The 144,179-nt window shown below is 47.2% G+C and overlaps 6 protein-coding genes and 3 pseudogenes across 8 annotated transcripts; 2 read left to right on the top strand and 7 right to left on the bottom strand.

Moving 5' to 3' along the window:
• The first annotated feature begins 6,390 nt into the window (after positions 1-6,390).
• LOC136493381 (putative cis-zeatin O-glucosyltransferase) lies at positions 6,391-8,285 on the top strand. The gene is made up of 2 exons (XM_066489461.1): positions 6,391-7,883; positions 8,109-8,285. Exons 1-2 carry the CDS (start codon positions 6,499-6,501, stop codon positions 8,209-8,211), a joined length of 1,488 nt encoding a protein of 495 aa, XP_066345558.1. The 5' UTR covers positions 6,391-6,498; the 3' UTR covers positions 8,212-8,285.
• A 13,587-nt stretch (positions 8,286-21,872) lies between these two features.
• LOC136493380 (putative cis-zeatin O-glucosyltransferase) lies at positions 21,873-24,021 on the bottom strand. Its single transcript, XM_066489460.1, has one exon. The coding sequence runs from the start codon at positions 23,769-23,771 to the stop codon at positions 22,377-22,379; it is 1,395 nt and encodes a 464-aa protein (XP_066345557.1). The 5' UTR covers positions 23,772-24,021; the 3' UTR covers positions 21,873-22,376.
• Positions 24,022-45,438: 21,417 nt separating this feature from the next.
• Positions 45,439-47,061, bottom strand: LOC136493379 (putative cis-zeatin O-glucosyltransferase). Its single transcript, XM_066489459.1, has one exon. It carries the CDS (start codon positions 46,972-46,974, stop codon positions 45,571-45,573), a length of 1,404 nt encoding a protein of 467 aa, XP_066345556.1. The 5' UTR covers positions 46,975-47,061; the 3' UTR covers positions 45,439-45,570.
• A 3,931-nt stretch (positions 47,062-50,992) lies between these two features.
• LOC136492186 (uncharacterized) lies at positions 50,993-51,923 on the bottom strand (annotated as a pseudogene).
• Positions 51,924-63,674: 11,751 nt separating this feature from the next.
• Positions 63,675-65,035, bottom strand: LOC136492185 (NAC transcription factor 29-like). Its single transcript, XM_066488289.1, has 3 exons — positions 64,847-65,035; positions 64,154-64,486; positions 63,675-63,755 (listed from the first exon to the last, which is right to left on the bottom strand). Exons 1-3 carry the CDS (start codon positions 65,033-65,035, stop codon positions 63,675-63,677), a joined length of 603 nt encoding a protein of 200 aa, XP_066344386.1.
• Positions 65,036-66,165: 1,130 nt separating this feature from the next.
• On the bottom strand, positions 66,166-70,905 carry LOC136491186 (uncharacterized). 2 transcript variants are annotated; one of them, XM_066487423.1, is made up of 10 exons: positions 70,607-70,905; positions 70,216-70,287; positions 69,717-69,958; positions 69,159-69,279; positions 69,005-69,079; positions 68,785-68,911; positions 67,937-68,697; positions 67,662-67,789; positions 67,374-67,463; positions 66,166-66,740 (listed from the first exon to the last, which is right to left on the bottom strand). In XM_066487423.1, exons 2-10 carry the CDS (start codon positions 70,240-70,242, stop codon positions 66,635-66,637), a joined length of 1,677 nt encoding a protein of 558 aa, XP_066343520.1. In that variant the 5' UTR covers positions 70,243-70,287; positions 70,607-70,905; the 3' UTR covers positions 66,166-66,634. The 2 variants fall into 2 exon arrangements, with proteins under 2 accessions (XP_066343520.1, XP_066343521.1); XM_066487424.1 differs by having other exon boundaries at positions 69,165-69,279.
• A 277-nt stretch (positions 70,906-71,182) lies between these two features.
• Positions 71,183-74,349, bottom strand: LOC136494590 (uncharacterized; annotated as a pseudogene).
• A 15,256-nt stretch (positions 74,350-89,605) lies between these two features.
• On the top strand, positions 89,606-95,370 carry LOC136492184 (5-amino-6-(5-phospho-D-ribitylamino)uracil phosphatase, chloroplastic-like; annotated as a pseudogene).
• Positions 95,371-95,878: 508 nt separating this feature from the next.
• LOC136493374 (anthocyanin regulatory R-S protein-like) lies at positions 95,879-105,178 on the bottom strand. Of its 2 annotated transcripts, none has more exons than XM_066489451.1 (9): positions 105,019-105,178; positions 104,738-104,899; positions 98,160-98,414; positions 97,944-98,040; positions 97,733-97,747; positions 97,569-97,625; positions 96,841-97,473; positions 96,293-96,724; positions 95,879-96,155 (listed from the first exon to the last, which is right to left on the bottom strand). In XM_066489451.1, exons 2-9 carry the CDS (start codon positions 104,878-104,880, stop codon positions 96,084-96,086), a joined length of 1,704 nt encoding a protein of 567 aa, XP_066345548.1. In that variant the 5' UTR covers positions 104,881-104,899; positions 105,019-105,178; the 3' UTR covers positions 95,879-96,083. The 2 variants fall into 2 exon arrangements, with proteins under 2 accessions (XP_066345548.1, XP_066345549.1); XM_066489452.1 differs by having other exon boundaries at positions 104,738-104,891.
• Positions 105,179-144,179: the final 39,001 nt, after the last annotated feature.

Below are 144,179 nucleotides of genomic sequence, written 5' to 3'. Positions count from 1 at the left end.
GTGTACCTCTCTGTAACCATAGATCCGAGAAGGCTCCTTGCCTTTCTCTATTGAGGCGCATCGGCAAGCGTGGACGCCGATGCCGCGGTGTAGTAGACGTCATAGTGGCGAGGAGGTGATGTCCAGTGGCCCGGTGTAGACCTGCAAGGGGCGACAATGTCGTCGGTGGGCACATCTCGTCGCTGGCAGCACCTCTTTAGGATCAGATTAGGGTTTTCTGTAGGTGGGATGGCGGCTCCAGTGAACCTTGTTATGCGAGCCTTGATCCCCACCTTCCTTTTATGTGTGCTGTGCGACAGGGGCCCATCAACCGTAATAGGGTTGGGCTCCCCCGATCAGGGAGCAGAGACAAGGGCCCAATAGGCTGTTGGGCCTATTGGTGGAGATCAACTAACATTCTCCCCCTTGATCTCATTCTATCTTTTACTTTCATATCATTTACTTTTGTTCATTCCATTACAGATTAGCGCATAGGGCATGTCTTATCATCACGGTCCATTGTCGATAGACTTAACAGCTATAACACACTACTCTGCTCTGAAATAGATACTTATCTTTGGGCCTTCTTTTGTCCAGGAATTTTAGGCTTTCCCTTAAACCCATGCTAGCTACATGTTCTCTGAACATGTTGGGTGGTAAGCCTTTTGTAAGCGGATCCGCGAGCATCTTTTCTGTACTTATATGCTCAAGACTTATTACTTGATCCCGGACTTTATCTTTCACAACATAATACTCTATGTCAATGTGTTTGGCAGCACCACTTGACTTATGTTGTGAGCATCCTATACTGCTAGATTATAATCGTAGTATAACTTTAGTGGTCCATAGATGTCGCCAACCACCTTCAAACTGGGTATGAACTTCTTTAGCCAGTTCACCTGCCCATTGCCTCATAACATGTTACAAACTGTCATACATTGCGGACGATGTAGTCACAGTTTGCTTTGAACTTTTCCATGAAATAACTCCCCTTTGCGAGATGATAGAAAATCCATGTCTGGATATATATATTCACTCTTGCATAATCAGAATCTGAATATCCCACTATGTGGAGTCAATCAGATCTTCTATACGTCATCATGAGGCCTTTCATTCCTTGCAAATAACGCAAGACTTTCTTTATCAATTTTAGTATTCTGTTCCAGAATTACTCTAGAATCTGCCAAGTAAAAACCCAGTAATAAATACCAAGTCAGGGCGCGTACATACTTGAGCATGTTGCAAGCTTCCGATAGCTAAAGCATATGGAACCCCTTTCACTTTATCGATTTCATATTGGTTCCTGGGGTATTGAAAATCCCCATATCTGTCGCCCTTGACTATAGGAGTAGGTAAGGGACTATATTTGTGCATACTGAATTTCTTTAAGATCTTTTCTATGTATGCCTTTTGTGACAGTCCTAATACCCCTTTTCTTCTATCTCGGTGAATCTCGATCCCTAGAAGGAACGAGCTTCACCAAGATCTTTCATATCAAGTTTTGAGAACAAAACTTCTTTGTCTCCTGTAGTAGACTGACATCACTACCAGCAAGTAAGATATCATCCATATATAGGACAAGGAAGATAAACTTCCCATTCTTAAACTTTGTATAGACACAATTGTCCTCTACATTCTCTTTAAACCTAAAATTCTTTATTGTCTGATCAAACTTCAAGTACCACTGTCTTAAAGCTTGTTTTAATCTATAAATGGATTTCTTTATGCGGCATCCCATACGTTCTTTTCCTTCCATGACAAAACCTTTTGGTTGTGCCATGTAAACATTTTCCTCCAAGTCCCTATTGAGGAATGCCGTCTTTACATCCATATGATGTAATTCTAAAACGTAATGTGCCACTAATGCCATTATGATTCTGAAGGAAACTTTACATGAGACTGGAGAAAAGGTCCCATTGTAATCAATTCCTTCTCTTTGCATAAAGCCTTTTGCCACAAGTCACGCTTTATATCTCTCTATATTCCCTTGATAGTCAAGTTTTGTTCTGTAGACCCATTTACAACCTACTGTTTTGGCTCCTTTAGGAATTATTTCCAAGTCTCAAACTTTATTGGCATTCATTGATTTCATTTCATCTTCCATGGCCTCAAGCCACTTTGATGAATGATCACTTCTCATGGCTTCTTCAAATTAGGTGGGATCATCCTCCATTTGAAATTCCTTAGTATTGTACACTTCATAATCAGCAGGAATAGCTGATTTACTAACTTTTTGAGACCTTCTAGGGGCCTCCACATTTGGCACATCTTCTGTTTGAGGCTATTGTTGCTCCCCTTCATGTGTGGCAATAGGTTCTATAGGATCTTAAAGAACAGGTTCCTCATTTTCATTCATTGTTGCCATAGGCGGAATAACAACAGGTGCTGACACAATAGTATCTTGCACTGTCGGTGTAGCGACAACATGTAGTGAGAAAATTGGCTCATGAATCATTGGAGTGAGCGCATACACCTGCTTCACTTCAAGGTCAATTTCTTGAGCTACCATGCTCCTCCTCATCTTTTCATCCTCTAGGAAGACAGCGTGTCTTATTTCCACAAACTTTGTGTGTCTCTCTAGACAGTAGAAACAAAAACCTTTTGACTTTTCTATGTAGCCAAACAAATGGCAACTTACTATTTTGGGATATAACTTCCCAATGTTTGGGTTAAATACTTTAGCCTCAGCAGGGCTCCCCCCCCCCCACACACGCAAGTGGTTTAGTGAGGGTACTCTTTTCTGTCCACAACTCATATGATGTTTTGGGCACTGATTTTCTTGATACTCTATTGAGAATATGAATAGCGGTTTTAATGCCTCTATTCACAGGCTCAACTGTAAGGTGGAGTAACTTATCATACTGCCCACCATATCCATCAGGGTACGATTGATTCTTTTAGCTACTCTATTCTGCTGAGGTTCTCCCAGTATAGAATACTGGGCTACTTTGTTATTCTCCTGTAAGAACCTTACATAAGGTCCAGGAACTTTGGCCATATGGGGTATGCCGACCGTAGTACTCTCCCACGGTCAGACCTGACTATCTTTATCTTTAAATTGCATTAGATTTCAACTTTTGCCTTAAATATCTACATTTATCCAATGCTTCTGTTCTTTCTTTAATTGGATAAATATAGACATAGCGGGAGTAATCATCTGTGAATGTTATGAACGAATCATTACCGTCCACACTCTTTACAGGAAACTGACCACAGATGTCTATGTGAATAATCTATAAAATTCTTGCACTTCGTTTGGCATCTTTCTTAATCTTCTTTATATACTTTCCTTTTATGCATTCCCTGCGTTGTTCTTAATCTGAGAGCTCTAATGGAGGAAGAATATCATGCTTAACTTGTCTTTCTATTCTTCCCCTCGAAATATGGCCTAAATGACAGTACCATAATTTCGACAATGCATCGTGAGCTCTCTTATGCCACCATTTCCAGAGTACCACTCTGTCACCAGCTGCTTTATCAGCTGGGTAGCATATGTCTTTGAAGAGCCAGTGAACTGACTCTTTATTCTATCGAGGTACTCGGTGACTATGTCACACTCTAGGATTGAGCTCATAATTGCAGGTTCAATCATGTTCTTTATCACAGTCAAAATATTTCTTATTGGCAGTGACCCACTTCCTATGCACAAAAGTCATAGGACTATCTTTTAAGATTCAAAATCCCTCTCTTTAGTTACCCAAGTGGCATCATTCTCTTTTGTCTCCCTCACCGGTGCCACAAACTCAGTGGAACACGGTGAGGTGACTACCCAGTCCACCTTAGACAAGATGAAAAAACCAGGTCAAAACTTTTCTCAACATAAAATAACGCCATTTGCATGCCTTGATTCCAACGTTGGTCAAAATCAAAACATACAATTATTCTTATACACTAATTCTACATCACCGTTGGGCAAAAATAGAATTAATGCATAAATCTTTAACTTTCACAACTGTTCTTACACACTAATTCTACGTCACCGTTGGGCAGAAGTAGAATTAATGCATAAATCATTAAAATTATGATATTGTTATTAACAACGTTGGTCAGAAAATAACAACATCATAATCATGTCAAATCTCTTTTTCTCCAATTAAATACCACATTGGTTCAAAATAACAGAAGAATCAATATTTTCTTTAGCAGCGGAAAAACTTTCTTTTTCTTCAATTAAATATCACGTTGGTACAAATTAACTGGAGAATAAACAATTTCTTTAGCTGTGGAAAAACTCTCTTTTTCTTGAATTTTACCCATAGGGAAAATTGCTTTTTCTATTTCCTTGAATCCATTAATCAATTTCCAGGAAATAAACATTTACTGGAAAACTTTGAGAATATACTTTTCTTTAGCAGCGGAAAAAATAACTCAATTTCTTGAATTTTATCCACAGGGAAAATTTACTTTTTCTATTTTTCTTTTGAGCCAATTTGCATTTTCAATTTTTCAGGAAAAAGAAAAAAGCGAAACGGGCTCATTCTTTACTCTCGGCGGCCCAAAACGCAAAAACCAGCTTGGCCCAGCTCACCGTGTGCGCACAGGGCGCACCCAGGCCGCAACCTGGGCCTGGGCCGGCAAAGTGTGCTGCCGCGCGCGCCCGCCTAGGCCGGCGATGGCCCGATCAATCTCGGCCGTTTATGTCGAACCGACGGCTGCGCGTCGATTTCACGCGAACAAAACTACAGCCGCGGCCTTCGCCCGAAAACCCTAGGTCATTTGGCCGCTCTGCTTCTCTCTCTTCGCCGCTCTCCATTCCTCTCTCAGCCGCAGCGCGACCGTGAGTGACCGAGAGCGAGACGACGAGCGAGCGGGCGGTGGAGCGACCATGGCACCGTCGCCGGCCCCCTCGTCGGCGCGCGTGCTCCCCAACGGGTGAGCACGCCACCGTCGAGCGGCCTGGCCACGGCGCCCCCTTGGCCGAGCTCTTCTTCTCCCGCGCCGGCGAAGGGCCGGCTTGGCTCTTCTTCTCCCGCGCCGACGAAGGGCATCCCGACGCACGGCGAGGTAGATCCACCCCTTCCCCTTCGGATTTGGATCTCCTTTTCTCTTATCCGAACAAGGGTTTAGATCTAGGGTTCGGAATCCGACCTTCCCCTTTTCCCCTTCTGTGATTTGGATTTCTCTTCTCTTATCCGAATATGATAGGTGGGGATTAGGGTTTAGATCTAGGGTTCGGGTTCGTTTTCTTTTAATTTCTTTTCTTTTCGGAGTTCATCCGAATCTCTTCCCTTCCTCTTCGTCTTTTGGGATTAACCCAATTTGGGATGGGGTTACAAATTAGGGTTAGGGTTTCGGTTGAACCTTTTTTTTTGATTCGTCCGTCCTTGCTTTTCTTTCTTGGGTTAGGTCTTAGGGTTCGGCCAAATCCGAACCCACTCTTCTTCTTTCTCATGCGAGTTAGGGTTAGAGTTGGGAAGAACCTTCTTTCTTGTCAGATCCGAACTAGATTTGATCTTTTCTGTTCTTTGCCATGCGCCGTCGAATGGTGCGGCTTTTTTCCCCCACGCGGTGGCGGTGGTGACCGGGGTGCCAGTGACGTCCGCCACCCCCGGTCCCTTTCCCTTTTCTTTTACCCGGTTAGGGTTAAGGTTACACAGAGGCAACCTGGCTCTGGTACCATTGTTAGGATCAAATGTGTATCTTTGTGTAACCCGTAGATCCGGGGAAGACCTCATCCTTGTCTTCTCCGTAGATGTACCACAGCGGGTAGACACCGGTGCCGCGGCAGCTCCAGCTCGGTGGAGTCCGTAGTGGTACTGCAGTGGTCCGGTGGTGGCCCTGCAGAGGCGACGGAGGTGCAGTGGGACATCCCGTCGCTGGCAGCACCTCTTTAGGATCGGATTAGGGTTTTCTGTAGGTGGGATGACGGCTCAAGTGAACCTCGTTATGCGAGCCTTGATCCCCCTTTCTTTTATGTGTGCTATGCGACAGGGGCTCACCAATTATATTAGGGACAAGGGCCCTGGACCTATTATTGGTGGAGATCCACTAACACTTCCGTTCTGAATATTTCTACGCTTCTAGCGTTTCTTATACTGTAAATTGTCTGGTCAATTAAAGCAGAACTACTTTGCGCATCCATGGTTTCTACGATGACCAAATCAAACGGAGAAGTCGGCATTGTTTACTCAATCATACTATACTGGCAGGCACTCCAGATTCACCGGTCATCAGTCTCTGAGAAAAGGAAATGTTATCATCGGTGTAGCAAGTAGCAGGAATAATTTCTTGAAGCAAACGTCGTGCCGTTGCCGGTTGGCCTGCAAAATTGTGTCGCGTGAATGGTACGCCGGCAGCCGGGAGCCGGCAGAGCGGCATGGCACAGCGTCAGCACTCAGCACTGCATAACCGCTGACTGCACCGCAGGACTGCAGCCTTGCTGCGAGGCTGGATATATAGCACGCCGCTGTATTCAGGCCATCCTCCCGCTGCACTGGGAGCCACACGTACGGGATCACCGGCAGTCGAGTGCACAGTGGTTGGAAACAGAAGCCGCTCCCTCTCGCTCCCTACTACCCTATGGAGTCAGTTGCCGTCGTGGTCGTCCCGTTCCCGGCGCAGGGCCACCTGAACCAGCTGCTGCACCTGTCGCTGCAGCTCGCCGCGCGCGGGCTGCCCGTGCACTACGCGGCGCCCGCGGAGCACGTCCGCCAGGCCCGCGCGCGCGTGCACGGCTGGGGCGACGACGCCCTCCGCCGCATCGACTTCCACGAGCTCGCCATCTCCGAGTACGCCTCTCCGCCGCCCGACCCCGCCGCATCCAAGCCCTACCCTTCCCACCTCATGCCCCTGTGGGAGGCGTTCATCGCCGACGCGCCCGCCGCGCTTGCGGCGCTCCTCCGCGGACTCTCCGCGTCCCACCGTCGCGTCGTCGTCATGTACGACGTCATCAACGCCTTCGCCGCCGAGGACGCCGCCCGGCTGCCCAACGGCGAGGGGTTCGCGTTCCACTGCACCGCCGCGTCGTCCATCGTCTGGCACATGGACGGCGGGACCCAGCTCATGCGCGACGTGCACGGCCTCGACGACCTCCCCGTCCACGCCTTCGTGACGGAGGAGTTCCTCGAGTTCATCGGCAAGCGCGCGAGGTCCGCGCAAACGATCCCGTCCAGCGCCGGCGTCGTCATGAACACGTCCCGCGCGCTCGAGGGTGAGTTCATCGACTTTGTCACCCAGCAGCTGGCCGCCGCCGGCGGCAAGAAGGTCTTCTCTATCGGCCCGTTAAACCCGATGCTCGGCCCGAGCGCGCACGATCTTGGCGCGATGCGGCACGAGTGCCTCGGTTGGCTCGACAAGCAGCCGGCCGCGTCCGTACTCTACGTCTCGTTCGGGTCGATGTCCTCGCTGCGCGGCGAGCAGATCAAGGAGCTTGCCGCGGCGCTGCGCGGCAGCAACCAGCGTTTCATCTGGGTGCTGCGCGACGCCGACCGCGCCGACATATACTCCGAGTCCGGCGAGAGCCGGCACGCCAAGTTCCTGTCCGAGTTCACCAAGGAGACCGAGGGGACGGGGCTGGTGATCACCGGGTGGGCGCCGCAGCTGGAGATACTGGCGCACGGCGCCACGGCAGCGTTCCTGAGCCACTGCGGCTGGAACTCGACCATGGAGAGCATGAGCCACGGGAAGCCCATCCTGGCGTGGCCCATGCATTCCGACCAACCGTGGGACGCCGAGCTGGTGTGCCAGTACCTCAAGGCAGGCTTCCTAGTGAGGCCATTTGAGAAGCACGCCGAGGTGATACCGGCGGCAACCATACAGGCGGTGATCGAGAGGTTGATGATCTCTGACGATGGGCTACCCGTGCGGCAGCGGGCAACGGCGATCGGCGAGGCCGTCCGTGCGTCCGCGGCGGATGGCGGGTCATCCCGCAAGGACCTCGAAGACTTCATCGCTCACATCACAAGGTGATCTAAGAAAGCAGGATTGGAAAACGCCTCACTGGCCTCAAGTGTTTGTTCCCGTTTGTGTTTTTCTTTCTTCATTCAAAAGGAGAGTGATTTCTAGTTTATATACAATTAAAAGGGGTAGCGAGAAAGCTGGTTGTACTGAACAAATTTGAATTCCTGATTTCAAACAAGCAAATACTAGTACACAACTACTCCTACCTGAAAGCGCTCGAGTGCTGACAGGTGCAGCAGCGTGCAAGACAAACTGTCCATCGAGCATGGAAATGTCCGAACAGGACCAACGACAACGTCAGCAACAGGCAAGAGTCCAATAGGAGACGTCTGACGGTGACGACCCTGAATAGAGAAAGGGACTTTTGTCTAGACGAAAGTAGGTATGTAATTCGTTCAGCCGTTAGATGTTGATTCCTGGGCTAATAAATTCAGCTGATGCTGGTTTATTATGAGAGAAAAATATTATACCATGACTGATAAATTCTGGCCGAAACAATAAACGAACAGGTTGATTATTTTAAAGATTGTGGGGGTCCATTTGAAATGTAAGAATTTCACAACCAATAAAAGTTGCTTCTGCCGTGTACAACAAGCTCTATCAATTAGTGATAGATGTATGTTGTTGTTATGGTTTTGTTTTTATTAGTAGTTGGATTCTTTCGACGAGTATAGGAAACGCTTCTTTTGGATCGGCCATCAAGAATCAACGGTCCAAAGGACTTGTAGACAACGTGATATGGGGGGCTTGGTTTTATTGATCTAGACAAATTCGCTAGAGTCATGCGCCTTGGCATCTTCAAGAGTGATTTTTTTTATTTTTAACACTTGTTTAAAACTATTTCCAGATTTTACACTATTTATTTTTTATTTTTAAATTTAATACTTTTGGACGCGTCAACTGCCATGGCACGGCCAAACTACACTACCGCGCCATACATGGCGGCGCGGCGAGGCTGACACCGTGGCAGCGACCCGGACACTGACCGGTGACGTGGCACAGGTCTGTCGCGCCACAGATCTTGGCGCGGCACCGACGCGCCATCGCGCACGGCGCAGCAGGGCCCAGTAGAGGCCCACGACGCGGCCTTCTCTTCCCTCTCTCTCTCTCTCTCAATTCCTTTCTTTCCCTTTCACGTGCCCGCCACTGCCAGACGCCCGCGCTCGCCGCTGGCAGCCACTGGTTGCACCCTCCCTTGGGCCCTCCACCTCCGGCGGCGCCTCCCTTAGGTCCTCCACATCTGTCGGCCGCTCAGAGGGTGGGGGTCAGCCCCTTGGCCGACCGCTACCCCTCCCTTGGTGGCCGGACGTACGGGCACCGCCGCCGTCGGCGGTCCTCTCCGTCGTCGGGATTGACCCCCAGAAGGTCTCCCCGTTGTTGCTAAGGTATTCCCCCCTCCAAGACCCTTATTTTGGTGATTAATTTTTGAATCAATTGATTAGGGTTAGTGATTTGGTATAGTTTGGTATTTAGGTTTTAGGGTATGGTTTGGTAGTTAGGCTTTAGGTTTTTGTTAGTTACGATTTTGGGTTTAGGGTTTGGTTAGGAATGTAGGGTTTATGTTTTTGTTAGTTAGGATTTGGGGTTTAGGGTTTAGGTTATTGTTAGTTAGGACTTTGGTTTAGGGATTGGTTAGGTAGTTAGGGTTTAGTTAGTTTCTAGTAGTAATGGTAGTTAGTATAGATACTAGTTTTGAAGTGTTGGTATTTAGTAGTGCGTGATACGATGATTTGGACGACTTGATGAAGTTTCCTCAAATGCTTTTGTAGATGGATTGTTGTGTCCGACTTTTTTACGGAGGAAGTGTTAGAAAAAAAGATAGTATATTTCAGGATATGGAAGAAGAATTGGAATGGTTTGATGAACCTCCTAGCTTCAACGACCTTTATGTCCGTTTGAATGCAAAGTTTGACGGTAAATTCACACTGCAGGGGAGGTTTGATAGGGAGAAGACTTGGGCACACTATGTCTTGATGCCCTTGCGCGACCGTGCTCACTGGTCCCGCTATAATAGAGTGATCTAAGGTTCCAATGTGCCCATTGCTGAGGTGGTAGTGGAGAATGGGTACAGGATGTAGGGTCTCCAGGATGGGCCATCCATTGACGATGTTGGAGGCAATGAACAAGAATTGGAGGTCGAAGGGGAAGCAACTCAGGGTAATATGGATTTGGATGGTTAGTTGACGCAGGAGCAGCTTCATTCAACTCCAATGGCAATCGATGATTCTAGGCGGTTCTTAGTAGGCTGTATAAGCAATGACTTTGATGTGAACGAGTTCAAACGAGAAGAGGAGGAGCAGGAGGAGGAGGACAGGATCGGTGATGTAGTTAGCAGTGATTCAGACGATTCGGATGATGACCAAGGAGGTAGCGATGCTATGCCAACACCGGTTGATGCCATGCTAGTACCGGTTCATGCTATGCCATTACCAGTACCAACTAAGGTACTTCATGCTATACCGGCTCATGATAGACTAGTCACATATTTGCTAGAGGATGATACCGCCTATGCTTCATGGGCTAGAAATAGCGAAGCACAACAGTACATTCCACCACCACCCTACACAGCGACAGAGCTTATGCAACTGAGATAGATGAATATACCTTTCAGTGGCGTTCTAAACTATAGGGATGTTAGTATGACGGATATGGCAGTTTATGACATCAGTCTGCAGATGTGTAGGAAATCATTGTATGACCATGAGAATGAAATCCTTAGCAAGGGGATGATATTCAATACAATGTCAGAGTTGAAGTTGTTCCTTCAGGACTATGTTGTCTATCACCATAGGCCGTACAACGTCACTCATTCGGACTAGGAGTTGAGGTACCACGTGATATGTAAAAATGGTTGTATGTGGAGGTTAAATGCACGAAAGAGACAGAGTGATGGCAAGTGGAGGATAAGTAAAGTGGTCCAACCCCACACTTGCCTATCAAATAAGGTGAAGGAAAATCATCATCAGCTCACTGCATGTTACCTTGTGTGTCGTGTATTGGGGCTCGTTGATAACAATAACGATATTTCGGTGTCTTCCTTACAACAATCCATATCCGGATTCGTTAAGTATGATGTGAAGTATGAAAAGGCTTGGCGTGCTAAGCAAATTGCCCTGGCGATTCGTTGGGGTAGCTGGGAGGAAGCGTACAACAGGGTTCCCCGAATATTACGTGTAATGCATTACTTCAACCCTAACTTGAAATGGTTTATAGACATCATAGGGATGTATTTCGAGGACCCGTTGAGGCATGTCCTGCATCGTGTGTTCTGATCGTTTGCACAGACAAAACATGCATTCCAGTATTATCGGCCAGTCGTACTTGTTGATGGCACTTTCCTAACAAAAAAGTACAGGGGCACCTTAATGATGGTTGCTGTTGTTGATCCAGAGGACCAGATAGTACCCATGGCTTTTGCTTTGGTAGAGGGAGAGAACAATAAATCGTGGTCATGGTTCATGTGGCTTCTACGTGTATAAGTTCTTGGCCTATCTTGCACTATATGTTTGATCTTAGACCGTCACGTAGGGCTTCTTAATGCTACAGATGAACATATCGATGGGTTTCCACCTCTAGTGCACAGATGGTGCATGCGACATTTTGCCGCTAATTTCTGACGATGTCAGAGGAAGAAGGAGGTTTGTGACAAGGTAAAGGCTATATGTTGTGTATGTACAGAGCACCAGTTCAAGGAAACAAAGAGAGAACTATACAAGATGCTAAACGAAGCAAGCAAGGCCTGGTTAGAGGCGTAGATGGAATAGAAGGCTAAGCGGGCGTTAGCATATTACGAGGGCAGTTTCAGGTATGACATCATGACCACCAACTCATCAGAGTCTTTCAACCATGTATTCAAAGGAGTTCGATCATTGCCTGTGTCTGGAATTGTTGAGTTCTCATCAAAAGTGCAATGAATATTTTGTCAAGAGATGGGAACTTGCGCAGAGGAATCTAGCTGAGTATGGGTGATTTAGAAAGGCTGAAACAAAACATTTAAAGGAGGCCAAGGAATTGGCCAAGCAGCATACCACCGAGCCATATGGACCTCGTCGGCATGTCTTTACTGTATGGGGAAAGGGTGGCATAAGCTTGGGCGACGAACGTTATGGTGGACGGAACTACCGAGTTGATCTTGACAAAGTAGAGTGAAGTTGCAACGTCCCTCAGATCATGCATGCCCCTTGCTCTCACATGATCACGGTCTGCAGGGTCCGCGGATATGACTTCAAGGGTTTGCCATATATGTCACCCTTGTATCTCTGTTCGAACACCCTTAGTATTTGGGAGAGGAGCTTTGAACCGTACCTTGACCCGACATAGTAGCCCCCTTATCATGGTTATGACTATGTGCCGAATCAAGACCTAATGAAGGTAGGAAAGGGTAGGAGGAAGAAGAAGTGACTCAAGGGGGACATGGACGCTATGAGAGGATATGGTGAAGACATGTATGGAGGGGGAGAATTCAATGAGACCCGTGGTAGGAATCTTTGCTCCGTTTGTAAAGAACCCGGTCACAAGGCTAGCAGGCGTAGAAGACGAGGGCAGCAGGTCCATACATAGAACTTGTTTTTCCTAGTGAAGTTGTTAGATATGTTTGTTAATGTTACTTTCAAAATGTACATGTTCTTTCATATTTTGTCCATGTTGCATAGCATGTAGTTTAAATTTTGCAATGCTACTTAATGTTAATTTCAATATTGTATTATTCATAATAATTGTTCTAACCCTTTGTTTATCAATTTGAACCAGGATGGCCCGGCCTAAGCAGCATCCGTTGTATCCCCTTCTTGAGGTGGCCTACGACGATGAGCACCGAGCTCACATGTTGACCGACAGCGACGTAGAGGTGGCCTTGACTCCTTTGAGGCCATGCACGCACAACAGGGCGCACCAGTGGGACGAGAATTACGCGCCGTACAAATGGCATGTCGGCTTCCTCGAGCTTGTTCGGGTTGTGAGCTATGGCCTTCCAGCCCTTGACCCCACACTGGATAGGTGTGAGTCCCTCTATTCTTCGTAAACATTCTTAAAATGAATTTGAGGTAACTAACACTCATTCTATTTTCGTAATGCAACCTCACAGGTGGAGGCCTAAGACCCACATGTTCCACCTACCTTGCGGTGAGATGACCATCATCATGTAGGACATGAAGGCTATCTTTGGCCTTCGGTTGGGGGGACTTCTAGTGATAGGTAGAGTTGACAACGATCACTGGATAGACCTGGTGGCTCAGTTCTGTGGCTTTGTTCCACCGAACGACGAGGATGCTAGAAAAAAGTAAGGAATTGAACCACATTTAATACTTACATTGGTTTCCTGAATCCATTGCATCTCATTATGTTTTGTGAATTTTAGGAAAACTTCCGGTGTTTCATTGTTGTGGATCATAGAGCGCTTCGAGAACTTGCACCCACAAGCTGATGATGCTAAGACCGAGAGGTTCGCTAGAGTCTGGCTCTGGCACTTCCTTGGCGCTTTCCTATTCCCCGACGCGTCGGGCAACACCATTAGCTAGATTTTCCTTGACATACTACTAAAGCCATGGGAGAACATAGCGACATACAGCTGGAGCAGCATGGTCCTGGCATGGATGTATCCACAGCTTTGCGTTGCCTACCGTCGCACCTCGACAAACGCAAACCTAGGTGGTTGCTCCTACCTACTTCAGGTTTGGTGTTGGGAAAGATGGCCCGTTAGGAGGCCCCTTCTTAAAGGTTTGCCTGTAAGTACTTCGGTTCACTACTTACTTTGAAGCTGTTACATATGATGAAATTACGATTGGCTAATTCATTTTTGTACTTGTCAATGCAGCAATGGAACGGCTAGGATACACTACCTATTGCTCTGTACATCTAGAAGCAAGCAGAGTTAGTTTGAAGGACTCCATGGTGCAAGTACAGGGAGTACATGGACTTGCTCGATGTACTAACATAGCACCAGGTTATGCTCTCTTTGCTTACATACGTGTGTGCTCTTGTTGGATGTAACTCAATTACAAAATGTTCAGACGACTTGGTGTCCTTGGGATGCTCCAGAGCTCCAGGACTATCTGAGTCCTATCACTAGGCAAGAGTCCGATGAGTATCGCTGCAACGTCCCTCTTATTTTCTTCTACGTGGTCGAGATCCACTTGCCCATCCGAGTTTGCAGGCAGTTCGGAAGAATTATAGGCTACCCACCACCGCTTTACTCCACCAACCAAAAATTGCATAGGTGCATTATCGATTTATAACAAAGCTACAATTGTGAGGTATGTGTGATAGAACTAACTATCATTTTGTTGTAGGTATGACCGTAGAAAGAGGTACAAGGAGAAGGATTGGTGCGTGAAGCACTACGAGTTCATCCAGCTGTGGGAGACCAGGCAGCGGCGACTGGTTGATGTGGATCCGCCACACGACCAGCACACCTTCGACAAGTACCTCTGGTGGCTTCATAGGTCTACAAGGACACATATGAAGCCCCCCTACACTGAGGATGCAATTGACGATGACTTAGAGGAAGATGTCATTGAAGATGTGTACGACATTGCCACTAGGGAGGAGATACAACCAGAGAGAGCCCCGCTATAGAGATACATGGTAAGATACTCGAATGATATAATTTGTTATCCATTAGCCATTTACTAAGTGTACTAAAACAGTCCAACCTTGTTTCTATACCCAGGCCACACTATTGTCAAGATTGTCCAATGAAGCAGCATTTCGACTTCACGAGTCTAGAGGGCTGGTGAAAGGTCCTAATGGCTAGAGGAGGGGTGAATAGCCTAATAAAATTTCTACAATAACACTTAACAAAAGGATTAGACAATTATGAGGCGAAGCGAGTTTTGCGCTAGCTTACCAAAATGCAAGCCACCTACCACAATTCTAGTTTAGATGGAGTATATCCACACAATAGCTATATCACTACACTAAGTTAGTGTGCTCTCAAAGGCTAACTAAAGAGCCACACTAACTAAACTAACAAGCTCTCACAACTAGTTACACTAAAGAGCTTGACAACTAGTTTGCGGTAATATAAAGAGTAGGCAAGAAGGTTATACCGCCATGTAGATGTATGAACCAATCAATCACAAGTGTGGATAACAATGAAGACCAATCACCTCGGAATCAAAGGATGAACACAATGATTTTTTACCGAGGTTCACTTGCTTGCCGACAAGCTAGTCCTCATTGTGGCGATTCACTCACTTGGAGGTTCACACGCCAAACCCTCAATAGGGTGCCGCACAACCAACACAAGATGAGGATCACACAAGCCATGAGCAATCCACTAGAGTACCTTTTGGCGCTCCGCCAGGGAAAGGTCAAGAACCCCTCACAATCACCACGATCGGAGCCGGAGACAATCACCACCCTCCGCTCAATGATCCTTACTGCTCCAAGCCATCTAGGTGGTGGCAACCACCAAGAGTAACAAGCGAAATCTGCAGCGAAACACGAACACCAAGTGCCTCTAGATGCAATCACTCAAGCAATGCACTTGGATTCACTCCCAATCTCACAAAGATGATGAATCAATGATGAAGATGAGTGGGAGGGCTTTGGCTAAGCTCACAAGGTTGCTATGTTAATGCAAATGGCCAAGAGTGTGAGCTTCAACTGGCCATGGGGCTTAAATAGAAGCCCCCATGAAATAGAGCCGTTGTACCCCTTCACTGGGCACTGATCAGGGTGACCGGACGCTCCGGTCCTACTGACCGGACGCTGCTCCTCAGTGTCCGGTCGCCCGATGGTGGCCACGTGTCATCTGTGTTCAACAGTGTTTGTCAGATTCCAATGGTCAAAATGTTGACCGGACGCTCCGACAGAGTTGACCGGACGCTAGACCCTCAGCGTCCGGTCATTTCCAGTAAGGGTCCAAATCCTATTTTCGCCGACCAGACGCGTCCGGTCATGCTTGACCGGACACAGCCCAGCGTTCGGTGCTTAACCCTAAGCACTGTGCAGACCAACCACTTGACCGGACGTAGCCCTTCAGCGTTCGGTCGCTGAGCGACCCAGCGTCCGGTCAGTAGACCGATGCCAGCATCATTGCGACCAACTCCATTTCACCTCTAACTTCTTCACCCTTGTTCAAATGTGCCAACCACCAAGTGTATCACCTTGTGCACATGTGTTAGCATATTTTCACAAACATTTTCAAGGATGTTAGCATTCCACTAGATCCTAAATGCATATGCAATGAGTTAGAGCATCTAGTGGCACTTTGATAACCGCATTCCGATACGAGTTTCACCCCTCTTAATAGTATGGCTATCAATCCTAAATGTGATCACACTCTCTAAGTGTCTTGATCACCAAAACAAAATAGCTCCTACAAAATATACCTTTGCCTTGAGCTTTTTGTTTTTCTCTTTCTTCTTTCTAAGTCAAAGCACTTGATCATCACCATGCCATCATCATCATCATGCTATGATCTTCATTTGCTTCACCACTTGGAGTGTGCTACCTATCTCATGATCACTTGATAAACTAGGTTAGCACTTAGGGTTTCATCAATTCACCAAAACCAAACTAGAGCTTTCAGCTGGGGCTAGGCGTTCTACATGCTTTTGTGGAGGTGCACATAAACTTATCCATTATGAAAATGTTCGTTTAGTCTCAATGCGCTTGGGAAATAATTTTTCTTTAATGTCTGTTGATGCAGAAAGTGAAGAAGAGCTGCAGGAAGCTAGCTCAAAAGTTGAGCTGCATGGATACTCCATGGGAGGAACCCGACTACCCGGCATGGTCGGGTGGTACGGCTTCGGCCTCTTTGAGGACACTAGCCAGTTCTTCTAAGTCGATGACAGGTGCGACTTCCACTGTGCGTACACCACCCCATCATAGCGCTGGGAAGGGCCCTACAGAAGAGGACGACGAGTATGATGAGGACGATGAAGATGACGACTACGCCCGAAATTCCACATACACCACCACCAGCGGGACCCTTGGCAAGCGGATGAGATTGGCATGTCTTAGCTAGATGGTGTCCTGCTTGGTACCCAAGGAGATGAGTAGGTACTAACAAAGCTACATTTTTTTAATACCTAGTGTGTATGAACTAATAATGCTAAAGATTGTAACTAATCTTGCCTGTCTTATATTTGGAGGGTACCAGTGACGCACAACAGTTCCACCGATAGCCCCGCCAACGCGGCCGCATGGACGTTGGGTATACTCCTAATGTGTTGCCTACAAATTCGAAGAGACAAAGGCGTCCGAGGGAGCCGTTCACTCATGGGACGTAGGGTTTAGGTTAGCATAGTCCATGTTTTTGTTCAAGTTTCCTAAATTGCAAAACTTGTTGTCTTGCCTCCTTACTTAACCTTGTGACAATAATGTAGGTACACCTTTAGCAAGGCCTTCAGATACTCAAGATCTTGAAGGATCATGTCAGCATGACGTCCATCCTTCATGACTTTGCTTTATTTTGGAGTAACCCAAATTATGTACTAGTTGCACTTGTGGTTCAAGACCTCCTTACCAACTTATAACCTTAATTAAGTCGTGAACTTAATGTATCGATGAACTTATGTATCCAAATCATGTTGAACTTATGTCGAACAAATCATGTCGAACTTACGTCAAACGAAGCTTATCATGTGCAAATCCGTTGACTTTATGTATTCATAAACTTAATGTATCGATGAACTTGGTCCACTAAGTTGCCTCATGTTCAAATCCGTTTAAACTGTGTCGAGCTAGGCGCAGCTGCATCAACTATGTATCAACAAAGCAGTTCGAGGCTGCTGCTCGGCCAGGTTCTACTTGAAAAGGTGTCTAGGTGTTGCCGCGTCGTGCCTCATGGCGCATCAGCCTTGTCGCACTGTGAACCATGGTGCGTCAGCCTTGACGCGCCGTTCTCTGCGGCGCGGCAGAAGCTGGTACAAAGCCGTAGCAAATGAGTAACTATAAGGCATCGTTTCTTTTTAACAAAGAACATATTTTATAAAAACAAAGCTTATATGACTTGGAGCGGTCTTCAAGAATATATTTGGACCTATATTTTCTCTTATATTATATAATTTGTAGGAACAAAAGTTTGATCATTATAAATTATTCCTACATACAAATATAAGTTAACTACTTTCGTAATTCAAATTTTGATATAATTAGGCTAATTATTAGTCAAAGATAATAAAATTTAAATTTTAAAATACGTGCATGCCTTATTTTCAGGGATGGAGGGAGTAGCTATGTAAGGTTCATCAAGGAACACCTTTACACCACATTTTTTTGTGGCGAATGACAACACAACGAAAGTTACATGGGTACAATATTCGTTACATGGGTACAATACATCAATAGTTCAAATGTAACACAAGACATCACAATGAAAGTTCTAGTACAATACAACATTGTTCATTACTAAAGCATGGAAATCCTTAGCTAGAAACATACCGAGTAAGAACTCATTATCCGAGTACCAATCCTCTACCACAACCTCGTTGCTGTGGCTAGGCTGACCTATATTGCCCTGATCTGCCTATCGCCTGTAGTAAGTAGCCTCCGCTTCATCTAAGGCCTGAGACAAGAACGCGTTCTCCTCCGCCTCGTTCATGTGGCTAGGTTCACCTAATTGCCCTGGTCTGCCTATCGCCTGTAGTAAGCGGCTTTCGCTTTATCTATGGCCTCTACAGCCTGAGAGAAGAACACGTCCTCCTCTGCCTGTAAGCCTAACTCTGCTAGAGCGATGAGCTCGCTTAGTCTACCAGTGTCATCCTCATCCTCCTCTGCCTACAAACCCGTCTCCGCTAGAGCGATGAGATCGCTCAACCTAACAGTGTCGTCCACATCATCGTCCCCATCATCGACAATGACAATTGGAGATAGAATGGTGTGACCAGCTCACGTTCTGTGCTCATGTAACTTCTTCTCCTTAAACCTTGCAAGGGCCAATCCCTTCTTGTATAAAATGCAACCAGTTAGCAACGCGATTATATTACATTTAAAAGCAGGCAACGAAAATAACAAGCCTTTCAATCACTCATTGGCACCCAATGCAATAATATGGTTGTTAAAGACCTACATCTATACTTTTGTCTCCTCCCTTGCCTCCTTCCTTGCCCTCTCCTCCTCTAACGCCCTCTGTCTCTCCAACCCCCATTTGTTAAGCCTAACACCGATCGGGTTACGAAAACCGCGCTGTCTAGCAAACTCACGCATCTTCTTTATGTGTTGTTTAACGAAGAGCTTGATGAACTGAGGTCCATAACCAAACTTCCATGCAATTACTTGCTTCGCCTTGATTTCATCCAGGAACTTAGCTTGATCATCATAAGATTCCCACTTGCATTTCCTAGTGCTCTGTTCAAACGAAAAAATAGATTATAAGTCTTCACAGAACAAAAATATGATTTCATGTTTTCCACAATAGTAACCAACCTCATCATAGTCAACCATATGGCCGCACCAATGGCCTATTCCAAGCTCCGAAGGGACTAGGCCGTAGTTGGCTTTGACACCACATTCGCACATGACAGGAGGTGCTTCGATGATTATCCTTTCTTTCTTATTTTCCTTTGCCTTTGGCAGCTCCAACCATTGATTCTTAGGACCATAGAGCCACTACTTGAAACAACATTTCACAAATCCAAAGCACTAGAAGAGAATAGATTAGTACATGCACACATAGAGCAAAACATTTAAACAGATACACTTTCTACTTACTCCGTGCTTGTTGGGACACACAAACTCCAACGTATTCTCAGGGTTTATCACATCTCGATCTCCGCAATCGCACAGAGGAGATTCCTCGAGTCGTCTAACTGTGGCTAGGTGCTTCTCCTTAGGTGTCATTGGTGGGGGGTTAGGGGGAGGTGGAACCCATCGCTCAAAGTGCTCACATGGATGTCTCCCTCTCCACCAATCATCGAAAAGGAGGTATCTTGGGTCAAATTTGTCTAGACCTTCGATCCACTAAAAGAAAAAGAACCTCTCATGGGCCTACACAATAAGATTTCAACAAAATATTAGTAACCTACTAACACAAATGAAGAAAAAAGGTATGAAAATAATTACTTACATTAAAACGACTGCATGTGTAGAAGCAACGCACCGTTGTGTCCGTATGTCTCGATTAAAACACGTCGGCCGAGAAACCACAGTCACAGTTAGAGACCGTGAGGTCAGAAGGGCCGGGGGAATCTTTGTTAGATGCGTCGGGGTATAATTCTCTAGGACAACCCCGTTTTCGCCACAACTACTCCCGAAACATGTCTTCCATCTAATAAAACGATTGTAATTTAACATCAATGAAAACATCACAAATTAATGTAAAAGAGAACCATTTGCACTACAACTAAAATTATACAACCAACACTTATAGGAACAAAACTAAATCTTACACTAAACATGTAAACATACTTCTAACTAACTAATTAACCTTAACATTGACAATCCTAATCCTTATCCTTGAATCCACCATTGAAACGAACTAATATTTTCCTCCAAACCCTAGGTACCAATCCTAATCCTTAATCCACCGTTCAAACTACTAATAAGAGCATCGTTACCTTGACCGAGGCCGAGGAGAAGCTTGGGGGAAGGTAGGGACGAAGACGGCAAGGGAGGGCAGGGCGGCGCCCAGGCTTGGGGGAGTTGGGAGGCGGCGGCGCGGCCGCTGGAGCTGCCTCCACCTTTGTTCGAACTAAGGCAGAGAGGGAGGGAGCCCGCGACGCGAGGTTTAAGTCAGGCCTTGCCGCGCCATGACGGGTGGCGCGGCACTACCGCGCCAAGATCTGCGGAGCGGCAGCGCCTGCCATGTCATCTGTCAGGGCCCGGGCCCCTGCCACGTCACCCACTCTACCGCGCCGCCATGCATGGCGCGACAGCGTGGTTTTGCCACGCCAGGGCAATAGGCGTGGACAAAAGTGTTAGATTTGAAGAAAAAAATCAGTGTTAGATTTGAAAATAGTTTAAAAAAAGTGTTAAAAATAAAAAAAAATCTCAAGAGTTCTCCTTCGCTAAAAAAACCTCTAAATCAGAGGGTGCACTCTAACAAAAAATCTTCTTTAAATACTTATCTTCTCCAACAGAAAATTTTATTTAGTTTAGTATACCCTAAATATAGGAGCTTAAATAGGGGAACTGTTGGAGAGTGATGTTTGTTAGACAAACCTTAATTTTGACTCTAAGAGATCGGATAGGGAAACTCTTGGAGATGCTCGGCTTTCGTATGAGTGGACTAGGAGATGGGTCGCGAGCGATACTTTGGCATTCAGCATCATGGCAGGGCCAGACACTCAAAGATGCTACGCCTACCGTGTTCAAAACGTCCAAATGGAAAAATATAGAATGGTCAAAGAGGCTCTAGGCAATAAGCTCCAGGACATAAACATAACTACTCCCTCCGTTCTAAATTATAAGTCATTCTAATCTTATTGGAGAGTCAAAGCATCTCATGTTTGATCAAAATTATAAAAAATACAAAGATTTATGACATCAAATAGATGTACTATGAAAAAATATAATTAATGAAGAATCTAATTATACTTATTTAGTATTATAAATGTTATTCTTTTATTATTATTTTATTATATGAACTTGGTTAAATTTGAGGTGCTTTGACTATCTAAGAAAGTTTGAATGACTTATAATTTGGGATGGAGGGAGCACCTAATTGTCCATCCAGTTGCTGAAGGAGGTACCAGTCCCATTGTGGATTTCCTTGCAAGAGGTGCATCCTTAAGGCCTCATTTGGTTTGGCCTAGAACAGCCTGAAACACGGTCTGTTCCATCTGGAATTATTTGGCCCAGATTGAAAATAGGATAGACCTGAAATGATTGTTCTGATAGGCCCGATCCAGAATGAAACCAGGCTATTCTAGGCCTTTCCACCCTCTCCTTAGCCCGAATTGGAGCCACACCTTGGAGCACTTCGAATCGAACCAAACCAAGTTTCAGTGAACCATCAGGATCAACTCAATTAGACCCAGAAAGAGAAACATGCCTGTTTTCAATATGGAACAAACGAAACGAGGCCTAACATAGGCATGCGTGACCGAATTACTTGGAAGTAGACGCACACGGGGAATTCACCATCGCATCAGTTTACATAGCCCAATTCACTGGATCCACTAAGTTTAATTTCAAAACCTTTTTTTAGAAAAAACTTTGGCACCTCCAAGACGCAAGCTCTTTGCCTGGTTCATAGAATCTGGAGGACTTCAGATCGTCTCGGACAATTGCCAACTGTGTCCTAGGAAGCCAGAAACAGCGCAACCATCTCCTAGCTACTTGTAGCTTCTCCAAACTGTGTCATCTCTTCAGGTTTTATAATCTAAACCTCTCTATTACATGGGGCCATGGGCCTTGCCCGATCAGTGCTAACAAGCAAGTTTACCCATTCCAAACCCATTACACGTTTATTGGTCGCCTAGCTCTAGGCTCTGCTCTTGTCCTGTTTGCTTCAGACTGTTGCCCATCCGGCAACGAAGAACGAAGTGATGACAGTAACTTGGAGAACAAATTTCAAAGTATTCGATAGAATTTTAACTTGGACTAGACGGTTACTTTGTGATATGAGCAATGAAATCATCAAGGTCTTTGCGCGATGAGCCGCCGTCAGCCAGGCAGGCACGGACGGCCTCTCCGAGCACCTTCGCTCGCTGCCGCACTGCCACTCCTTGGTCCGAAAGCATGGCATCCTCGATTACTTGTCTGATGGCCTCCGCCGGAATCACCTCGCCGTGCTTCTCCCAGGGGCGCACAAGGATGCCGGCGTTGAGATACTTGCACACCAGCTCCGCATCCCACGGCTGGTCGGAGTGCATGGGCCAGGCAAGGATAGGCTTCCCGTTGCTCAGGCTCTCCATAGTCGAGTTCCAGCCGCAGTGGCTCATGAAGGCGGCCGTGGCGCCGTGCGCCAGGATCTCCAGCTGCGGCGCCCACCCGGTGATCACCCTGCCCCTCCCTTCGGTCTGATGGGTGAACTTGGACAGCAGCTCCGCGTGTCTGTTCTGGCTCTCGTCGTCTTCCGCCGATTCGTTGCCGCGGTCTGCGTCGCGCAGCACCCAGATGAACCGCTGGTCGCTGTCGCGCAGTGCTGCTGCAAGCTCTGCGATCTGCTCCGTCCGCAGCGACGATGTCGTGCCGAACGACACGTAGAGTACCGAAGCCGGAGGCTGCTTGTCCAGCCAGTCCAGGCACTCGTGCCGCGGCTTGCTCTGCTTCTGGGCGTCCGCGTGGAGGTCGAGCAGCGGGTTCAAGGGCCCGATGGCGAAGTTCTTCTTGCCGTCGGCGGCCAGGTCGCCTGCAACGACGTCTATGAACTCGCCCTCGAGCGCGTGACAGGAGTTCACGAGGATGCCCGCGCCAGGCGAGATCTCCTTGGTCGGCATCGCGCGTTTGGCCACGTACTCCGCGAACTCCCTCGACACGAAGGGGGCGACGTCGAGGAACGCCAGGCCGCGGTCACGCAGGAGCCGGAGCCCGGCGTCCGTCTTCCCGGTGAGCGGGAACGCCGCCAGGCAGTGCAGCCCGAACGCCTCGCTGTTGGGCAGCCGCGCGGCCTCCTCGGCGGCGTACTCGTTGATGCGATCGTGCACCACGACGACGCGGCGGTGCGAGGCGGAGAGCCCGGCGAGGAGCGCCGCGAGCGGGGCGCGCGCGCCGGCGGTGTAGGCCTCGAACAGGGGCATGAGGTGCGTGGGGAACGGCGACGGCGCGGTCGGGTCGGGCGGCGGGGAGACGTACTCGGAGATGCCGAGGTCGTGGAACTCGACGGAGCGGAGCGCGCGCTCGTCCCAGCCGTGCAAGCGCGCGCGGGCCTGGCGGACCTGCGCCGCGGGCGCCGCGTAGTGCACGGGCACGCCCCGCGACGCGAGCTGCAGCGACAGGTGCAGCATCTGGTTCAGGTGGCCCTGCGCCGGGAAGGGCACGGCCACCACGGCGACTGACTCCATTTGTCTCCCTTTCACCACCAACGGCAACTACGGCAGAGAGCTGGTGACCAACGCAAAATGACCACCAAGTCGGGCGAAATATATGCTGCAGTTAGCATGTGCCCAGACTGACAGGTTACCTCTCCGAAGTATTCCACGCACGCGACACGACTCCTTGGCCAAATTGGCAGCCGAATTCGTTTTTCCCCCATAGGCGGCTGAGCTGACCGGACGTAAGTGCCAACCGCAGAAGAATACCAAAACTGAGGAAGCTAATTGGAACGGAACACGAATACGGTTTCTTTTTTGCCACTATAAGGGCACGTGATCCCATCCCTGCAAGTTGGATGTGTATGGGATCGAAGCCCGTGGGCAAACTTTTCCGGAACGGAACTCAGGGTGTGTTGAGATCCAAAAATTTTTGGGTTTTGGGTACGGTAGCATTTTCATTTTTATTTGGTAATTAGTGTCTAATTATGGACTAATTAGGTTCAAAAGTTTCGTCTCACGATTTCTCATCTAATTGTGCAATTAGTTTTTTTTTCATCTATATTTAGTACTCCATACATGTACCGTAAGATTTGATGTGACGGGTACTATACAAAATTTTTTGGAAAGTAAACGGGGCCTTAGCAGCCCTAGACAAATTCTCAAGCGCCGCCTACCCACATGCTCAAAAAAAAAAACGCCGCCTATCCACAGGCACAGACAGAACGTTAGCTGTTGTCCAATGGCCTTTCTGCATGATAGATCCGTCAGATTTTGCTAAGCCAGTAGTAGGTTTGTGGATCGCACTGTCCATGTCAGTGTTAGCCCACAAGCAAAAACTGTCCAAAAATATTTGCACACGTACAATTCGTACTCGTGACGAGAGCCGAAATAGATACGCTCGCCGAGGTATCCACGCAGGTGGATAATACCAGGTTTTATCACCGTCGTCTCTTGTTATGTGATTTTAGTTTTAAATGGTACGAAGGAGGCAAAAATAATGAGTGTTCGTATGTTTAAAAGCAAAAATTTAAGACTGATACTTGCCTCTTGATATGGAAGGAAGTAAAAAAAACACTTGCAAAAAAAATAAAAAGGGGAAATCTGATATACGACCTATTTATTTGATCTACAATTTTTAGGCTTTTAACTCAAAATATGTCCTTCTGACTTTTATTTTTTAGTTTTTATCTTTTACTCCTTCCGTTCTAAATTATAACTTTTTTGATGCGTCCACTTTGCTATGCATTTAAAAATAACTTATGTTTAGGTGTATGGCAAAATTGATGTACTAAAGAAAGTCAAAGTGACTTATAATTTGTCTTGTTCGCTTGAGCTTATTCAGCACTACTTTTCAGCCATGAACCGGGTCGCTTATGCTGAAATTTGGCTTATGCTGATGCTTATGCTGAAATGTTATGCGAGAAAATACTGTTTCATGACTGAAAAGTAGTGCTGACGTTTGTTTTAAGTTGAAATCAGCAAAAAAGCTGAAATAAATGTAGTATGACCTAAGTTTTTTTTAGAAGAAGTAGTAGTATGACTAAAGTTTTGTTTATAGAAGAAGTAGTACATGCGTAGGTGGGCTGATCAACGGTCTGTTCGCTGGGCTGATAAGTCCAATTATTATTAGTTTGTTGTGTGAAAGAAATACTATTGAGTGGCTCATAAATTATAACTGAAACCAACAAATGAACATGCTGCAAGAAACAAGTGCGGCCCAGGCTTCAATATAAAAATTTTTAAGACTGGTATATCCAACGAGGCTGCATCTGATAAGAGGAAGTGCGGCCCAAGGTGGGCACGAACCTTTTGCAGGTAACCGACCTTTATCGTGGCAGCCTATCGGCGGCTACGGCTATTACTATTGCAATCCACAAAGATGGACATTTTTTTGGGACTGTCTCAAAATCTGTCAGTTTTTTGTCCAATCAACAGATGACAGCTCACCAAAAAAAAAAACTGACAGATAAAACATCGAGAAATCTGTCAACTAAACTTAAATAGATCAACATCTCATAACGGGTTCCCAAACCCAACATCCGTTAACAGCAAAAAAAACAAAAAACACTCTTATTTATGGTACACAAGCAGCTGGTTCACTTTACACGCTTCACTGTCATCACTGCTCACTTGCACATGATAATAATGGCCCCGTTCGTTTCTTTTATAATCCGTCTTTTTCAGCTTATTTTTTCAGTCGAAACAGTGTTTTTCTCTCACAATAAATTAGTCGGAACAGTGTTTCGGTTTATTTTTTCAGCGAAGCGACCAGGGCCAATAAGTCAATCACAAACAAATTAAGCATTAGCCCATAGGGGTAGTCCTTAAAACCAACAAGGGCATCAGTACCAGGAGTAATTTATACAGCGGCGGCGGCAGCAAACTACGCCCTTGGCAGTACAAAACAAACAGAATACATTGTGGTGGAGACCAAACGCAGAGGCCAGCCAGCGCAGGTGAGCTGTGAACTCATTGCTTATTCACAACGAAAATTAGCTACAAAGAAGCCAGCAGCAAAGCATCCTCCACAATCACAAAAGCTGTGATCTCGTTCTTGTAGTCCTTGAGCAGGGCGCGCGGGCACTCCATGAGGCACCCGATCAGCGGGCTGATCTTGCTCTCCAGCAGCCGCTTCAGCTCGATGAAGATCGAGACCACGATCTGGATCAGGTTCTTCTTCGCGACCTGGGTCACCGCCCTCCCTTTGGCCGCCAGGAGTTCCTCCGCCCTCGCCACCTTCCTCGTCCATCTCAGAATTCTCTGACAAGATGTTGGGAGTGGATGTGCATCTCCTTGCAAGCAGAGCATCCTGTTGACAATAAAAACTAAATCATCTCAACTATGGAAAAATAGCAGCATAGAAAGCCATTTAGCTCTCCTAATCATTTAACACACTAAGCATGTAACATAAGAAGCATGAATAAAAAACCCAGGCTGCATGTGCACATTGCAGGTTAGTCAAGTGACAATCAGACTATAGGCACTCATCGATGTTAATGGTTGTATCTACTCTAGGTACTGGATATCCAAGATACTTTTCTTAGTTCATAATGATAGGAAACCATCTGGGTTCTAAAGATATTGATCCCCACCTGAAGTACAGCCCTTCCACCAGCATCATCAACACTGAGCAAGCCATCACAAGCAGCTGCCAAGATCTCAGCACATAACTTGCCCGACGAGGCTAAAAGGTGCTCTGGTGCCATTTGTTTCAGCAAAGAGACATAAATGTGCATTCGTTTTGATCTCGATCTTTCGTCAGTGCCACTGCAGAAAAAAAATGAGTGTGATAAAATTAAGCTAGGAATGAAGCATCTTCCTTGCAAGGACTAAGGAGAACAGTTTGAGTTGTTTTACCGAATTGCAAAAAGGGCAGTATTAAGTTGCATGCACCGACCAATTCAACCCAAAAACTTGAGTTGATGGGGAGAGGTGGGCAATTCACTTATATTCCAACACTCCCCCTCACGTGGAGGCTCCCTCAGGCCTCAGACGTGGAATAGAAGCGAGCAGCAATTATTTCATTTAATTACGCTAACCAGGATTCGAACTCGAGACCTCTGGCTCTGATACCATATTAAGTTGCATGCACCGACCAATTCAACCCAAAAGCTTAAGTTGATGAAGAGAGGTGGGCAATTCACTTATATTCCAACAGGCAGGTCTTCTGTCTGAACTTCCCTGAGACTAAGAGTCGCTATAGACACCATGTCCAGTGCAATCGTTTAGAACATATATAGCTTCAATAAAACTATTATATGCAAGGAGTGGCGCTTTAGCTGCAAAGTGTAAGCAGATGTTAATCAGTGACTTGATACGTGTTAGTCAGTGGCTTAAAAAGAGAAAAGTTTAGTACAAAAATAAATACCTTTTAAGATGTTTCCAAAAAGGTAGTCGGCCAAATGCCTAATCTTCTCAGACTCATCAACTAAAGATGGCAGAAACCAAAGGAAGAGAACCCCTCTCCACTTTACATAGTCCCTCTGGACAAAATAGCAGTCTCATTAACCATGACCCAATATTCAAAACAAAGCATTACAGAAGTGATTAGCACGTGCAGTAACTTAGAGAGTAGGACAAATGTTTGTCTCACTACTTCACAGGGATCACGTAGTGATTTTGTTATTTTTGACATATAACTGCAGAAACATCATAAAGGAGAGATCAGTTAAACATATGTGCGAATAAGACTTTAACTAATTGGAAAAACAAAAAAAGGGCGTATCCAGTGCAGAGAGCCCCCGCTCTGTGCGGAGTCTGAAGAAGGGTGTCAGTGGCAAGCTGTAACGCCCCAGCCCGGGAAAACGGCTAAGATCCACTCTACCGAGGAATGGACCACGCCTGCTAATTAACTCTCTGGCGCTTTCGTCCTCGCTTCGCGCAAAAGGTTCGAACCGAAGTTCTTTAGCTTCCCGGAGCCAGGCTTTTAAGTTGGTTTGGCCTAGCTTCAGCTTCTGGTGCTACAGTGTTCGCGTGCTACAGTACCGTCAACCCAGGCTACCTGTCTCACATCACCCTGCGCTACTTAGTCATCCATTCGGCCCAGCCCACGACCGGCCCAGCTAGCGAGGTCTCACATACACCCATCCTTAAGAACTCAACGTCCTCATCGAGGAACGAACCAACATATCCAAACGTGGGACATAACCAGGATCGCCTCTCTCTTAGCCCACGTTTATATTCCCAGCTCCTCGGTCCAAGTGCTAACTTGTCCGAGCTCCCGAGCCATATATCCGTGAAACCGCGAGACTCTCGGGGCCCACGTCCATATTCCCAGCTCCCCGACCCAAGTGCCATGCTCCTATAGAGCCATGCGCAACCTGTCCGAGCTCCCGAGCCATACGTTCGTGAAACCGCGAGAGTTGGCTCTGATACCATTTGTAACGCCACAGCCCGGGAAAACGGCTAAGATCCACTCTACCGAGGAATGGACCACGCCTGCTAATTAACTCTCTGGCGTTTTTGTCCTCGCTTCGCGCAAAAGGTTCGAACCGAAGTTCTTTAGCTTCCCGGAGCCAGGCTTTTAAGTTGGTTTGGCCTAGCTTCAGCTGAGGTGGTACTACTTCTGGTGCTGCAGTGTTCCGCGTGCTACAGTGCCATCAACCCAGACTACCTGCCTCACATCACCCTGCGCTACAGTGTCATCCATTCGGCCCAGCCCACGACCGGCCCAGCTAGCAAGGTCTCACATATGTGAGACCCCACTAATAGGCCTTAGGCTAGTCTGATGGTGGGCTGGGCCGCTGAACACTGTAGCTTGGGCGTTGGTACTGCTGCGTGAAAGGTTTCTGATGCTGTGGCACGTGGGTCACTGTAGCTGCGCGAGTTTAGTACCACATTGCAACCTGGACGGGGGACAAACCAGCTTAAAAGTCTCAGCCTGGGAAAGCAAAAGAACTTCGGTTTGAACTTTTTGCGTGAAGCGAGAACGAAAGCGTAAGGGAGTTAATTAGCAGGCGTGGTCCATACCTCGGTAGAGTGGATCTTAGCCGTATTCCCAGGGCCGGGGCGTTACAAATGGTATCAGAGCCAACTCTCGCGGTTTCACGGATATATTGCTCGGGAGCTCGACAGGCTGCGCATGGCTCCTGTGAGAGCATGGCACTTAGGCCGGAGAGCTGCGAATATGGACGTGGGCCCAGAGAGTCTAGCTCAGGCGTTGGTACTGCAGTGTGAAAGGTTTCCGATTACTGTAGCACGGGGGGTACTGTAGCTGCGCGAGTTTAGTACCCCTCGCAACCTGGACGGGGGACAAACCAGCTTAAAAGTCTCAGCCTGGGAAAGCTAAAGAACTTCGGTTTGAACTTTTTGCACGAAACGAGGACGAAAGCGCAAGTGAGTTAATTAGCAGGCGTGGTCCATTCCTCGGTAGAGTGGATCTTAGCCGTATTCCCCGGGCCGGGGCGTTACACAAGCCTTACCCTCGCCTGTGCAATGCGAGGAGACCGCGACTCGAACCCGGGACCTTCCGGTCATAGGCGGTAAGACTCTACCGCTTGCACCAGACCCGCCCTTCTAATTGGAAAAACAAAGATATGAAATATATTCTTCATAAATCTGTGAAACATAACTGATCAAAATAGTCTTGACAAAAATCTATTTACTATTTCTGAAAGCCACTGACTAGCATATGGGAGGACAGTTTTACATCATTAACCTTAATTGCTAACATAGTAACAGACTAACAACTTCCTCTCCAATACCATCTGACAGGAATTCTAGCATGTTGCTAGAATCTTTAAATGAGATCTTTTCGACTTTCTTTTAGGGAACATAAAGAAACAGAGTTAAATGGATTAATATATATGATCATTCATTGGGACCATTAACTTAGAAAATGGACAGATATGAAGGAGCCAAAAAAGTAAACACCAAAAAGAGAAGAGCAGACATTCCACATTCTTCCTGATCACGCTTTCTGGCTGCCGAACAAAACTAAAGTATGTTTTTTCCGCTACTCATCTGACCAAGCATCCGGAAAACTACATAAAAAATCAAGGATGCCACGAGCAGTCATACACCACAAGCAAAAAAAGCAGGGAAAAACTAGCAAAACATGAGCACATCCAGAGCTACAAAGTTCACAAAAATCCTCTACTCTTACATATTCAAAGCTAATGACATTCAATTGTCAGAACAACAATTTTCTCAAAAACAACCTGGTCAAAAATATTGAAAATGGTAAAACTCAAAAAACAGCGATACCTGCAACATGATTGATCTCCACAAGTCAAAAGGCACTCAGATGGAATGCCATCCCAACATATCTGGAGATAAAAAGTTCATGGCAGAGTTGAGTGATTAGGCAATAACAAAGTAACCGCATTCACAAAGTAAACAAAAATCATGATTCACAAACCAGCTACCATGTATGTGGCCTAGTGAAATCTCAAAATCATAGATTGCTCCAAACAAACAAAATACAGCCCATAGGCCACATGACCATCATGCAGTATCCCAAAATAAAACATCCTGCAGCTGCAATACGCCAATTAGCTACCCACACCCACAAAAACACACCCACACCCACAAAAAAACACACACACACACACGGAGAGAGAGAGTAACAAATCCCAAAAAAACAAATTTGATTTGGGGCACTCAAAAGGCCAAAAAAAAGAAGCTTAATCATCATCAAGCAACAAAAAGAATCAACTGCAACAACAACAGTAGCACATCAAATTAGTAGGCTTTGGGACCTTCAAAAGGAAAAAGACAAATAGCAGGGCCAAAGAGCTCAATCAATAGTAGCAGCAGGCATTAGCAGCTGTCAGACAAATAAAGCCAGAGAGACATTGTGGGGGGTATGACCCCGGATACCCACGGCATACCACATGGGCTACCCCCCAGGGGCGGCCCAGCCCACAAGACGAAGCCTTGCGAGGCACGGCTCTGCTCGGCGCCTCCCGCAAGACATCTGGAGGATATCCTGAAGGTACTGCGAGATCTGTTAGGATATATATGATCCTTAGATTCTTGTAATCAGTTATTACTTTTCGGTTATCTCTTAGATCTAACCGACTTGTAACCCTGCCCCTCGGACTATATAAGGTGGGTAGGGACCCCTCCAAACTCACGCAATATCAGACGATAGACAATACAAACCAACAGACCACAGGAGTAGGGTATTACGTCATACTGACGGCCTAAACCTGTCTAACTCATGTGTCTCTGTTGCCTTCTTGTTCTTGATCTCACGCTCATCTGCCGATCAATCTACCTTCGTGGGATACCCCTCAGAGGACTGCCGATGATATTCTGTTAACAGTTGGCGCGCCAGGTAGGGGTTGTGCGTGCTGTTTTCCTTGTCGAACAAGATGGTTTTTTTCTGCAGACTCTTTGTCCCTCCCGCAGCCCGGCCAGATCTTCACGGTCGGATCGATCTCGTGGATCATCAATGCTGATGGAGTCAGAGAGCTCCTCAAGCCAGTGCAGATCGATTCTATGCCGATCACCCCCGCACCTACGACTGCAGATCCGATCTCAGAACCACTTCCGAGGTAGCCTTCGTCAACAACCCGCTGCCTACTTCCTCGCTACCAGAGGAGGCAGATCAACAGCAACGATCTGATCGCATCCATCGATCAGGTTGGTCACAAGCTCGTCGATTGCCTCTCCATCGCCGAATCGGCTTTGGACACCCTTGTTCAGCGTCGACTACCCACCAATCTACACCTCTCATAGGCTGCTCGAAAGATTCTGGGAGTTATGGCTCTGCCCTTCGGGCTCGCCAATGCCGCCGCCACTTTCCAAGATGCCCTAAGGGGCAAATTCGCCGACCAGGTGGGAGACACTCATCCTTTCGCCGACTAGTTCACCGACCAGCCTTCGCGGGCCGTCAACATGCTCCATGTCAGCCGGCACCCTAGGGCGTCCCTCGACACCATCCTAGAGGAGAGTCTAGGCTCTGAGTCCCAAGACTCCACAAAGACCCTCGCCAAAACCTTCGCTGAACAATTTCCTCTCCCTCCTCTCCGAGGGGCGCGATCTTCAACGTCAGCATCGATAGCCCCCCTCGGAACAGCAAGACTAGAACGTCAAATGTGCACAACGCCAAGCAAACGAGCATGCCCTCGTGATGGCCGAGCAGCAGCTCAACTCGCAAAGGAGGCCACTCCAGCGCAATCTCGATGAAGAGTTTCTCCGCGTTGATGGCCACGATGTTTTCAGGACTTCGAGCGCCAATCTGGCAGTAGCCGCCAATGAGCTCGCCTGCCTCCAGCAGACGCTCGAGCTCACCAAGGTCGCTGCCATGCTTAAAGCAGCGCATTGTTAGGTCAATGAGATCCGCTAGGATTAGAGACCCTCTTACTCCACTTCGATCTTCCGATCAATTGCCACAAGGACCGACTGACCGCCAAAGTCACTTCACCGACCAGCACTACGATGATAGGCAGCCCCCCAAGGTGGAGCTAGGGGCGATCGCGCCGAACATCACCGCCAACATGACCAGGAGGTCGACCAGGACGTCCGGGCGACGAACGCCGATTTGGTTGCCATGAAGATGAAATCCGCCGCCGTCAGGAGTACGAACAAGAGTACGGTAACCCAGACTCAGCTGTCGAACCACTCATCGGTGGCAATACCGCTAACGACGGCATCGACAACTCTGAGGGGCCTCCGGCATTTACAAGGACACTCCGAATGCTTCAGTGGCCCCGTGGTTTCAAGATCACTGGGGTCGAGCCCTACGAAGGAAGAATGAACCCAACACAGTGGTTACAGGCTTATGCCACTGCTGTCCGTGCCGCCGGAGGAGACTCTAATGTCATGGCAAACTATCTTCCTGTCATGCTGTCGCCTGCCACCATGAGCTGGTTTACCAGCCTTGCCCCGAACTCCATCGGATCCTGGGAGGATTTGAAAAAAGTCTTCACCGATAACTACATGGCCACGTGCACTCGGCCAGGCACCAAGCATGACCTAAACTGCATCGACCAGAAGCCGTCTGAGCTCCTCCACAGCTACATCCAATGCTTTTCCGAGATGAGGAACTCTATCCCCAACATCATGGAAGCTGAGGTCATCACCGTCTTCATCCGAGGACTCCACCACTGTGAGCTCCGCTCCAAGTTCAACCACAAGCCGCCTACTGGGATCGGCGAGATGATCACAACGACCAACTAGTACGCCGATGCCGAGGAGACTGAGGTGTGCTTCAACGAGGATGCGAGCACCCAACGACCAACATGCTGGTATGACGACCGCCCTGTCGACCGATGCCACAGTGACCGTCGTTTCAACGACCGTAGTTATCCTTATAACAGCGGTCGAGATCGGCAAGAAGGGCTTAAGTCTAGCCAAAATCACCGTCACCAGCCAGACCACATCGTCGCTGCCATCAACGAACCTCGCGCCAAGCGCAACTATGATGAGCAGTACTGGAAGATCCTCGATGGCCCGTGCCCGCTCCCCAAGAATGCCAAGCACAAAATGAAGGACTGTCTCAAGTTGGCTAAGGAATTCCAGAACAAAAAGTTGGACGACGACACCAATGATGGAGCCAGAGGTCGCTGACCACCTGGGGGCAATGGCAATGCCTTCTAGGACCACGACAAGGTGGTCGCCACCATCTTCGAGGGCCTTGCCTCCACCGAAAGCAGAAGGGAACGGAAGCTCACCACACGGCGGGTGCTCAACGTCACCACGGAGGACGTTGTCACTAACCCTAGCTATCGCCCATGGTCTGAGGTTCCCATCACCTTCAGCAGGGATGACCAGTGGGTGGACATTCCCTACACAGGGTGCTTCCCCCTTGTCCTTGACGCAACCATCCAAAAGGTGTTGTTCAGAAAAGTGCTCGTCGATGGTGGGAGCACTCTGAATCTCCTTTTCGTCGAAGCCCTAAAAGAGTTGGGCCTCGGTTTATCAGATCTCACACCTTTTGACTCCTCCTTTTGGGGTGTGGTACCTGGCAGGGCCTCCAAACCGCTTGAAGAGATTACCCTACCAGTACAGTTCGACACGGCAAGCAACTACCATGTCGAACACATCAACTTCTACGTTGCCGACTTCGGCACCGCCTACCACGCCATACTTGGTCGGCCAGCTCTGGCCAAGTTCATGGTCGTGCCGCACTATGCATATCTGGTGTTGAAGATGCCTTCACCTGCTGGAGTCTTGGCCCTGTAGGCCAACCTCACCATCGTCTACGCCAGCGAGACAGAGAGTCTCACCCTCGCCGAAGCTACCAACCTCTCCATCCAGATGGCTAGCGTGATCACCGAAGCCAAGACGGTGCCTGCCAAAGACATGGAGATCCTAGAGCTAGAGCCTCCCCACGCCTCGGCCAAGTCAAAGGAAGTCAAGGAGGTCGGCCTCGGCCTCGACGACCCCTCCAAGACCATGAAGATTGGGGCTCACCTTGACCTCAAATAGGAAAGCGTGCTCGTCTCCTTCCTACGTGCCAACGCCGATGTGTTTGCTTGGAAACCTATAGACATGCCGGGGGTATCACGGAAGAAGATCGAGCACTCCTTGAATGTCTCACCGACAGCCAAACCGATCAAGCAGAAACTTCGCCAATTCGCGTCAGACAAGGAGACTATTAGGGTAGAAATAAAACGGCTCTTAGCTGCCGGATTTATAAAAGAAGTGTATCATCCTGATTGGTTAGCAAACCCTATTCTCATTTGAAAAAAAGAATAAAGAATAGAGAATGTGTATTGATTATACTGATATTAACAAACACTGCCCTAAAGTCCCCTTCGGTTTGCCTCAGACAGACGAGGTTGTTGACTCCACCGCTGGCTGCGAATTACTCTCTTTCCTTGACTGTTACTCCAGCTATCACCAGATCTCTCTCAAGAAAGAAGATTATATTAAGACATCGTTCATCATGCCTTTCGGTGCGTATTGCTATACCACCATGTCCTTCGGACTCAAGAACACCGGGGTGACTTATCAACAGGCTATCCAGATGTGCCTCGATCAATAGATCGGTCGCAACATCGAAGCTTACATTGACGATGTGGTCATCAAGTCCAAGACCACCAATAATCTTATCGCCGACCTCGAAGAAACATTCGCCAACCTAAAAAGATACCGATGGAAGCTAAACCCTTCAAAGTGCATCTTTAGAGTTCCATCCGGTATACTCCTGGGCTACATTATCAGCGCACGAGGCATAGAACCCAATCCCGACAAGGTCTCCGCCATCACCAAGATGAAATGACAACATGCGTCAAGGATATACAGAAGCTTACTGGCTGTATGGCTACATTAAGCCACTTCATATCATGCCTCAGCAAAAAAGGTTTACCTTTCTTCAAACTCCTCAAGGCCTCCGAGCGCTTTTCCTGGTTGGAAGAGGCAGACATAGCTTTTGAGCAGCTTAAGTTGTTCCTTACAAAGCCTCCGATCATGACGGCGCCACGGTCCGACGAGACTCTCCTGATCTACATCGCCGCTACCTCTCGTGTCGTCAGCGCAACAATTGTGGTCGAACGCGAGGAGGCCGAACATGCCTACAAGGTGCAACGTTCAGTATATTTCATCAGTGAGGTTCTTAACGAGCCCAAGACTCGTTATCCTCAGGTTCAAAAGTTGTTATACGCCGTCTTGATTACGTCGCGCAAACTCCGCCACTACTTTGAGTATTATAAGATTGATGCGGTCATCGAGTTCCCTCTGGGGGACATCCTCCGCAACAAAGAGGCCAACAGCTGTATCATCAAGTGGGCTATCGAGCTTGGCACTTACTCCATTGAATTCAGAAGCAGGCCCAAGATCAAGTCTCAGGCGCTCGCTGATTTTGTCGCTGAGTGGACCGAGATCCAAGAGCCCATCGCCGCTACCTGTCCTGAGCACTGGGTGATGTACTTTGACAGCGCCCTCAACATCAATGGTGCTGGTGTGGGCATTCTGTTCATCACACCGACCAAGGATAAGCTCCGATATGTCCTCTGGATACACTCCACGACCTCCAACAACACCGCCGAATACGAAGCATGTCTCCATGGACTCCGTATAGCTGTTGAGCTCAGCGTCAAATGCCTTATGGTATACGGGGACTCCGCGCTGGTTATCAACTAGCTTAACAAAGATTGGTCTTATTTCAACAATAAGATGGACGCTTATTGCGCCGAAATCAGGAAACTTGAAGGGAAGTTCTACGGTATCGAGTACCACCATGTGGTACGCGACCAAAATTAGATCGCCAATTACTTGTCCAAGTTGGACTCCTCTTATGCCGTGGTTCCACCTAAGGTCTTCATCTAAGATCTTGTGGTGTCGTCCATTAAAGAAGAAAAAGAAATTTAGGAAGTTCCACCCGCCGAGCAGCTGTTACTTACGGTACCTTTGCCGTCCATCGATTGGAGGGAACAATTCATCAAGTACCTCTCTAGCACCGAAGTACCAGCCGATAAAACTGAAATCGAACGCCTAACTCGTCGGAGCAAACATTATGTGCTGGTAAACGGCAACTTGATGAGGAAAAGTGCCAAAGAAGGGATTTTGCAAAAAATGCATCACCCAAGAAGACTGAGTGAAGTTACTCCTTGAAATTCACTCTGGTTCCTGCGGCAACCATGCGACCTCGAGAACACTGGTCGGCAAGGCTTTTTGAGCTGGTTTCTATTGGCCCACAGCCATCTCTGATGCAGAAGACCTCGTCCGATGTTGTGAAGGATGTTAATTTTTCGCTAAGCAAATACACGTGAAGGCGCAAGAACTACAAATCATCCCAGCTTCCTGGCCCTTCGCATGCTGGGGACTAGATATGATTGGCCCTTTCAAACCAACACTAAGTGGTTTCCGATACGTGTATATCGCCATCGACAAGTTCTCCAAGTGGATTGAATATAAACCGCTCGTCTCGGCTACTGCAAAGAAAGCAATCGAGCTCTTCGAAGATATCGTCCACAGATTTGGTCTCCTGAATAGCATCATCACCGACCTCGAAACTACATTCACTGGCCATCACTTTTGGGATTTCTACAAAGACCGTTGTATCTCCGTCAATTATGTCTCCATTGCCCATCTTAGAGCCAACGGTCAGGTTGAACGGGCAAACAGTATGATATTGGATGCCCTCAAAAAGAGATTATTTCAGGAAAGATGATAAACATCCGAGCAGATGGCTCAAAGAGCTACCAGCTGTAGTCTGGGGATTGCGTACTCAAGCTAGTCGCAGCACCGGCGTGTCTCCATACTTCTTGGTTTATGGCTCAGAAGCCATACTTCCAGCGGATATCGCCTTCCAAGCACCTAGGCTGGAAAATTTTGATGAAGAACAAGCCGCAGCTGTTCGGACAGAGGACATTGATAGGGCCAAGGAGGAATGCCTAATCACTTGTGTCCACACAACCAACTATCTAGAAGGCCTGCGAAGGTACTACAACCGCAACGTCAAAGGTCGTTCATTTGCTGTCGGTGACCTTGTCCTTCATAGAAAGCAGAAAACTGAAGGGATGCACAAGCTCTCCTCCCCCCGGAAGGACCTTACGTCGTCAAGACGTTACCCAACCAGGGTCTTATCGCCTATGTGACTTAGATGGAATCGATGTTCCTAACTCCTGGCATATCAAGCACCTCATACGTTTCTATCCTTGAAACGCCTCAGATATGTACTCTCCACTTTATGATGAATAAAGTTTGATTTCCATAATTTTTCTCCATTTTTTTCTCCACTATGGTTTAAATCTCCACTTACAATCGCTGGGTTTTTACGCCACTTCATGACGAGCTCCACCAACGTTGTCACCGACCACGTTTCTCCAAATCTCCAATTCGCTGAACGTATTCCCCAATTCACCGAACTTTTTTTCCAATTCACCGAACACGTAATCTCCAATTCGCCGAACACGTATTCTCCAATTCGCCGAACATGTAATCTCTAATTTGCCGAACGTATTCTCCAATTCACCAAACACGTATTCTCCAATTTGCCGAACACGTAATCTCCAATTCGCCGAACACGTAATCTCCAATTCGCCGAACACGTAATCTCCAATTCGCCGAAACGTATTCTCTAATTCACCGAATACATATTCTCCAATTCGCCGAACACGCTTTCTCCCATTCGCCGAATACGTTCTCTCTGAACCATCACAAAACATTTCTCCAAAACGCCGAACATTTTGCTCCAAATTTTCAAGATATTTCGCTGATCAGTGAGCATCATATGTTCTTTTCTATTTTCTTTGGAGAAAACCCGGTCTCCGATCTCTCCCCACACACGTCACGGGCTCTACACCCTGCGTTGTGAGTGGTCGGTTGCGGTTCCTTGGTCGTGCCTATTCCTCCTCCACGTGCACGGGCTCTGCGCTCGACGTTATGGACTATGGGCTAGCCAAGGCCAAGATCTCAGCAAAGAACTAATCGCTCGGACACCGCTTATATTACCTATATCTCCAAATTATTTTGATAACTGCCATGCAGCACACGTTCCATTCTTTTCTCTATGGAGAAGACCCAGTCTCTGATCTCTCCCTACATGTGTTACGGGCTCCATGCTCTGCGTTATGGGTGGCCGGCTGTGGTTCCTTGGTCATGCCTGTTCCTCCTACACGTGCACAGGTTCCGCGCTCGACGTTATGGACTATGGGCTAGCCGAGGCCATATGGGTCAATAGCGAACCAACTGCTCGGACTCTACTAACACTACGTGGTTAAAACTATGAAGATTTTTTCACCGAAATACAATCTAACCGCATACACATGCACCTTATAATATTTATCATATACATAAATGTTTTTACGCCTTCGCGTGTTCTAACTACACTGTCCAGAAATTATAGATGATATCCGCCAGATAGGTCATTGTGCTCCGCCATCGCCGTCCATTTCACCGAATAGGTCTATATCGCTTGCCAACTTCTTCGTTGCGTCCTCCACCTCATCCTCCAGCTGCTGGGTCTTCGCCTTGCTCAGTCCTTCAACAAACCCGCCCCCTATCGCTTGAAGGTCAGTGGCTGGATAGTGGGACCGAACCACAGCAAGGGCATGGGTAGCGGTGGTAACAACGGCGTCGTGGTTGAAGCCTTTGAAGCTCTCCCACGCCGTCTTGCATCTTTCGATGACGATGTCTAGGCGTGGCAGCCTACCGACGGGCTGAGGAGCCACTTCTGGTTTGATGTAGTCGAGCACTGGTTTGATTCCGGTAACTAGGGTGTCAAACTTGTCCCTTTGGGTCTAGGCGTCCTGCTCCAGCACATCAAATTGTGCCTTGACCCTCCGACGGTAGTTTACAAGCATTACAAAGTTCCATCAAGCGAGAAAGTTACTTCAGCGGTAACCTCGACCAGGGAATACTCACCGTTCAGCTCCTCAGCTAGCTCGGTTCGCTCGCCCTATCTCCTTCGCTTTCTCCTCTCGGAGTTGCTCGAGGGCCTAGCACAGCTGGCCGAGCTCTACAACTTGTTCTATAAGTACAATAGTCAGCACCAAAAGTAAGCATATCCAACTATGTAAAGCACCTTCATCGATCACACGTAGCTTTCTTCTGTTCGGAGACTTTCTGCAGCTGTTCCAAATGCTCGAAAGCATCCTTCAGTTGTGTGGAGGCAGTGGCCAGCTGCTCAGACTTGCTTCGTAGCTGTTCTTTCGCAGTCCCAGCTTTTTAGACAGGACTCTCTTCTAGTGTTCTAGGTCCTGCGCGTTGGATTTAGCGAGGTCTCGCTCGCGTCGGGCCCTCTAGGTGTATCTCTCCGAGAGGTTCATCACATCCTTGAGTTTTTGGTTCTCCTCAGCAAGGGGTTCCATCCTCTTTATCAACTGGTGCCGCTGCTCGGTAGTCCGATTTATTCCCTAAAATTCACAAGGACAATAATGGTATTCGATCTCCAACGTAAAAAATGAATACTCAGGATTCAGTACTAACCTTGATTTGTTTTATTACTCTGGCGAGGGCAGATTTTGGCCTCGTTATCTCCTTGGGGGTGTCCTCTTCCTCGACAACTACCACTTCGTCACTGCGCCTGCGGAGGATTCGAACGGATTGGGTTCGAGGTTCCGCACGAACGATCTCCTCCACCTTGTCCTCCTCTTCTGCAGCAGCGGGAGAAACCACCGGGGGGCTCTGTGGTCGGACAGCAGGTCCGACCATGCCCTGTGACACCTCTGTGGGTGCCGTTAGCTCCTCGGGCGCCATTGGTTTCACCGACCCGGACTCTGGTGCTTCGCTGGCAACTCTAGCTTCAGCTCCCGAGGGCCTGGTAGTAACCGCCGGTGCTTCAGGTATTGTCGCCAATCCATCCCCCACCGACATGACCTCTCACCGTCTCCAAGGCCACCCGCAACGGTGGTTGACTCTTCCGCCGGCTGCCGAGCACCCAGGGACCCCGACATGGGAGCTAACGGCGTTACCTCCGCTCCAGGATCTGCCCGAGGCTACTCATCAGTCTAGGCGGACAGGTTCGGACCCTCCATATGCCTTGCACTACATTAGATCATTTGGTCAAGCGACAAAAAAGCTAAGACAATACAGCCAAGTAACTCCAACACAAGAATACTTACCATTTGGTCTACCGGTGCAATTTTTTGAATCGACGATGCCTGCTCGAGCCCCCAGGTGCGGCTGTGGGGTCGACTCCCTTATTCTGGGGTGAAGCTCTTGCCTCCTCCATAGTCACCCTCTGCTCCACCTGTTGCCCTAGGGTTTTCTCCGCCCGTCGCTCTAGATTTACCTCCGCTTGTTGCTCGGGGACTTCTTTGCTTCCCCTTGGTAGCTCCTCCATGCGTGAGCTGCTTGGAGCTGCTTGGGTGCTCGGAGGAGGAGCAACTGAGTCTTTGTCGTCATCAGACCACTCGAGCACCGTGGTCCTTCGTGGTCGAGTGGTCTGGTCACCACCAAGCGAGATGCCGCCCTGTTGGAGGGAAGTGGCAACCGCTGTTTTTCTCTTCTTTTGGGCCGGCTCATCTTCCGCTGCCCTCTTTCCTTGGACTTTCTCTGTCACCGGGGGTGGAGTCTTCGTCTGACCAGCATCGGTGCCTCTAGTTTCTAATGGGGCGCTGGCCGCATCTTCTTTAGACCAAGATAGTGGCCGAGCGTCTACTCCCCTCGGCCAATCACCCCTCGGGATGCCAAAGAAATACATCGATCTTTCCTGTGAATGGATCTTTGCATAAGTAAATCAGTTCATTGCTCATCGATGCTTCAGGATTAAAAATCTTGGGAATAAAAATTGAGATGATTACCTCTGGGGGCGGATATGAGCAATTGAAGGCCCTTGTTTGCTTTGGCCAGGCGAACAAAATATTGGGAGCGGACAGCTCTGTGGCCCGCTCCAAGACATTCTTCTTCGTTAGTCGTTCCGTCTTCTCCTGGGTCCCATCATCATCACCTCGGTAGTCAAAGCTCGGGCGCACTATGAAGCTTGCTGCCACCAGTTCGCCTCTAATTTCCACGCCTCTAATCAGGTCGAGGAGCTCCAGCACTTGTTCCATGTCAGCAATGTTTGGTTTCTCCAACCAGCTCCTCTAGTTCTTCGGGATATGGTAGATGTCGCAGAGGATTGCAGGGTGGCTCTGTTTCATGTAGAACCACTTGGAATTCCACCCTTTCAGAGAAGTGTTCAGCGGTACGTTAATATACTCGCTGGCCATTCCATCCCGGAGCTGTAAATAGACGTCGTCGACCACCTTGGAGCCACCGCCGCCTTTCTTCTTCAACCAGAAGAGATATCTAAAGAGGTTGAAGTGCGGCAGAACCCCCAGAAACGTCTCACAGAAATGAATAAAGATCGAAATATGCAATATGATGTTGGGGTGGAGATTGCATAGACTAATCGACCAGAATTCCAGTAGATCTCGAAGGAAAGGATGAACAGGGAACCCCAACCCACGCCAGAAATAATCTTCAAAGACTACAACTTCATCGGTGTTAGGCATTGGAAAGGGCTCACTACTGGCTGGCCGCCATAAGATGGTGACGCGGTCAGGAAGCACGCTCGCCGCCACCAATCTCTCGAGCTCTGTTTCTCCCGTGCGTGATGGCATCCACTCTTCATCACGTTTGGCTCTGGCACTTGCTCTCTTTGGGCTCGTTCTCTTTGAGTTCGCAACTCTCCTCTTTGGCGCCATCTTTCGGATCTGGATGGGGGCTAGCGCCGGTAGCGTGCGTGGGTGCGAATCTGGAAGTGTGAGGACTACGAAGGAAGACGAAATGGCAAAGTAGCGAAGGTGGAAACTTGGGATGCGGCGGCACAGTTATAAAGCACTTTCCCCATGTCTTCGCAGTTGAGGTTTTTTGGGAAACCGTTCCCGTAATTTGCGCCTATCCAAATCCTCCGCAACAGCAAGGTGGGCCGTAATGTGGGCTTTTGTGCAACCGCAGCCCACGTCACCCATTTATCGCCGCCGTCAGTTGCTACTCGCCGAATAATCACCGACTTCTCCGCCATTTATTGAGGCTCAGTAACCGACGCTGTACAATCATTACTCCAGTTTTTTCTCCACGGTTGGATTTTTCCGATATGTATGGCTCGGGGACTAGTCGCCTGCTCGGCCAGTCTTCTGCTTTTCTTCTAGTTTCTGACCCTGGCACCACGTAACTGCGTCACCTACTGTCAGGCTCAGGGACTAAGTGGGCACACTTCACCTTGCGTTGAATGTGCGCTCTTCTCATCTCGAGGCTACGCCCGGGGACTGGCTGCCTGCTCGGCTAGTTTTCTACTTTCTGACCCTGGCACCACATGACTACGTCATCTACTGTCAGGCTCGGGGACTAAGTAGACACACTTCACCTCGCGGTGAGTGTGTTTGCTTTTTCCTGGAAGACTCCGTGCCGCTTGAAGCTAAAGAAGAATATCTCATTCACTCGTGGTCGGACTCTAAGTGGGCACACTTCGTCCACTGCGAGGAAATTTTTTATTCTGAACATGAGCTCCTTACACTCTTATGGCAAGACGTGCTTGGGTTATGCTGCTCGGTTACAGGTCGCACTGCTCGGCGTCAGTATATGCTGTTCGGCAACTGCTCACGACTGCTCGGCAACTCATCACGGTGGTCGGACCATGAGTTCGTACTGCTCGGCTTCGTTTGCACCTGCTCGGACAAGCTCAAGACAGCGTTGCACAACGGGTACAAGGCGCTCGGGGACTAGCTATAGGGGGTATGACCCCGGATACCCACGACAGACCACATGGGCTATGCCCCCAGGGGCGGCCCAGCCCACAAGACGAAGCCTTGCGAGGCACGGCTCTGCTCGGTGCCTCCCACAAGACATCTAGAGGATATCCTGAAGATACTGCGAGATCTGTTAGGATATGCATGATCCCTAGATTCTTGTAATCAGTTATTATTTTCTGATTATCTCCTAGATCTAACCGACTTGTAACCCTGCTCCCCGGACTATATAAGGCGGGCAGGGACCCCCTCCAAACTCACGCAATATCAGACGATAGACAATACAAACCAACAGATAACAGGAGTAGCGTATTACGTCATACTGACGGCCTGAACCTGTCTAACTCGTGTGTCTCTGTTGCCTTCTTGTTCTTGATCTCACGCTCCTCTGTCGATCAATCTATCTTCGTGGGATACCCCTCAGAGAACTATCGATGATATTTTGTCGACAGACATACACACAGAGAGCTGAGACAAACATAACTCAACTCTAAAAAATACAACTAATGCCAAAAGAAAAAAAAAGGAAGATAAAAATAAAAAAGTAAAAAAACAACAACGCAAAGACACACACAAACAGAGGGAGAGAGAGTGGCACACAAAAAGACACACATGCACCCACACACACAAAGAACATACACAGACACACTCAGAAGGCGAAGGACAAAAAAGAACTACAGCTAAAAAAACCCACCTTCAAAGACACATATGCACCCAAACACACAAAGAAAGCCCAAACACCCAAAAACACCTTCAGCAGCAGCAATAAAATTGAAGAAAAAAAACACAAAAGAAAGCATACACAAAAAAACCAGCAGCAACTACAAAAGCAGGAAAAAAACTTACAACAGCAGAAATGCAGATCTGCTATAACCAAAAAAAAATTGAAGCAAAAAAACCCAAAAGAAAGTCTAGCGGTCTATAGTTCGTCGCGATAGAATCAGGTGAATGACCGTTGAAATGGAATTGGGGTTTTGGTCGTCTCATCACATAAAACACATAGGTGCAGACATAATTAACTTATAACTTATGACAAAACTTAGAAATACAAAAGTTAGATGAACAAAGCTATATATATAAAGTCGGTATGGATAATTTATACGATAATAACTTGCTTGTATAACTTAGATATCTAACTTGATGAATGGCTTAGATGTAAAATTATATATATAAGTTATATTAAAAAACTTAGATGTATAAATTAATATCATAACATATTAATATAAATATAAATATTATGTACTAATGAAATAACTTGTGTAAAAATAAAAAAGAGAAAAAAACAAAAATAATTAAAACCATAACATGATACATTAATACACGGCACGTTCTTGTACGTTAGTACTAGCTAGGATGGCTCGCGCTTGGTCTCTATGCGCCGACGGCCAACACTTTGCTGAATGGAGTACGCTACTAACAAGCGAGGACTGGCCCACCTCACACGCGACCCACTAATCGTTCGCTGAGTTGGAGACACGCGAGCGACCGTAGTAATGGAATTGGGACTCCCGACCGCTTTGAACCCACGGCGCGTAACCAGCCATCGCACCAAGCGTGTGTTTGGCTAAGGGCCCAAAATTTTTTACGCAGTAATCATCACATCGAATTTTGCGGCACATGCATGGAGTACTAAATGTAGATGAAAAAAAAACTAATTACACAGTTGGTCGAGAAATCGCGAGACGAAACTTTTGAACCTAATTAGTCCATAATTAGATACTAATTACCAAATACAAACGAAATACTACAGTGAGCCAAAATCCAAATTTTTTTTTGATCTAAACGGGGCCTAAGCTCTTCCAATCGACTGATCAACCAACAGCAGCATCAGCCAGCAGACAGACAGAGATGGACTTTATAACAGTGAAAGAGTATTGGAAAGCAAAGGGAGGAATGAGGAAAGCGATCAAGTAGGACTGCAGCCTGCATGAGACAGGAACGCAAGGGCAGACACGATTGTTGTGAAAACGGATTCAGAATTTGAGATGGAAGAACGAAGACACCTCCAACCAACCACAAAGGTGAAAAGGTCTACGTTGGTAGCTTCATCGTGTATTAATTCGTGTACATGTCGTGATGTAGACAGAAAATTCACTATACTGTATCTCTCTGACACAGCATGCATATCCTTTCAAAATTTCGATAGTAGTAGTAATTCTTTTCCTTGCATGCTGTGAAAGTTTCAAACTGATCCGATCATCCGCTGGAAGCACCAGATGTTTTTCTTTCCGCACATGCATGCAGCATGCGTCGTCATACGTTCACCTCGTGATGTAGCCAATGAAGTCGTCGAGATCCTTACGGGAGTTCCCGCCGTCGGCCACGGAGGCGCGAACCGCCTCCCCGAGCTCCTTGGCCCGCTGCCGCACCGCCATCCCCCCGTCAGACAGCATTGCCTCCTCGATCACCTTCTGGATGGCCTGCGCCGGTATGATGTCAGCGTGCTTCTCCCAGGGCCTCACCAGGAACCCCGCCTTGAGGTACTTGCACAGCAGCTCCGAGTCCCAGGGCTGGTCGGAGTGCATGGGCCAGGCGAGCACCGGCTTCCCGTGGCTCAGGCTCTCCATGGTAGAGTTCCAGCCGCAGTGGCTCATGAACGCCGCCGTGGCGCCGTGCGCCAGGATCTCCAGCTGCGGCGCCCACCCGGTGATCACCAGCCCCGTCCCCTCGGTCTCCTTGGTGAACTCGGACAGGAACTTGGCGTGCCGGCTCTCGCCGGACACGTCGGCGTATATGTCGGCGCGGTCGGCGTCGCGCAGCACCCAGATGAAACGCTGCTTGCTGCCCTTCAGCGCCGCGGCGAGCTCGGCGACCTGCTCGGCGCGGAGGCACGAAGTCGTGCCGAACGAGACGTAGAGCACAGACGCCGGCGGCTGCTTGTCGAGCCACTCCAGGCACTCGTGCCGCGCCTGTCCCGGCGGCGTCCGGGCGTCCGCGTCGAGCAGCAGTGGGTTCAACGGCCCGACCGCGAAGAACCTCTGGCCCTGGAACGGCGGCTGCGCGGCGACCACGTCGATGAACTCGCCCTCCACCGCGCGGCACGTGTTCATGACCAGGCCGGCGACGGGCGCGCCCTGCGCGGCCTCCTCCATCTGGAAGACGAAATCCACGAACTCCTTGGACATGCTGGCGTCGGGGGCAAGAAACTGGAGCCCGTAGTCACTGATGAGCCGGTGCCCGGGGTCCAGCCACCCGAGGTCGTACGAGATGGCGACGCACTGCAGCCCGAACGCCTCGCCGTTGCCCAGCCGCGCCGCCTCCGTGGCGGCGAACGGGTTGAGGCGGTCGAACACGACGGCCACGCGGCGGTGGGTGGCGGAGAGGCGCTGGAGGAGCGCCGCGAGCGGGGCGCGCGCCGCGGCGGCGAAGGTCTCGAACATGGGCATGAGGTGGTTCGGGAACGGCGACGGCGCGGCCAGGTCCGGGGGTGGGGAGTCGTACGCCGACACGTCGAGGTCGTGGAACTCGATGGATCCTAGCGCCCTGGGGTCCCAGCCGTGCACGCGCGCGCGCGCCTGCCGGACGTGCGGCGGCGGCGCAGCGTAGTGCACGGAGAGGCCCCGCGACGCCAGCAGCAGCGACAGGTGGAGCAGCTGGTTCAGATGGCCCTGCGCCGGGAACGGCACGGCCACCACGGCTACCGATTCCACCGTGTCAACCGCCATACTACAGCTTCTAGTTCAGGGTCGTGTGTGACAACGCGAGTGTACAGCTTTCTGTAGACTGCCGAGCTATATATATAGTAGGAGTAGTAGACTGCCGGGCAACGCAGCTTTTTCTGGGAGCCATCCAGAGCAGTAGTAGGGGGCAACTTGCGCTTCCAGTGGCCAACTGGCCATCGAAGTCATCGCCCTGGATAGTAGGGTATATTTTTCGACAAATGATCGAATCTCGGCGCATCCGCGCATGGTTTAATTTAAGTGGTCTGGCCAATCAAAACCTGACGAAACAAACCAAGGAGTGCATGCACGGCGACACAAGACTTGATGCCCAGGGTTCGCTGGGATCGTGTACTGGCGTAGTACGTCCTTGTCCTTCCTGGAAAGCTCGTAGCTTGGGGTGGGGCGTGTCACATTCGTCATCGGTGACGGGGCGACGGTCGGCCGGAGCCGCCGGTGATCCTCTGCAAACGCCTCAAACGAAACAGGCTACAAAGATGGGTACGTAACCACTGACGTACAATTCCTTGATGTTTGTGATCTGTCGCAGTAAGATTTTATTAACCGAGGAATCTTAAGTTAATGGCCTCGTTTGACTTGCTAAATCTCGGTTGAAATTGGTTGAAAAACACTGATCTGACTGAATTGTTGCGAAAGAAAAATACTGTTTCAGTAAAAAAAAAAAGCCGAACAATGGTAAGCCGAACTGGACTCGCTGCTGCAGACGAGAACTGGATCGTAATCTCAGAAGCCGATACCGATTACTCCGTGGGTTATTGATGACCACGGACACAAACAAACAAGTCCAATCCAATGCTTTCACGTCAGACGTCACCATCATGTTTTACTACCACACTTCTACCGGTGCCGGCCACGGCACAGGAGGAGGTCCGGAGGGTGGTACTCCGTAGGTACCACTGCCGTCTGCCAAGCCAAGTGCCAGTCACCACAAAATTCTCACGGCGCGTGGCGCGTGGCGCGTGCCTCGAATTATTTAGAGATAATTTCTTATTTAACACCATATAAATGACAGGTTCCTTTCTTACCTCTCAAAAAAATTATGTTTCCTATTTGACACCGAGTTCAACTTTCATTCCTTATACGACACTGCGTATGATTTTCCATCCGTGAACCGTTAAATGCCATGTGAAAAGATGATTTTGCCCCTGTGGGCCCCACCACCCTTCTCCCTCCTCTCCTCCCCTTCTCCCTCCTGTCTGTGCCCGTATAAGCAGCACGCCGGCGATGGAGAAGGCAGGCGCGTCGCGGCCCCCGTCGGTCGTCCCCACCGCTACGGCCAGAGCCCCCTCCCTCCTCTGACGAGCCGCGCCACCCTCCGAGGAGGAGGAGAAGAGGGTGAGCTGCCGGCAGATCCGGGCGCCGAGGTGCGCCGCCGCCGCCGCCGGAGAAGAAGAGGCGACGCGCCGCTGACAGGGCCAGCCACGGACCGGAGCCGTAGGCGGGGAAGAGGAAGAGGCGACCACGCATGGCAAAGGGGCTACGGCGGCGAGCAGCGCACACAGCGCAGTGAGAGAGGAGCAGGGACCCCAGCAGCGGAGGCGTAGCGAGCCGGGGTACCGACTCCTCCCGGTGACCATACCTGCGGCGGCGTAGGCGACCGTGCTGGGGGCTACCGCTCTGGAGGGCCGCCCACGGCAGTGCGCCGCATGCGCAGGGGCCATGCCTGCACCGACGCACCTCCCGCGTGGGTGGCCACGTCGAGAGGGAGGAGAGAGAGATGTGCGCACGGCGGGGGGGAGGGGAGGCGGTATAGCGGCCGCGGGCCCGCGGTTGCCGGCACCGGCAGGGTCCGGCCGCGCCGGTGGGCGGCTGTCGTGGGAGCCCGGGCGCTGCGCCGCTAGATCTGAAGGAAGAGGAAGGAAGGGGTGAAGCTGGATTGGGAGGGGAGGCGACGGAGCGGACGAAGAACGGATGAAGATATATCTTCACCGATGATGAATCGCAGGCAACGAGAAGAGCCGTGAATCAAGGGTGGCGCGGCTCGTCGGAGGAGAGAGGGGGCTCCGGCCGCAGCGGCGGGGACGGCCGGCGGGGGCCGCAACACGCCTGCCTTCTCCACCGCCGACGTGCTGCTTATACGGACGCGGACAGGAGGGAGAAAGGGAGGAGAGGAGGGAGAAGGGCGGTGGGGCCCACAGGGGCAAAATCATCTTTTCACATGGCATTTAACGGTTCATGGATGGAAAAATCCAACGGAGTGTCGGGTAAGAAATGAAAGTTGAACTCCATGTCAAATAGGAACGGAAATTTTTTAAGAGCTACGGATCATTTGTTGAATTATCTCAATTAGTTACCCCGCATGCCGCAGCTATCGGCGATTCCCTCGGCCGTCCCTCGTGATGCTCTGCTTCGTGAGCTTGGTTGGATCGAAAGCCGAGGCCGAATGGCCGATACAAGGCGAGAAAGAAAAGAGACCGGGTCTCAGGAATCCGAATCTTTTTTCCATGCGCTGTCGCTGCAGTCCGGCCGGCAAGCTGCTGCTGCTCGGATGATGCGACGGGGGCGATCCAGACGACTGTGGCGAGCTCCGTCGGACCACGGCGGTTGCGACGCGAATTGGTGTCTTGCGACGGAGACAGCGGGAAGGTCCAAGCACCGGGTCGTCCTGTGTAGGCAGACACATCACATGCTATCCTCCGCCCGGCGCCCGCCGGTGGCCCGTCAGCGTCGGCCTCAGCTGCCCAGCCGGGCGCGCGCGCGGGCTGCTCCTGCTCGGCGCGGGCCGGGAGCCGTCGCGTTTGCGTTTGGACGAACGCGCCAAAGGCAGTTGCCACTTGCCAGCAAGATTCTGCTTCTGCGGGCCGCCTGTTTTTGGCACAGGGCGCGCACGTTCTTTCCTGCTTGTCCAGCAGCATCGAACATCTAGCTTCACAATCACACGTCGGCTCGCCAGTCACCACGCATGGCGCAGCGCCAGCCACCAGATCACAAGTTAGATGCCCAAGTGCCCCACCAGCACCAGCACTGTTATCTGCCTTGTATTGCTGATTGCTGTCGCCTAGCAATAGCTTCTGTAGTTGTATGGGATTCTATCACCAGTATCAAAGAGTTTGGCACCACTGTTATCTGCCTTCTATTGCTGTCGCCTAGCAACAATAGCTTTTGTAGTTGTGTGGGATTCTATCACCAGTATTATCAAAGAGTTTGGCTTGACTGAACTTCTGCAATAGCTACTGCACTGAATTGAATGTACCAGCTTATCAATTTCTTGCGCAGGTGTCTTCCTGGTAGTAGCTGTATCACCGGTATCAGCTTCTGTAGTTGTGTGAGATTCTATCATCAGTGTCATAGAGGACCATGGTAGTAGCTGTATAGGTCTGATTTTCAAACTGAATCTGCATTTGATTGGGAGGTGGCCAGACTGAAATTTCGCTGAAGCCTAAATACTGTTTGTTTCGCTGAAATTTGGCTGATGCTTCTACTTATGCTGATTTGTTCCGAGAGAAAAACACTGTTCCTTCGCTGAAAAGTACCCCTGAAGAACAGGGCGTGAAACTGAATTGAATGGTTGATACTCTCCGTTGGTCGAATAACCTCAGTTTGGTTATAAAGAATTCAGTCGTTCATTTTCCTCCATCTTCAGCAAACCCTGTTGGATAACAACTGAGATTGCAACAGGCAATGCAGAGCACTTGCCACTGAAATTGGATGAGCTTTCATGGTCAACACACATTGATCCACGTTGTCGAGGAAGGTGATTATGTTGTGGTGAACGCCGATAAGGATGCCGTGGGGTGCATTGGGTCACCTCACCCACGGCCTTGCACGTTGGCACAAAGCTGTAGGCGAACTTATGTGGTGGTACCATTGAGCCTATGGAGGCGAGTCGTCAGAGATTTGAGAAAGAAGCTCAATTCCTAGGGGTTATAGTTGATTGCCCCATGAACTTATGGATATTTTAAAGGGTGAAAAAAATTCAGTGCTAAGTGTAAGTGGCTTCGAAACCATCTGAGCAAACGGTAGACTGACTATTCACAAACTTGCCATGTACAAGACGTTAAAAAGGCCTTCGAATCGAACATGTATATATAAAGGATATAAAGGAAAAGAAACCATCTAGTCTAGTTCCTAGAAGGAAGACGAAGGCACGAAAACTCTCTGCTCCCAAAAGTATGACAAAATCCGTGAAAAGAAAAAAAAATCCACTTCTTCTCCCACATCGGTGTGTCGACACGAGTGCCATATCCTAGGTTTGTCTTCAATTCTTCATTCATAGCGGCCAACAATCTGCTGTCAAAATCTGCAAAATAATGTTGTCTGCGATAGTTGCAGTTGCAGCTTCCTTCCTTTGCACCTGGTGCTGGTGGCACCGACTGCTTAGAGGGCACGTTCTCAGCCGCCGGCGCCTTTTCCACCGCCGCTAGCTGGCGCTGGTGCCGCTGAGCTAGATTGCTGCCACTGGGGTCGCTGAGCTAGATTGTTGTTGCTGCTGCTGTAAGGACACCCACCGTGAGGCGACGGAAACTGAGCGGGAGAGACCATGGCTTCGGCTCCCGCAGGACGATCGCCACCCTCGTCGTGGAAGCATGCTGGTTGCGCGGACGCGGTCTGGCTGATCCGTTGCTGCCCTGCGCGAGCCGCGCTGTCCTGCTGTGCTTTCTGTAATTTCATTTCAGCTATCAGTCTCGCATACACTCGATTCCGGCACGCTTCCTCCGTCTCCGGCGGTGGCGGCGGCGGATGCTGCTGCTGCTGCCGTGGAGAGGGCAGCCGAGCTGGTTGACCGGCAGCTAGGTTCGGCGGACGCATCATCGTCTTGGGACCAAGAGAGTTGGGGGCGGTCGCAGCTGCGCGGTGCGGCGGGGGTAGCCTCAACACCGGCGCCGCCTGGCCGTTCGGAGAGTGAAAAAACCTTGCGTATGAGCGGCCGCGGAGCCTATCTTAATGGTCCATATGTTCTCGAGATTTGTGCCGGACCTGTAGCTGCATGTCATTTTTGTTTTGTTTATTTAGCTGGGTCCCACCTCCCACGTTGGTCAACTATAGCATGCCTCACGTGAATCTGGAAATGCCTGGATGCCTCCTTTGTGCCTATGTCCCAGGCATTTTTTTTGGCTGTTTCACGTCTTCGCGCTGCTCAGATTTGAAACGTTTTGGCCTTCCGAGCTCATTTTCAACACTTGCGTTCAATCCGGCCACAGACTCGATCAAAAAAAAAAAAAAAACCGGCCACAGGCCAAAGTTGTTTCTCTTATTTGCTCTCCAACCCTAGATTCCCAATCTCTCTCGTTGCTCCTGCCTTCGATGTAGGCCAGCGGCGGCACCGTACATTCCGGTGAGGAACCTCCGCATCGAATCGACGGTCAAAGGACTAAGACCGGCTCGCCGACCTCTTCCGTGACGCGGCCAAGAGAGTGGTCGACGAACTTGACTCGGCCTTCTGGAGGCGTCAGGTTTGTTCTTCAATGTGCTGATATAAGAACTTGATGGTCCATTATCACCTTGATTTTTTTTTCTGGATTCTCTTTGGATTCCGTCCTTTTCTTGCTCGATTGATTGGAGTTTGTCGCTGGATAGGATGACCAAAAATGCTCTAACTATTTTTTGAATCTTGGCGGTAGAAACTAATGCAACCTTCTGAGCCTTTCAAGATCTATGAGATTTCTTTTCTCTGTTTGGTTTCGATTCGCTTTGCTTTGTTTTTTTACATGATCTCAACATATTTTACCAACATTTTGCTTTTTGAATTGATTTGTGTTGCAATGGATATTTTTTTCCAGATTGCAGCGGAATTTTTTTGTCAGATTATAGGACAAGGACAAATGTCTCTGAATACTGAGAGGAACATGTTGAATTCTCTGTTATATGTTTCTATATATTTTCTTATGGCACGCGAGTTACTGTAAGCTCTGATCTGAGTCAAGGATCTGGAATTGTTGCATTAACTTTTTTTGTTAGAGTAATTGAGCATATGAATTCTAGATATACCAGTAGGACAAGATATCTGTATTAACAAGTAGGACAAGATTTAACTGTTCACTTGTATTATATTATCAGCATGCCTGATGTGCCGCCGTATGCCTCTACCTCATATTCAAGTTTGCCCCGTCCCCTACTGTTTTCTCGGATCTTCTCTTTCCCCAAATTGCTGGAATCCGTCCACCAGATAGCACAACCCGTTTCAAACTTTTATTAGATCCATTGTATCTAATTGAAAATGAAATCAATTTTCGTCTGCTCATCTCAACCCCTCGTCTGCTTCATTGTTAGGTTATACACTTTTTTTCACTCTTGTGTAAAGGGAAATACATATCCTCGCCACATCTGATTTGCGCCACTAATAATCTCACATTAATTTTGATTTTTGGCATACAGATTTATATACTTGTTCATTTTTGTTCCATTCAGGTAAATACATTCATATTCAGTTATTTTTTCACCAATTTTCTCGCAGTAAACATTTAATTTAGTAGGACTTAGTCATTGACAGATAGGTGCCAGGGAAGCTTTTTTTTAGTTGCTGATGAGCACATCTTTTGCTTATTAGTATACAGTCATTAAACACAGCAGAAATGTCTTTGCTAAGCTGCTTTAGTTGCTAGTTGAGGCTATCATCTTATTGGCTGTTCGTTTTTGTTCCCTTCAGATAAGTCCATTCATATTCAGTTGTTTCTTCACAAGTTTTCTAAGTGTAAACATTTAATTTAGTAGGATTTGGGCATTCACAGATAAGTGACAATGATGTTTTTTTAAGATGCTGAGTATGTCTTTTGCTAATTTGATTTAAGGCGACTAAAATTTGTATACGATCATAATCATAACAGAAACTGCATGTCTTTGTTTCTAAATAAGGCTATCATCTTACTTGTTCATTTTTGCACCATTCAGATTAATTTTTTTTTCACAAGTTTTCTCACTGTAAACATTTAATTTGGTAGGACTTGGCAATAACAGATAGGTGCTAATGATGTTCTTTTAGATGCTGAGCACATTTTGTGCTAATTGGATTTAAGATGACTAAAAAATTAGTAAACAGTCATTAACAATAACAGAAACTGCATATCTTTGCTAAGCTGCTTTAGTTGCTAAATGAGGGTAGTGTGTGTTCATTTTTGTTCCATTGATATAAGTCCATTCAGATTCAGTTGTTTTTGTCACTGTAAACATTTAATTTAGTAGGACTTCAGCACTGATAGATAAGTGCTAGGGATGCTTTTTTAGATGCTGAGCACATCTTTTGCTAATTGGAAAGCATGCAACTAAAAAAGTAGTCATAAATAATAGAACCATTGTCATTCAGTTTTCTTACTTGAACTTCTCATCCATTTTCCCTAAACACTATCCTGAAGGAAGGTTGAGGATTTTTAATTAGACTTGCCATATAGGAATAATATCTTTAGCCTGAAGCCCCTTTAAGCCTTAACCACAGTTTACATTTAATACCCCAGACGTATTTGAATTACAGTTTATGTAACAATGTTTTTTTTTAGTCATTCAATTAGTCATTATTTTTAAACTCAAAGCACCCGAACAAAAAAAATAACTTTGATATCCTTTGGTAAGCTGTTGTTTCTTATATAGTTGTTTGTGGCAACAACTATATTATATGTCTGACAAGTAGATGGTTATATACTTATATAAATAGCTCCGTATACCAATTACGTTTTTCTTTTACCTTGTTCCTTTTTTTTAGCGGCATCTCAGTTACACTTGAATAAGTCTGGTCGATGAAATTGCAGGATGTTATATTTTATATTTATATTCATGTTGTATCTGTTAAATTCAATCGATGATATCTAACAATAATCGGGATTGTCTAGTTCTTAATTATTTTGTTTTCCTTTTTCTGATTTCACATCATTTTAGCTTCCTGCATATATATTTTTTTCCTTCAGTCCTCTACCTCGGATCTTGTTCTCGGGCGCCCAGATTTGATGGCTAATTTGCCTTAGTGGTCCTCCAGTCTCTCTACAGATGCTAACTTTTTTCGATCTGTACCTACTTGTTACCGGTAGCCAAGAACAACACAAGCAAGCACGAAAAGCAGCGGAGATCTAGCGCTCACAAGCAGCGAGAGAAGCACCCGAGAAATCCCAACTCCGCCCGGAGAGAGAGATCCTGTTCCAGCGACAAGTCTCGTAAGGGGGAAGCGACGTGCGAGAGCAAAGGAAAAATCGCGCGGATTCAAGTCGACCAAATCGAGAACCGCCTACGAAATCACACCCACACGCACAAACGAACTCGGAAGAACACCGGCGGTTCTCTCACCTTTCTTTCCCTTCACAGCCGCTCCCCGAGCGGCGCGCGCACGGGAGCGAGCATCCTGCCGGTAGATCCACGCAGCGAGCAGACGGGGAAATATTTAAAGGGGGGGTTAAGATCAAAATGTGAGCGGAAAATATTTAAATTTAGAGGTACACAGTATACAAGTAAATCGAGTAGATGCGAGCTAGCTACCATTGTGGAAAAAAGGATTCATTCATCAATGAGATGACCTAAATCCATGGAAAAATAAACAATATATAACGACGGAACAAATTGAATGTAATGAACAACAAAAAAAAAAACCCTAAAAATCAGCGATATCACTAATCAATTAAACTTAGAAAACAAAAAAGGTACCTAGAATGCTAGATCGGGTAGAAGAAGGGCAACCCAGTAACAGTAAGTAAACAAGAACAAATCAGAGATGTCGACACAAACAGCCTGCAAAAAAATTAGCAGAGGGGAAAAATTAGTGATGAAGACAAACTGTTGAATCCCGCAGATCAGTGGAGGCTAATACTTGTTGGAAAATATGAAGAGAAAAGAGAAACGAGAAAACATGAAGGAAGGGCGGGCGCGAGCGACGGATAAGAGCGACAGCTAGAACGTGTGAGAGAGCTGAAGAAATGGTGTGTGGATTCCAAAACCATATAAACCATATTGAAGTGCTAAAGGACATGTCCGGCTGCCTAGCTCAGTCCATGAACGCGAGGGAAGCGAGGCAAGATTCTTTCTGCAGAACTGGAAAGTGAGGCAAAACCATTAAGTGGGCCCCACCGACTCAAAAGGTCTGCAACGGTTGCAGGGGCAATACAAAAGTTTGAAAAATATGTGCTCTTTTGAATTTTTTTATATGCTACTATCGTATTATATAATATATTAAAAAAATATATGATCTTTTAAAAAAATTCACATAGTAAAGATCTGGAGTATCTTAATATTAGTATGTCAACATACTCAAATTGATAAATGAGTACGTACACATACCCAACGTGATTTATTGATTATAGGAGTAATTACTTCTGGGAGTATATAAAATTCACTAACAAATGATACATTACCAGGAAACAAATTATCAGTCGGTTTATAAGCTAGAATTTACAGTATTTTTCTCTCACAACAAAACAACTGCAGCCGGTTTATCAGTCGGCTTTAATGCCTAACGAACACGCCCACAACAACTACGATAGAGTGGCAAGTAATACTGAATAAGAAAAAAGGATTCTACATGATTTTCATTAAATGAAAACGGACAAGAATCGCATTGCAATGTGATGCAAATGCTCGAACAGTGAAAATGCTTCCTCCAAAAATGATAAGCATCTGACCTGGGCAGTATAGTCTTGACAATGCTCTGAGCCTCAGATGCAGTAGTAAGAACATTAAAAAAAATAAGATCTGGAAAGTAGAAGCAAGTAAATTGCAGTTCCTGTGATTGTATAACAAAAGCATTGAAATACCAGTAATATATGAAAAGAATAATGGAGTATATGATACAAGAAAATGGGAAGTACCTAAGTGGAACGAAGTGAGAAAAGCCGAAACCAAAAAACAAAAAAAAAAAAGGAAACAAAAGGATGACTAAATGCACATGAAGTACAGTAATAACAATACTCCAGTCAAACTTCAAAAGTACTATTGGCGGCGTTCGGCTGGTCCGGCTTGTTCTCCTCACAATGCTACAGTACATCTTTCAGCCGCTACAGTATTTCTCTCTCATAAAACCGGTCGCTACAGTGTTTTGTCTTCTTTTTTCCAGACAAGCGAACGGGGCCATTACCTAAAAAGGTCGCGGCCGAGGGGGAGGACGAATGACAGCGACGGTGGCCTGGTGAGATGTGTCCAAACGCGAGTACGGGTGGCCTGGCGAAACAAGCAAGCGGGGCAGATTTCTCGCCCGGAGCCTAACGAGGCAGAAATGAAGTTGACTGGGTGGTCCCCATGTCTGCAAAAAGCCTGCATGCATGCAGGGCCCAGTGCAAAAAGCAGCCAATTAGACTGACTCCAACAAAGAGCACCCAAAAGCGAGACGCATTGCCGGTTTTACATCGCGCACAGTGAAATGGTCTGTAAAACTCCGTTCTCCAACCGCCGAACGCCCTAGAACGTCCTCTTCCTCTCGCGAGCGCCGCCGCCTCTTCCCTTCCTCCTCTCCCGGCGAGCTCCGTCCCTTCCTCCTCTCCCGGCGAGCTCCGTCCCGGCGAGCTCGGCCCCGGCGAGCTCCGCCCCGGCGCGCTCCGCCCCGGCGAGCTCGGCCTCGGCGTGCTCGGCCCCGGCGCGGGCGAGCTCGGCCCCGGCGCGGGCGAGCTCGGCCCCGGCGAGCTCGGCCCCGACGAGCTCCGCCCCGGCGACGGTCGTCCCCGAGCTCGTGGTGGTGGGACCCGCCTGCGTGGAGGAGACGCAAAGGGAACGAGAGAGGACGCAAGTTTGCATAGCGTGTTTAGTCGGACGCAAAATGGCTGCTGTGTTTGGGGACTCCGTTGGAGGATGATTTTTACCGCAAAAGTACTGTGCACTACGCAAAATACGGATGGGTCACGGTTTGGGTAGTCCGTTGGAGACAGTCTTACAGCCACACGTTAGGCTCCGCGGCCGCTCGTACGCAAGGTATTGCATTTCAGTGGCCGTTCGTGTTCGGCGTGCCAGCCGCTCGGTTGCCGTACCCATACACCAACAGTGTCTGCTGCACTTGTACCGGTCCCTGCATGTTGTTATACACCGGTGGCGGCCAATGCACTAGCGCGGGGAGTCCTGGTCCGTGGTGCCCTGCTGCTCCAGCTCCGGCTCCGACCGGCGGCATGCGCACGCTACTACCACCGCTATCGCCACACGTTGGCGCTGAACATCCGCCGCCCGGGAACAAGGTCATCTGGGAAACACCCTTGTTCGACGCGCCGGTGTGCCCGCTCATCGCTGGCCGCTCCACCGCGGGCCTCTTGGCCGGCGGCTGCTGCCTGCTCGACGGTGCCTGCGCCGCTGCCTCTCCAACGCCCTCCGGCGCCGGCCCGGATGGCTGCGACGGAGTTGGCACCTCCGCCGCCGCCGCCGCCGCCTCGATCTCCTTCCACTTTCTCAATGGGCTCCTCTAAATGAGAAAATTCCCTATTTACCATCAACATGCTTCTCTGTATAGCATCTAAAAATTAAAATTTTTCAATATAGCACTGGGTTTGTTTTTGTCCTCTATCTAGCACTACCGTAAGTAGACCACTAACACTGTTAATTGATAGCGGAAAAGTCCATTATACCCCTATTTCATCCTATACAGATCATTTGCAATGAATGTTTCATCAGTATAGAAGCAGGACATTTACAATGTGAACATCAACCTCTTTTTTTGCTAGATTATTTGTTTTCAACAATAAATAATTTTTAACAACATTATTTTTTTGACCCAATGTATTGCAACAGCAGCAACTTACATGAGATCTCCATATACATTAGCAACTATAGATTGCTTAAGCCACACAAACCACATAGTTCGCACATATATCAAGTGTCCAAGTTCACATAAAGAAAACCACAGCAAACTATACATATTACATGGTACATAGATGGCACGAGAAATCACAGACCGAGCCTTCTTTTGCTCCTAGTACTCATTGCAGGGCTAGGAGGGACAACCATTTTGCTTTTGCTTCTTGTGCCCATTGCAGGGCCGTCAAGTGATTTCATGGGAATTTTTTGTATGTCATTATTCATTTTCCCTTTTGCCTTTGGTTTGGACTTACCTTTGGTTTTGCCATAGCGAAAGGTCCTTGTTGGTTTTGGTAATTGAGTGACAACCTAGGTGGACTAATTGTGTTTATGTGAGATACACATGTGATTAGTCCATAGGTACATGTGTGTGAGCAACATATGCCATGAAGGTGAAAATGGCTTGGAGATGTTGCAAAGCTCACACATGTGATGATGAAGGAGCTTAAATGCACATGAGACATGACATTGAGTCATGTGATCAAGGTGGAGAAGATCAAGACAAGACTTGGCTTGATGGACCGATTGCAAGCGTGAAGGGCAAGTCGAAGGCTTTGGAGTGATGGACCGCGTGGCGGTGAAGCTTGAGCAAGACTTGGCGCCGATGGACGATGGCAACGGTGAAGAGCAAGCAGAGTCAAGATCGATGAACCAATATAATCATGTGATGATATGAAGTGGATCATATCATTGTTGATCGTGTTGGTGCATGTGTTGCATCAACATTGGAGGAGATGGAATGGAATGCGCAAGGCAAAGGTATAACCTAGGGCATTTCATTTCACCGGTCATAGGTGTGTAGAGAAGTTTATGACCGGGTTTAGGATAGATGGCCGTACTATCAAGAGGAGCAAACTTGTTTGCATATCGGTCATCTAGTGCCACTCGAGTGATCTAACTTTGCATTGTCGCTAGGATCGAGTGGCGTGGCAAGTTGAGTGGCTAACATCCTTTGGGAAATGATTGTGAAAATGCTAACACACATACACATGGTGGTGTACACTTGGTGGTGTTGGCACATTTACAAAGGAGGTGGTGTTTGCAGGGGTGAGATGGGTTTTGGGTCCCTCTCGGCGGGATTCGGCGCTTTCGGGAAAATGGAATGTCTATTTTCTATTGCGCCGGATGCAAATTCTTGTGGTTGGCTCTTTGGAGCAAGGATGAAGAAGTTAGAAGTGAAAACGAGTTAGTCGCGAAGATGCTGGCGTCGGTCAACTGACCAGCCGCTGGATCCAAATGCACCAGACGCTGATTGCCTGCGTCCGGTCGCGCTGACGTGGAGTGTAGCAGTAGCTGGAGAGTGACCGGACGCTGGTGCTGCGTCCGATCGCGTTCGACCGGACGCGTCCGGTCATGCTCGGGAGCTTACTGGAAACGACCGGACGCTGAGGGTCCAGCGTCCGATCAGTTGAAGCTGATGTGTCCAGTCAGGTCAAGTGACCGTTGGAATCGGGACACGTGGTCGTCTGTGGGCGACCGGACGCTGAGGTCCAGCGTCCGGTCAACACGACCGGAGCATCCGGTCGGCCCGACCGTTGCCCAGTGAAGGGGTAACGGCTAGTTTAGCCCTTGGGGCTATAAATAGAAGTGGCCCTCGGCCATGGCTGGTGCTGAGCACCTCAAGGGACTTAGTGTCCATGCTTGTGAGTGCTTGGGAGCCCTCCATCACACATATACTTGATAGTGATCATTCGATTGTGTGAGTGAGCGATTCTAGTGCGATTGCATCGTGAGATTGCATCGAGTGGCACTAGGTGATCGAGTTGCAAGCCGGTGGTGCTTGTTACTCTTGGAGGTTGCCACCTCCTAGACGGCTTGGTGGTGGTCTCCATCGAAGCGCGCAAGAAGCTTGTGCGGCACTCCGGAGAAGTGCTTGTGAGGGGCATTGTGCTCGCCCCGCGGGAGCCGCGAAGAGCAACTCTAGTAAAGCGTGTCATTGAGCTACCCTCACTCAAGGGGTAGGTTCTTGCGGCGCCCGACGTGCGGGCTTAGCGGGACACAAAGATTTATCCCGAGGTTCGGAACCCCACTAAGGAGCTCCTACGTCCTCGTTGTTGAGGTGACCACAAAGGTCGGAGTCTTTTCCACCTCCTTGCCTCTCTCTAAGCGACCACAAAGGTCACTTGAGCTTTCCACTAAGAAATCGAAGGGTGATACAAACTTCCCAAGGCTCTTCCACAAGATGGAAGCTCTAGGGCAACGCCTAGCCGGCTAGGGGCAAAGCCCCAAGAGTAATAGACGCAAAAACAACCGGCTTGACGAAGAAATCAAGTGCTCAAGCTTTCCAATAGTGATGCTCTCACTTAATCCACTCTCCTTTTACTCAAAAACTAAGGGAATCGAAGATTGGAGCAAAGGGGGAAGGAGAGGGGTGCTTTGGTTGCTTGGGAGCTGTTCAGCACGAAGTGAGTCAACTGTGTAATGAGTCCGTAACGGTTAGAAGAGAAGAGAGGAGTATTTATACTCCAAGTGAAAATCCAACCGTTCAGATCTACGTCGGAAGTTCCGACGCAGATCTCGGGACTTCCGACGATAACAAAAACACTGTTCACGGAGGTCAGAAGTCAGCGCGTGCAAGTCAGTGTCGGAACTCCCGGCAAACGTCGGGACTTCCGACGGTCGGAACTCCCGACGATCGTCGGGACTTCCGACGTGCACAGTTAATCAAACAGCCAGCACTGCTGAGGCCGGGACTCCCGGCTTGGGACAGGTCAGTGTCGGAACTCCCGGCGAACGTCGGGACTTCCGACGGTCGGAACTCCCGGCGAACGTCGGGACTTCCGACGTGCACAGACAGCGAGCAGTCAGAAGCACAGGTGCCGGGACCCCTGGCTTAGGTCGGGACTTCCGACTGTCGGGAGTTCCGACTTACGTCGGGACTTCCGACACCGAAAGTCACAGAAAATTATTCTATGTGCTCGTGAAGTGCTAGAGTGACACACTTTTGATTTTATTTAAATGCTTGAGCACTCTATCTTCCTCAGACCAACTAAACTTGCATCCCTCTTTATAGTGCGGCGGATCCTAAACTCAAAAGCAAAATTAAAACCTTTGGAGATCGTTTTGAATTCGTCCGCCTTTACAACTTCAAGAATTGAGGGATACCATTTCATCTTTATCAACTCTTTGAATCTTTCATGGGACTAATAGCTGCAACATATCTCATTAAGATCACATTAGTCCCTAATTTGGATGTCATCAATACACCAAAACCCACATAGGGGGCAAATGCACTTTCACAGTGTGGGGTCTTGAATGAGGAAATCCTTCACCTTTGCACATACCCAATGTTTGGTACCATTGGCCACCTTCATATTCCTTCTTGTGCTTGGGCAATCATGCTCAAAAGGGTTCTTTTTTATCTGAATAGATAAACAAATGTAAGCACACAACATTGTTTTTAAGAACAACAGTGGAAAATCAATACATAAAGTAAGTATAATACAATTACCATAATAGTTCCCTTGTCCTGGGTGGTAGAAGCATGTATCCTCCATGGACAATTATCATCTAATTTCCTGGAACAATAGGCCCCAAACCTAGAATGATTGCTATTTGCAGTTCTATATTCGAACTCATGTTTAATTGCATGCTGAGATAGCGCCAACTTAAAAGCTTCCATACAAGAATATGTGGTGCCTTCTGTCATTGGAGGGTCTTCTTTGTCATGTTCTATATCTGGGACATGATCTTCCTCATATTCTGTGTCCACCAGCTCATCAGCAACCTCAGTTTCAGATTCGGACTGTGAGTCGAGATCCTCCTCATCATCCATACCCTCCTCATCAGGACCAAAATCCTTTTCCATTCTTTTGCGCCTAGAATAAAGGACCACATTTAGAGCATGCATAGGTTCATTGCTTGCCAAGTACATAGCCTCCTCATCGACCCCTACATGTTCATTCTTGGGCGATGGATTATCTAAATATGTGTCCTCTAGTTCAACAGAAGGATTCTGCATGGGCTGCCCTTGGTCCTCGTAATGCCAGTGAGCGAGAGGCTCATATGGTTCAGATGGATGAGAATATGTTACGAACATGTCCATGACCTTTGTTTTCTTATGTTTTTTTCAAACATTAACATCAAATCTTGGTCGGTTTTAACTTCTGGGAAGGTTTTTGAATCATGGTCATGATACTGAAGATGTGCAGTTTCCATATAGCCAGGAGGGTACTAATCTACGATGGATTCAACTAAATCTTGAAAATTAGTGAGATTAGAATCAACAACTTTCTCAAAACAAAAGCATCTTACATCTTTCCTAGCTTTCTTAGGGCTACCAAGGTGTTTCATTTATAGGATATAAGTTGAATTTTGAATCAAGAGATGGATGAAACCTGTGAACCAAATAAAAACATCTTAAACTATGAGTAATTGTACCAACAGTTGAAAGGGCATCAACACCAAGAACACAATGAGGAGAGGATGGGAACTCACCCATCCAACAATGCGGCCATGTCAGACCTTCGAGCGCCGCCGGGTGGCACCTCTGCTCGTGTGCTTGGGCTGTGCAAGGTTGCGCACGTGCCTCTGCTAGGGCTGTGCGGGGCTGCGCACGTGCCGCCGCTGGGGCAGTGCGGGGATGCGCACGCGCCTCCGCCGGGACTGCGGTAGGCTACGCATGGGGTGCCGCCGCCGCTGCTCCTGCTTGGGCCACCGCCGCTCGGGCCGGCCCCGCCACACACGCCGTCGCCGCAGCCGGCGCCGCTTGGGTCGCCCCCGCTCGGATCCATGCCCCCCCGGATCCGCGGGAAAGGGCTCCTCGCCGGGAGGCAAGCCACCGCCGTCGGCCTTCGCTTTGGTGCGGTGGGAGTCGTGATAGGGTTCGGGAGAAGAGAAATGACCGACGGCTCAGGACCGTGACCTGTTCGTAAGGGTATTTTAGTCTATCCTTCAATTATCTGACAGCACAAAACGGTATACCCTAACAGATCTGACGGTAGTGCTAGATAGGGGACAAAAACAAACCCAGTGCTATATTAGGAAAATTTAATCTTCGGATGCTATATAAGGAAGCATGTCATTTGTGATGCTAAATAGGGGATTTTCTCCTTGTAAATCCTGCACACGACGTATCTGTTCAACTGCATGCAACGCAAGTACAGTCTGAGTCAGAGCGTCAGACAACAACATGAAAGCTCCTTTTGGCACGGCTCATCCAAAACGGCTTCACCGGTGAAGCCAAAGCCGGTGAAGCCAGAAAAACTGGTTTTTTCTGACTTATAGTTTATTTTAACCCTGGCTTACAAAACGGCTTCACGTTACAGTGCCTCAATTTACGCAAAATAGATGAAGCCGAAGCCGGCATAAGCCGTGCCAAAGAGGCCCGAATTGGTGGGGAGAACGAAGATATTCCAAAACAGCAGAAAGAGACAACTGAATTTGAACGTCTTGGCCCGAATTGGTGGGGAGAACGAAGATATTCCAAAACAGCAGAAAGAGACAACTGAATTTGAACGTCTCGGCGAGAACTGGAACTGACCAGCATGTTGTCGCGGGGCTCGGCGGCGGCGCTCTTGATGTGGAAGCCGTTGTCGGGCGTCTCGGGGACGACGAGCTCGTGCATGAGCCACTTGGTCTTGGTCTCGTCCTTGGTGGAGCCCACGTAGTAGGCGAGGGTGTTCTCGCTGAACGCGGCCTTCTTCGCCTTGGAATGGCTCATCGAGGCGTCCTCCTCCTCCGGTAGTTTTGACTGGCCCGTCGACGGCTTCCACCGGCCACGGTCGTCGACCGTGCGCCGCACCGGCCTATCCCCTCCCCGATACTTGCGGTACCTCGGCGACAGGAAGTACCAGGTGTCGTCCACGCCGCTCTCCTTGTATTTTTCTGTGTATATTATGTAATCAAATCATCATCTATATATACTCAAGGCAAAGTGTAAAAGGCTTCTTTTTTCTTTTTTTTTTCAAGTGAAAGAATACGCAGATAATAGAGTTTGCCCAGGCAACCAGGGTTAATTACCCCGGTACCAAAAAAGGGAACAGAGAATTAACAGTTCAAGGGTCAGGTCATGGCAAATTGGCAATGGCATGCATGCTGTATTGCTGTACCAGTCAATCTTTATGATCGCTTGGCTTAAAAACCGTACTTTTTCAGTTAACGTATAATATTTTTATCTTACGATAAATCAGCCAACGATACTTTTAACCATTACTTATCAGAACAGGGCCAATACCTCCGGGTCACACCCGTACGCGTCCGCCTCGATGACGAATTCGTCTGGCACGGTCGGTTCGTGCAGCAGTTTGGGGAGGAGGTAGAGCTCCACGAGCTCCTCGGTCGTCGGCTTGAAGCGGAACCCAATCGGATACTTGCCGTTATCGTCGTCACCCCCTCCGCTCGGTCTCTCCTCTCTTTCTGCCATGTCGGCGACTCGTGAGTCGTGACCCGTGAGGTTTTAGGGTGACGCTTGTTACCTGGTAGCGGAGTTTCGTCGGAGTCCTTATTAGTACTCGAAACCATGATCCTTTGTTCTGCACCTTCCTGTTCTCGGCCAACATTGTTGGAGACGTACTACAACTCTAACACGAACAGGATTCAAGCTGCCTGCTTTTGTGATTAAGGCTATGTTCGGCTGCCATTAGTTATGGTATAATATTTTTCTCTCTCAATAAATTAGTCATACAAATCAGTACAAGCGGCTTATAGATCAGCCGAATTGAGCCTTAAAATTGTTGTAAAACACACGAGTCTGTCCTAGAAGAAAAAAAAAAGAAGGAACAATCCTAATCTTAATCTGCTTGTACGTGGGTTTTTACCGTACTCTTAGATTTTGGTAGGACTGTACTCCCTCTGTCCCAATATACTTTACGTTCTAGCACTGCATTTATGTGACTACATTCACTGCATGTCCCATGTACCAGGACAGAGCCGGCGTCCAGGTTCTTAGTTGTATACATCCAGGTTCAGGAGTCTTTGTTGTATACATCCAGCTTCAGAGAGTCTTCGTTGTATACATCCAGGTTCAGAGAGTCTTCGTTATGTGGTTGACAGCTAAAACGTCTTTGTATAACGAGACAGAGGGAGTATATACGTGGTTCTATGTCGTAATTACTAATATTCAGAACAATAAAGAATATTCTTCCTATCTTTTTTTTTCTCTTCGTGTTCTACTTTTCACCTACTATATGTTGAGAGACATACAGGGGAAGGTTCGAATCGCTGGAAACATATTTTGCCCTGTGCGTCTGGCCAGACAGACTTAAAGTACTGTTTACTGATTTACGGCGGAAAATACTGTTCATTCGCTCTAAAAAAACATTACGGCTCCTCAGACGAGCGAACAGGGGTATATCAGCACGACAAGCTCCTCAACCAGACAAGATGCCTGCTTCGTGGTGCTAACGTTCCGTGCAGGAAAAGGGGTATCCGTATCCGAGTCCCGTTTCCAAAAAGGGGAAAAGCTCGAAACATCCCTCCTGACTCCTGACTTCCTGAGTCCTGAGTCCTGACCAGACAGGACGACACCAGAGGCGCATCTGCAGTGCAGTGATCGCCTGACAAAAGGTCAAAATTATGTCCGAAAATTCTAACACATCGTTTATTACAACACTACTACACCCAAACAACCACTTGGATTAGGCATCCTTATATAGGCTTAACTGAAAGAATCAGTATATAATTAGAATTTAGAAGAAACAATCCGACGAGGCGCTGCAACGTTGGGAGCCTTCTGCTATCCAAACAGTCTGACGAGAGCTTAAATATGGTCCATGTAAGCTTCGAGAAATAAACCACTACGACTAACATTCTGCCATTCTGTTGTTACACGTGCCCAGCGTTGCTCACCTGCCGTTTTCCTTGATTTGCCTCCAGATAATCAACGAGCTAAGGTTTGCTGTTGTCTGCAACGCTCAAGGGTAACAGGACTGCAAGAGAAACGCCTGTCTGATCGACCATGGGACTTGTCCACAGGCAATCAGGCCTGTGCAGTTATAACATACAAATATGACGGTGTATTGGACTATCGGCCTCGTGCCATCTTTCGCCTCTTCCTCTCCTGCTCGCGTCTCTCTTCTTCCTCAATCAAGCGAAGTTGCTCTTCATCCTCCTGCCTAGCAATCCTTGCGCTGAAAGAAACCAATATCAAATGTGAATCAGATAAGAAATAGAGGGCGTCCACAGACAGGAAAACCCAGAATGCTGAGTATCCACATGCATCCGACGTGCACTGCTAGTTTCTTAACCATGAATAAACATGGCACAGGAACTTGACCCTAGGAAGCAATTGAATGGTACGGTAGAGAGTACAAAAAAAAAACAATCAAATGTCTCATCATTATGATACTAAAGTTATCTGCCAACGGACTCTTGGCCGAATGGCTAGAGCGACCGGATGGCACCCCAGTGACCCGGGTTCGACTCCCAGTGGGAGCGGATTTACGTGGCCTGGGTAAAAAAACCCCCTCGTCCGACTCACTCAAAGCACGGTGGTTCCGAACCAGCTCACATGGTGAACGGTCCCGTGTAAGGGTGCAGGGGCGGAGGTTCGGGGGTTTTCTTGATCTGCGTGAGAGATCTTCTCTACCAGGCTATGCCCGGGGGCCATCTTACCCCCCGCAGGTCAAGTTATGATACTAAAGTTATCTTGATCATCTGTGCAGGCAGTGCAATATCTTGAATATAAAGCATACACGTATATTATATAAGCTTTTATTTTAATCTGCACAATATCATATTGGATAAAATAAGAGAAGCAATACCTTCTTTTCTCTTCCATTTCTATAGTAGCAAAATCAGCTTCCATGTCACTGACATCCTCATCTCTGCCTGCATATCTACTAGGATCATACCTGCAAAGGAAGCCAAAATTAGAATCCAAATATCTATAAGCAACATCTTCGAACAGCCACTGCAATCAAGCAATGCTTGGTTTGCTCAGCTTGAAAACCATGTTAGTAAAACATGCTAACTTATATAGAGGCCGATGGCTGATGCTCACAACCACTGACCCAAACAGAAAAGATAGAGCAGGCTTATCTAGACAGTACCCGAACATATTTCTGATCATTGCAAAGGGGTCTTCCTCATCTTCATCTTCATCAAATCTTCTTTTTGCCACTTGCTTTCTCTTTGCATGATCATCACGAATTCCATTGGAAGAGACTGGCCGAGATGGCTACAAGCACAAATACAGAGACAATAATGGAACAAATGAAACATCAGCAACCCTAGCCAAACGAATTCAGCCCATATACAGGAAATATGAGTGGCAGATAACTTCAGGCAAAATCCAGAAAGGTGGTATTTTCTCATAAGTATTTACCATGGACTTCGAGGGAGGCCAAATCTGCCTTTCAGCTTGTTTGACTCTATTATTTGCCTGTACTCTTCTTTGCTCCGAATATTGACCCTTCGAAGAAAGAGGCCTTTGTCCTTGTGATGGCTGGGACCTGTTACTTAGTGACTGTGGTCTGTGTGTTTGTGAGGATTGCGGTTTCTGAATACGTGAGGACTGCTGTGGTCTTTGATTCTGCAAGGACTGTCGAGCCCGTTGACTCTGCAAAGACTGTTGTGGTTTCTGACCCTGTGTCATTTGCTGTGGCCTCTGACCCTGCAATGACTGCTGCGGCCTATGCTGCATGGATTGATGTGGCCTCTGACCGTGGGAAGAATGCTGTGGTCTCTGACCAGCTGACTGCATCCTCTGACTTTGCGAGGATTTTGGTCTGTCAATCTCTGAGAGATGGTTCTTCGAGGCTACAGTGCTCTTCCGCAGAGTTGCATCATTCAAATCCTTGGAAGGTTGCTTATTAGCAATAGGACCGCTGCTTGGAAGCTTTTGGATTGTGGTTTTGCTAGTGCTTGCCTGGTTGGATCCATTTCTTGCAATACAATGCGTCCTCTCACTGTCACGTGAAACAACCCTTTCTCTATTCAAGAAAGCCTCCTTTCTCATGGAATCTACCCTACCTTCGGCATGCCTTTGAGTTGACATTGTGTTCTTAGGTCCATATCCATTTGACAAACGTGCAGGTTGACTTGTTGGTGCCTTGCTCTTTACTGTTGATTGCATCACCTCGCGATCTTCATTGTCCAGAAACAAACAGTCAGCAATTCACGTTTGAAGACACAGGGAAGACCTTGTCTAATAAAATTAGAGTTCCAACTCACCAGCCCTTTGAGTCAAGGAAGATCTAGCAGCAGGTTTCTCCTTTGGAGAGGGCGAAAGGTCAGCATCATCCGAGAGTAGAAATGAATAATCTCGGTTATCCTTAAGTGCCTCAACCTTCCTCTTTACCTGCAAATTGCAACTGCTATGTTGTGAATACATTATTTTAGGTCCATTGTACTGAACATGCAAAAGAATGCCGTGAATACAAATTATTTATACCTGATTAACAATCTTCTGTTTATGCTGATGTCCATTTCCTTTACTTTGCACTTTAGAGGACGATGGAATATCCTTCTGGCAAAAGCAAAACAGAAAATAATTATTTAATGTTGGTCCAGTGCTAATCAAAATAAGCATACTGGCGTAGTATTACATGTACTCCAGAAGGCCTTGGCTCCCTTGCAATTGTGCTATGCAGTTCTTTCAATGATTTTCTTTCTTCAATCACTCGACGAGAAATCACCGGCTTGGATGGCCCGAAGAAAGAGCCAAATCTAGCAGGGAAAAGAAACACATTGAAGAACACTCTATAACAACAATAAGGTAAGAAATGCAGAAGAAATATCAACTGCAGAATGTGTAGAAGTGCTGCTAGACTATTTTGTTGGAAAACAAAAGAAAAGAAAAGTTCCCTTATTCATCAAATACTGATTGGTCTTTAGGTTAAAGAAAATTGGTTTACCAACATCACAACCACACTGAAAAACAAACTAATATATTGGTGGAAAAATAAATCTTCCAGCAGCATTTATTTCACAAGTGTATAATGATCAATAGGCTATGAAAAACTTTAGTTCCACAACAGGAGACATTTCGAAAGGGAACAAGTAATCTCCCATAAAGTCTTATTATTTCTCAATGGCATGAGCTCAAAGAGAGATCATTTTAGAAAGAAAGAGAATGCTGCTGAGAATCAGTACATCAAACATACTTGTCCCTGGCTTGAGGCATTTGTGAAGATGACGAGCGGCCAGTTGTGCAGGCAGCAGCAGCCTTTGCCTTTCGCCTAATCTGCTCTTTTAATCGTTCTCTCAACTCGAGGATCTCCTTTTGTCCCTCTGTAGGCTCTTCCTCCTCAACATACTCATCCCCAGCACCCGAACCCTCCTCCAAATACTCATCTTGATCATAGTACTCATCTCCGTACTCATCTTCCACTTCCCGGTGGTAACCCTGCACAATAATTGTCATCGTTACGAGACCAAAAACATTGCACTGCTTTTTTTCACGATAGTCAATACTATAGTTCCCTCTTTGTTTTATTACAATTATTTTTCTACATTTAAGCAAATAAAAAAAATGAAGTTATCATAATCCTCTGTCTATCTCAGTTTTTAACCCATTTAAACTTTGATTTGTGGCCTTTAAAAGCTTTAATGATCACACTTGGTCGAAATTAAACCGAATGAAGTGAACAATGTAGAACTTACATTGGTCTCGTACTCGTAGCCCCGCATTATCACCAGGATCCCGTCGTATCAGTCTCAAATTCCACGAATCCCCTGAATCAGAGCAAGGAAACTTCCATAAGTTTACAAAGGTCGCCATGAATTGTTCAGAAAATGACCACGTTGAACCAGCCAAGCGTCCAATTGGGACCACATACACATTGAACCAGCATCGATTGACCGTAAAATTCCTTGGCGAAGGTGCTCAAATCATAGAATAGGCACCTAATCGCCCAAATTCTGCCCCAGACGTGACGCCGGGAATGACGAATCTAGGGTTTGGACGGAGAATACGGGGCGAATCTGGGACGCCGCCACGGCAAAGCAACCATAGAAACCAGGCGGAATCGCACCACCGGTTTGGGGGACTCACCTCGGGGACCGGAAACGCCTCGTTCCGCGGCGGTGGCGGGGATCGGACTCGGACGACGAGCTGTCGCGCGACGACGCGGCTGGATCAGAAGTCGCCGAGGGGGGCCGGGCCTGCTGCGGTCGTGGCGGCGGCGGCTACGCCCGCGGCCGGGTAGGCACGGGGCGGAGGCGATCAAAGCCCGCGGCTTGGTCGCCTGTCGCTGCGGAAAACGGCAGGGGGTCGCCGCCGGGGCGGAGCGGGGCGGCGTGGGGCGCGAGGCTTTTGGCTCTCGTTGGGTGGGGAAACGGGGAGCACAGGGGGCCGGGGAGGAGGCAGGGGTTGAGGCGGGCGCACAGTTAAATAGGCGCGTTTCGCCTGCGCCGGGTAAGAAGCCTGACGTCGCCTTGCCTCAGATACGTGAGATGTCTCTGGAACCTCCGCATGGAGCTTGGCGCATGGGCTAGGCCTTTTTCTTGTTTTGGCAGGTGCTGCGAGGGCCCAATCGCGAGCTGGGACGCTGAAGGCCCGTTTCCTTGCCCAAAAGCGTCGCTTTCGTCAACAGCGGAGCACGAGCACGCTCCGAGAAGAATGGAAGACAGGATGACCGAAGCGGGGGACTTGGTCCCCTACCCCCTTGTTCTGACGAGAAAGGGAAGTGATGTGCGTCATCATCAGTACATGTAGGAGTGTTGTAAGCCGCAACACAGGCGTTCAGGCCGTGCAGATTCCGAACAGATGCTCCTGTTTATCCTGAGGTTTTCAGTAGCTTTGCTATCCAAATGTAAAAGGTTATCAAAGTTAGAAAATCTAGATCTCCTCAGAGAACAAAAAAGACAAGCAAGGTAGAAGGCCAAACTAATGCCAGTAGCCTTGCTGCACTTGAACAGTAGCTGCACAAACAAGCAACTAAAACACAAGTTTTCACAAGCATTCTCTCTTGACTGTCCAGTGTCCACAGGTAAAGCAAGGCAGGCAAGATACAGAATTAATGGAACAAAGTCACATAGCGCAGGGAGTCAGGAACTCCACCAGTCGTTTAACTGTGCATCAGCGCTAATGCGCTGTCATGTGCTGAGGTTCTTCCTCGTATCCACTTCTGAACAGAAAACATAACATGGACGCTTGGCTCATCCACTTTACAGTACCAAAATTCTCTGTATATCTACTGCTGATTACCCCTACTGTGCAACAAAATCCATTCCAAAAGACTGAGTAACCCAATATACCTCAGTGCCTTACCAAGTTACCATGCTCTGGTGTCAAAGAGGTCATCTTCCTGGTGTGTCATGTACTATTTGGTTCTACTTATATCACAGAAACTAGGGATTAGGGAATACTATGTTATCTTCTAAAGATCGATCCATGTAGCTGTTAGATCACTGGGACAGCAGGATGGAACTTCATTTTGCAGATTGACGAGCCAACCACTCTGCTTTGGTCAACCATAGTAGACTGCTTTGCTTCCAGGCCACATAAGGAAATTCCAGCCAATGGGAGATCCACCGATGACATAAGATCCTTGAGGGAGTGCGCCCTGTTGCTTTGTATAACCTGTTATCTTACTTGGTCCGGCCCAGTTTTTAGTCTTCACTGGTAACCCATGTGCTGTGGTGTCTGAGTTATCAGGCTTCAGTGGTACACCTCCACCTGTACTGTGCACAAAATTTCCCGCCAGGCTTGTCGTAGGACCTAGACTCTTCTCTTCAGACAGAACTTTCTCAGCACGCTTATCCTCAGGAGCTCTAGCTGCATGTTTGTCAAACGGTATCACAGGTTCAGCAGCAGCGGAGAGATCAAGCCGTGTTTTCTTGGATAATTATCACATCTTTCATCTCTGTAAGACAAAAGAAGAGCAGAGGACAGACAAGTTAGATTTAATTATCCAAATATTTTTTTATGCATACATATGCATGATAAAGAAGCCATTATTATATATAAATTTTTTGTAAAATCGTTCAAATGTAAGGCCCATGTGCTCATGCTCAGGTAGTATTTACAGGCCACAAAACAAGGCGTAATCTAAATGCAAAAAGAAAAAAAGAAAAAGAAAGAAAGAATAGATGCATTTTGAAAGAAAGCTGCTGATCATGGTATTTCATAATAACTGATAATTTGATGCACAGTTCTATTATTTCTTTTGCATTTCGAATAGATTACAGAACATAGTGGCTTGTTTTCAATAAAAGCTGCTTCTGAGTAGAGAACATAATCAAAGAAGTATTTTACATGTGTACAGCAAACGCAGAACCATAATAACTTAAGAGAGGCGGGACTCAGGTGGAATGCTTTTGAATGCAATAATATTTTTACATGATATATAACAATTAACAAATAAAGAAATGTAATATACTAAAAGTCATAGATGGGTTAACCATGCTGAGGATTCAATATTTGAATGATAACATTTGAGAAGAAATGTCACAGCGCCTCTGTCATACTTATGTTACAACCCACAGAGAGCAATATGTATCGAAGAAATATGGTTTTCTATAAAATGGTACTACAGAAACTGGATAAATTCAAAATCCGTTGCCATAACACTATTTCTAGTGCAGATTATGATTACTGAAATACATTAAAAAATTACACGTTGCTCCAACATGATGGACCAATCACTTACCATTCAAGATCTCAACAGCAGCATCTTTCTTTTCTGAATCAGTTCCTTGGCAAACCTTCATGACAACAAATGCAAACAAATTAATAACTGATTACAGTTTTAACCGTAACCAATAACATAACAAAAAACAAGACGCCAGAGATACATTTCTCAAAAATAAATGTAGTGCAATACCACACATTGACATTGAAAGACACACAGACAGGGCTAGTCAACCTGACCGCTTAGACCTACACCACCTCGGCACCTCCATCCCTTGAACTCTTATTTCGATTTTGTTTCGTATGTACTTGTCCACATCATACCATTAATTTCCACTTGCAATAAAACACCAGCCTAAACACTATTATGAACTATGAAACTCAGCAGTCAGCACACTGTTTTTCTGTTCAAGCGTCAATAGAAACTTCCAGGACTGCATTCAGAAGCACAGTACTACGGCCAGCTCTGTAGACAAATATGGCAGGCAAAAATATTCATGTATGTTGAATTAGGAACGTGTACTGCACACAAACGTGGTGGGCTAACCTGATCACTTAAGATCACACACATCCCAGGAACTTCAATTTCCATTCTGTATCAGTACGTATTTGTCATCACACACATCAGTACGTATTTCCATTCTGCCTAAGGTCTAGTATGAACTATGAACCTCTGCAGTCTGCACAAACATTTCAGTTCAGGCGTCGATAAAATATTCCACAATTTCACTCAAAATCACAATACAACCTCTAGTGCTCTACCCCCGAAACATCGCAAGCAAAAACATTCCTAAATGCTGAATTAGGAATATAGTGACCGTGCGAGCTAGCTAGCGGCTACTAGCTACTGCTGCTGCTATTGCTGAATGGAACTCGAGGATGTTAGGGTTTTCGGCGGGGACCTGAAGGAAGCGGCCGCGGAGATTTGCGACGGTTTCTCTGATCGTGTAGTACGGCGAGCGCTGAAACCCCTCCTCCTCCAGCTTCCGCTTCTTCGGCGGCACCTCAGACTCAACGCCGGAAGGAGGAGGAGGCGGTGGCGGCGGCGGCTGCTGCTGCTGCGGTCTGGTGGTGGTCGTCGACTCGGAGGGCGGAGGCGGATGGGTCGGTGCGGTGACCGGAGGTGGCATCGCGGCCGCGTAGAGCCGTAGAGGGAAAGAGAAATGAGGTTGAATTGGAGGCGAGATGACCAATAAAAGGTGGGTGTGGATCTAGGGTACCTCTGATACACATGACTACTTAATAGTTAGAATAAAAAAATAATTTAAATAGATTACTATAATTGAGCTATCTAGTTAGCTAACAATTGATTAAAGATTAACTAAATAATTAGTCTACTTATTAGTCTTTTAGTTTAGTTTTTTTTAGCTGGATAAACTCTGCTTTTATAGGAAAAAAACGGTAAAAGCGATTCAATACCAAAAGAAAAAAAAGGAAAAAAAGGCAAGGGATACCAGCAATATCCAGGCTCATACACGTGGCCAAACAGGCTGCCCAAGCACGGCACAGCACTAGCACGGTGAGGCACGGCACGGCGGTGCTGTCGTGCCGTGCCGCATAGTGCCGCCCGTGCCGGCATTCCGGCCCAGGTGTCGATACGAGGCCCACCGGATACCCCATAAAGAAGGGAGAATATCTAGTCTAACTAGGATTTCTTTCCCTGTAAACTTAGTAGTAGTATTATTATGTAATCCTACTAGGAACCTCATTGTAAATCGACTAGGACTCTGGCCTCCTGACTATATAAAGGAGGGCGGAGTTCCTAGAGAATAGAACAACACAACACTTCACAATTAATCCAACGCAAAGGCTAACGTCAACTGGACGTAGGGCTATTACTCAATCACGATCGAGGGCCCGAATCAGGATAAATCGACCGTCTCTTGCGTTTACCGTCGAGTTTTGCATACGCTGAAGTCCGAACATACTGCCCCGGGTACCCCCGTGGCAGGCTATCGGTGGTGAAACATCGACAGCTGGCGCGCCAGGTAGGGGCTTTCGGCGAATTTGCATCCGAGAGCTAGACGGACCTTGACAACATGATCTTCTCGACGGGATCAACCTTCATCTTCGGTTCATGGATCTACGAGGCAGACGACAATGACAAGCTCCAAAGCCGTCTCCTCGAAGATTCGGATCACCACCACAAAAGTTGCGGCTCATCCAGACCTACGGGATCAAGGCCATGTGCTACACTGCCGCAAGATGTTCCAGCTACTAAAGACTGTTGTGCCGCTGTTAACCATGCAATGCTAGATCAAATTGCGAAAATTATGTGCGCCTGGCGGAAGAATTCTTTTACTTATACCAAAGAAGCTACCAGAAGTTCGCACCATGATAAGTCGGCAGCATCGACATCCAGCCGTAAACTACCTCGTCAACGACTACTTCAACTTCATGAGGGCGCTCGGCGACTCGTCGACTACTTGTCTTGACTAGTTACTAGTCGAGGACGACTGCTTTGACTACTCTTCTCGACTACTTCGACGGTCGACTCACCGACGACTTCTTCGACTGCGTCATGACGCTCGCCGATGACCACTCCAACTTCGCAACGGCGCTCGACGACACGCCGATGACTACCTCAACTACTCGTCTCAACCAGAAAACCAGTCGGTGTGTGGCGAGCCTCGCGCCATCGACAACTAGTCGGAATCGACTCCGACTAGTTGGCTTCATCAACCACCGTTGATTGATTCATCGATGGCAACCTCAATACTCGTCTCAACTAAAATACTAGTCGAAGACGGACTACTTCGACTACGCCGTGACGCCCGCCGACAGCGACCTCGACTACTCATCTTGACTAGAAAACTAGCCGGGGGCGGGCTTCACACCATCGGCAACTAGTCGGAATCGACTTCGAGTCTTCGACTAGTCAGCTTCATCGACGACCGCCATGGCTTCGTCGACAATCGTTCACGAATCAAGCTAAGTCATGGTTTAATATTTTTTAAAATATTCTTTAATCATCATATATTTCCGGATATTATCCATATGCCTCCGCGGCTCTACTACAGTTGCATCCCCGACTACTCAAGTCTTCTCTTAACGGTCGTTAATTTACCTGGGTTGCTGAGGCCTTAATCCGTGAAACCTACTCGCTGGAAAGGTGCGAGAGGTGTTTAAACGTAACAGGCTACCTACCTAGGGAAATTACATGGCCTAGTAAGAGCAAGACGCGAAAAAATTAATATGCATTTTATAATGTCTTCTCTTAATGGTTGTTAATTTACCGGGGTTGCTGATGTCTTAATCCGTGAAGCCTACTCGCCGGAAAGATGCGAGAGGTGTTTAAACGTAATAGGCTACCTACCTAGGAAAATTACATAGCCTAGTAAGAGCAAGACACGAAAAAAAAAATTAATATGCATTTTATAATACTGGAACATACTTCCAACTTGATATCTTGTGTATCAATTATTACATACTTTCGTATGATTACTTTGCAGGGAACCATTTTCTGGACCACGTCATCAAATAAGGAGCTCGCCCACCGCTGGCTGCCTTACTTGGCCACTACTTCGTTGGGTGAGACACACGCCCCGCGCTGTCTTACTCGGTTGCTGCTCTACAAGTCGCTAGGACGTCCGACTACTCGGCCGCGGTGATCGACTACTCGGTTAGGGTGATCAACTACTCGACAGCTAAGGTCGATCTTGTTGCGGTGATTTGGAAATTCTAAGGTGGGGGTGATACGGGGTCTCCGGTGAGGGGACTACCCACCCGAAGCCTTTTGACGGATTATCTAGGTTGCCTTACTCGGATCGGATCATGGTCGAACGAGAAGATTTTGTGTCAGCAAGATGAACACGAATATGAGGATGCACGTACATATTTATATGTACTTTCACTACTCAAGCAAAACAAAGGAAGAGGCATGACATACAGCAGCATGCAAGAAGACATCAAGCACGCAAGCTAATTATGGAAAGTACTCGGTGGCGCAACTGTGTTCACCTGCAATGGTACATGGATAGCCTACTGCAGTTCGCGGGTTACTTGGATACACCCTTGAGAATGTCTACAAGATCCTACATATCCTCAGAAGAGGTTTTCAGTTCTTTGAACAACTCAAATTTAAGACCCTCCAACTTTTTGTTCCAAATAGCAAGAGGCTCGGGGGCTACACTCAGTGAGTGCACTTTTTCTTCCAAAAAGCGCACATCACTCAGAAGACTTCTCCAAGACAGGAGTTTTCAAACAACATAAGATTTAAGACCCTCCAACTTTTTATTCTAAATAGCAAGAGGCTCGGGGGCTACACTAAGATAGGAGTACTTTTTCTTCAAAAAAGCACACACCACTCGAAGATCCCAAGAAGCGCTACATGGTTTCACTCAAGAAAGCACTCGGACAACGTTTGTTCTTGCTCGGCAAGACCTGAAGGAACAAGACAAGGCTTCCGGAGTTCAACCATGAAGTGCTCGGGGGCTTGTCGATGCGGGACCCACGAGATACACCGCAAGGAAGAGAGGAGATCTAGTTTGATTAGGATTCCTCTCATGTAATCCTAGTAGTAATACTACACTGTAATCCTACTAAGACTCTACATTATAAACCGACTAGGACTCTAGCCTCCTGACTATATAAAGGAGGGCAGGGCTCCTTAGATGGGGAGAGCAAAAGAGAGTTAGAGAACACTTTTACAATCAATCCAACGCAAAGGCTAACGCCGACTGGACGTAGGGCTATTACTCGATCACGATCGAGGGTCCGAACCAGGATAAATCGACTGTCTCTTGCGTTTACCGTCGAGTTCTGCATACGCTGAAGCCCGAACTAACTGTCCCGGGTACCCCCGTGGCAGGCTATCGGTGGTGAAACATCGACACCAGGCACAACACTATAGGCTATTAGCCGTGCCACGCCGTGCTGCTAAGCACGACAGCCGCCCCGTAGCCGCGCCTCCCACCTGAGGCCGTCGCGCCGCCGCTACGCTGCCATCCCGCCGAGGCTGTCTTATCGCCGTGCCGTCGCATCGCCGCTTTGCAGCTTGTCCGTGCTGCCGTGCCGAGCTCGCTGCGTCGCTGCAGGGCAGGAGAAGACGGGAGGGGCGCCTAGCCTTGTGCACCCACGCCGCGCCCGCCCGAGTGCCGCCGTCGCGGGGACGCCGAGCGGAGGGACGCGTGGACATGGAGGATGGAGGTGGAGTGGCTGGGGAAGAATAGGGCAATGGGGGCGACAGACGACTGTACGAGAGCCGAGCCGAGCGAGAGGAAGTGAAACGGCGAGAGAGGGATTGGGATACGGGAGCTATGGTTAGCATCTTCTATATGTATACTGCATCCAACGGTTGTAGCACATCAAAGGACATCCAACGGTAGAGAATTACCGGGTCGCATCGTGTCGGGCCAATTTTCGTGCCATGCTTGGGCCAGCACTACGAGCCGATATGGCGGCCCAGACACGGCACTACGATCGGGCCATACTAGGCACGGGCACGATGTGAGGCGAGCCGTGCTTATTAGTACCGTGCCTAGGCCGGCCCATCGTGCCCGGCCCAGCTGGCCATGTATACATACCACATCAGGTCAGCGACTACGACAAAGAAAACAAGGGCACTCCGGCCCACGGTAACAACCCAGCTAAACCTGAAGAGAAAAGAACTCCCAGGCATCTACAGAGCAAAAAATGAAACAAACTTCTCCCAGTCATGAACCAGAAAAGAGTCCACCCACTGGAGCACTTAACCGCTTTTACATAATTCCTTCTACCTGTAGCTTTTCAGTTCGCTTCCAGAAGGCTTTCAAGTTTCAACCACGTCTTCAACCTGTTTATCTTGTCATCCAGAGAGTTTGCATCTTCCACGTTTAGGAGAATGCGCCACCTCTGAACAAAGCGAAATTTTTTGACAAAGATCTCAATAGAAGAATGTGGAAAACGTTTTCCTACCCCTATTTTGTTCATTATATTCCAAAGACCCCAGAGAATAATAACAAGCATAAAGAATTTACTGCATGTTTGGTTTGCGGTTTCAAGTAATCCGGAATGATCCGATCCTAGTACCGAAGCTAAGCTGGCAAGGTTATTTGGTTGTCGGCATGGAACTGCCACGTCCGTCATCCATTGATTCCCTGTAGAATAAACTGTAAGCAATCTTGGAGGACCACTCCACAAAATATGCCGGACGAACCCATTCTATTGTGAGCGGATCCTCCTGACGCCCGGATGGAATGGATCCACGGACCAAACACGCTGTTAATGTGGTAATTGTGCACCTCTAAAGGTAACCAATGTTCAAAGACATCTTGTAAACTAGTAGGAGCCTTATCCCAATCTAAAGCTTTAAAGCAAAACCACACCAATCTGGAGATAATGACAGTTAAAGAAAATATGGTCAGCAGTCTCCTCGCAACCACATAAGCAACACTTACTGTTTCCTTTCCAATTCCTCTTTTTAAGATTAGCCCCTGTCTGAATTCTATCCTGTGTGATAAGCCACATAAGCACCTTGATTTTGTTGGGCAATTTACTCTTCCGCAGTTTCTGCATTCTTTTGTGTTGTAATTCCCCTGTAAGTAAGACATCTATACATTGATCTAGTGGAGTAACTCCATGATTTCTCTAACACCCAGGTAAATTGATTCCTGTTTAGATATACTAAAACTAATTTTTACTTAGCTAGTAACTAGCCCTTATATCAAACAAACCCTTATGCTGAAATTTGACTTATGCTGATGCTTACGTTGAAAGGAAAAAGTCTACTCCACCCCCTCAACTATGGGGGTTGGTCTACATAACCCCCTCAACTATGAAACGGTCTGATTTATCCCCTGAACTTTTCAAAACCGTCTGTTTTACCCCCTGAACTTTCCAAAACCGTCTATTGTACCCCCCGGACGGTTTTTATCGGTTTTGCTACAGTAACATCGGTTTTGCTACAGTAACGGCGGATTTACTACAGTAATGATGGGTTTGAATTTCTTTTTTTATTTTCGGTGAATCTTTGAAAAATCACAGTAAATCATAGAAAAATCATAAAATAAAAAATCTAATTTTGTTGGACTCCACATGAGTAGATCTACATAGTAAATATATAATACGGTATGCTTTAGTACAAAATTTTTACTGTAGCATTAGATTAATTGGAAAATCTAATTTTGTCCATAATTAATTGGAATAATTCATAGCTGCAGCTTCTATGGTCCAATTGTGGTGAAATTTTTATGGTACGCTAATTATTATATGCTTGAACTATAGTAAAAATTTCATACTCATTGGACTATGTATAACTTAGTTATAGATAAATTCTAATTAATTATAGACAAAATTGGATTTTTCAATTAATCTAAAGCTACAAAAAAAATTGTACTAAAGCATACCGTATTATATGTTCATTATGTAGATCTACTCATGTGGAGTCCAACAAAATTAGATTTTCCATTTTATGATTTTTCTGTGATTTACTATGATTTTTCAAAGATTCAGCGGAAACAAGAAAAAGACAAAACCTCTGACACTGTAGCAAACCCGCCGTTACTGTAGCAAAAACCTCTGTTACTGTAGCAAAACCGCCGTCGAAAACCACCTGGGGGGTAAAATAGACGGTTTTGAAAAGTTCAGGGGGGTAAATCAGACCGTTTCATAGTTGAGGGGGTGAAGTAGACCAACCCCCATAGTTGAGGGGGTGGAGTAGACTTTTTCCTATGTTGAAATATTGTGAGAAAAATACTGTTCCATGACTGAAAGTAGCTCAAGCGAACATGCCGTAAAATGTTCCTATTGTATAAAGTTCTAGCTGTTTATTTTTTCTCAACCAAATTTTAGTAACTAAATGGAATGTTATTTCCTATATATTCATTTACTCTAATAAATAAGTGGGTAAGAATTTGGACTAGAATGTCAACGTTCGTATAGGGTGTTAAAGGAACAGGAGAAAGTAGATTAGTAAAAGTGAAGCTATAACTTTATTCATGAACAATGTACATATTTAAGCCCATTTGGCACGACTCATCTAAAACGGCTTCACCGGTGAAGCCAAAGCCGGTGAAGTTAGAAAAACTGGCTTTTTTCAGCTTCTAGTTCATTTTAACCCCGGCTTACAAAACGGCTTCACGCTACAGTGCCTCGATTTGCGCAAAATAGATGAAGCCGAAGCCGACATAAGCCGTGCCAAAGAGGCCCTTATACAAGCGTTATTGGGCAGTTTTCAAAGACTCGTGGGGGAACTATGCTCCCACGATCTTACACATACGAGAATTGCCATTAGCAGTTACTAAGCATATCCTTAATTGAAACTCTCTCCGTTCTAAATTATAAGTCATTCTAACTTTTTTGGAGAGTCAAAACATCTTAAGTATGACTAAAATTATAGAAAAAATTGCAAAGATTTATGACATTAAATAGATATACTATGAAAATATAATTAATGGATAATCTCATTATATATATTTGGTGTCATAAAAGTCATTGTTTTATTATACAAATTTGGTCAGACTTGAGATGTTTTGACTCTCCAAGAAAGTTAGAATGACTTATAATTTGGGGCAAAAGGAGTAATTGGTTACTATGGATATAATATTCTCAACATAAGGAAGTGGTTTGTCTGCTATCATAGAGTTGTTATTTTTTTGTGAACAGAATTTTAATATCAAAAGGGTGTTATTTCTTGTATATTTATTTTAGATTGTCTAGATGTTGTCTTCAACATCGATCTTCTTATAATCTTTTTATTATAGATAGACAACAACAGTTTTTTTTAAACTTAGACAACAACAGTTTTTCCCATAATGCATCGCTTAGGGTGGAGATTGCGCGCTAAGGGTGGCCACGGCCCACGGGCATCAGCAGCGGTGGGCCATGTCATTTTGAGGGCTGTTCGTTTGAAAAAAAAAGTTACTCCTCTTGCCGAAGGTCTGACACATTTTTATGGGCTGATGGACAGAGCGACGGACACGCATGCCGCCCAAGGAAGTGGAGAGGCAGCGCCACGGCCCATAGGAGAGCTCTCTCCAACATCACCGTCCTCTCGCCGCAACACAGCCACTCTCTCTAACAGCTGGGTCCCAACTTCTCCTGTCCCACTTGGCATTGTCACCAAGCTGCCGCAGCGCGCCACAATGGGGAGCGCCAGAGCGGCCGCCCGCGTCCCTTTGTCTATCCGAATGTGGCTCATCGCCACCATCCAATCCAAGCGCAGGGTTGTAGTGGGCTAGTGGCGCTGGAGTCTCTGCTCCCAGCTTCTGCCGACGCTCCCTTCAGCTGCTCTTCTCCTTCATCAGGTCAGTATAATCCTCTATTGTTCCAGGATTCTTGGGAAGTAGCTACTGCTTGGGCTAAGATGAAGCATTATGTTGTTCTTTTGTTGTTTGCTGTCTGTCGTTCTTCTCACAATAATTCAGCCAGAACAGTGTTTTTCAGCCAGTTTTCCCGAACGAGGCCTAAACAAGCTGTTGACATGATAAGGAGCGTTTATCTCTCGATATTGATGCTAGGCAATGAATCTATGTACTATGCATTATGTTGTTATAAGTCATAACTTTGCGAAAGCACCATTGGTGCAGTTGTAAGATGTGGAAGTATAGCTCCACCCACCAGGGCTCAAATGCTAGTGTGCACATATATTAAAGAGAGATAAGTGGCTGTGTGCACCTCTGGTTGGTGCAGAAGGCGGACATTACCTCTCCATTATTTTTTAAAAATGTTTTTAATACCTTTTGCTTGGTTCTTAATGCAGGTGCAATTTGCATTATCCCTGGATCTTACTGATTAATCGCATGTGAGGTGAACTTGATAGACTTTTATAGGATCATCTAGCCATAGATTAGCATGTATACTGACATTTGGGACAAACAATAAGTCCTAGAACATGAACTAGTACGAGATTTAGAGATAGGGTGAGAGAGAGGGGTTACGGAGGTGTAAATCATCGGCCGCCTTCGTAGAAGACGAGCTGGCCATAGAGTCGCTTGTCGGTGGTGCAGTGAAGCCTGGAGGTGAAGACGCTGTCACTGTGGCGGCGGTGCAGAGGCAGCGATGGCCGGTGGCAGAGCTTTCCGTCGCTAGCAACGCCCCCTCTCTAGATCGGCTAGGGTTTAGGGACTGTAGGTGGGACGTCTGGCGGCTCAAGTGAACCTCATGCCTTGTGCCCCGGCCCCACCTCCCTTTTTATGGCGCTGTGTGACGGGGGCCCACCAACCATAGTTAGGGTTGGGCGCCTCCAATCAGGACGTGGATTAAGGCCCAACTGGCCGTTGGGCCAACTGGTGGGATCAATCTAACATTCTTCCCCCACCTTATGACTTAAACTTAACTTACTTACTTTATCTTGTTCCCATTCCATCACAGATCAGTGCGTAGAGCGTGCCTCATCATCACGGTCAGTTACCATTAAATTAAACAGCTATAATGCACCTCTCTGTTTTGAAATAGATTCTCAACTAGGCCCTTATTGTCCAGGAATCATAGGCTTTTCCTTAAATCATGCCGGCTAAGTGATCTCTGAACACGCTGGGTAGTAAGCCTTTTGTAAGCGGATCCACAAGAATCTTTTCTGTTCTTATATACTCAAGACTAATTATATGATCTCAGACTTTATCTTTCACAACATAATACTTTATGTCAATGTGTTTGACAGCACCACTTGACTTATTGTTGTGAGCATAACATATTGTTGGATTATTATCGCAGTATAACTTGAGCGGCTTATGTATGTCGTCTACCACTTTCAACCCGGGCATGAATTTCTTCAGTCAATTCACCTGCCCTCCTCATAACATGCTATAATCTCGGCATACATTGTGGACGATATAGTGATGGTTTGCTTTGAGCTTTTCCACGATATAGCTCCTCCTGCGAGAGTGAATATGTATCCTGACGTGGACTTTCTGTCATCTCTCGCATAATCAGAATCTGTATACCCCTCTATGTGCAGGGAATCAGATCTTCTGTATATTAGCATGAGACCCTTCGTACCTTGCAGCTAACGCAAAACTTTCTTTACTAATTTCCATTGTTCTATTCCTGAATTACTCTAATATCTGCCAAGTAATCCGATAACAAATGCTAAGTCAGGGTGAGTACACACTTGAGCATACTGTAAACTTCCGACAACTGAACTATATGAAACCGCTTTTATTTGATCGATCTCATATTGGTTCCTGAGATATTGAAATTCCCCATATCTATCGCCCTTGACTATGGGAGCAGGTGAAGACTTACAATTTTGCATACTGTATTTCTTTAGAACTTTTTCTAAGTATGCCTTTTGTGATAATCCTAAAACCCCATTTTCTCTATCTTGGTGAATCTCTATTCATAGGACGAATGGCTTCACCAAGATCCTTCATATCAAACTTTGAGGACAAGAACTTTTTTGTTTCTAGTAGTAGATTAACATCACTGCTAGCGAGCAAGATGTCATCCACATACAAGACTAGAAAAATGTATTTCTCATTCTTGAACTTTGCATAAACGCAATTGTCCTCTATATTTTCTTGAAACCCAAACTTTCTTATTGTACTATCAAACTTAAAATACCACTATCTTGAAGTTTGTTTTAATCCGTAAATGGATTTCTTCAGGCAGCATCTTATACGTTCTTTTCCTTCCACAACAAAACCTTTCGGTTGTGCCATGTAAACATTTTCCTCCAGATCCCTATTTATGAACGTCGTCTTTACATCCATCGGATGTAATTCTAAATCATAATGTGCTACAAGCGCTATTATGATTCTAAAAGAATCTTTACATGAGACTGAAGAAAATGTCTCATTATAATATATACCTTCTCTTTGCGTGAAGACTTTCGTCATAAGTCGCGCTTTGAATCTTTCAATATTTCCTTTGGAGTCATGTTTGGTTTTATAGACCCATTTATAACCTACTATCTTGGCTTCTTTAGAAATTGTTTCTAAGTCCCAAACACCATTGGTTTTCATTGATTTCATTTCATCTTCCATGGCTTCAAGCCACTTTGATGAGTGAGCACTTCTCATGGATTCTTCAAATGAGGTGGGATCACCCTCCATTTGAAATTCTTCACATTCATAAACTTCGTAGTCTTCAGGAATGACTAATCTCCTAACTCTTTGAGACCTTCTAGGGGCCTTGTTAGATGACGCTTGTTCTATATGAGGCTGTTGTTGCTCCTCCTCATGTGTGGCAACGGGTTCTATGGGATCCTAAACGACAGGTTCCTCATGTTCATTCATTGTTGCCACAGGAGAGCTAACAACAGGTGCTGTTACTACAATATCTTGCATTGTTGGTACAACAACAACAGGTAGCGTGAAGAATGGTTCCTGAACCATTGGAGTGGGCACGTATACCCGCTTCTCTTTAAAATTAATTTCTCACGCTACCATGCCCCCCTTATCATATCATCCTCCAAGAACACAACATGTCTTGTTTCTACAAACTTCGTTTGTCTGTCAGGACAATAGAAGCAATAACCTTTTGATTTTTCTAGATAGCCAATGAAATGGCATCTGACTGTCTTGGAGTCTAGCTTCTCTATGTTTAGGTTAAAGACTTTAGTCTCAGCTAGACAACCCCACACACGTAAATAGTTAAGTGAGGGTTCCTTTTCTATCCACAACTCATACTGTGTTTTGGGCACCGACTTGCTTGGCACTCAATTACGAATATGAATGGTGGTTTTTAACGCCTCCATTCATAAATTTGTTGGTAGGGTAGAGTAACTTATCATGCTTCTCACCATATGCATTGAGGTATGGTTGTGTCTTTTAGCTACTCTATTCTGCTGAGGCTCGCCCGATGTAGAATACTGGGCAACTATGCCATTTCCTTGTAAGAACCTTGCAAAGGGTCCAGGAACTTAGCCATATGGGGTGTGTCGACTGTAGTACTCTCTCCCACGGTCGGACCTTACTACCTTAATCTTTAAGTTGTGCTCATTTTCTACTTTAGCCTTAAATATCTTAAATTTATCCAACGCTTTCTATCTTTCCTTAATTGGATAAATATAGCCAAAACGAGAATAATCATATGTGAATGTTATAAATGAATCATAACCATCCACACTTTTCACAGGAAAAGGACCACAGATGTCTGTATGGACTATTTCTAAAATTCCTGCGCTTCGTTTGACATCTTTCTTTATTTTCTTAACGTAGTTTCCTTTTATGCAATCAATGCATTGCTCTAAATCTGAAAATTCTAAAGGCGAAAGAATTGATTTCTTAATCAATCGCTCTATTTTCCCTCTCGAAATATGGCCTAAACGATAGTGCCATAATTTTGAAGATACATCACACACTCTCTTCCACTTATTTGTTGCATTCATAGGCGAGGAAGCATTCTCATTCTTAGTGCTCAAGCATTCACATTCTCAGAAAGTGATTATAAATAAAGCTTGTCTTGTCAGAAGGCAAGATCAACACACTTATTATTAATCACAATCCGATATTTGCCATTACCAAAATGGCAATCATATCCATCATCTAATCTTAAAACACTTATCAAGTTTCTACACAAAGAGGGTATATAAAGAATATCTGAAAGCTGAAGACTAAAACCATCATCTAATTCTAGAGAGAGGTCTCCAATGGCTTCAACTTTAGCTTCAACTCCATTTGCAACTTTAATTCTTCTTTCTCCTCTTTGCAGGGTCCTCCTTGTATTGGAATTCCTGTAATGAATTTGCAACATGAACAGTTGCACCTGAATCAATCCACCAAGTAGATTTTGCATAACTTAAGTACAAGGCCTCATCTATGAATGCAATATGGTCCTCACCTCTCTTCAGAAGGCTCTTTAGGAAGTCTGGATAGTCCCTCTGGTAATGTCCATGCTTCTTGCACTATTTGTACTGATCCTTTTCAACTTGAGCATTGTTGTTCTTCTGATGGTGCTCATTCTGGGGGGCTTTCCCTTAGGTTTGACATTCTTGTTGAAGTTCTTCTTTTTGTTATCCTTCACAAGGTTAGCAGAATCACCTTGTGAGCTTTTTAGCCTTTTCTTTTCTTGAACACACATTGCGATGAGCTTCTCTATATTCCACTTATTGGGCTGCATGTTGTAGTTCACAACAAAAATTTCATATTCTTTGGGCAAGGAAGTAAAAACCAAATGAATCAAGAATTCATCCTTGAGCCCCAAATTCATTGGCTTCAGCTTCGAAGCCGTGTTGCTCATCTTTAGTATGTGCTCTCTGATACCGCCACTAGTGTATTTCTCATTGAATAATTTCTTGATCAAAGTACTAGCATAAGCCTTTGAATAGCCAGTAAACCGACTCTCAACTTTCTTAAGATACTTTGTGGCGGTATCATAATCTGGGATAGACCCTCTTATCGCATTTGAAATAGTGGACTTAGCCACCATCAAGCACTTGCGGTTTGAAATGTCCCATTTCTAGCGTTTGAGATCATATTTCATCCGCACTTCTGCATGATCTCGTTGCCGAGCAGTGAAATCAGCATCAGTCTTATTATCTTCCCTCACCAGGTCCACTGGCTCAGTCGGACATAGGAAGGTAAGCGCTAGGTCATTTTCAGACAGCGCAAGTGCTAGGTCATACTTCTCTCGCCATACCCTGTAGTTGCCTGCTTCAAGAGGCGGTATGTGCGAGACAAAAGCCATCGGGTTGAGTCCTGAAAAACACCGTCAGAGATAGTGAGAAAATATGACATCATATTGCATGTTTTAATTTAACGTTGGTCAAAATGAAAACATACAACATTCTTATACACTAATTCTACATCACCGTTGGGCAGAAATAGCATTAATGCATGTAAAATTTATGAATAAACATTATAATATTGCTATTATCAACGTTGGTCAGAAAAATAACAATATTATAATTTACTGACAAAAAAATGACTACTCTTCAAATTAAATTATCTCGTTGGTTCAAATTTAGTTAGAAGATAATAAACTTTAACATTACAGCGGAAACATGAAAAAATTATTTATCTACTTTTCAGAAGCATTTAACTGTACGAATCTACTCTCTAAAAAAACTATCCCGTTGGTTCAAATTTTGACAGAGATTGAAACTAGACTAAAATCATCAAAATTTGCTTATGAAAATGAGTAAAACAATAACTGAGTTTCTACTGTTCATTTGGCCCAGCCCGTTGAAACAGTGCTCGGCCCAGCGATGAAAAAGCCAGCCCGGCCTGCTCACGCCTGCGCGCGCCCGCTGCGCCTCCTAGGCCGCAACCTAGGCCTGGGCTGGCAAAGCGGCCCGGTGCACTCGCAGCCGTCCATCTTAGATCAATGGCTGAGCACGCGTCTCGACTGATCAAAACAGCGCGATGGCGTCGCTCGCCCCCCAACCCTAGCTATTTGCTCTCCCCTTCTCTCTCTTAGCCCCGCAAGCGAACGAGCGCAACGACCACCGGTGAGAGCCCGGAGCGAAGGATGATAGCGCCATCGCTGGCCCCCTCACCGGCGGTGCACTCACCCACTGGGGAGCGCGCGTGCCAGCGAGCGGCCTAGCGGCGGTGCCCTAGCACGGCGTGGAGCCCTTCTCGAAGTACTCCGGTGAGTGGAGGCCGGTGAGGTAAGCCTCAAGCCACCTCCCAAGCCCTTCCCCTTTCCCCTTCTCTCTGTATTGGATCTTCTATTCTTCTCAGAGCTGGTCCGATCTAGGGTTAGGGTTAGGTTTAGGATTCAGGTTACTGTTCATCTTCTCCGACGGGTTAGGGTTAGAGTTCGAGTACTTTTTGAAACCGTGACCCCCTTCTTTCTCCTTTTTTTCACCCGATTAGGGTTTAGGGTTCGATGAACCCTCTGCTTCTCTTTTCTTTCGATCCGAACCGAATCACCTCCTTTTAATTTCTTTTACTCGGTTTTCTATCTCGATAAGCTAGATCTACGCTTAGTTAGGTGACTGATACCATTGATAGAGTTTTACAGTGTCATCTAGCCATAGATCTAGCATGTATACTGACATTTGGGACAAACAGCAAGTCCTAGAACATGAACTAGTACGGGATTTAGAGATAGGGTGTGTGTGTGTGAGAGAGAGAGAGAGGGGTTGTGGAGGTGCAAAACATCGGCCGCCTTCGTAGAAAATGAGTTGGCCATGGAGTCGCTTGTCGGTGGCGTGGTGAAGCCCGATGGTGAAGACGTTGTCACGGTGGCAGTGGTGTAGAGGTGGCGTTGGCCGATGGCAGAGCTTCCTGTGGCTGGCAACACCCCCTCTCTAGATCGGCTAGGGTTTAGGGACTGTAGGTGGGGCGTCTGGCGGCTCAGGTGAACCTCGTACCTTGTGCCCCAGCCCCCACCTTCCTTTTTATGGCGCTGTGCACCAGGGTCCCACCAACCATAGTTAGGGTTGGACGCCCTCAATCAGGGCATGGATCAAGGCCCAATTGGCCTTTGGGCCAACTGGTGGGATCAATCTAACAGAACTTGCTTTTCTGTGGACAATTTGGAACTTCAGTATAAGTTTCAGATAGGATTCAGGGAGAAATGATCTCTTTTAACAATTAATTTGGGAGTTCTATGCAGCCTTCTCTCAAGTTTTACAGAAAATGCCTGACAAATAACCCATATTTTGCACTGACCATGCATTCAATTACAAATCCCTTGGGTAAAGCTATGACGGTGAAGAGAGCACATTTGAAACCACATGCCACAGACATCAAGAGGAACCCCTAGGTACATGAGCTTTACAAATTGGTTTATAGACTTCTAGAGAACCTTAGCTGGCTATTAGCACCACCAGAAGTTCCTAAAAGACCTACCTCAAAGAAGAAAAAACAAAAGGATGAAATAGTGACTGGTAACAGGGTTGGTGTGATCTTGGAGTGGGAGGGAGTTGTTGTGGACGATGATGATCTAGACTTGGAGCCCTGGGTTTGGTATGTTCTATCACTTGAAGAGGGAAAGTCTTTCCCTCCAGATGCATTGTTGAAGAAAATTGAGGGAATGAAAACAGACCAGGCTATTTCAGAAGTCTTATGTTGGTCAGAAGATCCAGCAGAAATTCAAAGGTTGGCAGCACACAAGGAGGTAATATATCAAACACTCAGAGGCGGATGCTACCAGCTACGACCAGGTGTGCTTGATTTCTTGAACACCCTTGTGGGTTTTCACATTCCAATAGCAATTGCAACTCCTCACTCAAGAGCCTTGAACAAGAGATTAAAACTGTTGGTCTGCAAGGCTACTTTGATGCTATAATTGCATTGGAGGACTTCTACCTAGGGAAACCTGATGGTGAGATGTTTGAGGTCGCAACACAACAACTTGGTCTGTAGCTAGATGTTTGTGTTGTGTTTGGTAACTCAAACTTGACGACAGAATCTGCACAAAATGCTGGGATGAGATGTGTGGCAGTTGCAGGTCGACACCTTGCCTATGACCTCCAAGCAGCAAACCATGTTGTGAGATGGCTTGACCAACTCTCTATTGTTGACTTGTAGAGGCTTGCTAATGGTGAGGTTATTGGTCACAGGGGTAGTGAGGGGGGTATGACCTCGAATACCCACAACAGACCACATGGGCTACGCCCCCAGGGGTGGCCTAGCCCACAAGACGAAGTCTTGCGGGGCACGACGCTGCTCGACGCCTCCCGCAAGACACCGGGAAGATATCCTAAAGATACTACGAGATCTGTTAGGATACGTATGATCCCATGATTCCTGCAATCTGTTATTACTTTTCGGTTATCTCTTAGATCTAACCGACTTATAAGTCTACCCCCAGACTATATAAGGTGGGTAGGGACCCCATCCAAAGATAGGCAATATCATACGATAGCCAATACAATCTAATAGACCATAGGAGTAGGGTATTACGTCATACTGATGACCTGAACCTGTCTAACTCATGTGTCTTTATTGCCTTCTTGTTCTCGATTACACACATCTCTACCGATCAATCTACCTTCGTGGGATACCCCTCGGAGGACTGCCGATGATATTCTATCGATAGTTGGTGCGTCAGGTAAGGGTGTGCGTGCTGATCCATGGCGAACCAGATGGCGTACCTCAAGACCAATGTCGTTTGCGACAACTCATCTTGCTGCGACGACATCCTTCAACAACATCTACGACAAATCGGGGGCGACGTTCAACATCGTGCGTGGCAGCCATCATCAAATCGATCTACAAGTCGGAGCTTGACTGGTGGTCGACGAGTTCATCGTCCGATTGCGCACGTGAGAATCGGTCTACACCGCCATGCAAAGCTTCCGTCGGACATGCAAGCAAGCAAATTATGCGTGGTCTAAATCACCGTGACGTGAAGAAGATGCCATGCAAGAAAGCTAATTAAGGAAATAATAAAGATATTTATGTCAGGCATGCAAGGCATAATTTTTCCATGCTTGCTTATGCTTCCCTGTTCCCTCAAATCCAATCTCCAAATATGGTGGATCAACGCTTCAAGGAAAAGCAGTTCCGAGTCTAAGTCCAATAGGCACGTAACCTGCACCGACTCCAGTTGAAGCACCACATGCAAATAAACAAGGAAGATCTTGGTCCACGCTTTGCCTCAGTCGGACACGCCCGAGGGCTACGCCTCCCCATTCAGTGGATTCCGTCCGACTACATCAAGCGAGCCACCAAACAAGCCATCAAATGAATCGCCCGGACTACTTACTCCAACCACCCGACGCATCGCAATGATGACCGCCGCCATGACGATAGTTTGGAAAGCACAAGTGCCGGGCAATTTCGTCAACGCCGACTAGATAACGTCATACACCGCCGACCAGATGTTCTGTCTAAAGCTAAGCCATGCTTTAATACTCTTCTAAATATTCTTCAATCTTCATATATCACCGTGATGTTTCTCCGAGCTGTTTTCTCCATGTTTGTTTACCAAACGATTTTCTTTTATGTATACCATCTTAAAGATGACATACAGCTATGCCTAAGGCAAATCCCCAAACAGTCATGTTAACGCTCGGATGTCCCTAGAGACGACCATGTCTTCGGCTCCTCTCTACACGTGCACGAACGTCTGCCCTCTGCGTTATGGGTGGTCGGCAGTGGCTCCTTAGCGATGCTTTGTTCTTCCTACACGCACACGGGTTCCGCGCTCCGCATTATGGTTAACAGGATAGCTAGGGCTAGAGACTCAGCTACACACTAACTGGTCGGGCGGTTTATATTAAATATAAATACATCCTCATAATAACACTAAGTGTTCACATCGAGCTGCATACGCTATTTTATCACCATTGCTGACTCTTCTCCGGAGTTCATATATTTTTACATCATGTACTACCCATTCTACATATTTGTATTACAGGATCATCGTCTAGGTGATCGGACCACCTGGTGCTCGGACTTCTCCACCGATCAACTGGTCGAACTGCTAGGTATGTGGACTTCGTCATTGACCAGTTGATCGGATTGTTCGCCGGTCGCTTCTACTCAACGCTCACTTCGCCACCGACCAGTTGACTAGACTGTTCATCGCTCGTGCTTCATTGCCAGCTACGCGGGGGACTTCTCGGTGCTCGGACATCACCAGCTACGCCGGAGACTCCTCGGTGCTCGGACATTGCCAGCTACGTTGGGGACTACTTCGGTGCTCGAACATCGCCAGCTATGTCGGGGACTCCTCGGTGCTCGGACATCGCCAGCTAAGCTGAGGACTCCCTTGGTGGTCGGATCTTGCTACGTCTCATCGGTGTGCTATCAAGCTGCTCCATGCTATTTAGATCAGGCTGCTGATTTTGGACAGCACGTCTAGGGTCTTGATACGCGCATGTCAGATGACGTCGGCAAGCTTTCAGACTTCTTTTGTTTGATACTGCTACAAGATTCATTCTTTATCTTCTAGCAGGCTCGGTGACTAAGTGGCTACACTTCATCTAGCGGTGAATGTAGTGCTTATTTCTTGATTTACCCTCCTTATTGATGGAGTCTAAGTGGCTACACTTCTCCTAAGTTGAAGAATTTTTAGATTTTGAACTTAAGCTCCTTACATCCTTATGGCAAGCCTAACTTAGGATACGCTGCTCGGCGATGATTCACACTGCTCGGCGATGGTTCACATTGCTCGGCGATGGTTCACACTGCTCGGTGATGGTTCACATTGCTCGACGATGGTTCATAACTGCTCGGCAACTCAACACGGTGGTCGGACCATGAGTTTGACTGCTTGGTTTTGTTCGTACCTGCTCGAACAAGTTCAAGACGACGTTGCACAATGGATACAAGGTGCTCGGGGACTAGCTATGGGGGGTATGACCCCGGATACCTATGACAGACCACATAGGCCGCACCATCAGAGGTGGCCCAGCCCACAAGATCAAGGCGTGCATGGCACTAGTCAACATGCATCGCAAAATATTGTATAGTACCAAATATGATACTTTCCTTATAACCCTACCCCTCCAGAGTATATAAGGAGAGGTAGGGGCCCCCTAGTTGACAACTTCTACATCTCAATGCAATACACCAAAGACACATGACGTAGGGTATTACGTCGATCAGACGGCCCGAACCTGTCTAAATCGCTGTCTCTGTGCCTTGTGTCACCATCCGGTTCCTATCACGTGCACCTCTACCGATCAATCTACCTTCGTGGGATACCTCTCGGAGGACTGCCGAGCATCTTTTGTCGACAGTTGGCGCACCAGGTAGGGGACTGCCGAGCATCTTTTCGCATTCGAGGGTTTTTGGGAAACCGCTCCCATGATTTGCGCCTCTCCGAATTCTCCACAACAGAGTGGTGGGCCGTTACCTGGGATTTTGCACAACCACGGCCCGTATCGCCCATTTATCTTCGCAATTTGTTACTGCTCGTCGAATATTTACCAACTTCTCCGCCAACCGTTATGGTTCAGTAATTACTACTGTACAACCATTACTCCGCTATTTTCTTCGTGATTTGTTTTCTCCAAGATTTCCTCTTGTGGCTCGGGGACTACATCAACACTACGTTTTGGTTCCTCTCTGCTTTGGGGACTTTCTTCTGATGACTGCTGTTTCTGACTCTGGCACCACATGACTACGTTACCTACTGTCAGGCTCGGGGACTAAGTGGGCACACTTCACCTTGCGGTGAATGTGCTTTTTCTTATTTTGGGGCTACGCCCGGGGACTGGCTGCATGCTCGGTTGGTCTTTTACTTTTCTTCTGCTTTGGACCCTGGCACCACGTGACTACGTCACCTACTGTCTGGCTCAGGGACTAAGTGGGCACACTTCACCTCACGGTGAGTGTGTTTGCTTTATTCTGGAAGACTCCACGCCTCCTGAAGCTGAAGGAGACTATTTTCCTTTCCCATGGTCGGACTCTAAGTGGGCACACTTGGTCCACTGCGAAGAAATTTTCGATTACGAACTTGAGTTCCTTATATCCTTATGGCAAGCCGTACTTGGTTCACGCTGCTCGGCGACGGTTCATGCTGCTCGGCGATAGCTCACAACTGCTCGGCAACTCATCACGGTGGTCGGACCATGAGTTTGACTGCTCGGCTTTGTTCGCACCTGCTCGGACAAGCCCAAGACGGCGTTGCACAACGGATACAAGGCGCTCGGAGACTAGCTGTGGGGGGTATGACTCTGGATACCCACGGCAGACCACATGGGCTGCGCCTCCAGGGGCGGCCCAGCCCACAAGATGAAGCCTTGCGGGGCACGACGCTGCTCGGCGCCTCCCGCAAGACACCGGGAAGATATCCTAAAGATACTACGAGATCTGTTAGGATACGTATGATCCCAAGATTCCTGTAATCTGTCATTACTTTCCGGTTATCTCTCAGATCTAACCGACTTGTAACTCTGCCCCCGGACTATATAAGGTGGGCAGGGACCCCCTCGAAAGACAGACAATATCATACGATAGCCAATACAATCCAACAGACCACAGGAGTAGGGTATTACGTCATACTGACGGCCTGAATCTGTCTAACTCGTGTGTCTCTGTTGCCTTCTTGTTCTCGATTACACGCATCTCTACCGATTAATCTATCTTCGTGGGATACCCCTCGGATGACTGCCAATGATATTCTGTCGACAGGTAGAGAATCTGACATGGATATGGAGATTGTGATCGAGGAATGATGCTTCTGCAAACATGACGTACCAATATATTGTTGTACTTATAATCTGATGTAGCCTAAGTAGTGCATTTACATTTTGTAAACAGGCCAAGCAGTGCAAGATCAGGACTAATGATAGTCCTGAGTTTGCATTACCTTCTTGGTTTGCTTGTGATGCATTGGAATTCCTTTAGTCTAAAACTCTTAGTCATTAGAGTTGGAAGTGAAGAAATTCACACCCATAACTTGTGTATGTACAGTATGTATGTGTATTACCTATCTTTGACGGGATACCTGTTAGGCTTTTGGGATGCACCTACAATACAAGAGCTGTGTAGGCTGAAGAACTTGCAACCGTAGTTGTAGGGTGAGGGATGCCATGATCTGTGTCTTTGATGAGCAATGAATGAACTTGTGACTATATTTGACAAAATTCAATATGAGAAAACGGACAATGTAATGCTTAGTTTTGATTATATAAAAATGGCAGATCCAGTGCCGGAGGCTCTCGTATGAGTGGAGTCTGAGGAAGGGATAAACCGAGACATGCCTTTTCTCCGTAAAATCTACGGTGAGGCTGTTTCGAACCCACGACTTGGTGACTCAGTGAGACAGCTCTCACCAATGCACTAGGCATGTCCTTCTATTAGTTTTGATTATATACATTCCGAATTTAGTTTGTAGCCTTCTAACACTGAAGATCGTAATACTCATAATAAACGTATGTTTATATTCTTTTATATAGAAGAAATAAAAGAAACCGATGTCTAATTCAAGAGAATCTAGCTCCGCTATCTATTTGAATAGACCACCCTAGTTTGTACTTTGTAGTGATAAAATCAAACCGGATATGGTTGGCGACTGAAAATCGAAGTACACCAAATTTTGCAGAAATATAATTGGCTTCCACAAGAAATACAACTTGGCTTCGATTCATGAAGCTTTCCAGATCGATATCCAGCTTTCAGCTGTCCCTTCATCGCTTCCCTATAGCTTTAAGAAGAGCATCGCTGATCATCCAGGGCACGACGGCACCGGAGCCAGCAAACTGCAGGAATTGAACAGAAACAACAGCATCACTAAAACAAACTCTGCAACCAAGAAGTCAAGGGTGAGCTACATAACTGCTAACCAGAGCAGTATGTATTGCAATTGCCATGTCTTAATTAGATGGTGGTGATATACCTGAGCTCGTATCTTGAGGCCCATAAAGCCATCTGGTGCCGAAGCCTGAACCGAGTGAACGTCCAAATGGAGGCTCTTGATGGCGTTGAACACCCGTGTCATCAGGAGCTCCTCCCACCAGCATTGCACCTCCAGGAGCACGTCCCTGTCCGAGACGGTGACGGTGACGTTGCTGGTGCCGTCCTTGGGGAGGACCCAGGGGTGCTCCTTCTCCACGTCACCGCCGAACTCTGGGCTCTTCCTCTTGGAGCCAGCAGAGACTTCCTTCCTGACACTCTCATTGCCAATGCCACGGGGCCTTGTAGTTGTAGGCCTTTCTGTTGTTTCGGATGGGCGCGACAGAAGTTCCCTACTGGATTCCAGCTCTTCTACCCTTCGCTGAAGCTCCTTGAGGTAGGCTATCGTTTTGGCGAGGATCGACGCTTTGTCCACCTGCCAAGAAAAGGTGCCTCCAATTTCGCAAAAAAAAAAGAAAAGAAAAGAAAAAGAAAAGGTGCCTCCAAGTCTTTATACAAACAAACGTTCCCAAATCAACAAGTTTTTCTTACCTTGTGAATGGACGGAACCAATGACTTGAGAACGAGGAACATCTCGTTGAGCTTCTCTCGGCTCTTTCGCTGTGACATGACATGATTCTTGATGCCACTTATTTCCTGTGCTGTTCCCGTCGTGCCCCCGCCACCACAGTTCGCCCAAGCTCCGCCGCCGGCCACCACTTTCTTCAGCAATTTCTGCGGCTCTTGGATGACCGGCACCGCCACTTCATCGGAGCACGACTGCGATCTCGCCCAAGCCATGAAACTGGTCGCGCGAGAGCCGTCAACTGGTGCGCTTGATGAGGTGTCGGCAGCGTTGTTAGTAGTAGCCCCCGGGACGGCGGTGGCTTCGGTGACGACGTCCATTTCCTCCCAGAGGCTGTAGAAGTCGTCGATCTCCTTCGTGATGTGCTCCAGGCTTGCATTGAACAGGCTCTCGGCTTCTCCTAGCTCCTGTCCGTGTCCCCCGGCGGCAGTCATCGTCTCCATGGCATTGTGACCGAGGTCCTCGAACACAACAATGTCTGCGGCCTCGCGGGCTTCGTTTGCTGACGGGTTGGAGCTCGGCTCTTCCAAGTATGTCGGACATTGCGGCTCCAAGAAAGCTGCGGTTGCTCGGCTGACCAAGTCCGGGTCCTCCGGCACCTGGCAATATCATTTAGTTTGGTGATACTAATATCATTGTAAAATTTCTCGTTTTCACTTTTCAGATAATGTAGTAGTATAGTATCTATACATACCGTATCAGTTGTACCCAGCTCAAGCACGCCACCCATAACCGGGATGCAGACGATTGACTGCGGAAATTAAATACGATCCAGGATTCAGATAATGTTGCAGTCTGAAATCTGTAGACTACGCAGTCTGAAAGTGCCCTGTGTAATGTTTCATGGAAAGTGCTTACCTGAATGAACGCGCTCTGCTTGACCGTAAGTAGGCACCCAAAGCCACACATGCAGGTACCCAAGTTCATGATGATTCAACAAAGATCGCAACCGACTAGTGAAAAACGTGCATGAAAGGCAATAATAGACAAGACGCGGTGAACGGGAGAATGCAGAGCGGTCGATCTTGACCGATCACCGTCGTCAGAACTGAGAAACACGCATGCATACCTTGGCCAGGATCGCGCGGAGGAAGACTTTGCTGCTGGCGAGGTGCGCGTTGCACAGCCAGACATGCTCGTTGCTCGCGAAACTCCTGCCGGGCAACCTGTGGCAGCACACAGAACGCATGGCATGCACCCGAGTGACGACAGGCACCGAGACAGGCCACGAACCAAAAAAATGTTGTCATGACGGGCATCACGAACAAAAAAATCGATCGATTACCCTTGGCCTGGCCGGAAGGCGTAGGTCATGCAGACCAGGTAGTAGAACTCGGTGTCCCCAAGGTCCTCCGGCGACAGCGAGCCGACCGGCCGCGCCGCTCGGCGGTCACACTCGCCGGACAAGAGGGCCTCGTACAGCTCCCGGAGCTGCTCGCTACTCTGCATCACGAGCTGGTCGGCTGTCAGCTTCACGGAGTTGGAGACCATCCTCGTCTTCACCTCGCCGTTGTAGAACCCGTCCGTCCACGTCAGCACCCTGCAACTATGTTTTCTCATCTTAGAGCAAGGCCAATAATAAAGCCAGCCAAATGCGTGACTATAAATTAAGTTATCAGATTCAAGTTAGGGCATGTTCAACGTACATAAGGTTTTAAGAACCGCGCAGACAGCTTGTTTTATATATATATATATATATATATATATATATATATATATATATATATATATATATATATAAAACCATGATCAAACATAAATAAGATCTGTGTATTTCATTTTGTTGCTTTATGACACAAAAATAATCGCAAATAAATTAGACGAATACAATTATGATATTTATTTAGAATCATCGACATAGTAGGATATGTATAGTAATATAATATATTATGTTGCTGCTTGTTTGGTATATGTTAATTATAATATTTCCTTAGAAGATTTTTTAGAATCATATGTGTATGTATTGCTTTTTTTTATACAAATAAGATTTTCTTTAGATTATCAAATAAAGGTCCCAACAGTTAGCAGGAAGCCGGACATGCACATGCACCTTCGAACAAACGAGTAGTGCTCCTGTACTCCTAGTACATCCCTACTCCGGCTCTGTATCCCGGGTACAATCGCAGGCGACGCACGAGATCGGACGAGGTCCTCCTCGAGCTGTCTCCTGCCATCACGACCCAAAATACAATATTCATTCGTCTTTTAGATAGCGCTATAGACAAAAGATTCAATACCTATTTTATTTTCTCCAACAATAAGACTCAAAAGACAACCCTTTCTGCAAACGGGTCTCCAGGAGAGAGGATACTTAAATTTGAGTTATGCCTCTCATAGCATCTAAAATGGGTCTTTCATATAGGTACTCTGTTGGAGGCTATGGTTATTGTGTTGAAGACCTATTTTGGGTTTAGGTTCCACAATGGGTCTCCAGTTGGAGACAGCCTCAAGCGAAGATGGTACGTATGACGGGTTCTATAGTGTCGGCAGGTTCTGGGAGTAGGAGCCGCTTGCGTCGTCTCAAGAGGGCATGAACAATCTAGACACAGGGCCATCTCTAGGAGACAAGAATCTATTATACAGATAATTAAAAAGACGGGTTATGCAACCCACGAATGAGGGTTGTCTCTAAGCAATTTAATGCTTTGCATATAGCGACCCGACCTCTACTGAGATCCCGCCCTTCTCTGAGTGCCTTGAGACCATGCCCACGGTGCTGCCGAAGATTGGGTGCCGGCAAAGAAGAAGAATGGAGCTGAGACGGCCTACTTCACCGGGATATGTATATGGAGATGAATTTGGCGCGAGCGCTGCCTCCCCCGCGCGCCCAAACTCAATCGCGCGCGCTAGCGCTTGGGATCTGTGCATCATCGAGACGGGGAGGTGGCTCGTACAACGCTGCTCACTCCGTCTTCTCTGTATTGGAGCACGAGATAGGTCCGTCGCTTCACGAGACGGCGGCGGCTACGTCTCTAGGCTTCGACGGGGTTCTTTTGAAAAAACAGCGACAAAGGGACGGGTCAAGGGACCCGTTGTACATGCCCTGAGATGACGATGGTTCTCTCCCTCCTAATTTAATTGTGTCCAGGAAGGACTAATATGCAAAAAAGCTAGTATATAGACAGGGTAATAATTAGCGACAATAGTTGTCTTCTATTTGTTTATAAAAGATTTTTTTATCCGTGCGATCCAATACTAGAGGAGCTTGCCACCTCGCTCGTCGTGAGCCAGCCAACAGCGCCTAGGTGCCCGCCTGCTCCGCCGGTCGCCTCTCAAGATGTGGAAACATCGTTGGTGGACACCCGTTCTCCCACGAAGGCTGTCCAACAGACGACAGACTCGCCTCTGTTGTCGCCTGTGCAGGAGCAATCAGAAGTCACACCGCCGCGGGGGATAACTCGGCGTCGTGGATGCCGAGGCACGCCCAGAAAAGCACCATTCCCTCAGGCACGAACGCGACACTCCTCCGTGGCCCATGAGCCCAGCGTTGGCCAACGTCGGGGCAACCACCCTGGGACATGCGACGGTCGTGGCTACGATAGACACCATCGATCGCACTCCATCACCTCAGACGGCCTCAGCTAACCGACTCCTCAAATGCTTCACTGAGCGAATCACAAGAAGGAAGTAGCCGCCACTCCTAGAGCTACCTGAAGATGATACGATCCACAATGAACGTGCACTGCCCACGCTCCCCACGCGAAGCAAGCAGATAGCGACGCAGATCATATCTTATATCCGGACATCCAAGCAAGGTGAGTACCTTGTCATGAAGCGTCTGGGACTAACCAGCGGGATGCCGTCTCCGTCGACATCGGCTAAGAAGGCGTACGAAGAATTTTCAACGGCGACCCCGCTCATATGCAGGCGCTGCGTGAGTTGTTCCTAGTGGACGATGAGGTGGGCGCGCGCAAGCAGCGCCACTGCCGCTCGGCAGCCCGGGCATAGGCCTCCTAGCCGGCGTCGTAGTTTGGGTTGATCACTATCCAATGTAACAGCATAGCTTATAGTATACTAGGGAGGGTCCGAGCGTCCATGTATAACTTTATTGACTCATAAGGCGCCGCTAAGGCATGTTGTATTGAACATGTTCTCTACCTTAATACAAAGAGGCGCAAACATTTTGCGTGATCGAGAAAAAAAGTTTTTCTTTATTATTATAGCCTTATAGGGTACCATGTCTCACACTATGGGTGGCGCCAGTGGGTATTCTAGGTATTCTTATAATACCATTATTTTGGTTAAAGAAATAAATATGTATGTCACATGTTAGCATATATGCCTTGTATTGTGAAATAAAGCTACGAAAACAAAGAAATCAAACTTCCACAGCCACAACAAATCCTCCTTGCTCTGAATTTATGTGGCCTTATATATTATTGCATATTTTCATTGCACAATTTTGTTTATATGGAACACCCTGATGCATCATCGTGGCTCCACCGACCTATTTCCCCCTCGCACTTGTTATCTCGGTCCACCACTGCCTAGGCTCTCGTGCTTAGTTTGTTTCTTGCATGAGAGCCAACTTTCCCCCTCTCTTCTCTTCTCCATATCAGCCGAAATGCTAACTAACTTGCTATAAAACCATGATTATACTTGTTATAAATAGTTATTATTATATAGTTGTGACTTTCGAGGGAGAACTTTCTACTGTCAATGACTCTCACGGCTTCAGTTTCTTCTAACGCATCTACTATAGTTATACTGTATGAGACTGTAGCAAAAGCTTTTTTCTCTCTCTGCAACCCAAAATGAACTAGCAAGTAGGAGAAACTGGCGAAGCCAGGTCAGATGGGCTTCGTTGATTTTACTACAGTAGCACTATAGCGCGATACAATGCATAAGATGAAGCCCCCACAAGCTCACCAAAAGGCCCTAAAATAATAAGTTTTTTATCCATTAATTTAAAGTCCAAGAGTCAGATGCATCCGTCTTTCCTTGTTTAATTTTATCTAAATCTCATGTACGTACTACAAAAAAAAAAAAAAAAAGAGGAAGAGCGATGAAATAAAAATGGAGTCCCGCTTCCGTGCCTCCTGGTGTGCCCAAATAAAGGATGCTGGTTGCTTCCGGTTTCTCTAGGGACTATGCATTTGGAGGGATTTTTTATTTCCTTAAGTTACTTAATTATTTCACTAATTCCTAAAATTCATCTAAATAAATCAATGGCTCAGATTTGTTTGAATTATAATATAATATAATATAATATAATATAATATAATATAATATAATATAATATAATATAATATAATATAATATAATATAATATAATATAATATAATATATATAATATAATATAATATAAAGTCAAATTTCTGTCATCAAACTTTCGTCCCGCCCAATTACGAGTCCAGCTCAATCATGATAGCCTTTCATCCCATCATCCACCCGCGGCGACTTTTATCTGTCTCTTCTTTTCTTTTGAAAAATGCTATCCAACAACCGACCATTGGACACTGGTTTCTGCTCGTCCGCGCGTCATCTCTTTCTAGCCTCTCTCTTCTTCTCCAATTCCGGCGGTCTTAGATGGGGAAATCAGGGAAGGCAGGCTGGCCAGACGGCAGAGACGGTGGGAGGGCAGCGTCCAGGTCTTGGCAACGAAGGCGGTCAGGCTAGGTCGAGGCGGAGGTGCCTATGGGCGGAGCTCGCCGCGGAAGAATGAGGGAGGAGGGGAAGAAGGAGGTCGTGGCCGCGGCGGGGCGGTGGGCAGCAGTGGAGGTAAGAATGAAGAACAGTGAAACAAATTGAGTGCTCCTCACCTGTAAAACTTTCTGAATGCTGGCCAGACACTTCCTTTCTTTTTTGCTGTGCATGATTGGGCTTTCTGTTTCTTTTCGGGTGTGGTCGTTCGTCCTGTGTCCGTCCGGTGATATTTTTCAGTTTTTTTTTCGGTCCGTTTCTCCCGGTATCCGTTCCATGACTTTTTGTCTTCCATTTTTTTTTCATGTTTTGTTCCGTAGACTTTTTCTTTTCTAATTTTCCCTGATTTTCGTTTCGTTTCTTTTTTTTTTGTGTTTCATAGGATTTCCTGTCCTTTTCCATGCCCGTTCCACGACTCTTTTTCTATTATTTTTCCTTTCGGACGTGCCGGTGCCCGGACGTCACGCGAGATAGGATTCCATCGGATGACCGTTTCCCGCGCGCGCCTGCACAGCCTACTCCATGTCCGCTAATTCGCCCTGCCCGTGTGCACATCGCGCCGTCATAGCGTCCGTATGACTCGCTCGCAATTCGCCCCATTCGCCTCGATTGGACCCGCCCTGATCCACGTACCCCGTCCCCATCCGTTCGCCCCGCCCCGTCGTGCCCCCCGACCGCTGGCCCCCAGCGCTTCACACGCCACGTCTGCCGGCCACCGGCTCGCCGCACTCCATTTCTCGGCGCCCGTGCTGTGCCACCATCACTCCCCCGTGCCCCTGACTCTCCGAACAGTATGAAACACGTGCAACATGAAACACTTGAATGCAACATACATCTGAAATAGATGAAACATTTGGAAAACATATGTGTGAAAACATATGCAACATCAAGATAGAACACTTGCAACTTGCAACATGGAAACACTTGCTGCAACGGAAGACTAGAATAGATGAAATATTTGGAAAATACTGTTGCAACATATGTGTGAAACATATGTAACATCCAGATCAAACTTGCAACACACGGTTGGAACAGATGAAACATTTTGAACAAACTCTTGTAACATGTCTCTGAAACACTTATAACATCCCCCTATGTTAAACAACTACAACATACTTCTGAAGCGTCTGAAACACTTGAAACATATATTTACAACATAGGGGGAGCGTGTGTACTGGTCAATTCCGGCCGTCGAGGTGAGAGCCGGTGGCGAGTGGTGGCGCGCGAGCACCACTAGCATCTAGCACAAGCAGCGCACACGAGCACCACCACCACCACCACCGGATTTGGGTCGGCCGGGCGGGCGGTGCGCGTGACAGGCGGGCGGTGCGCCACCAGCACCAGTGCGCGCGACATGAGGGGGCGAAAGGCGCACGCGAGCGGCGACGGATGGGGCGCACGGTAGCAGCGAGAGGAGTGCGCGCCCGCGTCCAGGACGGGGCAGCCGCAAGGAGCTGCGATCGGGGAGGAGGAAGCAGAAGGAATATGGATGTGTGATTTTTTTTTAATAAACTCACGGGCACAACGAGTGGCGGGATAAAAGCGCAAGCAACGAGGCGGTGGGCCTGTGGAAGCGTCCGATGTTTTGCTCGTGTCGGACATGTGTAGCATTGTCGTTTTCCTTTCTCAAGTATTTCCTAGTTTTTTAATAAACATAGAAAAATAAATAAATATAATATTATGAGTATTTGATTGAATCGTTAGCTCTTTCGTAATAAATAAATATCCCCACCACTAAGTTGTTGGTATAGTTTTAATTGGGAATAAATTTTATTTTTGTTAGAATCTAGATTAGCTGATGGTCTAACTAATCAAACCGTAAACTAAAATCTTAAGCAGTTTGTTATTCAATCTAATCTATATACGTTATATATCTTTATGGATACCTAATATTAAAAAGCAAAGGGATTCTTCCGACTGTTTTTTTTTACTTTCCACATCATCTTGTCTGTGACTAGGATTCACAACTCATGCCCATACGAATTAAAATGGCACCTGTCCAGCGATAATATAATCTCCCTGTCCTGCGTATGACCCGAACTCTCATCTACATTTATACGAGTTAGAACAACACATCCAACAATGGTAGAGTCCGACTCCAAAACGCATCCAATAATGGTGCGGAGTCAGACTCAAATATCATTATTAACACTTTACCCGAAGTTCCAGAAAACTAGAAACCAAATATCAACTCCATGTATATCATTATTAACACTTTACCCTGGTTGGTGAGTGCTTGAAATGGACCAGAAAAGGGCATAGGTCCAGTTGATGCTCCTCGCGGCTGCAGCGAGCTGGTTCCTCAACTGCCTCTCAGCAGGCTGCTGCAGTTCTTCCTGAAACTGGGAAGCTGATAGTGCCATCGCGCGCCTTACTGTACCCCTTCACGCAGAAGCCAGATGTGTTACAATAAGCGACGACGAAGAAGCTAAGATCGAATATAACACCACCAGCTCGTGCAATTGGCAATTAATAAGCAAGTAACCATTTCCGTTTCATACCTGATACTGTAGGAGTGTTGGCTCTATGTGAAGGAACCACACAAAGAGAGCACAGCTTGATTCTAGCTCAGAGTAGCTGGAGAAGCAGCGGAACAATGCAAAAACTTTCATGCAACGGTGGACAAGAATCGGAGGAGCTCCCTTCCGCGCCAAGGGGAACAACGCCTATGCTATCAAGACCTTTTCAAGATATACAGTATATGGGTGGAATCCAAGATGGGTTTATGGAGCTCTAATAAGTGAGACCGAGGAAGACGGTGACGCGCACGTAGTAACTTCTTTTATTAAACGATGATGTAACGGAAGGAGTTGGAGTTCTCCACTTCTACTTGCCTTGCAAAACGAGGGATAGACAAATCGTATTCTAGGACCTTGTAGCGGCGAAAGCATCTTTAATTAGAGACTTCCCTTGATTGGACACTCATGTCGTCCGCGTCAGTCGTCACACGGTTTGGTAAGGTCTCTCTTTCTTATATAAGATTTTAAGTAGCAAATGTATCCATGTGTTGCAACGGAAACCAATACGTATATGAATCAGTAAACCCAATACAAATGTGTTGTAAATTTAAGTGTTTTTCTTTAAACATGCATGATGCGAACTTGTTTGTGAACCATGTATTGCTTTGCTTTTGCAACTGATCCTGGATGAAGACCGTATAGATATGAGCTATATGGATAGTACACTAGGACGATTGAACTTACTACTGTACTAGGGTTTAGATTGAGCACGATCGATGGATGGCAGCTTAGCCTAAGCACTCGGCCTGACCGAGGAGTGGCCTAACACTTAGTGCATTACTTTCATGTATTACTTTCATGCATTACTTTCTTGTCTTAGCTTAGCGATGTTTTAAATAGTGTTTTCTTTAAACATGATGCGAACTTGTTTGTGGACCATGTATTGCTTTGCTTTTGCAACTGATCCTGGATGAAGACCGTATAGATATGAGCTATATGGATAGTACACTAGGACGATTGAACTTACTACTGTACTAGGGTTTAGATTGAGCACGATCGATGGATGGCAGCTTAGCCTAAGCACTCGGCCTAACCGAGGAGTGGTCCTAACACTTAGTGCATTACTTTCATGCATTACTTTCTTGTCTTAGCTTAGCGATGTTTTAAATAGTGGACTAAGACATTTAGCGTCGGCCTCCGCCAAAACATATAAAAAGCTATACAGGAAGCTATTTCATTTAGCAGATTTATAGGAACAACATTAAAATTATTAATTAATTATACAGGGAAACATTTAATTTAACTAAGTAAAATTTTATGAACACAAATACTCAAATATATGCATGTACAAGATTTGAGAGAATATGTTTACATTCCATTACTTGACATTCATCATATCAATCTACATATTCATTGTTGCGACGATGAATATTCAACGGTTCAATAATTATTCAGTAGTTTATTACATAAGTAAAGAACATAGGGGAGAGACATAAATTATAGTCCTTTAGACTAAAGAATGAATATCCACCTCAGTCAGGATTAGTATTGCTAAATATATATCACATCTAAACCAAATAGCGGTGTTTAGTGGAGCTAAAATATAATTAGTGGCATAATAGTAGAAGAATTGACAATAGCATAGCGGTAGGCCCTACGAAAACCTATAGCGAAGCTATAGCTAGCTATTTAAAACCATGTAGCTTAGCGCTTTGCTTGTTGAGTGCAAGTTTGTTTATGTGATGATTAGGTTTACTTAGGCCCTGTTTGGCAAGGCTTCACTTCACCGGTCGTTGGAAGAATTAGCTCCGGCAATACCTAGCAGCTATTCGCGTAAGACAAATCAGCTGGGTAGCACACAAGACACAAGGATTATATTGATTCGAGCACGTGGTTCCCTACGTCTAGTTGGGAGTAGCTTCTCTATATTCATAAGCTCGGCTAGTTACAGGGCTTGTTGCATGTAGCTATGCGCTAGAATGTAGAAGATGGGATCTCAATCAGGAGGCCCCTACCCCTCCTTATATAGACCGGGGGCAGGGTTACAGTAGGTCAGATTGGCTCATAGATTGATTTCCTAGTTTGTTACATGGAATGCGCAACAGAATGATTCTTCCTATCACCTGGGTATGACGGCGCCAGATATCCTCGGAATGAATTGATCTCCAAGTTGATGGATTCACCTGGCCTTCGTGGGCCTCATCCTTCGCCGTCTTCAACCCGATAGACAGGCACAGATCGGGTTACACGGGCAATGAAGGTACCCTGGCCCCATAGATTCTACAGTAGCCCCCATAGGACGTAATGACAAGCTAATCGAATAGCTCTTGTCCCTCCAGTGCCGCATCCCCATGTAATCCTCAGGTACCATAGGTCTCGATCAACATTCCTCAAATGACGAGGTCTTCAAGTTGATGGCATTAGCTGCCCTCAACTATCGGGTGGTTTATGTATTCTGCTTTAGGTGCTGAGGTCGCCTCTCGGGTGCCAAGAGTTATTTGTGTGAGAGCATCTTGCACACATGGGCTTTGATTCCCCAGGTGCTCGAGTGCATGCATGGATCTTGGTCATCACACGTCATTATGTCCTGTTTGAAGAAAAGGATTGACAGGACAGGAATCCTGATCCGCCTCGAATCCTTCACCTATACTGTCATGCTCGTGATCCACCTCGGTCGCTGTACTAGTAGCCTAGTGAAGGGAGACGCCTTTCTTCCCGACCTTCCTGCTAAAAAGGAAGAAGGTAACAAAGTTTTTGGCAAAAAGAAATTGCTTGTATGGAAATGTATTATTGTTACCTGGGGCTCAACTCGGTTAGAGTCTTTTTTTCCACTGAGCCGAATACTTCCTTCGAGTTTCATTGCTCTGATGAGACCTCTGATTAATGCAAGTATACCGACTAAGGGTGTGGGGCGACACCCCTTGGACTTAGAAGCCCGTGGTCTACAATGTCTCACTTTATAATCCACCAAGCCAAATAATGAACGCGTGAGCAGCTAGTGGCATTTGCGCATGTTACTCTTTGAGCTAGTAATGGGTAGAATGGGTGAAAACGCGTGCCTTAGTATAAGACACGGCAGGACAAGCCTGAACATCATGGGCATGTTATTAAACTCTTTTCGAGAGCTCGTACTTTAGTCAGAACTTAATCAATCATTTTTCTAGTTTCCCTAAGGGGCATGCATCCTCTAAGATTATGTACTTCGAGCTCGTCCAAATATTCAAGAGATTTATATGACACTTGGTGTTTTTTGAGCCAATCTGGTGGCCCTCCCGAATTCCCCTGACTCTGGTGATGATTGGGTCGGTAAAAATTACTGATAACACCAGTTGAGGGGTGCAAACTGGGCCGAGTACCCGGCCCAAGTATTGGACCGCTCAGGTGCACCAGCTTCACGTGACAGTTCATCAAATTTGGGGCATGTAGGCCCCACGGTCACCGTAGTTACACATGTTGATTCGTTCTTACCGAAGTCAGAGCATCAGTATTGTGGAGTCAAAATCGTGGCAAGCATTGTTGTTCGTCGGGTGTCACTGAGTGTGAGATCTCCGGTGGCTCGGGTGGACTCAAGAACACGAAGAACTCAAAGATCGCATGAGGGACACAGAGGTTTATTCTGGTTCAGGATATCAGGACCCTACATCTAGCATTTTGATGATCTTTGTATTCAAGAGGACCCAAATCGGGGGGGGGGGTTACAACAGAGTGTAAGAGGGAGATTTGGTAGGGGATCACTCAGTGCTGATCCTAGGCTCATCGGCGATGAGGTATCCTCCTCATCGGAGAGGAGGAAGATGATGGAAAGGATGAAGGAGCTCTTGATACTCCTCTTGGCATGGCTCTTCTCTCGGTGCAGAGCTCGAGTTGTTCGATTGTGAGGACTCGAGTGATCAGTTCTCTCTTCGTCCTCCATTCGCCCTCCCTTCATCCTCCTCCCTCTATAGGGTCTGATCTCCCCTTATATATCAAGGTAGGTCGAGTACATGGCGGTTTGGGGGTCTAGTCTATGGTCTATGTGCATCAGAGTCCAGGTGGGGCTTGTAGTGGCGCGGATGGACCTTGGCATTGTTGTGGAGCTAGAGAAGCCTTGAGCGTCGTCTAGCTGCTCTGTTCTGATGCTCTAACCGTCAGGCTTTGTCGGCTTGAACCAGCCTCCACCAGGTGAACCTTTTAGAGTCTTCCTTGGTGGCAAAGGTGTCTGGCTTGAGGGGCTAACGAGCGGGCTAGAGAGCCCCCGAGCCCCTGAAGCTAGCAAAGGGGTTTTGTCCCCTTGTGTCATGACTCATGTGTGACCCTGTCGGAGGAGTGGTTGATAGCGATGCGCCTACTGTGCGGCCCTAGGGATCCCCCTAAGCCTTGGGCGCTTAGGGCGCTTGCTGCTAGCCTAGGCCTTAGCTTGCACTTGAGGCTGGGGCCAAGGATTGGGATCAAGCTTCCATCGATTGGGAGCCTATGGCTCAGGTAGGCCCTCGAGCCCTGAGCAGAGGCAAAGGGCATGCTCAGGCTCTGCCTAGTCCTTTGCCGGAAGGTGCGTGCGAGTGCACCTGAGGGGTGTAGCCTTCGAGCCCCCGAGTAGACCTAGAGGGATCAGTCGGGGGGGTCCTTCGATAGAGAACCTCTTGTCCAGGGAGTTGACATACCCCTATGTTATGATCTGATCAGTCAGCATTGGCGGCTCATCTCCCCATGCATGTTTCTTCTTGGAAAGTGTGCTCCTCAGAGACCATGAGGATGTGGCCTTGCCTTATCTCTCATTGTCCCTCGGTGAATCTGCTAGAAGTCCATCTGCTATCCTGCATCCCCTGCTATAAAAATAGAGTAGCAAAGGATAGTCAGTATGATCATGTTTCTGGTTTGCAAACTCACCTTCTTTCTTGCCATATCCTTTGTTTCAGTGCTTTGTCCTATAGATTTGATCCATGGTGGAGGAAAGCACACAAGGGAGGAAGCATCATCATAATCAATGGAGGAGAGGGTGTTTGGAGGCCCTCCTTGTCTCCATGCCACGCTATGGCATGCCGAGTAAGTGTGGATCATGCCCTTCTTTTTACTTTGGAGGTCTCGACGTTCTCCTTTTATACAGTGTCATCTTCGCCATCACATCTTCCTATCAGTGAGGAGGGTGCTTCATTGGAGCAGCAACCAAAGCCCTAGCCCCGATGCCCTATGGGCTCCTCCTATTCCAGCTCGTCAAGCGATGGGAAGGAGGATGTCCTCTTTCGGCTCCTCTTTCGGCCCTTGTAAAGGATGTTTATGCCACTTCCCCTGTCCATTAGGACCTTTGTCATCCTCATGTTCTCCACCATCGTGCTGACCACCAGAGGAAATCGGCCTGCCTCTATAATATGATTGGGGTGGTTGCTTCTGTCGAATGTAATCGGTCGCTCGAACCAGCGTAGGTAGATTGGGGTACACAGGGTGGCAACATAGACCTCCTGATGCATGAGCTTCTGGTGTCAACGGTCCTTGTAGGTCTTTGGGCCACCAAAGATGAGCATCATGTCTTCAACATTCAAAAACTTGTCCTAATCATTGCCGCCCTCTCTCCACTTGCGTTTGTTCAGGCGGTCACCTTTCGTGGCCTCCTTGTCGCTGTTGATGGTCCTTAACTCCCATTTGTAACCGCCAAATAACATATAAAAAGAACTCATATGAAACACCAGACTTAGAATTAGAACTTATAACTAACCAATTCCATGAGTTTTGGTGATTCATCATTTATAGGAGGACATGTCAGGATTACATAGAAAGTGTACCTAAAGTATACAAAAGAACATAGCAAAACACATACCCGGCATGAGCCCAAGGGGGAGTAGGCCCATTACTAGGTAGATCAGGGCCCAGACGCATGGATCCATGAGCCATATCCAAAGCAAACCACTTCCAATCTATGCCAAACCCACATAGGCCCACTCATGATGTCCAAAAGAGAGCACCAACCGAAGATGGGCATAATTGGGCCCAGCCAGGGTACGGCCACACCCCTAGTGCGCCCGCACCCCTAGCTGACCCAACTGGCCCCATCTTGTGTGGGCCATCTCTTACCACCTCTCCAAATATGGTTGCATTGGTTTGGTCGGTAAATTAAATTTGTAGGAGGGCGGTTTGCTCAAGTTATGAGGGGATCAAGGGAATATTGCAAGGAACCTCCTCCCATGTCCACCTATAAAAGGAGGCCTCCCCTTCCTCATTTGAAACACACACAAGAAGAGCAAGAGCAAGAGCTTCACTCCAAGGGCTTAGACCCTAGCTAGCTAGAGAAATGTTGTAGGGAGAGATGTAAGGGTGAGTTTGGGGAAGTGCCAGACTTGTCGGTATTCTCCCCAAGCTTGTACCTCGATGAACACTAGCTTTGTACCTCAACGGATATCTTAGTAAGTGTACGTGATTCTTATGGCTCTAAGTCTTTTGATTAGTTAAGCTTTACTATTATTTGCTTGCGGGTTCATCGTCCGTTCTTGTAGCGGATACTCTAGTAGAGAGCCCTCATAAAGATGGATAACCCTGATCAACGCTTGAGTAGTAGTCGATAGCATAGATGTGATGTCTAGGCTAGTGGCTACCTTCATTTGCCTCGTGCCCCATAGTTGAGGGGTAGGTGGTGAGAACCATGTCCGTCCTTCATAACCCCCACATTCGGGTTCGGCGTAGAGTTAATGGCCGGTATCGCCTGGCAGACCAGGTGTGCTCCGGTGCCTGAGATAGGCAAGTAAAAATAGAGTTTATCTATCCTTAGACCCTCAAGCCATAGAAATCCATCTCTACCCTTATCAGCTATCTTTGTGTTGTCCTTGGACGAATTAGCTAGAAGAAATACCTCCGTTCCCTATGGAAAATACGATACCCTGAATGCTTCTAGGTGAAAGCAATAACGGTAATTCCATACGCTTGCGGATTAATTCTATAAACATTAAGAAATACCAACACTTGCCCTCTTGCACAACCTGCTTCTTGTATGATTTGCAGTCTTTGGCAAGATGGGTGATCGGAAAGCCGTGATTCTAGCAAGGGTTGTTCATGATCTTGCCAAACTTATCCCAATTGTTTTGCTTTTGCTTGCCTCCATGACTCTTCTCGGTGTTGTCGATGAACTCCCCCTTCAGTTGTGGTCCTTCTTCCCTAAAAAAGTAGGGTCGACGGGCTTATACTTGCCATTGCTGACGTTGATAGTGTCTTCACCTCGGCATGCTCGTAGGCGAGGTCGAACATCTCCTGATAGTGATATTCTTCTTTCGGCCTTTGTCGTGAATGAGAGCCTTGCTCTTTACACCGGTCATGAAGGCGCTGATGATGTTGGAATCGAGGACATCTTGAAGTTGATTCTTGTGCTTGGGAAGCGCCATATGTAATCATGTAGGGTCTCCTTCGCCTCACACTTGCACCCCAGGAGTTCCCAAGCAGTGCTAGGCTTGGTGTAAGCTCCATTGAAGTGGTTGTAGAACTTACACTCAGTGTTAGCCCAGCTATCAATGGTACCTTCCCGCAAATGGTTCAGCTAGGTTCTAGCCAAGTTAGTGAGGAATAGCAGTAGATACTAGATCATGAAATTCGGGTATGGTGCAGATGTGACTTTCATGTCGAGCTGGTAGTAATGATGAGATCCTAACATATGGGTATGTTAAGCCTCAGGATCAATGGTTTTCGACCGAAGGACCCTCCGACCAACCCCTCTAGGATCATCTGGGGGCTCGAGGGCTATACCCATCGAGTACGCTCACGCACACCCTCTGACGAAGAAACATAACCGAGTCTGGGCATGGCGTAGCCCCCACATAGGGCTCGGGGACTCACCCAGGCCTTGACCTCCCGATCGACGACACACTCGAGCTCAGGCCTTGGCTCTAGCCTAACTTGCAACTCTATCCAAGGCCCGGGTGCAACAAGACAAGCCCCGAGCCATTGGGGCTTGGGGGCTCCTAGACGCCAAGCTCCGGGCATGGCCTTGCGGGCCACTTCCACGATAGGGTCACGCACGGGGCGTGACACAAGAAGACAAGCTTCCCACGGCCTTTAGGGGTAGGGCGGCTCCTAGGACCATGTGTCAACCCCTAGAGCTGACCTCCTTTGTCACTAAGAAGACTCTAGAAGGACCACCTAGGGGAGTTCGGTCCAAGCCGACATAGCCTGACACGTTGAGTGTCAGAACAGAGCAGCCGGACGATGCCCAAGGCTTCTTCAGCTCCATGACACTACCACGGTCCATAGAGCGTCGCTACAAGACCCTCCTGGACTCTGATTGTTAGGCCCTCAATTTGAGAGTCCTCAGTGTATCCATATTTGCGTTAGGATCACACACAAATACGCACTAATAACAGGGATGGTACACATATATATAATAAAAGGTTTTGAGACTTATTAATATCTAAAATAAGGTCTACAACAGTGGCCCAAGGGGTGTAGTCATAGGCTACATAACTAGTGGAAGGCTATGGCTATGAAACGGCATTATTGGTGGTCTCTAAAGCGGGATTATAATACAATGAAACGGCATCATATTCCACATGCAACTTGAGCACGGACGAAACCCTAGCCTCGATGTCACATTCCTACGATCGTATCTCCTTACGGGAAACCTAATCCTCATGGTAAGCTTCATCTTTGAAGTCATAGTCTTCTTCTATGCCGAGGTCTATGAGTCAACAATGAGTGAGTACATACGTACTCAGCAAGTCCCAACCATAGGGTGAAAATAGAAGTGTAGTGGTGGTTATAATTACGGGTTGGTTCCTAGCGAAGTATTACCATTCCCACTAGTACCCGGGTTAGCATCAATTCCATTACCAGTTTTATTACACATAAAAGTAAAGCTAATCATAGTATTGTGGTAGAACCGCCCGAAATAACGCACTTACAGAGGCGCTCGTCTGCCACCAGACACTAAGCACCATGTAAGCAAGCTACAGTGGGTGGTTTTCGTCGGGCACACCCCAAGGGAGAGCCCGAAAGATCCACATTTCCCCCAAGGATCCAATAATGAGAATGAGTTACAATACTTAATCCATTTCATACATCTAGAGTTCTTAAAAATTACATTATTACATTTCCAAAGCCAGAGTGCGGAATTAAAAATAAACATCTATCGATAACGAACAAGGATCCGTCTGTGCCCACCAGAAGAATCCTTCACACAATGATACTCCTCAAGCATTACCTGCAACAGGGGTAAATAAACCCTGAGTACACAATGTACTCTCAAGACTTATCCGACTAGTGGGAATAATTTCCTGACTCCAAGGAATATGATAAGCTTTATGGTTTGTTGGTTTCCTTTTTGCAGAAAGTGATACTAATAGTGAGTCCTTATTCATGTTATTATTAGCAGCCATGATTAATTTATTCTCTAGCCATTCTATGTAAGCACCTGTTCTACTTTCAAGCAAGAGTTGTGCAATCAGTTCCATTTCATCACCTTTCATCTTTCAGTTCTTACTACGGTGCTAGAGTTTAGACAAGTTGTACCAGATTTCCTGGCGATTTATGAATCAATGCCCCTAGCTAGGTACCCCGAAAACACATGCCCTGCTTGTACCCTAGGCACAAGTAGGACCAGCCCATCACCCTCCTATCCTGGGGTTTAGGTCCCCGTCCAAACTTGGACTCCAAGCCCCTTCTCCTAAGTCCTAGACTTAGTGCGGTGCAAGGACCTCCACCATCCCCACTTCCAATCAGTTGGTCCAAAAAGAGCCGGAACCCACGACAAGAGAGCAACAAGTCTTTCCTGCGCCCATACCCAAGTATGTGCTCGAGATAATAAGTCTGTGACTTGCCTAGCATCTAATGAAATGGCCGGTCCTTAACCGACATAGATAGGGAAAAAGTATAACCAAGCTATGCCCTGTTGGTCGTAGGACACAACCTCTTATACCCACCAATACCCAAACCATATCCCTGCCCAGTCACCATTTTTCCTTTCCACTATTTTATCATGGGTGATCATAATTATCACCTATTATGAGTAACGGCAGGTTAGTCATGCTACCAAAATCCTGAGCATAGCAGCTACTCGAACTATACTAGTATGACTCATAGGTTGATACATTTATGCATGTAGTTTCCATAAAATGCCTGTAATATAAATGCACATCATATATATTTAGTGATCATTTAAAATAAGGGTTATGCACCGGGGCTTGCCTTGGGCAGGCGATGGGTCAACAAAGTCAGCACTGAATGGCTCTGGGGCTCCCTCCTGCACGAGGATCTCCTCCTCATACTCCTCAATGACCTCCTCATAGTCATGTTCATCCGCAGGCTCGAACTCTACCAACTCGTGATCTACATGCATGAAATGATGACGCAACATTTAGAATACGACAACAACAACTCTTACAATAAAAATACACCTATCAAGCTACTAAGCTAGTTCTACTGATTAAGGTGCTAAGGTACCTACTATTACCACTAACAAGTATGGAACATGGCATGTACTATCTTAGCAACTAAAGGCATCCTTACTCTTAATACCGATTTACTCTATATATGATAAAACGAGGAGTACTAGCTACTCTATTTATCAACCTACTCTAGTGCTACAAAATTTACAGTGAGTACATAATAATCTAATGAGCCTACTGTAAAAATTTCATGGCTAAAGCTATCACCGATTTGCCACAAAAATTCCTACAAATGTTAAGCTAACTAATACTAAGCTTTCTAAATTAAATTTATGAACCTATCATTATCATAGCTAACTATAAACTAACTACACCAATAGATAGGTAGCATTTTTATGAACCTAACAAATTTTGTTTCACTATTTTTGGACACCTACAGATTTTTCTACAATTTTACAAAGATCAGCTCACAACTAAATTGATTAAACATTTATTAATTCACTGAAAATGGAAAACCAAATTCCTCAGCGTGGCCCACGAGTGAGCGGCTTGGCCCACTCCAGCGCCCTATGCGCACGCATGCACAACACACCGGCACGGCCCACGCGCGACAGCGGCCCAACACGGGGAGACCCACGCGCGCCGACGATTATGCAAAAGAGACTCTAGCTTTTAACTAAATGAACCCACAGTCCTTTCTACTATTTCACTCTCACTGACGCTCGCACTTAACCCCCTAGTTTACTTCGAATTCACATTTCAAGGTCCCTGGCCGAAACTTAACAGAGGCCGTGGCATCTTCGGCCAAACGCCGGTGAGCACGGACCTCCTCGGCCTCAACCATCACCTCCCTAGCACTCTACGAACGAAGCACAATTAGTCGAGGTAATAAACACCATGATTGGTGCCGCACAGAGGCATGACCACGCACCACGGCGGGGTTTGGCCATGGTGACACTGACACTGGCAAAAACTTCTAGTCCAGCGCTACCCTCACTGCCTAGACTCCATGCCTAGAGTACTGATAGCATTCTAGAGGTCCTAGATGTACTAGTTCTACTCCCAATCAATCCGTCCATGGACACAGTAGCTACACTGCGTCCGCCGGTGGTGTCCACGCGCTCTGGTGAGCCTCGGCCCAAACCGACTCAACCAGGTACCCTAGGAGCAGTAGGGCCTCACCAGAGATGCGTAGGATGGCTTGGACGAAGTTGCAGCGCATGGTAAGGCTACTAGCCACATACGCGGGGTCACTCTGGTTCACAGCAAGCATGGCAACGATGTCCCTGGTGACCTGCTGCTCCACTGGTGAAATTTCTACACGGGTGAGCAACCAAGTCAAGGAGACATAAAAGCACTGCTCAATTGAGACAATAGAGCAATGAGCAACACCCCGGTGAGCACCCGCCTCGACGGCCATGGTAGACCGCCGTGGGGAAAAGCTCCGCATTACCTCACTGGAAGATGTCAGCTCGTCAGAATGACTCTAATCGCGAGCTAACTACCAAAGCTAGTTGGGTGCATGACTAATTGGACTAAGGTGGACTATGCAAGGCTAATTAGATGGACGACGGTGTTTGGACTTAAGGGGGTCGACGGCGGGGGAAACCTCCAATTGAAGCCTCGACACCATACAACCGCAACAGTGGCAGTCTTGGCATGACGCTAGGCTCCAAACCAAGCTCCAGACGCATGCAATTACGAGGATAGGGCCTAGCTCTATGGGTTGCCTTGGCGTAGCTCGGTCGGTCAGCGCAATGCTATTCAAGGCGATGTGGCGAAGAGCTTGGCGTGGCGCAATCACTAATCGGGAGAGGACGACAGCACGATGGTGATGGCTCCACGTGCGCGTATGAGTCTGGCACGATGACATGCGACCATAGCTCCATGACCCACAAGACGATGGCGGCACGGTACTGTGCGCCGTAGTGGCTGGTGCCAATCCAGGGAAGCAACAATGTGGCATGGCATCGAGCGCGGACATGATGGCAAAGTTAGGCGGGGCAAGCCCACGTGCCTGTAGCCATGAAGGGTCAGCGGCAGCAGTGACCGGGCGAGCGATGGTCGGAGCACAACACGACTGGTGACACAGCTCAATGCGACAATGATGGCATAGCAGCCAGGCCCGCTGGCGCGGTGCACGTGCGTGCGTGAGCGGGAGCGGGAGCGTGTACCGAGGTGCGGCAACAGGGTAGTGGACCGCAGCGCGGAGCCAGTGGCATGCCCAGCCAGCGCGGTGGCACACATGTGACATGCGTGATCGTGCGCGTTGGTGAACCAGCATAGTGCGTCGAGCTGAGGCAAAGGGTGACCACGCCCAAACGCAGCAGCCGTCGGTAACGTGCCATGCACATTTTTTAAAGCTGCTCAAAAATCCAACTCAATGATCCAATTGCTAAACCAACTATTTAACGCTCGAGATGGTATGTCAAGCTACTAAAACAAAGCCTAAGACCATACCACTACCGAACCCAATTCTCCTATAAAAATTCCCAAACTTAGCCTCGTCACACTGTTTTCTAACTTAAGAAATTGACTAAGTTTTTGTTCGGATTCGCGTCAACTTTGATTTCCAAGCTACCAACCATGCTAGCTAGGGAATTCATTTCTTGATCACAAGTATTTCACCACCACCTATGAAGTTTGTACTACAAACTTTATTAAAGTGCCGAGTATGCATTCTATAGCATTTTTGTTCAATAAAATTTCGTTTAGAACTCTAAGCGATATAACGTGACATGAAATATAACATTTGTTTCGCGTTTTCGATAAATGTTTCAAGTCACAGGAATTTATTTAGACACTATAATTCATACACTCACACATAAATATGGTGCTCATGCAGTGTTTTAGCAAAAGACTGTACAATGTAACACCGAGGGTGTTACAAGTATCCCATCCTAGCATTTGCCCATTCCAAGGACGTGGCTATTCGAATAGATTTAATAAACTCTACAGAGGTGTATAAATTTCCCCACATGATAGGTGCAACCTCATCCATGATCAGTGGACAAAATAGACCTAACAAGATCCCATACTCGCTTGGAAGCTAACCTAGATTTCCATATAATCTCTACCACGGTTTCTCAGGGGTTGGAGACACAAAACCGGGAAGATACCAAATCCCCCCATGATGTGATGATACCAAATCATCACAAAAGAAAACATTGCTCGAACATGGCCAAGAAAATAGTGGCTCGAACGCGGCCTAAAAACCTAAAGCTTAACATGAAAGATCACATAGCATCCACGCCAACCGGACACAGAAGAAAACCTATCCCCCATATGGGCTCCTGATATTCCGCTACCTACACTGGCCTCCTAGTAGACACTATACTTCTATCTAACGAGGTGTGGGATCAAGCCTACCCATATAGATGTGTGGCAATACGAAAATATCTCACTAGGCGAGAGGGACTATGAACCAGTCCTTATGTGACCGAGGCGAGTATCTCCCATAAGAACCCTATCTAGGCATCACTGCCATGATAAACTACCTCCATAGTTTACCACTACTCGCCCCATGTTGGGGTTTAGTTTAGGTTTAGCAAGTTTTAAGTTCCATTATTATCCCTCAATCTAGTCATGGTGTGGAGCTCATAAAATAACAAGATAACCCTTTATCTTAATTATATCACATTAACCGAGCTCATTTTCCAGGATAATAATCTCATAGTCATGTCTTAGCATTATGGTGGTTTAAAGCAAGATGGTAGGGAGGGGAGCTAGGACTTGACTTTGTCATTGTCACCTTCCGACATGTCTATGTAACTCAGGTCTTCGTCCTCCTGACGATTACCGTCGTCTATCGGACATATCGGTCTAATAAGACTACCACTATCCACAAAAGAAAAGGCACAAGCAAACAAAGAACTATATGGTGGCACTATGTGCATATGGTAGGGTTTGATTTTGGATGAATTCTAGAAATTGTTTCATGCGAAACAGAGTTATGGTTTGAAAGTTATGAATTTTAGAAGTTTATTCTATAGCTAATTAATCAGGTGGAATTTTATATGCATTTTCTAGTGCATGAAAATGGGTGCAAACTACATGGTTAATTTCCTCAATGTGTCTAGTTTATTTACAAATTTTCTAGGAATTTTTCTAAGTTAGGAAAATGCATTTCTAACCCTCTGTGTACACTAACCGTGTGTACCCAGAGTTTTCTAAAACGTACCCCGCGCTGTGTGTGTGATGTGTGTGTGTGTGTGAAAGGTGGGCCCCTTGCTTGCATCAGTAGTGATGGCGGCGTCAGTGTTAAGGCCATGGGCCCGTATGTCAGTGGGGGAAAGGGAGAGAGAGGGGAGACGGACGGGGACAGAGGGGAACGGTGACACTGTTTCCTTCCAATCCCACCTGGTAGAGACAGAGAAGGGAGATAGAGGGGGATGATGATGGACGGAGGTGACCGTGCCAGCGTTGGAATAGGGAAGGAGGAGCGGGGCTCGCCAAAACATCTTACGTCGGTGGCATTAGTCCTCGGGAGTGGTGGATGAGGGGTGGACGGGGTCCGCTGGGTCATGCAGCAGCCGATGGTGGGGTCGCCATCGGCAGCGGGTGCCCATGGCGGTGGCGGTGGCGGTGGCGGCGGCTCGCTAGAGAGGTCATGGCGGCACGGTGCACTAGACTTAGCCCTAGAGGCCCTAATGTACTCAACTATCTATGTGAACGTGTGTGCGGGTACATGAGAAGAGCGGTAGGGGTGATGGTGTGCCCTGGGGCGGCCTCACCGGTGATGGCCGACAGCAATGGCAGCTCGATGAAGCAGGGCTCATGCGTGCAACGCTACACAGAGACCTATACTACCTAGCAACTATAGCAAAAGAAAGAGGGGAAGCATAGAGACTCACTGGTCACTCCAATCGGCTAGAGACGCAGTGGAGAAGAAGGAAGGAGAGGGCGGCGCTGATGGCGCCGCCGAACTCTAGAAAAGGAAAAAGTGGAAGAAGTGGGGAGAGAGGAGGGGAAAGGGGAAGAGGAGAGGGAGATAGGGTGTTCCCACCCTTGGCAGAGTTGGCGGTGGAGAGGACGAGGTGAGAGCGTCACCGGCCAAACCTATTTATAAGCCGACTGGGTCGGTGTCCCGACGGCGAGATATTTCTCATGGCCGTGCTTATCCACCACTCGGCCACATGTTGACCTTGTCAGGTCACATCACCATGGTTGGTGCTTGCTCATGCACATGCCGAAGCTGCCTTCGTGGCTACTCTGGTGGCTCTACACAGGGGTGACAATGGCACCGACCATTGATGCATGCACAGTGAGGGAAGAGGGGAGGAGAGGGGAAAAGGAGGGTGTCGTGATTCTGGCCATGTCGCCGTGTCACCGTTGACGCCTGCTGGCACCGGGGTGGCGCTGGCGGGCGTTGACACCGCGGCTATGCCGTGTACGGCTGCTAGCTCGGAGGTAGGCGACGGAGTTGATGGGCGGGACCCGTCCATCAGCGGGAGCGAGAGGGAGAGCGAGGGGGAGGCGAGCTAGGCCGCCCGTTGGGCCACGGCCACTGCGGCGCTGTTGGGCCAGCTCTCACGGGAGGAGGAGGGGAGAATGGAAGGGAGGGAGTGGGCTACTATGGGCCAAAAAGGAGGGAGGGGGAGGAAATGAGCCCAAGTGGCTTTTCCTATTTTCTATTTTGTTTTCTATTTCATATCCCTATATGCATATGTTTAAATGATTTCAAATTTGAATTTGAATTCATGGATGTGTAAAAGGGTGCCACCATAAGTTCAACAAGCCAAGCAAACATTCACACACAAAGTTGCACACATAAATTTTTATGTTTTTGTGTTATTTTATTTGTAAAAATTGTTTAGGTCGGCTATATATATTATTTCCTACGCAAATTTTAAAAGTTTAGATTTTTAGTGATTTTTAAAACCAGGTCAAATTTTTAGGTGTTACACCGGTGCATGTAGATCGTAGACTCATCTCCCTAAACCGCCATGTACCCGACCTATCTCGTTATATAAGAGATAAGGTTGGACCTAGGGAGGAAGGAGGAAGGAATCCAAGATCATTCCATTCCATTCGATCCGCTCCTACTCAGCACCGAGTGCAAAGCAACCCAGAGGAGGGGCACTGAGAGCTCCTCCACCGCATCCCATCATCTTCCTCCTCTCCAATGAGGGGAAGACTCCACCGGTGAGGAGGCAACCTTAGAATTAGCACTGAGCTAACCTCCTACCAAATATATCTCTACACACTATTGTAACCCCCTGATTTTGGGTGGTTTTGAGTATAAGGATCATCAGCTACTGGATGTAGGGCATTGATTGGCTCGAACCAGGATAAACCGTTGCGTCCTGTCTGTGATTTTTGTGTTTTTGAGTCCACCTGAGCCACCGGAGACCCGTACTCCGACACCGACTCGAACAACTATGCTTGTCGTGGTTCTGACCCTGCGATAGCTGGCGCGCTAGGTAGGGGCAGTGTTAAGTGTTATTCAGGCTCTACGGTGGCTGGAGCTACCCGCCTCATCGCCAGAGCAAGCGGCACCGCCCTAGACGGTGGTGTCTGCTTCCTTGGCTTGTTCTCCGTCATGGCCGACATCTTTGCTTCGGGCCATGTTCTCAACTTTTTGGAGCCTGGCCTACGCCATTGACTGCTACACGAGCTTCGTCCACTCCACGGTGTTGCACCGGTGGCTAATGACCCCCATTGTCGCCCCACTCTGGGACTAATGGGAACAAATCTCAAGGTCCTAGCCCGATAGATCTAGTGTGGTTTGGCCTCAAACCCCACCGTATCAGACCGTTGCTAGATATTTTACATGTTGGCCAATGTCCACCACCAAATCACCACCGGTGAGGTGCTCCCGCTGCCTAACCTCTTCTGGTACTACCTCCTAGACCTATCTTTTGGGATCTAAAACATGGTGGCATCCTTCTAGATGGAGCTAGAGCACCTAATCAGTCGTGAGGCGCTGCGGAGCGCCATCCTCTCCGGTGCGGCCGGGACTGACATCCCCTCACTACGTAACTTCCTCAAGATCCCCTTGGGGAATGACTCGGAGTATGACTCCGATGACATCGACCACTATGCCCCACCACACATGTGCTACCACATCGATGGCGAGCTTCTTACTGAGGAGTCACCTGGGCTCACGCCGCCAGACTAGAGTCCTCGTAGCCACATGGCCTACCTTTAGGAGAAGGAGGACCGCCTACGAGCTTGGCAGGTGGACTTGTAGAGCACCGAGGCTGAGCTCAAGTGCTAAACATAGGACCTTGCATGGCAACAAGCCATGCACCCTCTCAGTGATGATGATGACACCCGCATGGGGCTCCCAGCAGACTTTGCTTCCCCTGTGCGGTGTACAACATGGCGGACACCGCTTGCCGTCTAGAGGACACCTCCGACACGGTAGACCCGAACACCAACGAGTGGCTGAACGAGGTGAGCAGCTTCTCCGTGTTGCCCTCAAGTTGTAGGACTTGAGTTTTGCCTCCCAACGTCATGGCGCGCTCTCTAGGCCATCCCTGCCGATGACCACCACCAAAGGGGATCGCTCCGACGTCCACACCCTACTGGTGGGCACAAGCAGCGGTGACACCTCCGGTAACAGCTCCGACCGGCCATGAACCCGGGGCACCAAGCCTCGGTTCGAGCGAAGGCATGATCTTTCTCCTTAGTGTCCCCCCGCATGCCACCGGATCAGCGACGACCACAATGTCCATGACACCATCAATACCCCTAAGCGACAGGGCAGGGGCGCCACCCCGGATCATTTTGGCCCCCTGGCATTCAGGGCAGCGATCAGGGCGGTTCCCAACCCTAGGCATTTTCATCCACCGACGCACATCTCTAAGTACGACGGCGAGACCAACCCAGACCATTGGCTCAAGGACTACCGCCTCGCCATGAGGTTTGGGGGTCCTACGATGACTTTGCCGTCTAGTACCTTCCCTGCTTCTATCAAGCTCGACCAGAGCCTGGCTCGAGCAGCTTGAGCCCGACAACATCTGCTGTTGGGGCAATCTCTGTTCGGTCTTCAACGACCACTTTTAGGGTACCTACACCCACCTAGGTAACTCTTGGGACCTCCGCAACTGCAGGCAGAGGGCCAATGAGACCCTCCAAGAGTACATCTAGCGCTTCTCCAAGAAGTGCAATGAGCTCCCCAACATCAACGACGCCGACATGATCAATGCCTTCATCTATGGCATGACCTGTGAGGCTCTTGTCCACATGCTCAGCCGTGAGACCCCACACATGATGTGGGAGCTCCTAGTTGTCACCAGCTAGTATGCCATAGGTGAGGAGGCTATCTAGGCAAACTTTAGTGGCAAGGCCAAGACCGCCATCCACCTCAGTGGTGGAGACAGTGGTGATGACCCCACCTTGTCCCAGCGCCAACGTGACAAAAGGAACAAGGATCAGAAGTGCCACAGGGAGGAGATGGTGGCTACGGTCGACCGCACCACCAGACCTTAGCCCCATGGGTGAGGCGCACACCTAGAACACTTCGACAAGGTGCTCGAGGCCCCCTGCCTGTTCCACAGGGGGCAAGCAAAGCACCTCCTCAAGGATTGTGCTACCATGAGGGGCTACATCTGTGGCACCCTCGACCAATAGGGCAAGGCCCAGAAGCCTGCCCCAAAGGCCGGTGACCTAGTGGATGGCGCCTAGGAGGAAGACACTGAGTTCCTTGAGACCAAGCGTTGCCTCATGATCTTCAGGGGCTCCTAGGCCTATGAATTCCACCGACAACACCGCATCACCAAGCACGAGGTGAATGTCGTTCACACCCTCATCGCTTCGATGCAGCTCCGATAGTCCCAGATGGCCATCACCTTTGACCGGGAAGATCATCCTGATCACATTCCACACCCAAGGCGCTACCTGCTTGTGGTTAGCTCGATCGTGGGCACCACGCGCCTCACCAAGGTGCTAATGGATAGTGGTAGCGGCCTTAACATACTCTACGCCAGCACCCTCGACCAGATGGGCATCCCATGGAGCAGCCCACGCCCCAGTAAGACACCGTTCTACAAGATCATCTCGGGGAAAGAGGCCGTGCCCCTTGGGCGTATCTAGCTCAACATCACCTTCGGACAGTCAGACAACTTCCGTAAGGAGCTGCTCACCTTCAAGGTGGTCAACTTCCCCAGCGTCTACCACGCACTCCTAGGTCGGCCATGCTTCACCAAGTTCATGGTTGTCCCCAACTACACCTACCTAAAGCTCAAGATGCCCGACCCGAAGGGGGTCATCACCACCGAGGGTAGCTTTGAGCAGGCCTACTACTACAAGGAGCATTGCATCACCCCCTATGCTCTTGATGGCCCCAACCGCGACATAGGAAGGGTGCCAATGGAAGGAGCAACCAAGATGGTGGTAGTGCTCGACCAACCGAGCATCGGCGAGGCGACCAAGATTCCCGGTGATGGCGATGGCCTAGCTGGCCCCTCCATCCAGGCACTCGGCCCCTTAGAAGGGGTCAACCTGATCAAGGTGAGTTCTGACCTTTCCCCATGAGGGAAGGCCATCGCTAAGCCATCCACTAAGAACCACCATCTCCCGAGCCAGTATCCGCCTATCGACGTCCTTCGCTAGCCTACCTCTTCAACAACAAAAACCAAGATAAGTCCCATCCTCCTGACCTTCTTGCTTCGCTTGACTTCACTGTTGTCTCCTTAAACCTGAGCAAGTCTAGTAGTAGCTCAGCTATGCTAAAGGATCAACCGAGCTAACCACTTGTTGCCCTCTGTGAAGGTGAACAACAGTACAGGCCCCCGAGCGAGGCAAGGACTAGATAGACAGAGTAGGAGGAATGGGCGAAGGCTCAGCAAGGCATTAACAAAACAGCCCCAGCTGCTGTGTTACCAACTATGTCCTGCATCCCTTCTCTTGTGTTCATTTCATTCATTTGCAGCTATCTCTTTCTCCTGATCCTTCATTGGATCGCACCTTCCAGACGCATGCCAGCATGGGATCCCTTAGAAGGGGCATAACTAAGGGTTCTAAGGCCGGCCCAATGGGCTTCAAGGCCGCCCAAGGCATCTAAAGGGCAAGGGACGTCGATGGTCGGGCACCAGAGGCCTTAGCCGGATGCTCAGAAGCAAAGCCGGCCGATCATCGCACGATGTCCAAGTACCGACCTAGAGCCGCTCGTGGTGACACTGAGGGAGGCAGCGAGCCCCTGAGCACTGATAAATGGGCTTGAGAACTATATGAGTGGCTTATCTAGGAAGTCGAGGATCTCCCCTCTGGGGGACATGACTGGGGCACATAATGACCGTAAACCCGGGGTTCTCACGGACTCACCTGCTAGTAGCATGGGCGCGGCGATCTTGGCCACCGAGGCTATTGTCGTACTGGCCTAGCCCCACGAGGGAATAGCAACGCCGAGCTGAAGGGCTATTTGAGCCCCTAAGAAACTTTGAGGCCCCATGATGGCCTCAGGGGCTTCACTGGCTCCCTAGACGGAGCAACTTGACCCCCTGATCAACGGGAGCTCAGGCGGTGCACCCCTAAAACCAATAGACTCCCTAGAGTTGGGTCAGGAGCCGCTGAGTGATGGAACCAATGAGGGTCCCTTGCCCAAGCTCGGCATGCTCCCCATGCCCCGACCTATGGCTATAGAAGGTCGGCCCTAGAAGGTCGTCCTGAGAGGATCGGGGCATGCTATCAAAGCCCCTGGAAGGGCATGGCATGCTGGGTGATCAGGTGGCCCCAAGCTAGAGCCCAGACGCTCTCGATCACCCGACGCACGGCTAGTCCTAGCCAAAAGGAAGGGTGCCCTAGGGCCTAGTGTTGGTAACTCCTAGATGAGTTCACCAAACCCTCGCTTAGGCCACAGACTTATGCAACATGGGAACAGAAAAGGGGTTAGCACCACTACCACTTGGCCTTGATAGTCAAGCACCCCTATCACACCAGGGGAAAAGGCCCCATGCTGGGCAACACACTCCTGTTAGCAGAAGCCATCCATGCCATGGCTAGTTCGGTCACTAGAAGATCAAATTCAGCCCTTCGTCGCCATCATGAATCAGGCCAAGTGAGACCACAAAGGACTCAGGGGCTCCTAACGAGACCCTAACATATGGGTATGTTAAGCCTTGGGATAAATGGTTCTTGACCAAAGGACCCTCCCCCCGATCAACCCCTCTAGGATCACCTAGGGGTTTGGGGGCTATACCCATTGGGTACGCTCACGCACACCCTCCGATGAAGAAAACTGACTGAGCCTAGGCACGATGCAGCCCTCGCACAGGGCTCAAGGGCTCGCCCAGGACTCAGGCTCCCAATCGATGACACACTCGAGCTCGGGCCTTGGCTCCTGTCTAGCTTATGACCCCAGCCAAGGCTCAGGCATAAGAAGATAAGCCCCAAGCCATCGAGGCTCGGGGGCTCCTAGACACCACGCTCTAGGTGTGGCCTTGCTGGCCACTTCCATAATAGGATCACGCATAGAGTGTGACACAAGAAGACAAGCTTCCCATGGCCTCCAGGGGCTAGGTAGCTCCTAGGCCCATGCGTTAGCCTTTGGAGCCGACCTCCTTTGCCACCAAAAAAACTCCAGAAGGCCCACCTAGGGAAGGCCAGTCCAAGCCAACATAGCCTGAAACGTAGAGTGTCAGAATAGAGTTACAGGACGACGCCCAAGGCTTTTTTCGCTCCATGACACCGCCACGGTCCATAGAACACCGCTACAAGACCCTCCTAGACTCCAGCATATGTAGACTATAGACTCATCTCTCCAAACTGCAATGTACCTAACCTATCTCGTTATATAAGGGCTAAGGTTAGACCTAGGGAGGACGGAGGAAGGAATCCAAGATCATTCCATTTCATTCCATCCGCTCCTGCTCAGCATCGAGAGCAGAGCAACCCAAAGAAGGGGCACCGAGAGCTCCTCCACTATGTCCCATCGTCTTCCTCCTCTCCGATGAGGGGAAGACTCCACCGGCTATGAGGCAACCTTAGGATTAGTACCAAGCTAACCCCTACCAAATCTCTCTCTACACACTGTTGTAACCCCCCGATTTTGGGTACTTTTGAGTATACGGATCATCAGGTGCTGGACATAGGGCATTGATTGGGCCAAACTAGGATAAACCGTTGTGTCCTCTCTATGATTCTTATGTTCTTGAGTCCACCCGAGCCACCGGAGACCTGTACTATGACACCGACTCAAACAACTATGCTTGCCACAGTTCTAACCCCACGATAGTTTGCGAGCCAGATCTTTGAAACTATCTGGCCATTGTACTTCTCGACATTTGGGGCATGAAACTTTAGGGGTGTCGGTGCCACCTGAATCTTGTCCCTAAACGCGACTGGTTAGACCTAGTCCGGGAAATAGTCTTCTACGAGTGTCGACTCTTAGGCATTCCTTCGATACCTCCCATTGAATGAGTGGTTGCACTCATCATCTTGTTGGGAATTTTTTCTGTTGTTGCCACCATTCCTGTCGCCTACCTGATTATGGATGGTGTTTTGATGGGGCCCTAGTTGTCGATGATTGTCTTTGCCTGCTCAGGGCAGATCTTGAGCCCTAGTGGCCATGGTAGTTGACTACGTGTGGCCGAGGTTTGACTTGCTTTAGGGATCCGATCTGCCACTGCTCACTAGCTCCTGAATCCCTAGGAGCTCTTGGTGTACCAACTCAATTGATGGTTGAGGCATGTCGACTGCCTCCCATAAAGCCTCGGCTAGGTTTTGGTCGGTTCTTGGGTATGGTGGGGCTGCTTGCAGATGTCATTGTAGACTTGGTGCCCTCATGTCATGTTTTGCTCCTGAAATTGTTGATGGAGCCACCTATTCTCCTCTGCCAACACATCATTGTGGTTGAGCAGGTGATCTCGAACCTCATGTTTGGTTTCGTAGGGGACTTTATAGTCGAAATTGAAGTGGTCACGAGGAGATCGATCTGAGGTGCGCCACCTATTCTCCTCACAGTGAGCATTGCGATGGGGTGTATTAATGTAGCATTCATGTAAATGCAAAAGTACGTTGTCTTCATTTGATCACAATGGGGTTCCTGATCTTCCATCAGGTTCAAGATAACTATCGATTTGGTGGAGAGTGGATCTGGCTTTAGGTCACAAAGACACGAAACCTGCAACCTTAGCACCATGTCACCTCTAGTTATCAACTGTATCATAGTCCGGTTGACCTCACCGAGAAGACTAATCCCTGCTACGAATAGAAGAACACAAGTAAGAACAAGATAAAATGCAACTCATATAAAGTGGCAATTTGCAGATGTATGATTAATATCTCAACGTGGGGTTTCACAAATTGATAATGATGATTGTTCAAAGATAGATTAATTGAAAGCAAAAACCAAAACCCTAATGTGGGCAATGACTACTAACTATAAGGTCTAAGGGTCTTTGTCCATGGACGCACCCCCTAACGGTCTCTAAGAGGATACATGGACCAATGGACCAAAAGATGGTGACGCAGCACCCTAACAGATTCTGGACGCTGACTTATTTTGATGATTCCTATTGACTCCTGTGGAGTTTGGAACCTCAATCCAAAGCCATTGGTTACCTTATGGAATTAGGTTTCCATCCATTTGTGAATCTTCTAAAACAGAGTACGTATGTGACCTAAACGTCCATTTTACTATACGCTACTTCTAGAGTTCAAGATGGACTTGAACTTGACATGGATTGGGCCTCCAACTTGGCTTGGACGTCCATGCTAGCCTCCTAAGGTGGTGGCCAAGGAGAAGGAAGTCCAATGGCTTCCTTGGCCAAAATCTTCATGTCCAAGCGGCCATACCCCAAGCTCACACCGAACAGAGACACGGGAGCGTGCACGAGAGAGGCGTTAGCGAGCATGGCCCTTGACACGGCCAACCCACGATGATGCTTTTCGTTTCATAGGCTAGGCAGTGCGAGTGTGCGTGTTGGTGGTCCTTAACGACCAAATCTGACCGCCAATTAAGACATAAAAGGGGAGAAATTAACAAACTTAAACACATACGCATTTACCACTGACCAAGTTCCACATGTATTTGGAAGATTATTATTTTTGCAGGACATATGCACAAATACATTAGAGAATACACCAAAAGGTGCTTCTCGACGTCGATTTGCGCAAAGGAATAAATTTAAAAAGCCCATCAAATCAAAGCATCCAGGCAAAGTACCGACTGAGGAGTGGTCTAGGCCCACTCCAGAGCCCACCACGCGAAGGCGGTGGCGAGAGGGCCTGGTTAGGGGGTGACCGACCCCTAGGGTCGCCCAACCCCCACCAGTGCCTCTCTGCTACTCCTTTATCAGGCAGTGGCATATGGTCATGTAGATAAGGTGGAGTGTGTACTTCACACCAAGAATAGCATCAGCACCACCTTAGTTCCCTGTATAAATAGAGGGGCAACCCCCCCCCCCTCTACAACACAACACACAAGAGCAAAAGCACTCCACCTTTGAGCTTCACTCCAAGGGCTTAGGCCCAAGATAGCTAGTAGAGTTGTATGGGAGAGATGTGAGGGAGAGCTCGGGGAAGCACCGAATTTGTCGGTGTCTCCCCAACTTGTACCTCGACGAGCATCTTTACTTTAATGGGTTCTCCCGCTAAGTGAGTGTTCATGTTTTCTATAGTGTAAAGTCTCTGATTAGTTAAACTTTACTCTTATTTGTTTGTGGGTTCGTCGTCCATCTCTGTGGCGGATGCTCTAATAGAAGGGCCCTGATAAAGACAGATAACCCTTGCCGACACAAGTACTAGAGTAGTAGTCGATAGCATAGACATGGTGTCTAGGCTAGAGGCTACCTTTGATTGCCTTGTACTCCATGGTTGAGGGGTAGGTGGTAGGTGGTGACAGCCCTATCCATCCCTTGTAATCCCCAAGGTTCGAATACGGCGTAGAGCTAGAAGCCAGAGGTACTTGGCAGACCAAGTATAAGTTGGTGCCCAAAGTAAGCGAGTAATAGTAGAGTTTATCTGTCCTTAGACCCTAAGCCATAGAAATTCATCTCTACCCTTTCCAACTTTACCCTTGTGTTGTCCTTGGACAAATTAGCTAGAAGAGTACCTCCGTTCCCTGTGGAAAATACGATACCCTGAATACTTCCGAGTGAAATGTTACAACGGTAATTCCGTGCACTTATGGATTATTTCTGTATGCATTAAGAAATACCAACAAGCATTTCTAGGATCTTGTTGGCAGTCCTTAATGACCAAATCCAACCACCAATTAAGACATAAAAGGGGAGAAATTAACAAACTTAAACACATGCATTTACCACTGACCAAGTTCCACATGTATTTGGAATATTATTATTTTTGCAGGACATGCACAAATACATTAGAGAATACAGCAAAAGGCGCTTCTCGATGTTGATTTGTGCAAAGGAATAAATAGAAAAAGCCCATCAAATCAAAGCATCCAGGCAAAATACCGACCGAGGAGCGGTCTAGGCCCACTCCAGAGCCCACCACGCAAAGGCATGGCGAGAGGGCCTGGTCAGGGGGCGACCGACCCCTGGGGTCGCCTGATCCCCCACAGGCACCTCTCTGCCACTCCTTCATCAGGTGATGGCATGAGGGCATGCAGATGACTGTGGAGTGTGTACTTTGCTCCAAGAATAGCCTCATCAGCGCCTTAGTTCCCTGTATAAATAGAGGGGCAACCCCCCTCTACAACACAACACACAAGAGTAAAAGCACTCCACCTTTGAGCTTCACTCCAAGGGCTTAGGCCCTAGATAGCTAGTAGAGTTGTAAGGGAGAGATGTGAGGGAGAGCTCGGGGAAACGCCGGATTTGTCGGTGTCTCCCCAACTTGTACATCGACAAGCATCTTTACTTCAACGCGTTCTCCCACTAAGTGAGCATTCGTGTTTTCTATAGTGTAAAGTCTTTGATTAGTTAAACTTTACTCTTATTTGTTTCTGGGTTTGTTGTCCATCTCTGTGGCGGATGCTCTAGTAGAAGGCCCCTGATAAAGACGGATAACCCTTGCCTAGTAGTAGTCGATAGCGTAGACATGGTGTCTAGGCTAGAGGCTAGCTTTGTTTTTTTTTCTCGTACTCCACGATTGAGGGGTAGGCGATAGATGGTGATAGCCCTGTCCGTCCCTTATAATCCCCCACGTTTGGGTATGGCATAGAGCTAGAAGCCGGAAGTACTTGGTAGACCAAGTATAAGCTGGTGCCCGAAGTAAGCGAGTAATAGTAGAGTTTATCTATCCTTAGACCCTAAGCCATAGAAATCCATCTCTACTCCTTCCAACTTTACCCTTGTGTTGTCCTTGGACAAATTAGCTAGAAGAGTACCTCTATTTCCTGTGAAAAATGTGATACCCTGAATACTTTCGGGTGAAATGATACAACTGTAATTCCGTGCGCTTGCGGATTATTTCTGTATGCGTTAAGAAATACCAACAGTGCGACGCTTTTAGTTTCGTATAGGCTACGCAGTGGGTGTCAATGTTTTAGTTTTTTATTTTCTTTTCTCATTTCATTTCATTTCTTTTCTTTATTTTTTTGTTTTATGTGGTGCTTTATTCTTCTCTTTATGTTCCTAAATTTTTTTATCTTTCATTTATTCATTTACTTTCATTTTACTCTAATTAATATTTTTGGCCTTGTCCATTTCGCTAAAATCTGGCTTATGATGATTTGTTGTAAGAGAATAACACGGATCATTCCCTGAAAAGTACTTCTACAGAACAGGGCGTTTATTTTTTGTTTTCTATTTTTTTATATTTCCTTTTCTTTTCTACTTTTTCTACTGATTCTTTTTTTAATTACTATATGCGTCTGGGTTATAACCCCGGAGTGTCTCAAGGTATTGATTAGTTAGCAGACCGAGCGGTCCATGATACATCAGCCAGTAAGAGCAGGGGCCACACAGCGTACGAGAAACGCACGACCCCTTCATCAGACTTAGCCGCACAGCGTACGAGAAACGCATGACCTCTCCACCATCTCGCCCCAAGGAAGAATGGGGAGAGGTCGAGTCCAACTAGGTATGCCTATTCTAACAAGGGTAGGCATGCCACTATGACCCTACAAGGACCGAGGGGACAGCGGTCACCTCGGTCCGGTCAGACGCCATCCCTGTGCCACGCAGCTCAGACAAGACAACACCGCCCAAGACGGTGACGGCTGGAACAATGACCACTGTCCAAATACGGCCCGATAAGACGCATTTATGATTCCACCCACTACGGGATGGGATCCACAACGAAGGCCTTGACTTAAAGGCCATCTAGACTGGCGGGAGCCATGACCTCAATGATCGGGATCGTGGCCCTCAGCTCCACAAGCCAGCCCATCGATCGATGACCTAGAGGCGGTTATCGACTCCTGTACGGTGCCCTAGGAAACTAGGAGGCGATGACGAAGACCATGACGAAGACCACATCGCATAGGACGGCTGGTGAACCATCACCATGCCTACATTGCCGCCATAGTGGGCACAGTAGCACCATGCCACACCATGCCATGATGTGGCCACAGGACAGTGACAACAACCATGCCTAGATGTGCACCACAAGACAACGTAACTTGCAAGTCAAGTTAGCTAGGACCTCCGTTAGGCTCATGACCCTTCAGTCGAGATAACCTTCTTCTCTGTACATGCCCTGGCCCCGAACTCTATATTAGGGCAGCCAGGGCACCATCGTTAGACATCCTATACCATTTTTACTCATTCTCCATCATAGTAGGGCTCCTAGAGCTTCCCTTCAGGCAGTCCATCTCCTAGCTCTAGCTCTCCAACCTCTTCCACCATTCTTGCACCCCTGTTGTAAAAACTTTAGAGCATTCAAGCGAGGAACACGCACTCGATCATCTCAGAGACTGGACATAGGGCTCCGGCCTAAACTAGTATAAATCCTTGTGTCTTTTGGATGCAACCATTGTCTTCCTAGAGCAGCGTGGCAATCGTATAAATTTACTACTCCAGTTTATAAAACACCAATAGTTGCCGGGCCAGGTAGGGGACAGTCACGCACTCTCAATTGTTGAGCAGGAAGTGATGGCTCCTCGCACCATTGGTGGACTCGCTGGCAGAATAGCCCACAGTGGCCACATCCATTGTGAAAGCTACGAGTTCACCGATGTTAAAGGGCTAGCGCCCGCGTCCACCTATAGCCACGGCCAAAACCTCCACCACGGAGATCTAGGTACTGTGGCCCACGGTGGACACACTCTTGGAACTGCCCCCGGCGGCAGCATCCCGGAGCTCACCTACGTAGGGGGGCCAGTACCCTCTCATCACCAGTCATGGCAAAGTCCTCTGCCCAGAAGGCCAGAGATCTATGGCTTGTGATGAACTCACCCAGGGAATGGCCTCATTCGGCCACATCCTTTTGGGGAACCACGAGGTTATCCATACTAATGGGTCAGCACCCATCACCAGTTTCTACCCTATCTAGGTCAATAGCATGGGAAACCTAGGTTCGGCGGTAGAACCACACCCCAAATAGCATTTTTGCTACCAGCAGGACGCCGCGTGTTAGGGCACGCACGAACGATGAAATTACCTGTTGCCACGTGGCGACGTCGTTAGTGGTCAGGTGGCTATCCGGCGCCGCGCCTCGCAAGGTCAAGCCTAGAACTAGGATCCAATCCTATATCATGGGCAAACAACCCATCATGCCTCGACAAACTATCAGCTATGACTCGAAGGCACGTGCATCCGAGGAAGCGGGCACCCTTAGCGCATCGTGCACCGCACTAAGCGGACCAAACCACGTCGCACTCAGAGCCCACTTCTGTAGAGATAGGATGCGCTAGCTCCTCATCAAGAGTGGCAACTGCACCTAGAGGTGGGGATGCGACGACCATGATGTCGTCGTGCCATGAAGGCTCGAGCGCTAGAATGCACGAGTCCTCCTAGCCAGAAACCACAATGGGCCAAACTCGAAGAAATCACCCTCGGGGGCTCGTAGGCCCGTCGAAGATGTTGAGCCGGTAAAGGTCAACACAAAACCAACCAAAGGGATGATCCATGCCAACTACAACCATCCCAAGCACTGAAGAAGCATCCTCACCAGCTTGTGGCCCAAAGATCATAGCGGCTTCGTCACGAGCAGATTCTCGATGGCTCGTCGCGCCCCGAGCAGCGATAGCCAGTTTCACGATAGCTTTCGGTTATCAGTCAGTCACATCCACTTTAACCTTAGCCTCTCAACCTAAGCACGTGCACATACACATACAAGCCTACCAATAGTTATGGAAACCTTGAACCGACCCATAAAGCAAACCAGATAGCATGATGCCCATACATTTCGTCCCAGTAGTACTTAACTCCCAAGCGAGTCGATCTGACGTGTGCTCGCAGCTGGGCACCCCTCATTCGTGGGGACTACATACATAGTTACCTACATGGGATCCAAGGCATAACACTACTTATCATTGTCCTAGTGATTGATTTGTCCTCGAGTTCTTTTCGATCGTGCCTCGAGCCTCGACGAACCGATAACCCAATTCATGATTCCTCGCTCGCACCGAAAAAGGTCACCCCGTCCAAGCCTCATGGACCAGCTCCTGGGCAAGGACAGGCACCCGCGCATGGGTTTAAAAGGAAATGGAGAGCTTGTTCGCTCTAAGAGGGAAGGAACAAAAGGAAAAGAAAGCTTCGGCCGCTCGCTCGCTCTCTCCTTGCATCACACAAGATCTACGGCTCTCTCCCTATGTCTTGCCTCATGATTGGGTCATGCACCTTTTAGCCCCGTAGGCCAATCCCTAGGCTAAAATGCATACCCACACGCACATGATTGAGGGGGATCATGTACATTCCTAACCTAAACTAGAAGAGAAGTGAGGAAACGGCAAAATGACAAAGCGAATACGCCGATCGAACACCGTACATACACAAAATCCATAACATGTTCACCGTGGCAAGGACACCCGTATAACATAGGATCCTTACATAGGGATCATCACACACTGGAAGCCTAGAACCAACGTCGTATGCAAGTGCCTGGCACTTCACTCCCTATCCACGAGCAACGACACCACCCACCACAAGGTTATCGCCGAACGACCTCCTCGGTGCCCAACCTGGGGTAACATCGAGGTCGATGCCGCCATAGCATAGGCACCTCTTTGCCACAATATGCCTCTAGTTCATGCACGATAGAGGACCACATGAAACCAAACAAGGGCAAGGCTATGCGCCCGTTCGAAAGCAAGAAAAGGAGAATGCATGTGCAATCCAAAAGAAAACGAAGAAGGGCATGATGCCGCCAAATCTACTTTATAGATATCTAGGTCAAGAAAACAAAGTCGCGCTGAGACAGACTCCATGGGTCGATCCTTAGGCGGGGCTATGTGGCCATGACATTTGAATGACCAGACCAACGACGGTCACGGCAAGACGGCGACACGCAATACAATAAAAAATCATTGAACACGAGATGAAAGGAACTATTTTTACTTAATGTTATTAAAGACCCCAAGAACAACTCCGGGCTCTTAGCCACTACCGTGGAGGATCTCCTCCACATCCATGGTAGTGACAACGGTGTCTACGGTAGTGGTGAAATCAGTGACTAGTTTAGCCCGCTCTTCCAACCGGACGTGCCCTGGGTACCAAGGTGCCACCGGACAGAGGTTTACCCCGGTCCGTAGCTGTATGGCGGCAAGGGTGATGCCAGCCCCTTGCCATATCCATGCCAACACCACCCGCTTGCGATCCTCCACTATGATAAACACCCGGAGGCGAGCCACCTCCTCTTCATGGCGAGAAGCCGCCAGCCGCTCCTCCAATGCTGGCAACAAGATGACATGAAGGTTAGAGGCTATAGACATCCATCCGGACATCAAGATGAGGGAATCCCTTACCTACGATGTGGGCCTAGGCATCAGTGGTCATCGCCTGTGCGATGGCGAACTCACCCTCCGAGGTGGCTATTGGTATTTCTTAATGCATACAGAAATAATCCGCAAGCGCACAGAATTATCGTTGTAGCATTTCACCCAGAAGTATTCAGGGTATCGTATTTCCATGAGGAACGAATGTGTAAAAGTCTCTTAGCTAGTTCACCTAAGGTGACAAGAAGAAAGATAGCTTGGGTAGCAAGGTTTTCTAGAGATAGAGATCCTAAGTTAAGATAGCTTTGCCACTATATACTTACTTTGGGCATCGACTTATACTTGGTCTGCTAAGTACCTCTGGCTTCTAGCTCTAAGCCATACCAAGACATGGGGGGTTACAAGGGATGGATAGGGCTATCACCACCTGCCACCTATCCCTCAACCATAAGGCATGAGGCAAACAAAGGTAGCCTCTAGCCTAGACACCATGTCTACGCTATCAACTACTATTCTAGCGTCGTACAGGGTTATCCATCTTTATCAGGAGTCCTCTACTAGAGTATCCGCTATGAGAGTGGACGATGAACCCGCATGTAAATAATGAACAAGACTAACTTAAAGTAGAACTCACCATCAAAGATAAACACGAACCTTATACTCCAAGTAGTATTCAGAACGTAGAGGTACAAGTGGAGAGGAGTCGACGATTCCCGACATTCCTTCCGCTAAGTGTACATGGGGCCCCAAGTAGACAAATGGAGGTAGGCGACAACTCCGGTACTACACTCTTACTCACTAACTCCCTATACTAGGACTAGCTAGAGAGCTAAGAGATGAATGGAGCTCTTCTCTCTTCTTGCTACATTGTGTCTCTTTTGTGTTGATGATTGATGAATGTGGGAGGGTGGCCTCCTCCTTATATAGCTTGAATAGGATAGTTTGGATGAGATAAATTAGAAAACCACCCCAAACCGTCTCTAGGTTCATTGATGGCACTACCTATCGAAGGTGGGCCTGAGGGGCGCTAGTGGCGGTGTGGCCGCACCCTGGCTGGGCTACCTCATCACCGCCTTCGCCTGGTGGTTTACTTGATGGGCCTGAAGTGTAGCCACGTCAGTGTTTGGACTAAGTTTGTAAGGTAAGTGTGCCTTCCTTCTATTTGCTTGAGTGGATCTACGTTATGCTTTCTTTGTTTGCGTATTTTGACTATTTTCCATATGTATTCCATGGATGTGTCCTGCGAATGCACAATTCACCAAACCTATGGAAATCATTAGTTTAAAGCCCTATCACTAGGTTTGGTTTTCATTTGAGTGAAATTTATATGGATGCTGGTGGTTAAAATTGTGAGTTAAGGACCGCCAACAAGCTCCCCCACACTTAGTCCTTTGCTCGTCCTCAAGTAAAGTTTAAGGACTAAGATGGGTCATCTCCTTGATATGATATCTGCATACAACTTATTCCAAGCTTCATCTGCACCCATGAACATTCTGAGTGTCTACCATAGAATCTTGAGTGATTGGATAATGAAACAGTAAGGATTCAAATCCCCTTACTACACTTTTGCTCAGAAACTTAGGTTTTGGTTGATTTTGAAAATATGAAATTTAGCTTTGCTCCTCAAAATGATTCACTCGAACACTTAATGTGTATAGTCCTCACCAAAGGCTTTTGACATTTGCCTTCTTTTCATCCTACCTCTAAAGGCTTTTTGCGGAGTTTTAGGTAGGTATGAAAGATAGGCATACTTGCATCACATAATATTGCTAAGTCAAAAATCGGATCCAAGGAGATGCAAGTCATACACTTTGATTAAGATTGTGCAAGTGTGTGGAATTTTGAAAATTTTCCTAAAATTCTAAACTCATTTGTGCATGGCTCTCCCTCTTTTGATGGTTGCCTTTTGAAAGTATGGGCTATCTTTTTTCTTTTCTTTTCTTCATGCTTTTTAGCATGGGATTATTCATGCTCTTTTGGCTTGGATATTTTCTCTTTTCTTCTTTTTTTAGCATAGCCCATACTTTCTTTTGGCATATGAAAACTTTTGAGAGAGATACTCATGTCATATGAATGGAGTATTTATTTTTGTGGATGGAAAAGCATATTTTTGTGTAACTCTTAGGTAAGAGTCAGTATTTTATTTGTGGGTGTACGTGAATCTTGACCATGAGTGCATGACAAGAATCTCAACAAGGGTCACAACAATTTGATAAAACTCAATGTAAATACAAGCAGCATATGACTAAAGTTTTGTATCATGGAATATTGTCATAGGGCCTGGGTAGGAATTATAATCATTTGAGGAGCATGCTAATCGAAATTTTGATTTTATAAATAAATCCCAAGTACTTTGCAAAAGTGTGCAAGTTTCATTTCCATCCTACTATGTCTCATATTCCAATTACCTAGATAAAATGGGGTCCCTATGATAAGTTGTTCACAAGTTTAGGAATATTGACGAGAAATAAAGAGTATGCAAACTTCTCATCAAAGGATAGCATGGAGATGAAGCATCATTTGTTTTATATATTAAATTTGTTTAATTTTAAACTTTCTTAATGTCGGAAGTGAGGGTAGTGTTGCACAAACCATCGTTATAGAGGAAGGAGTTTAAGGGATTCAGATGTGGTCTAACTAAACCATAGGTTCAGCCAATCCTTTCTGAAGCTATTTGTCTTGTCCTTCTACATGATAATTGCTTGATGTTGTGCAACATGTGGGGGGATCTCGAATGTGTGGTTGTTCTGCTTGAGAGATCTCCCCCACACTTATTCTTGTACCTGCTTTATTGAATAGCAAAACAAAAACTAACAAGGGCTCTACCAGTTGAAAAACTGGGGAGCCCAAATTTTATTTTATTATTATATTTATTATTATTATTATTTGATTACTATAGTTTGTTTTATGCTTTTATTATTATATTATTTTTTTAGAAAAACTCATACAAGGCTGAGATGAAAAAAATGTAAAGTATTTCTAGCCATGTTTTATTTCCATCATAGATTACTTCTATTGTTTATGGAAATGTGTAACACCTCGGGTGTTTAAAATTCTAAAACCTGACATGTCATCATATGCATTGCAAAGCATTTGGCATTTGGTGAAAACTTTGAGATGCATACACTAAAACAAGTTTATATTCATGTGGTATGTGTTGAATTGTATTGTTTGACTTAAATTCAAAGTTTGTTTGGAATTTTGAATTTTTCGAGAAAACCCCGTTTTTCAGCATTTAAATCCTACCCTGAAAATCCATTTCAAAATCTAAGCATAATTTGGGGTGGATCCCAAAAGCAAAAGTGTAGAGCTTAACAAGTTATACAAAGTTTGTTTTTGAAGTTTTTCAAGTTGTTTAGAAAAATTTTGAGTAATTCAAAAAGGCGTAATTTGTTAAATTTCCCTATTCAAATTCAAAAGTTCATTTCAAAATCTAGACCGAATTAGGAGATGGTTATAGAAGCAAAGTTGTAGAACTTTTGATTTTGAACAACTTTTGTTTTTGGAGATTTTTGAGTTGTTATGAAAATTTGAGAGTAATTTGTGAATTTTGGCGAATGGCAAACTTGTAATTACTGTGAACAGTGTCCACCGTCGAGACTACACCGCCGGCGACCTTCTTCGGCGTTCCAGGCGCGTCGTGGCCATCCTTGGCATCGCGCTGGCATGGAAACGGCTCCGTCGTGGCTTCCTTGAGCTTCTGAGTCGCGTTATAAGAACCGAGACGCCGTCGTCGTCGTTTTTCTTCCTCCTCTGTTTTTACCGTCGCCACCACCGCAGCTCCGTCGAGCTCTCGCCGTCGACTTAGCGCCGTTGCCGTCTCGGCAAAGCCTGTCCTAGCTCCACCTTAACCTTACGCGTCCAACCGACCCACCAATTCAGTTTATCTCCACCGGAAACTCGCTGTCCACGTTTTTCTTCTTCGCGGCCGGCAACTCCTCCGTCGAGCACGATTCGCCGCGGCCAGAGCTCCACGGTGCATCTTCGTCCCTGGTTTTGGCTGATTCTGTTTCACCTCGATGCTGTAGTACTTAATCCATAGCTGGTTGCTCATTTTGATCACTACAGTCGCCGGTACACCATCGCCGATGACGTTTTGCTCCGCCGTGATCACCGTGATCGTCGTCACGCCTCTCCGTTGCTTCTCCGACCTCGCTCCTTGCTTCAACGCGTTCGGGGTGAGCCACTGGTGCTTCCTGAATCCCTTGTTTGAGCTCTACCGGTCGCACACCGCCGGTGTAGCGCTGCCGTGCCACCGCGTCCGCCATGGTCGACGACGAGCTAGTATAGGGCCGTAATCAGTGCTGATAGGGACGTCAATCGATGCGCCTAGACTTGGTGATCATTTTGGTACGTTGGTCGTCGCCGGTGATCTCACCGTTGGCGAGAAATCGCCGGTCAGAGCCGTCGCTGCCGTGGTCAACGTCGGAGGTTAGGGATGACAGGTGGGGTCGGGTTGTCAGTGACTCAGCGTTCAAATGCATTTTTCTATTTTCAGATTTGAATGAATAGTGTCTATTTTTGTTATTTTTGTGTAGATTTATTTAGAGCTCCAAAAATTCTGAAAATTTTTGTGTGACTTCTCTGTGATGTATAGTATTTAAGAAAAATATGAAATAATGTTTTTCAGTAATTTTTGAATGTGATAAAAATTGCTCAATTTATTAATAAATGGATTTCCATGATTTTTCTAGGCTTATTTATTTATCCAAAAAATTATGAAATTTGTTTTGACACTTAGTTATCATGTAATGAACATTTCCAAAAATTTTGAGCTCAATTGGAATAAGTTGATTTATTTCATAATTTTGAATTAAATAATTAATTCATAAAAGCAAATAGTAACCTTTACTGATTTAGGTTTTGTTTGAAATTTTGATTGAGTGATGACCTTGGGTCATTTGTTGATAATGATCCTTGGCAGTTGATGTATGTGTTACGAAAAAGATTTAGTTTGTTTGACAACTGTACCGCGAAGGAAAGTTGTATTCAAATTGTTAATTTTTGTATCCATCATCGAGCATCATATTTCGTATTCCGCATCATGTTAAACGTGGCATTGTTATTACGTGTAGTGAACGAAGGTGAAAACATGGTAGTTAATCAAGCTATTGAGGAGGTTAATCCGTCTGTTGAGGTCGGATCGAATACTTGTGTGACGTCGCAGGAATCGGACTTTTCCGTCAACGAAGGCAAGCCCCGGATGCATACAACCCTACCTTGTGTTTTACAAATTAATTTTGCTTTTGCTTTCCGTTACTGCATTAAGTGATTAGGAGTTAAGTAAGAGCCTAATTGGTGCATTACCATCCTTGTTATTCCATATTTACCATATTACCAGTTTTAAACTCGTATATGCCTAGTTTTGCTTAGCTATGCGTAGAACGATGAAAGTCGGGTGATTACCTGCCACCTGCAAGTTTTAAATGGAACCTTGGTTACTTATGTTATCATGTGATATGGGAATGTGGAGTAATAAATCTAGACCGGGCGGACTCGGTGTGTGTGAGCCACAAGACATGGAGGTCTTGTGAGCGGGTTCTTTCCGCCTGTGTCGATTAAGGCACGTCCATTGTTGAATTGCATGAGGTGAGAATTTGTAGTACTAACCACATACTCCGGTAAGCCTGAACTTGGCGATTCTATTACGAGAATGGCTACTCGCGCACTGGGAGTGGAGAGATGGCGGGAATAGCGTGTACCCACGTGGCTATGGGCTGGATTGGTGGAGTACTGTATTCTCGGGTGGCGCGGACCCATTCTTGTTTTAGAGGATCCGAGGGTAGGTTGGTATATGTAGGTCAGGGACCTGCATATGTCGTGTGGTCTGGAAGTCCCAGCTGGGTTTATAATCAGTTCGAATCGTCGTTGCTCCTTGGTTATGGAGACTCAACTCACTGTTCATCATCGTAGTACTAATAACTGGAACTCAAATAAGGCTTGTGAAGGTGTTGGATATGAAGTTTCATGATCTCATCATGGATCGTGTCAGCTTTGTATATGATTTTATGAAGCTTTCTATATAAAGAATTTTGTTAAAGAGCTTTTACGCAAAAGAACTTTGATTATTGTTAAAGCCATACCTTGAATCCTATAAACCTGCATTCCTGAGTTATCAGTCCTTATTTCGGTTAAGTCTTGTTGAGTACTTTTGTACTCAAGGTTCGTTGACCCTTGTTGCAGGTGAGCCTCATGAGCAGATCTGTTGTGGATCATGCTGCATGACAGTTGTACCTTGTGATGACGATGAGAAGTAAATGTGTGGCCCTTGGGCAGGGCAGCCTCATTGTGTGTTTTGTATTATATTATAATGCCACTCCACTACTACTATGGTTGGTAATAATTATCGAACTTAGTTTGTAAGGTTTGAAACAACTGGTTTGTAAACTATGTTATCGTAAGACTTCCGCTGTTTTTACTCTGGTGTAGATATTTGAATAAATGTTGTAATACTGCAATGACTCTGTAACGTGATCCTGCTCGGAAATCGTGGATGATTCGGGGTTCCCCGAGGACACCTGACAGTCTTTTTAAGTTATTGGAAACATATGCATAAATGTCAAAGGTCATCGGACAGTGACAGGTGCATGTGGGCCCTATAACTTAGGAGGTTCTGCCACAGAATGGTATCAGAGCGATCGTTACAAGGTTTTTGTTGTATTGTTTACAAAAAACTTCAAAATGATTTGGGATGACTAAATTTAACTTGCTAATTTAGTCCAAATTGCTTCTGACTTATCTTATTTCTTTCTCACCATTTTGTATTTAATTAAAAGGGTCTTGTGTGGTGGAATAGTAATTTTACTATGCCCTATATAAAAATAAATGTTGTTTATGTGCATTATAAACTTTGATGTTTCTGTTCGTAAGAACGATTCATGCATCATGAATAATTCACTCGTTACTTCCTTCACCTCTTAGTCTGGAGTTGAGTAGTGAGACTGGTTTGAGTAATGTAATCCATCATAGCTGCTCTTTAGACTTTGATCAAATGGTCTTACTTGGATTAAATTGGTTTCCTACAGTATGGCTCGTGCCAAGATGACGCCCCGTAAGTCTACTGGACCCAAAGGAGTTCCTCGTCACCAACTTGCCCCTAGAAACGATGGTGCTAGCAGTAGCAGTTCTAGGCCGGATCCCCAAGCAGAGATACAGAGGATTTCTGTAGAATTAGCACAAGCTACTAGAGATAGGGCTTTGGATGCTATACAGGTAGGAGAATTACAGGATCAATTGAGGCGTCTCACCACCGCACATAGGAACTACGAAAGCATGTTAGTTCGTACGGTGGAGGGACGAAATGAGGCTTGGCATAGGGAAAATGTAGCTAGAGCTAGAACTCATGAGCTAGAATTCTATGTAGAAGATTTAGAAGAACATAATACCTATCTACATGAGGAAGTTCATAGGCTTAGTAATCTACTAAACCCAAGTCATGAGCCTCAAGCTGATGCCATGGACCCAGGTGTCATCCTTGCCGATGAAAGTGAATCAGAAGAGGAAGAAGAAGAAGATCCTGAAGAATTAGTAATGATAGATGAAAGTGATGATGAAGGCGGTAATAATTCCGGAATGGATACCGAGCCTGAAGTTTGAAGTAATCACGGAAAAGAGTAGAGTTGTGTAATAGAAGATCTAGTTAAGCTAGTAGTCTTGTTTAGATGTGTTCTTGTGTTTAAATAAGTGGCATCGATGTAATGCGGGTAGTAAGCTCTTTGATCTTTGAATAAAGACTTGTGAATAAAGTTTGGTTTGTTATGAGCAGATGCGTCGTACGTGGGGATCGCATATTCCTGGTACTTCACAAGATGATGATGATATCCCCAACCCGCCACCGATGTCGACTAATCTGGCTGATGCTATCGCTGCATTAGTCAATGTGACTGTGGAAAATTCTCGTTTGCTTCATGAGATGGCTCAAAGTAATCAGAATCAGATGCATGGAAACCGTGGCCGCAATCATAACAGGCATGAGGCTACCTATGTGGATTTCACGGATACAAAACCCCCGATGTTCACCAAGGCAGATGAACCACTGGTGGCTGATGACTGGCTTAGGACCATGGAGTAGAAATTTGATCTTATTCACTGCATAGAGTTTCAGAAACCGGTGTTTGCTGCCCAGCAACTTAGAGGTG

This window comes from Miscanthus floridulus, chromosome 11 (assembly GCF_019320115.1).
Source record: "Miscanthus floridulus cultivar M001 chromosome 11, ASM1932011v1, whole genome shotgun sequence".
Lineage (NCBI taxonomy): Eukaryota > Viridiplantae > Streptophyta > Magnoliopsida > Poales > Poaceae > Miscanthus > Miscanthus floridulus.
Note: the sequence above shows the minus strand (reverse complement) of the source record. Positions and strands in the feature narration are given on the sequence as shown.

What these genes read in the sequence shown, in the direction of transcription:
- LOC136493379 (XM_066489459.1), bottom strand. Translation starts at nt 46,974, where the DNA reads ATGGCGGTTGACACGGTGGAATCGGTAGCCGTGGTGGCCGTGCCGTTC.
- LOC136493381 (XM_066489461.1), top strand. Translation starts at nt 6,499, where the DNA reads ATGGAGTCAGTTGCCGTCGTGGTCGTCCCGTTCCCGGCGCAGGGCCAC. An exon ending in TTCATCGCTCACATCACAAG is followed by an intron (nt 7,884 to 8,108) that starts GTGATCTAAGAA and finishes GAGTGCTGACAG; the next exon opens with GTGCAGCAGCGTGCAAGACA.
- LOC136493380 (XM_066489460.1), bottom strand. Translation starts at nt 23,771, where the DNA reads ATGGAGTCAGTCGCCGTGGTGGCCGTGCCCTTCCCGGCGCAGGGCCAC.
- LOC136491186 (XM_066487423.1), bottom strand. Translation starts at nt 70,242, where the DNA reads ATGCGGGGCTACGAGTACGAGACCAAT. An exon ending in CAAGGCCTTCTGGAGTACAT is followed by an intron (nt 69,080 to 69,158) that starts GTAATACTACGC and finishes TGCTTTTGCCAG; the next exon opens with AAGGATATTCCATCGTCCTC. An exon ending in ATGATCAGAAATATGTTCGG is followed by an intron (nt 67,464 to 67,661) that starts GTACTGTCTAGA and finishes CTTCCTTTGCAG; the next exon opens with GTATGATCCTAGTAGATATG.
- LOC136493374 (XM_066489451.1), bottom strand. Translation starts at nt 104,880, where the DNA reads ATGGCACTATCAGCTTCCCAGTTTCAGGAAGAACTGCAGCAGCCTGCT. An exon ending in GCCTTCCGGCCAGGCCAAGG is followed by an intron (nt 98,041 to 98,159) that starts GTAATCGATCGA and finishes GTGCTGCCACAG; the next exon opens with GTTGCCCGGCAGGAGTTTCG. An exon ending in TGGTTCCGTCCATTCACAAG is followed by an intron (nt 96,725 to 96,840) that starts GTAAGAAAAACT and finishes TTTTCTTGGCAG; the next exon opens with GTGGACAAAGCGTCGATCCT.
- LOC136492185 (XM_066488289.1), bottom strand. Translation starts at nt 65,035, where the DNA reads ATGGCAGAAAGAGAGGAGAGACCGAGCGGAGGGGGTGACGACGATAAC. An exon ending in CGTACGGGTGTGACCCGGAG is followed by an intron (nt 64,487 to 64,846) that starts GTATTGGCCCTG and finishes GAAAAATACAAG; the next exon opens with GAGAGCGGCGTGGACGACAC. An exon ending in AGCCCCGCGACAACATGCTG is followed by an intron (nt 63,756 to 64,153) that starts GTCAGTTCCAGT and finishes CGTTGCATGCAG; the next exon opens with TTGAACAGATACGTCGTGTG.